Genomic DNA, 144,179 nt, shown 5'->3' with positions numbered 1-144,179 from the left:
CCACTTTGTTGTTATCTACCCTACTCATAGAACCTGAACTTCTTACCCTACCTTTCCCCTATCTCAGTCTACTTTTTCTTTTCCTTCTCCACCTATTGAACATAATTAACTAACCTAGAGATATCCATGTCCTTAATTAGCAATGTATTCTTCTTTTAAGGATCAACTCATGAAAGTGTCCTATAGTAAACTTTATCATCCTGGCTCTTATTTTTGATACCATTTCCAGAGCACACATAGAATACTGGTGAAATTTCAAGGCATACTTCTTAACCGACATCTTCCGCTATTTTAGATTAATAAATTCCTCCGCTTTCTCTTTTCTCAACTACTGAGGAAAGAAATAATCTAGAAAAACATCAGAGAAAGTCTCCCACAAAGATGACTCATCTACCTCACCCCTTGCATGATCCCATTTCTCGTACCATTAGTATGCCATATCCTTTAGCTGATAGGCAATAAAATTCACCCCTTCCATAGTCGTGGACTATATGACCCAGGAGATCTTTTCTATCTCATCCAAAAAACCTTGAGGATTCGTATCTACCTTATCACCATTACAAGTTGAAGGACTCAACCTCATAAACTAGATAACCCTTGTGGCCTCAGAAAATACAATACCAAATGTACCACACTCAGCCTAAGAAACTACCAACTGAGCAACCATATGGATAGACTAATAAAGCTTCACATTCATCATATCTTCTTGAGGAGCCTAGGAAGGACTTGAAGGAACTGGTGAAGTTCTAGAACAATCAGGTACATGACCTTTAGATCGAGAGTGGATGCTATAAGTAGAAGGTGTCCTATCAATATCATCCTTAGTTAGGACAGAGGAGTTTCCATGCATATTAGATTATCGAGGCATGCTCTGAAAGGCGAACAAATAGGAATTAGAGAAGATTCTAGATCTTACACTCCAAGCTTTAAAATAGAACACAAAGAAAGAGAAACATTCCTAAATGTCTTATAGTCTCTCTCTTTTATGAGTGTGGCGCACTACACATCCTTAAAACACGCTCTACGTGACATAGCTTTATAGAATCCCAATTAATCATAAACTTAAAGCTCTGATACCAACTTAACATGACCCAAACCAGGGCTTTGTCATAATGGGAATCCCAAGTCCAAGCAGGATTGGGGACCACCCCCGTTACCCAATCTCCAAATATGTACCCTGAGTTGGATGAATTTTGAATATATAACAAGATAGCATTTTGTACAATTCTAGACTCTGGGATAGGCCCATAATTATGACCAACCCAAGCAATTCCAACCATCTAATACTCAACTAATAACCATACCAAAACCAAAACAATAACCAAGTACGAGTCTATAGCATAATAAGATGGAATAATCATATATATAGTCAAAGGGTATAAAGCCTAATAGCAATGCAAATACTAAGGTTGACACTAGTACTGATACCGCCCATACCAATCCATAGTAGTCCCACAAAGCTTCTAGCTAAAACTAAAATAATATAAGGTTGGGACATTTCCCCAACCATAGCCAAAACTGATACCTATGAAATAAGTAGAGTATGTAAAGATATCCAAAATTGAGCCTTCAAGAATATAAAAGATCACCACTTCAATCTAACAGTTGATCTCAAATTCGATCACTAATCAAGAGGAGTAAAATGGTTGTTTTCTACATCGCATGAGGATACAACGCCTGAAGAAGGTTAGCGGGTGAATGCTAGCATGCACTCAGGATAAGGATAAGATAATCCCAACCCTTAAAACCAAGTAAACCAACCATATCCATTCACAAGCATACATATATATATAAAATACGCTGGGAAAGATGTCTAAGTTTAGCATGCCTTTAAAATTATTAACGTAGGTATGTTTATCTTAACGGACCTAGAACCACCCATAGGCTATATGGGTCTAGTTTAACCCCCTAAATGGGCCTTGATCCGTGTAGACGCACAAACCAAAGGTACCATAAGAGTAGGGTATTTCGAGTACCCTTCTCTCTCCATGATACATATGTACACGTATACTTAGAGGATTTCTGTGTACCCCATAAGTATCATATATGGTCTCCATGACTAATCCACATGTTGACAAATATGAGTTTCTAGTGTCTGTCTATTAGACTTACACTATCATGGTTAGCTATTACATCCCACCATTATTGCCTAATTAAAACCATTACCACACAACTAAACCACCATTTCACTTATTATTAACTAAGACTATAAGTAGTGGTATCATCATACCGACTATAGCTTGCAAGCAATGTCCTTAGCCATCTTTTTTAAGAAGAAGGGATTCTCATGTACCCATATATTACATTATTATGTTCACTTAGAGGAATCCCATATATCTTACAAGGTGTTTTTATTAAGTTTTCTTGGGGGATTCCATTGTACCCTACAAGGCTTTTAACTAGCCCAACCATTACCATCAAGACCTTACCATTTAACCATTCCAAACCATTTAAACTATTTATACCATTTAGGTTTCCATTAAAAAGTTATAACATGCATCATTCAATTAAAGTCTAATAATTTAACCAAAAGCATTCTCATTGATATTTCATCAAACAAGTTAGGAGCATAGTATTTTCAAAGCCAAAACCATGTACCAATAAACCATTCCCGTGTAGCCAAATATTTAAACCACCATAATAGTATGAAAACTACAAGTATAAGACATGGGAAACCATAACAAACCATTGTATCCAAAACCCCCAACATGTATTTGAAAACCCAAAACATACAATATTTATTCCATAAAAACAATTCATAAAATATGACTTTAGTTGGAACTAACGATGAGGGAGGAGTAACATGCCTTAAATTACGAAGAAGACGAAGAGAAATCACACTTATGTCCCAAATTGATCACCTTGAAAGAAACCCTAGCCATCACTATCCAATATACCACCACCTAAGCCAAACTATAACCAACCTTCTGATTAGTACCATGAAATGGTACCCTACGCAGAATAGAATCACCTAGACTAAACTTAGGGCAACATACGATTGACACCTCTTCATTAGTACCCTAATATATGACTTTCATGTTCCAACTGTACCTTGGACAAAAAACATCCAACCCACACTTCTCACCATATGACCAAGACCAACCAAACTGTAATCCATCATATGAGATGTACCCCAAGTCATATGATGTCCAGATGCCAAAAATTGAGGAATTTTCTAAGGGTTAAAACCCAAGGTGTTTTATCTTTGGAAATAAATTGAAATTTATGTTTAAATTCAATTTGAAATGATTAATGCACACCCTTTAACCAATTGCTAGATGTATGAGTACAAGATCAGTATTTTTATTCAAGACTAGCGTCATACCACTCTTCTTAGGAACACATTGGATTGGACTCACCCACATACTATTGAAAATTGGTTAGAAAACACCCACGTTAATCCATTTGATAATTTCTGTGTCATCACCTTTTGCACTGATAGGTTTAGGCTCTGTAGGTGTTCCACACTAGGTACATAGTGAACCTCAAATCTAATTTTATGAGTTCAAATCCCAGGAGTTGTCCTTTGGATGTTCGTATGGTTCCATCCTATGGATCAAATATTCTATCTCATGATTTTTTTATGAGTGTCACTTACCAAGGTAAAAGTTATTCCACAAAAATAATAGGTAATGAATTACCTTATCCAAAGAAGATGTACCAAAGATGAGGAGAAAATAACTTTAACTCGAGTTTAAGGGTTCAATTATCTAGTGTTTGGTGGGAAGTATTTCTCAAATTTTCAAGTCGAGGTCTAACTTACATGGGTTCTTAATATGACACCCAAGATCCATAAATGATGAAACCATCTCATCATATTCATCTAGTTTATCCTTCTCTAGGTTTCATGGCACTAATGGATAACTAACAAAATTAATTCCTAATTTTAGCCACTTCATCATCAATCATGTCAATAATGGAGATCCCTTAAAAAACCATAGGTTGTTTCAGTGATTTGCACACATTAAAGGATACCTCTTCATTGTTCACCCATAATTTCATTTCTCTACGCTCCACATCAACAAACGCCTGATTCATAGCTAAGAATAGCCTATAAAGAATAATGGGAACATCATGGCCAATTTGCTAATCAAAAATTACAAAATTAGCCAAAAACTTAAACGAGCTACTTTCACAAGTACATTATATAACACATTGATATGCCACTAATTTGATGAGTTGTTACTACTTTTTAAGATTAGTTATCATGTTATACAATTGATTTGAGGTTATTCTAATGTATAATGCTCATTTGTGTAAGTAAAGGATGGAAATAAAGTTGAGAACATTATTAGAGTTAATGGGAAGTCAAAAATTGAAGAAAAGAGCACTTAAAAGTTCACTTAGGCTTGCATAGGGAAACCAATGCATGCACTTAAGGTACCTACACGTGCAAGTTGCCAAAAATAGAAAATAGTGGCACCTTCTTGAGGACATGCACATAGGTCAGCCACCTGCACTGGCACCTACAATTGCAGTTCACCAGTTCATTGACATTTTTATAATTTTTGTTTAACGTGAATTTTGGGTTAAAATATGGGTTTTCAGCTTATTTCTACCAATTCTTGTACACTTCTTATGCTTCAAAAAATTACAATGATTTTCAAGTGAGAAATTAGTGATTTTAATTGAAGATTTACTAAATATGAAGCTTGATTATTATATTATCTTATGTTTGAAAGGATTAATTTGAAAAGAAATTGAGTATATCTATACTTTCTCTCTCTATAAGTAGCTTATTTCTTATCTTGAGATTATTCTTGAATAGGTTGTGATTAGAGTATGGGTTTTGTTTATTTGTCCTCCTAATTAGCTAATTGATATGAGTTTTGAATCTAATCCATGTTTTAATTACGAGTTGGGGGGTTGAAAACTCCAATTACCCTTGAACCCTTATCATTCTAATCAACAGTGATATGGGTGAGGAATGGGTGTGAATAATATCTTAAGTTAGTTTATTTAGTAGTGTCTCTTAGACTTAAGGATACAAATTGAGGCCACAAATTGTTTAAATTTCTACACATGTGAGGTGTTTGAAAGAACCCATTTGTGATATTTAGCTGTTTGATTGACAAATTAACACTAAAACTCATATTCTAACCTACCCATGACTTTTAGCAAAATATGGACAAATATACAAATACCCAGGTATGAACCCACATCTAGTAAGGAATAACCTCATGTTTCAAATGTATTTGATTAAACTTTAATTATTTATAGCTTTGTAATTACATTCTCAAGATAACAAAATTATTAAATTTGAAACGTTCAAATATGCCCCCAAATTTGACCTTCATGCTTGTTTTACATTACATTACAAGCCAACTCTTAATTGACTTCTAACACTCAAGATTTAAATCCTTGTATTTAATTCCTAAGGATTTGACCCCAACCATCATTAGATTACTATATTGATGATGATCATTTACATCTCAAGGGTGTAATTTGATCTTCATCAAATTTTGGCGTTGTTATCGGGGAATCAAACATAGTTTTCATTGTTGTAGTCTGTTTAGTCACTTTCAGTAGGAAGTAGTGTTTATTTTACATTAATTTCTATTTCTATTCTTTGTCAAGTAACAACTATAGTATACATGATACCATGATCCAACAAAGTAGCAATGTCGATACTTATATGGGCATCTCAAGGACAATGATCACCTCATAGATGCAAGCTGAGCTAGTTCTATTCATATTTTATCGGTGGTTGGAAATGTATTATTTTAGGTTACTAGAATGATTCTTCATTTGCTTCAAATAAAATGATCATTTAGGGGTCAACCCCATGAGGATGCAAATCTACACTTGAAGAATTTTATTAATGTGTGTCTTCCATTTGATATCACCTATATTTCTCTAGAATCAATCTATTTTAATCATTTTCCATTCTTATTGATTGGAGAAGTGGTCATATGGTTATTGGAGTTTCCCGTTGAATCTATCACTTCATAGGTAGATCTAATGAAAACATTCTTTGAGCGGTCATTTCCTTATTCTCAGATATTGCAACTAAGGGGTGACATCATCAACATTCACTAATATAATAGCAAACCATTAAATGAGGCTTGACAATAATTTGACAAGAATTTAATGCAATACACAAATCATGAGGTCCCAAAAAACTGCATTTTTCAATCTTCTATAGGGCAATAAACTAATTGAATAAGACAGTAGACAATAATATAGTTATATGATCTATTATCAAATAATCTTATGGTGTTGTGACTTCAGTAATAGATCAAGTGACCAAGAAAAGTCAAGGTTGGAATGAAAAAGATACTAAAGTAGCTGTAGGGTATCCCTCCATATCTTTGGTAAGTCAAGAGTAATGGAAAAATATGGGGAAAGAGGTGAAAACATGGCTAAAGTGATAAATCAACTTGATCTTCTCATAAAGTATGTAATGGGGTTCCTCCTAAGGCAGTTACTGTTGTTTCTTCTAGAGTGTTAAAGATCATGAAAATGAGGAAGTGGAATCACTTGATGATGAGATTTATTTTTTATCATACCAAATGAAGGGTTCTTACCTTACTTATCAAAGGCAAGGTGTGAAAAAAGGTTAGAAGGACCGTGATCGTGATATAGATTTGCATTATAAATATTGTGATAGAGATTGGGATGATAAAGAATATAATAAAGAGCGTGATTGATGAGATATTTATAGAGATCATGTTTGGTACGTTTCTCCACATAATAGGGACAAGGGTAAAGAGTCAAGCTCCATTGATCTAGAAAAGTTAACAAGTAAAGATGTCCTTAAATGTATCTTAATAGGTTTTGAAGAAAGTGATAAGATGTTGAGGGAGATGAAAATTGGTTTATCTCAACTAATTAAGTGGTTATTTCTCACTTAGCATCTTAAACCAACTTAAAACTCAATAGGGATAAATCTCATCTCATCTTAAACCATGGCAAAAGGGTAGATTGCCTAGTGACACAATTTCTAATCCTACAAATAATGCTCACATCATGGGTATTATTACATAGTATTATCAAACTTTTGGTATAGATGTGGTTAATCTTGATGAAAATTCCACTGAAAGGGGAAGATATAAACAATCCAATGGAAAGATAAAGTAGCTAGAAAAGTTAAATAATGATGTTCCTAAGCCTAATGAACCAATTGTTTAAAAGTTTAAGGTAGTTGAAAAAAAAGATGAAAGTGAGGACGTTGTACTAGTCGTTGATTGTAATAATTTAAAAGTAGATGAAACTATGATTATTCCTATACCACAAATAAAAATTCCACCCCTATTCTAATAATGTCTCAAGAAGAAAAAAGATGATACCAATTTCATGAAATTTCTTGATAAGTTTAGCAACGTATCGGTTAATATCCAATTATTGGAGGCTTTACAAGAGATGCTTGGTATACTAAATTCATGAAGGACATGATCACAAAGAAAAAAGTGATGTATTTTTAAACTAAGAGGTAACTCATAATTGTAGAGCTATTATGTCTAGAAAAATGATGGTGAAGAAAGAAGAACCAGGTGCATTCACTATTCCTTACACTATCGAGGCATACAAATTTAGAGAAGCATTGTGTGAACTTGGGAAAAGTATCAATTTAATACCATTTTCCATATTTTGGAAGATAGATTTGGGTACTCCTAAGACTCTCATTATGAGTCTTTTTATAGTCGATCATTCTATCAAGTAGCCCATGGGTGTGTTATATGATGTTCTTGTGATGGTTGACCGATTCATCTTTCTAGGTGACATTGTTATTCAAGATTAGGAAATCAATCATGAGGTATCCAACAATCTTTGAAGGCCATTCATGGATACGAGAAAGGCCTTAATTGATATAGAATGTGGTTAAATGATGTTATGAGTGAACAATAAAGAGGTGTCCTTTAATTTGTTTAAGTCCATGAAACAGCCTATGAATTTGCAAGTTGTTTTGGTAATCGATGTGATTGATGATTAGGTGACTAACACCATGGAGGCGGATCTTGTGAATAACCTCTTAGTGGGTGTATTGTGGACCTTGGGAGGTGATTGAAGAATATGATGAGGTGGTTGCTTCGTTGAATGATATTGACTCTTATACTATAATCCTTGAAAGTTGGATCTTGATTTGAAAAATCATTAAAGTCCACCGTCAGAATGTTCTATTATTGAACCACCTCTACGTGAACATAATTTGTTGACTTCACATCTTGGATATATCTTCTTGCCTTAGTATAATACTTTTGAAATCATTGTTATAGATGATTTTTTTCCTTGTCAAGTAGAGGCCTTGAAATCTATTGTGAAAAAGTTCATTCAGGCTATTGGGTGGACCATAGTGGACATCTTAGGCATTTCTCTCAGAATTTGCTCTCATAAAATCACATTTGGGGAGGATCATGTTCCTAATATGTAACACTAAAGAAGGCTCAACCCACAATTGCAAGATGTGGTAAAGAAGAAGATTATCAAATGTCTTGATGTGGGTGTTTCTTATAAAATTTCAAATAATACGTGGGTGATTCTGGTCCAATGTATTCACAAGAAGGGTGCTATGATGGTAGTCCCTAATTAAAACAATGATATTGTGTCAATCTATTCGGTCAAGGGTTAGAGGGTATATATTGATAACGCTCAACTTACACATTAATTTAAGTGAAAGCTGGTTGTTGTCAATATATTTAACCAACTTTGAGTCGAGGTCGAATCCACGAGAACAATGTGAGTGACAATAAATTAGCTCGAAATAATGGATACCCACTAAATTAAAATCTAGAGGAAAAGCGTGTAAAATTGAGTAGGGTGAAAGGTGTCAAAGGTGATATTTCTTTTTGGTATTTTCTAGTATTAATTCAGGGTTACAAATAATTAAAGGATAATAACTTAGGAGCGGATCTTGGGATTATGTTTTTGTAGGGGAAACTTATGCTTGGGGTTTGATGCTTTTGATGCAAATTCTAAATGTTGGTGATGTGGTAGGCTAGGTTGGAAGTCCTTGGGGCTAGTTTATCAACAAAACCTAAAGTGTGTCCCTCATTTACCCTTTTGAGTATGTAACAAGTGCTTCAATTGAAACCACCCAATACCTCAATTAAGTACCTTTATTTTGAGGAGGGTACCCTATGTATAGTCAACCTCATGATCACCCTTATGCCTAAGAATGTGAAAATGTATCAAAATAAACTCAATAATTGTCTATTATTGCCTTGGTTCCCACATCCCTCTTTCCAAGATGATGTGGGATCCAAATGTTCATGCAAACCCTTTTCAAGGATTATATAGGCTTTCAAGGCTTGGGATTTTCACTCACAAACACATTTTGGGTATTTGAGGCTTTCACCCACAAATCCCAACCAATTTAATAAAACAATAATAGAACCCAACATCACAAACTAGTAAATGCACAAGTAAATCACATCCCACACATAAGTGCACCCTAATCTAGGATAATCTCAAAAGGGAGAACTAGATACATATAAAAATATTAAGCAAGATATACCTAATAACCCCGATTGATTGAATATACAAAAGACTAAGTGAATGTTACTTCAAACTTTGAACATCCACAAATCTTCAATGGGTGTTATCTAATCCTTCACTTAAAAGATACTCCAATATATTCTTCACTCAAAATTAATACAATGGTTTGTTCTCCAAGAAAGGAGTGTAAGAGTTAGAACTAAAGTTAGCAATAATTAGGAGTAATGGAATGATTCCTAAAAGGATAGGGTTTGAATCTTTAAAGGTGGAATTTGGGAATAGTTGTGATTTACATCTTTGACCTTTGTTGTTATTTTTTGCTAGCTATGATTACGGGAGCTTGTCCACAATCGAATCTACTGTGACCGCAAGCAGAGTTTTGTGATCGTAGTTTTTGACCTTCTTAATTGGCCGTGATCATGACCCTCAGTCCTCGATCGTGGAAACTAAGGCCTATTTTTACTCTTGGCCTTCCATCTGCACTTCTTCCCTTCTTTTGATCTTTTTCAGTTCGCATCCACATATTTTTACCTCATCACCATTGTGCTTGAAAAATGTGGATATTAGTGCATCTAATCACAAATATTGTCTTAATTATTCAGTCAAAATATGATAATGTGCATGAATAAAGAGTTCAATGAGTGGTAAATTCACCACTCATCAACACCCTTAACTTAAAGCGTTGCTTTTCCTCAAGCAACACTATCTCTTAACATGAGACTATGCATATTTATGCCTAAAGTAGATGACCAAATGATCAAAATGACATCAAGCTTAGTTACTACCTCAAGTAGCTCTTCAAACATGGACAACGCTATTCTCTTGACACCCCTCAACATAAAATGCAATAATGAAGGATGTAAAAGAATTCAAAGAGAAATAATGGAACAATCACCAATACTCTTGGAGTGACTCACTTTTTAACCTCAACCACACTATACTCCTTTTTGCTTCTTTTCTTAGAAAATGTCTAAATCACTCACCTCAACTTGATCACATGCCTCCTCACAAGAAGGAAAATTTCACACACCAAGCTACCAAATATGCAACAATGAATTTGAGTGCAAACACTTTCCCTCGCAAGAACTCTCTATGCTACCTAGTGTCATACCATAGGCTTGCCCCTACTTTCAATCGCCACTACAATGAACATAAATTGTTGGATATCTCAAAGGACTTTTTTGATCTTGTAACATAGGTTTGTGGTAGAGTACGATATCATTTAGGAACAATCTTGGCTTATACCCTTCTTGACTGTCTACATCATACTTATTTAATCCACTTTTCACTATGGGCCACTTCATTTCTTTTACAAATATGCCTACTTTTATTTCCCTATTTCACCCATTTTCTTTTATTTCTTTTTCATGCAATTCTTTCCTTTATTGGGTCCTTTCTCCTTTGTTGCTCATATCCATGGCCTTGATTTTTTAAAAATTTTAAAGGGGGGGGGGGGGTGGTGTTTGCTTTGCATTTGCACCATGCATAATTTTCTAACCATGGCAAAAACCAAAGCCTTAGTCTTACATTTTGATTTTATATAGGGAACCATATAGCTAATCAGATTTCACCATAGTTATACAATGTGATCCCAAAATACAAAATACAACAAGTACTCAGACTTCCCTTGCATTTATGACCTTGATGCTACGGTTACTTAGACTTCCCCTAAATCTATGACTCAAAACCTAAATATGATGCTTTACACTTAAGAGTATCATCACTCCATATATCATAGGGAAAAACTTATCTGGGTCAACATAATCACAATAAGAAAAACTAAAATAAAAATCAAATGACTAATGTATGAAATGTGTGCACCATTAGAGTGCGCAAATGTAGCATCCCAAAAAAAAAATAAAACAACATCCTCAATGTCATCATCACAACAAAATAATATATAAAATATCCAAAAATATATCTAACCAATTCAAATTAAAGCTCACCCTAGCTGAAAGGATTGCAGTGTCCTCACTGCACAAGCAATAAAGCAAGAGAGAAAGGATGCTCCCTGAATATGCATCAAGAACTACTCTCTCCTGAAGACTCTGATCAGTTCTACCAGTATCAGTATCTGACCACTTAGCAAGTTCCTCATCATCACTCTCAATCATAGGATAAGGTAACCCATCACGGGGTTTCAGGACCTTCAACAGGCCTTTCACACCTTCCATATATTATTGAAGAACGTGTCCCTCTTCTTCTCCTTTTTTTCTTCTGGTTGTGGGATTCTAAAAGATCCTTATAAAAATCTACTGGTGCTGAGTATGCTCTCTCGAGAATGGCCACATTGGCTCCCTATGCCTCCTAATCCTTCTTGTACTTCTTATAATCTTTAAGTGACACATAAGAGTGGTGCATGGTGGATGGCTTTCTTGGCCCCTGAGGCAAACCTGATACTAGCTCTTTGACATCCCTAATATCAATAGTAATTTCTTCCAGAGGCCCAGCAACAGATGGTCTACAAGATTCGGGCTCCTCAGCTGTTGACTTGCCCAAGTCAACTTTTCTTTTTTTTCTCTATCCAAGAGAACCCTTGCCCCTGAGTATAGTGATGCAGGGGATTATTTTGACCCAAGTATCTGTGGGATACTCATCTACCTTGGACCTCTTACACAACTCAGTAATAAGATAATAAAAAGGAAGAAGTGTACCACTCTGAATCTTGAAATGCCTCTATTCTTTAAGCACAATTTGGCTCACATTCAGAGCAATACAATATATAAGAAAGGCTATCATGAGAGCTTGGACATAAGAGACTGAAGTCATATGTGTGCAAGGTGAATCTCTATTGCAGATGATGTTTAACCAGATTCTGGCCTCTACTGTGAAGTCTTGCATGGATATCTCTCTTCTGGTGGTAGCCTAAGAAACATCTCTGTCAGGGCACAGAATGCTAGCCATCCAGGTCCCTGTCTCGCGAGCCTTTTTTTGTAAGTCAGCCATGTATTCATCTAGAAGCACATATACTTTATTTACCTATTTAAATCTAAAATGCACCTTTTCCCCCTTAATAATCATCACTGTGTTAAGGGGGAGACTACACTGTGATTTGTATAGAACTCCCTTACCCAGTTCTTATTAGCATCACAGGGGTCTGGGGCAAAGAATATCCATTCGGTAGCACCAAGTTTGTTAAAGAAGTCAAGAAATTTTTGATAACACTTAACTTACACGTCAATTTAAGTGTAAAGAGGCCATTGTCAATATATTTACCCAACTTTGATTTAGGGTCGAATCCATGAGGAACAATGTGAGAGATGATCAAATTAGCTCAAAATAATGGATACTCACTAAAATTCAAACCTAGAGTACAAGAGTGTAAAAATGGAGGTATTTGAAAGGTGTCATAACAAAATTTCTTTTTGGGATTTTATAGTATTGATTCGGGGTTACGAGTAATTATAGTATAATCACTTAGGAGAGGATCTTGGTATTATGTTTAGAGGATCTTGGTATTATGTTTTCCTATGGGTAACTTATGAATAGGTGTTTGATGCTTTTGATGCAAATTCTAAATATTGGTAATGTGTTAGTCTAGGTTGGAAGTCCTTGTGGCAAGTTTGTCAACAGAACCTCAAGGGTGTCACCCATTGGCCCTTTTGAGTACCTAACGAGTTCTTCAATTGAAACAACTGAATACCTCAATTAAGCACCCTTGTTTCTAGGATGATGCCCTTGGTATAGTCAACCTCATAATCACCCTTATGTCTAAGAATGTGAAAATTTAGCAAACTAAACCTAATAATAGTCTATTATTGCCTTGGTTCCCATATCCCTCTTTCCATGATGACGTAGGCTCCAAAAGTTCACGTAAATTCCTTTCTCAAGGATGGTTTCTGTTTCAAGAGCTTGGGATTTTCACCCACAAACCCATTTTAGGTATTTAAGGCTTTCACCCATAAATCCGAACCAATTTAATCAAACAATAATGGAACCCAACATTACAAATTAGTAAATGCACAAGTAAATCACATCCCATACATAATTTCACCCTAATCTAGCATAATCCCAAGAGGAAGAACTTGCTATACATAAAAATATTAAGCAAGATATACCCAATAACCTCTATTGATTGAATTTATAAAAGAATAAATGAATGTTACTTCAAACTTTGAATATCCACTAATCTTCACTGGGTTTTAGCTAATCCTTCACGTATAAGATACTCCAATGTATTCTTAACCCAAAATTAATACAATGGTTTATTCTCCAAGAATGAAGGCTTAGAACTAGATTAAAAGTTACAATAATTAGGATTGATGGAATGATTCCCAAAAAGATTGGGTTTTAATATATAAAGGGAAAATTTCAGAACAACTATGCGCATTTACATCTTTGACCTTTGCTGTTTTTTCCTCTAAGCCACAATTACGACAACTTGTCCATGATAGTGTCTACCGCAATCAGATGTAGAGTCTTGTGATCACAGTTGTTGACCTTCTTGACTGGCCGTGATTGCCACCTTCAAAATTCAATCATGGTAACTGAGGCCTATTTTTGCTCCATGTCTTTCGACTACATTTCTTTCCTTTTTTGACCTTTTTTAGCTCGTATCCATATATTTTTACCTCATCTCCTTTATGCCTTCAAAATGTGGATATCAGTGAATCTAATCACAAATATTCTTAATTATTCAATGAAAACCAGGTAATGTGCACAAATGATGAGTGTTAATGAGTGGTAAATTCACCACTTATCATGTATATATTATGGTAAATTGAATTCTTCAATCGAAAAAGATCACTTTTTATCCCTTTTATGGACTAAATGTTTCATCAATTAGCAGATCGTGGATGTTATTATTTCCTTGGTAGATATTTGGGTTATATTCAAATATGTATTGTACTGAAAGATTAAGAAAATACTATATTTACTTGTCCCTGTGGGACCTTTTCCTTAAAACACATGCCCTTAGGGCTATGCAATACAACTGCTACCTTTTTATTATATGAGTTATCTATGTCCTCGTACATGGTAGATGATACCATGGAGTTGTTAATGGATGATTTTCCATGTTCTGTGACTTATTTGAATCTTTCCTTTATCATTTAAGTAAGGTTCTTGAGAGGTGTGTGGAGACTAATCTTGTTTTTAATTGGGCAAAATGCCATTTCATGGCAATAGAAGGCATTATGCTCGATCATATAGCTTTGTATAAAGGCATCCAAGTCAATCAAGCAAAAGTTAAAGTGATTGTAAAGTTATCTCCATCGAAGACCATGAAGGGTGTTAGAAGTTGTTTTTGTCACGTTGGTTTCTATAGGAATTTCATTAAGTATTTTTGTATAATTGTTCATCCATAGTGAAAACTCATTAATAAGGAGGTGAAGTTTGAATTTGATGGTGATTGTCAAAGAGCTTTTAATTATCTCAAGGAGCATTTTCTGTCAGCTCCTTTCATAGTACTTTCTGATTGGTCCATGACTTTTAATGTAATATGCGATGTAAGTAGTGTTACTTTAGGTGCAGTGTTGGTCCAAAGGAAAGAAATTTGTTCCACCTGATGTACCATGTAAGAAAATCATTGAATAATGCACAATGTAATTAAGGTTTTACAGAATAAGAGCTGCTCGCCGTGGTATATGCTTTTGAAAAATTTTACGCCTATTTGTGTAACACCCAGATACTTTTCCTATGGAAATTTCTTGACTCTTGTTCTCACTGACCAGGTAATGACTCACCTAATAAGTCATGAAGACTCATTATGAGTCATAGATCTGAAGTTGCAGATGAAGCAGTGAGGCTTGCCTAAGTTTCTATCCTGAGTACGACATGGACCTCACGAGTTGCAGGGAGACAATATGAGTCGTAAGGTGAGACTCGTGGTCACACTAGTGTGATGGTCTATTGTTTCTACTATGATGACCTATAAGACCTTATGAGTCATAAGGTAAGGTCATGATTCATATGGAGTGACTCATGACCTTATTTTTAAGGTTCCCCTTAGTCACTACCTAGACTAAGATTACAAGAAATAGCTCATATCCAATTGTCATAAGTCGTGATATGACCCGTAATGACTGGACATAGTTTTCAGATATTTTAATTGAGGGAACTTTGGTCATTTTTTCTCATCCCTTGTCATAACCCATGACTACAAAACACCTTTACGGTCTCATTATTATCCCAACACACATCAAATACACCACTCATATCTCTCAAATCCATAAGCAAGAATAATTAGGGTTTTCTAAGGTATTGATCATCTATGGCTCAATGGGTGACTTCTTCTTCAAAACTCATAGTGTCTCAGGCATGTAATCTCTTCCCTTAAATTTTTTTTCTATAATGGTATGAGTTTCATTGTTATTCATATGGATTTGAGTTTAGCTAAGAGACTTGGAATGATGGTTACATGAATTGGATTTTAATGGCTATGATGCATTTGTTTATGCTTTATTTATTTATTTATTTATGTTGAAACTCGTTGGGGTGCATGGGTATGATGAATGACATAGAGGTCGATATAGTGCTCCAAATTGATTTTGATAAACCCCCCAATTATATGGATAGTTTTAACTAAATTGGTGGAATCCAGAGTATATGCATATTGAAATTACTTTTGAGAGTTTTGATTTGTGTAAAATGCTAATGAAACTTAAAAGGTTTAATTTGAACCTTTGGGGTCATGGATTCCACCATGTGGGCAAATAATTTATCCTAGGGAGTCATGGATTCCTCAATGTGGATTAATGATTGGAACCATATAGGGTCATGGATTCATCCAAGTGATGATTATTGAAATAGCATTATGGTATTTGCTTGTAAGCAAACTAATAATAATCCCTTAATAGATGATTTTGGTTCAAGGAATGTGTAACGCATCGAAACCTGGTCTTAAGATGTCACATGATGCTCAAGACTACGAGTAGCCTTAAGCTAACCCTATCTACCTGTTACTAAGTCTGAATCTCATAATAAAGGAAACATAGACATAAGAGCCATACTATATGTGGAAAACTGTCTGATGTAACTGAGAATAATTTGAAGTAATGTCTGAAATCTCAACACTAAATAATCTGTATCAAAACTAGCAGTCTAACAAGCCTCTACTACTAATAACTAGAGAGTCATTAGTACAAACCTTCATCTAACTCAAACTGTTTGAAAAGAATACTGAATCATATAAACTAGTAAGCTATAAAATTCGAATGAATAAGTCCCCGAACTATGAGGACTCCCCAACTGTCGGATGTAGATGGAGATACTTGAACTACTCGCGCTGTTGATATTGAGAACTTGAAACTACATTATGAGACAATGTAGCACATAGATGTATATGTGGATTAGTTCTTTGAGGATATACTGAGTATATTGGGTTGAAATGCATAAGTAAAACAAAGTCTCAATAATCATCATATTTTGTAAAACAATGCATGCTAAATGTAAATAACTCACATAAGCTGGAATATCTGAAATACTGAAATCTGAGATCATAAATAGGAAATCATACTTTGTAAATCTGGTGAGTCATAACATTTAGATCTAAAAGCTGCACTAATGTTCTGTTCTGTTTGTAAATCATACTATATAAGTGTAAAAGGACTTATTTCAATATCTGAAATCTAAAAGCTGAAATCTATAGCTAATATCTTTCTGTAAGGCATAATCTTAATAAATTTGTGAGCCTTTACACTTAGTTTTCTAAAACTTTTCTGTTAGGGAAATACTTTAAAAATGTTCTGGAAGTTTTTACTTTTACTAGTAGGGAGGTTATTCTAACCGACATAAACCATGTGTGCTAACATGAAGTCTAATATCTCATTCCTCTATGAGAAAAACCTCACGATGGGGAGAGGTTTTATACTCTTTCGAAGGAGTATAACCCGAGCTAAGTGATCATATCTGTAACTGTCACCTATATTGGAATAGAAATAATCTGATAATCTGTACCTATGTTGGCTACGTAGTTCTATGGAAGATAGGGTATGCTAATCCCACACTTCCCGCTCGGTGCTAAATACTACTCCCTTTAAGCTGTGCTAATTTTGTTGGAAATCCACTTTAAAACTAGCATAAGGGTTTATTTTGAAACCAGTTATGCATTTATCTGTTTAAATCTATAAATAAAGATGTTCTAATTTCTATTATCTGTAATAAATCTATAAAGTGGATTCCAAATCTTATTGAGGATCAAAAGATCAAAGCTTTATTAGGAATTTGTAACTAATCCGATCTTACGATGCTTAAAGCATTATTTTTCTTGAAATATCAACATAAAAACTTAGGCTTGATAACCTATGCATCAAATACATGTTAAAACATCATAATAATCATACCTGATAATGAAAACAATGATAATTCATATCAAAATCTAGAAATTTCTTCAATAGGCATGAAAATATGAAAATGGACATGCAATTCATCTTCTAAAACACTTGAAATCTCATAATCTTGGAAATAACAATAATGGGTATAAACCCTAATTCAAATCTCATGAATATTGATTCAAAATCATATGAACTTGTAATTAAAACTTGATTTTGGGCACAAGGATGAAAGAGGATCCTTGTTCATAAACTCCACATACCTTAATTGATGATTTGATGAAGAATCTTGAATTTTGGATTACTATTTGAGTTCTTAATTATCTTATCTTGGGAATCCTCATTTTGGAGCTTTCTTAAAGAAACAACGGAGGAATTTGATTTCTTGGAGAAGAAGCTTTGAAGCTCTAGGGTTTTTCTTTGTGAGAGAAAGGATGAATTTGGGCAGAAAATGCTTTGAATCTGCTTAGTCTTATGTTTTTGGTTAGATTGGGGCCTTGAGAATTGACCAAAATACCCTTTTTAATTTTTTATCGGAACTGGAAACAAGAGCATTTTTCCCGATTTGGCTGGTCCTCGAGATGCTCCACTATTGCAGTGGCTCACTAAAAAATGATGAGTGGGAACTGGAAGATCTCTGCGACGTGCCACCATTGTGGTATTCTATTAGAATGCCATTTTGGCCACTAGCGCGATGTGGTACCATCATGTTGGCTTACCAAAAAATAAAAATTGGGAAATTGGACTCCACCGAGATACGAGCTAATTGCGGTGGTTCACTGGAATGTGACAATGTGAAATTTCTCTTCTCCGCGATGTGGTGACTGCCTAATTGGCACACTGCTTTAGTAAAAATGCCCTAACTTCTTAACCGATTATCAGATTAGGGCGAAATTGGTATCGATGTAAAGCTTATTCAATTTCCCACACAATGCAAGGTCTAAATCTAGAAAATTTCACATTCATAAGAAGGTATTTATTTTAGAAGCTAATCCTTGACATTCTAGGGATAAAATTAAGATAGAAAAGGGTACAGGGTATTATAATATCTCCCCCATAGGAACATTCATCCTAGAATGTATCTAGTTAAGATGAAAATACTGAGGAATCTGAGGTTATAAGATATCATGCACAGCTAAAATAAACTGTATAACTGAATCGTAAGCATAATAAGCTACTGAACAGATTTGTGAGTGCATGATTTTATATGAAAATAGCTATACGGCTGAATCTGAGATTGGAAAAGAACTGAATGAAGGAAGACTATTACCTTCGACTGAATCTGAGTTCGTGGAGAAGAGATAAGGATACTTGGTTTGCATGTCTGCTTCTTTCTCCCAAGTAGCACCCTAAACAGACTTATTTAACCACAGAACTTTGACCAAGGGAACTTCTTTGTTCCTCAGTCTATGAATCTGACGTTTATAATCTCTACTATAACTTCTTCATAAGAAAGGCTATTCTGAATATATGTAATTTCTAGATGAACTATAAAAGCTAAATCATCCACGCACTTCCTCAACAAGGATACATGGAACACTGGATAAATTAAGGATAAATCTGCAGGTAGTTCAAGCTCATACGCCACCTTCCTAGCATGACTCAAAATCCGGAAGGAGCATACATATCTGGGACTAAGCTTCCCTTTTTTGCGAAATCTCTTCACCCTCTTCGCGGGTGAAACTTTCAAATACACAAGGTCATCAACCTCAAACTCAAGATCTCTTTTTTTTTTTATATCTGCATAAGATTTTTGACAACTCTGAGCCACTTTTAATCTCTCTCTAATCAACTGAACTTTCTCCATGGCCTCAAACACCATGTATGGCCCAATCAAAGTGGCTTCACCCACTTCGAACGAACAAATTGGCGATATGCATCTCCGCCCAAAAAGAGGTTCAAATGGAACCATCTGAATACTCACATGGTAATTGTTATTCTACGAAAAATCAATCAATGACAAATGCTCATCCCAACTACTTTTGAAATAAAGAATACATGCCCTCAACATATCTTCCAAAGTCTTAATCGTCCTTTCTACTTCTACGGATGAAAAGCTGAACTAAGATGAACTTAGGTACGAAGACCCTTCTGAAATGCTCTCCAAAACTAAGAGGTAAAGTAAGTGCCCCTATCTGAGATGATAGATAAAGGAACTCCATGCAATCTAACAAACTCTCTGACATACAACTTGGCATAATCTTCAGCTGTGTAGGACGTGTGAACTGGCAAGAAATGCAATGACTTGGTTATTCTATCTACTATCACCCAAGTCGAATCATGTTGATGACGCGAATAGGGTAAACCAGTCACAAAATCCATATTAAACTCTTCCCACCTCCAAGTGGGGATACAAACTCTTGCAATGTACCACTAGGTCTTTGATGCTCTACCTTAACCTATTGATAAGTTGCGCACTTTGCTACAAAATCTATTATATATCTCTTCATACCACTCCACCAATAGATTACCCACAAGTCATGGTATATCTTGGTGGCTCCTGGATGAATGGAATAAAGTGCACCATGTACTTCTACCATAATCCGCTATCTCAAATCATCAATACAAGGCATAAAAAATCTACTCTGGTACCTTAGCATACCATCTCCCTCTTTGGAGAAAACCTCTACCTTTTGGTCTTTAATTGACTCTTTCAGTTTGACCAAACTAGAATTCTTATCTTACTTCTCTTTCACTTCCAAAACTAGAGAAGATTCAGAACTACTCTGGACCCAAATATTCCCTTCAGCTGAATCAACCAATCTCACACCCAATCTAGCAAAACAGTGAACTTTTTGAACTAACTTTTTCTTATCATTCTCCATATGTGCAACACTTTCCATAGACAATCTACTAAGGACATCTTCCACTACATTGGCCTTGCCTGGATGATATAACACACTCATATCATAATCTTTTAACAAGTCTTACCACATTCTCTACCGAGGATTTAACTCCCTCTAGGTAAATACATACTGCAAGATTTTGTGATCTGTAAACACATCCACATGGACCCCATAAAGAAAGTGCCTCCAGATTTTCAAAGAAAACACAACAATAGCTAACTCAAGATCATGGGTCGGGTGTTCTTTTTGTGAGGCTTTAGTTGTCTAGAGGCATAGGCTATGACCTTACCTCTCTGTATCAAAACTCACTCCAAACCAACTCTAAAGGTCTCACAATACACAACAAAACCATCTGTACCATCAGGTAATGCTAGAACTGAGGCTGAAGTTAGTCGAGTCTTCAACTCTCGAAAACTCTTCTCCCAAGAATCTGACCATTGAAACTTAACTTTCTTTTAGGTCAATCTAGACATAAGAAATTCAATAGATAAGAAACCCTCAAGAAAACATCTATAATAGCCAGCTAAACCTAAGGAACTTCTAATGTCTGATGGAGAGATAGGTCTAGGCCAATTTATTATGGCATTTATATTTTGGGGATAAACTCTAATACCCTTACTAGAAATAATATGACCAAGGAAGGCTACTGACCTTAGCCAAAATTCTCATTTGCTAAATTTAGCGAACAACTGGTGATCTCTAAGAGTTTGCAACATAATTTTAAGGTGGTCTGCATGATCATCCTCAATACGAGAGTAGACAAGAATATCATTGATAAATACTATGAAAAATATGTCCTGATACTATTTGAAAACTCTGTTCATCAAGTCCATGAAGGATGTTGGGGCATTGGTTATCCCAAAAGATATGACTAGAAACTCAAAATGACCATAATAAGTTCTGAACGCTGTCTTTAGAATATCATATTCCTTTACTTTGTGTTTATGATAGCGAATCTAAGGTCTATCTTGGAGAAATAACTTGCACCTTGGAGTTGATCAAATAAGTCATCAATTCTAAGAAGAGGGTATTTGTTTTTGACTGTAACTTTATTAGCTGGCGATAGTCGATACACATATGCAAAGAACCATCTTTTTTTCATACGAATAGAATGGTAGAGCCCCATGGAGAAACAATATCATATAAGAGCACAAGTTAAAAAACATATAGATATACTATAAGAAAGATAGATCATGAAAGAAAGAGATGATTTCCTATGAATATCCCGTAGCCTCTTGCTTATAAATATGGTGTGCTTCACACCCATAATCAAGACTCTACATAACGTGGCTTGTCTAACTACCTAGATTATTATAAATCCTAGCCTCTGATACCGAGTTTGTAATGCCCCAAAACCTGGTCCCGAGATATCACACAATTCTTAAGAGACGAGTAGCCTTAAGCTAACTCTATCTACCTATTACTAAGTTTGAATCTCATAATAAAGAAAACATAGACATAACAATCATACCATATGCATAAAACTATCTGAAATAACTAAGAATAATCTGAAGTAATGTCCAAAATCTCAACATTGAATAATCTGTATCAAAACCAGCAGTCTGACAAGCCTGTACTACTAATAACTAGAGAGTCTATAGGACAAACCCCCAGCTAACTCAAACTATCAAAAAAGAATACTGAATCATATAAATCAATAAGCTACAAAATATGAATGAATAAGTCCGAAACTATGAGAACACCCCAACTACCAAATGTAGATAGAGATGCTTGAACTACTCACGTTGTTGATACTGAGCACCTGAACCTATATTATGAGACACTATAGCACATAGACATATATGTGGATCAGTTCTTTAAGGATGGACTGAGTATATGGTGGTAAAATGCATATGTAAAATAAAGTCTCAATAATTATCTTAATTTGTAAAACAATGCATGCTAACTGTAAATGACTCACATAAGGTGGAATATCTGAAATACTAAAATCTGAGATCATAAATACCAAATCATACTTTATAAATTTGGTAAGTCATAACATTTAGTTCTAAAAGCTGCACTAATGTTCTGTTTGTAAATCATACTATCTAAGTGTAAAAGGACTCACTTATATATCTAAAATTTGTAACTAATATTTGTTTGTAAATCATAATCTAAATAAATTTGTAAGCCATTACCCTTGGTTTTCAAAATCTTTTCTATTATTCTTCTTTGGAAGTCTTTACTGTTAGAGAAATACTTTAAAACTGTTCTAAAAGCTTTTACCTTTACAAGGAGGGAAGTTCTTCTAACCGACATAAACCATGTGAGCTAACATAGAGTCCAATGTCTCGTTCCCCTATAGGAAAAACCTCATAATAGGGAGAGGTGTCATACTCTTTCCACCTCATAATAGGGAGAGGTGTCATACTCTTTCCAAAGAGCATAACCTAAGCTAAGTGATTACATCAACTGTCGCCCATATTGCAATGGGAATAATCTGATAATCTGTACCTACGTTGGCTACATAGTTATGGATAATATAGGGCATGCTAATTCCATACTTCCCGCTTGATGAAAAATACTACTCCCTTTAAGCTATACTCAATCTGTTGGAAATCTATTTTAAAACTAGTATAAGGGTCTATTCTGAAACCAATTATGCATTTATATGATTAAATTCGTAAATAAAGTTGTTCTGATTTCTATGATAAATATGTAAAGTGGATTCCAAATCTTAACTAAGGATCAAAAGATCAAAGCTTTATTGAGAATTTATAAATAATCTGATCATAAGATGCTTAAAGCATTATCTTTCTTAAAATATCAACATATAAACATAGGCTTGATAACCCATGCATAAAATACATGTTAAAACATCATAATAATCATACTTGATAAAGAAAACAATGATAATTCAAATCAAAATCTATAAATTTCTGCAATATGCATGAAAATATGAAAATAGATATGCAATTAATCTTCTAAAACACTTAAAATCTCATAATCTTGAAAATAGCAATAATAGGTATGAACCCTAATTCAAATCTCATGGATATTCATTCAAAATCTATGAACTTGTAATTAAGTTTTGGGCACAAGAATGAAAGAGGATCCTTGTTCATAAACCCCACATACCTTAATTGATGATTAGATGAAGAATCTTGAATTTTGGATTCCTATTTGAGTTCTTGATTATGTTGTCTTGGGAATCCTCAATTTGGAGCTTTTTTGGAGAAACAATGGACGAATTTGATTTCTTAGAGAAAAAGCTTTGGAGCTCTAGGATTTATTTTGAGAGGGAAAGGATGAATTTGGGTATAAAATTCTTTGAATATGCTTAATCTTATGTTTTTGGATGGATTAGGGCCTTGAGGATTGACCAAAATACTTTTTTTAATTTTTAATTTGAATTGGAAACAAGAGCATTTTTTTCGCTTTGGCTGGCCACTGCGATGCGCCACTATCGTGGTGGCTCACTAGAAAATGAACCCTAATAGCTTAATTGATGATTAGATGAAGAATCTTTAATTTTGGATTCGTATTTGAGTTCTTGATTATCTTGTCTGGAGAATCCTCAATTTGGAGCTTTCTTTGAGAAACAATGGAGAAATTTGATTTCTTGGACAAGAAGGTTTGGAGCTCTAGGGTTTTTCTTTGAGAGAGAAAGGATGAAATTGGGCATAAAATGCTTTGAATATGCTTAATCTTATGTTTTTGGATGGATTAGGGCCTTAAGGATTGACCAAAATACCTTTTTAAATTTTTAATCAAAATTGGAAACAAGAGTATTTTCCCGCTTTGGCTGGCCACTGCAATGCGCCACTATCGCGGTGGCTAACTAAAAAATGATGAGTGGGAACTAGAAGATCTCCGCGACATGCCGCCATTGTGGTACTCTATTGGAATGCTATTTTGTCCACCAACGTGATGTGGTACCATCACGTTGGTTTACGGTAAATTGACAATTGGGAAATAAGACTCCACTGCAATGCAAGATAATCGTAGTGGTCTACTGGAATATGACAACTGCAAAATTTCCCTTCATCGTGATGTGGTGACTGCCTAGTTGCAGACTGTATTACTAAAAATTCCCTAACTTCTTAACTGAGTATTGGATTTAGGAGAAATTGGTATCAATAGAAATCTTATTAAATTTTCCACTTAATGGAAGGTCTAAATCTGGAAATTTTTACATGCATAAAAAGATATTCATTTTAGAAGCTAATCCTTGATATACTAAGGATGAAATTATTCTAGGAAAGAGTATGGGGTTTTACAGAATAGGAATGTGTGAAGGTTTTAATTTGGCTTAAAAGGGGTTATGTAGTTCATTGTGAAGGTGTAAGTCCAAGACATGACAAACACTGGAAACCATATTTGCCGGTGTAGGTTTATTGGTGACCGTATGCATAGTTTACACTATCTATCTATCTATCTATCTATCTATATATATATATATATATATATATATATATATCTATATATCTATCTATGCTCCAACCCCTGAACTAGAAGAGATAATGGTTCTAAAAAATGCGAACTCTGAGAATTCAAGCTCTATGTTATGAGACTAGTGATCCATAAACTCAAGTCCCATATTATGCTTAAGGAACTAGATGTTCTATATGCCAGCAATTTATCCTATGACATGTCTTAGCCCAAAGTAATGCAATGTATGCACACTCATAACTATTCTTAGTTCTTAGAATGAGAAACAATAGTTTCAAGCAGCAACCCATGTGTTATTTCATGAATATATAAATCTCAGGAACTTGTAGTTATTTTACTTGGCGGGGGAATCATAAGATTTTAATAGTGAAGTGTTGAATCCATTGCTGAAGGCGTAGTTGAGAAGCATAGCTATATTTAAGGTCTATTTGATATATTATTTAAGGTGGAGAATGTTTCAATTCTATTATTATGTTCGGCAGGAATCTCAGTTCATGTCTTGTATCAATGTTCAATAGAACTACTGCCCTAGATCATGTCTATATCATGTCTTGTTATTGCATGATATGTGCTTAAGCATACATTTTCCTACTCTTTTTGTTTTCTAATTTTATTCAAGCTCTTGTGATCGCATTCCTATCTTACATTCGTGCAAATGGATGCCTTAACTACCCATTTACAGACGAATGATCCTGGGGAGGGGTGTGGGGGGGGGGGGGGGAATGTAACATTGCAGATTGTTTGGCCTCTAAACATTTCTTGACTTTCGTGCTCACTGCCCAGGTAACAACTCACCTAATGAGTCGTCAAGACTCCCCATGAGTCGTAGGGCTCAAGTAGTAGGCAAACCAATGAGGAGTTCTAAAGGTTTTGTCCTGAGTATGGAATAGACCTCATGAGTCATGGTGAGAAATTATGAGTATGAAGGTGAGACTTGTGGTCCCACCCGTGTGATGGTCTATTGTTTATGCTATTATGACAACTATGTCCTTACAAGTCATAAGGTGAGGTCATCAGTCGTAGGGTATGACTCATGACCTTAGCAGTAAGGTTGCATTGAGTAACTGTGTAGACTACGAGTCTAGGCAATGAATTATATCAAGTCATCATGAGTCGTGACATACCCCTTAATGACTGGCGATAGTTCTTATGTGATTTAATTAGGGGTACTTTGGTTATTTTCTCTCATCCCCAATCATAACCCACGACCATAAAACACCTTTAGGGTCTCACTATCATCCCATCACATATAAAATAAACCTCTCATCTCTCTCAAATCTCCAAGCAAGAATAATTAGGCTTTTCCAAGGGATTGGTCATCTAGGGTGATGACGTCTAAATTACACCTTCTCCTAGAAGATGATAGGGTTATAGTGAAAATATAGTAACCTAACAAAGGTTAAGGTCAAATCCTAAGTGTACATGTGGACTTATGGATATTAGCAGTTGTAGACAATGGCCAAAACTAGAAAAGTAAATGGGCAGATTTTGTGTAGTAATATCAAGCATCTAAATATATTAAATTTTATTGTAATTAGTATAGGTGAACACTAGTATTGTGTCCCCCTAGCTTCAAAATTTCGTAGGCTTATCGTGCTTTATTGAACCAACCCGATACTTTGCATGCAGAATCAATAAGTTATGTACCTTCTACAGTCTTTTGGATAAGGAAAAGCATTTCACCCTTTACCTTTAGAGTCTCAGGATGTTGCCTTACTAACTCTTATTTGGATCCCAGTTAACTATTAGCTTTTGACTCTCTAGTTATTAGATAAAATCTAACTTACTTAGATAAAGCCTAGAAGCATGGATTGATAGTTAAACTCCAAGTTACTGTTGTCTTTATCTTTCCTAGTCACTACTCCACTTTTGGAGTAAGTAGCAATAATCTAGGCGGGATCCTAACATGTATACCTATTAAGAAAACTATTATAATGAGGATAATGCAATACATGCATGGGTATCAGTCCAGAACAACAACGCACTTTCGTTGCTTCATCAATCCGCTAGGGTTTCCATAACCCTATCTATGGGTTTTTAGCCACTCAGGCTTGTTAATAAATCAATAACATTCATAATCGAATGCATTGATGAAATCACAAGGATAAGAAGTGTAAAAACCCACAAAAATAACAAAATTAATCTACTAAAGTCAATAAGGGAAATCCCAAGATCAAAATCAAATCTTGGAATAAAAATATGATTGTGAACAACAAAAGTGCATAACTCCTACTAAAAGAACATAAAGGGTATTTATAGTACATGAGGAAATAAGAAACTAAGGCTTAAATAAAATAGGAGAAAACAGGGTTAGTGGACACTTATGGCCCCTGCATATTACTTGACCCAGGGCGCAGGCGGTACCTGCGGTTAGCAGGGTGGGCGCAGGTACAAGGCCCAAATACTAGGATGAAAAAATCCTGCAAGTAAACTCTCAGGATTTTGGACTTGTAGCACTTGCTTTGCCTACTTGCGGTCAATATGTTTACTTAGTAAGTACTAGGAGTCATCTTTTGAGATCTTCTTTGATTCTCGAACATGCTTTGATCACGAACAAGATAAAAAGTATCCCAAATATCCATAATTTCTCCAAAATTCAGCCAAAAACATCTTTTTCATATTTTTCACAAACATATAATCAAAAACATGATTTCCTACTAAGCATACCCAAAATGCATCATATATAATAAAATAACCACAGAAACTTGTGGAATTTCCTCAATTTAAGCATTGAAAGTGCTATATTTCTATAGCACATAAACACTATAAACTTAGAATTTTTTTATGTCTTCAGGAAACAAAACATAACGAAAACAAAGGATGCTTAACTAGGAGAATCTAAGCTATTCAAGGCAGTTAGTAAACACTAAGAGCTCAGAACAAAACACACCCTCCTATCTTATTTTCAAAACCTACAGAGTATTAACATGAATCACAATAATATGATACAATGGGATCAAGTTTTGGAAATTACATTAGCAATAGACAACCACCCATATATACATATTACACTACCCCAAAAAAGCAAATAGCTAGTAATAGACTCAAGTGCCCTAAAAATAACGATGTCACACCCACTCATATGAAATAATGCATGTCAATAGAGTGACAGCCAAGAGATACTCAAACTCAGAGGAGAAGTTCCAATCAATGCATGTCAAATACCATTGGGTAGCCCTTATTTTCATAACTTTAGATTGTAGATAGTCAAGTTAGGATTACTATATGACTTTTTTTATCTTGTAATGTATAATTGGGTGTTTTATGGTATATATGGACATATCAAGTGATTAAGCCTCCTTGGAACTACACTAACTTTGGGGTCTTAAATACTAGCCAATTTCCTTTTAATCCACCCTTATTTGTCCCTTTTTATTCTTTATTGCTCATTTAGGTTAGGTGTTGTATTTTTCTTGTATTTTTCACCTTTTCACAAAAAAAAATCTTTCTTTTTCTTCCACATCCAGCCCTACTACTTTTTCTCTTATTTTACCCTTTTTCATACTCACTTTATACTATGTACCCCTATGATAGGCACCTTCAACTTAGGCATTTTTCCTTAGTTGATGTGCAAAATGTCCAAGGAGGAACAACACAAAAATAGGTTCATTATAATATATAAATTGAAAGGTGAATGATGAAATAAGAAAAAATAGGCTTATAAGGCTCAAAATAGGGATCAAGGGTTACAATTTACACTTGAAAGGTCATTTTGGCTAAAAGTGGACTGAAATATAAAATGGACTATGATCCTATCCTAACTAACTGTCTTTCAACCTAGGAAAGATTAACCAGGCAATTTCTAAATTCAACACACAAAGGGACCTAGGTAGTATCTCACACACACATAACACACAGTCAATATTACAAGCTACTATCTATCTGGTTCATCCAATTGTTAACAAGTGATTATCATGTCTCTAATCCTAATTCCATAATAAGATCCACAATGTTCTCACATATACATTCACACAGTGCTTAAAAACAAAATTTTTTAGGGGTATCAAAAATCAATCAACACATGACTACTGCCCTAAATATGTAAAAATCTTCTAATTACATAAAAATAAAACAAAATACAAAATAAAACATTATATGACAAAAATTATTGCAGACATGCTGGGTCTACATCCATACCATGGCCAACAGTCAAAGAATCACAGTAACAAAAACCTATAGTGGCATGCTATACCCACTCCAACTAAAAATTGTATACTGTCCTTAACGTGGTAAGATAAAGTAAAATAGAGGTAAGTCAGAACATACCTAGGATGCACTAGGCACCTAAATTATGAGCATCCCTAGATGGGGCATATAAGCTGAAAGATACGGTGGTGGTGGCGGTACACTACTAGATGATGCACTCGCTGCTATAGTTCCACACCGCTGCCTATCGATAAATATAGTCTCTATTGAATTATGTCTAGCCTTTTTAACAACCTGTTCATATTCCAAATTAGGATCCTCTAAATTATCTATGTGACCTCTCTTGGCCCCAACTACTGGGACCTCTTCCTCATCTTTCATAAATAAATCAAAGTGTCTTGGTGCATGTAGAGGTGATATCAGGACCACTAGAAGTAGAACTAATGGAGTTTCTACTATATGGCTCTCCTCGAGAGAGCGTTCCTTTTCTTGTAATATATCAAATTTCTTCCTCATCTAGTCTAGATCTAGCACATCTATCACTTTGAATTGGGACGTAACCCATCGCTTAAACTCATTTAGCCATGTCTGAAAATCAACACATAGATCAGATAGTGCAGTTCTTTATGCAGCCTTCTATCTGGCCTTTGCTTGCTTAAATGTTGTCCTAGCCTCTAATCTCATCTGCTCATAAAGGGTAGTCATGTCGGGCTCAACAACCCTCAACCTAGCATTAGTGGCCCTCTAGCTGTCCACTAATCTCTTAAAAATAAGCTACATATAGTAATCATACCTGTAGAAGGAGTTGTAGTTGATGAGAAAGTAGGCTCTAAGGATACACCCACTATCTTTGAGGTTAAAACCGAGGCTGAAAAAGAAGTAGATGCCATCCCCACGCCTTATGTAATCGAATCTAATGGCTCTCTCTACTCCCCTAAATCTATCTCAATAGTAATATCCGCATCCTCTTAATATGTATCAGCAGGCTCAATGGATACTATTAGGCCCTTAGTCTGGGATTGTGGTACTACTGCCTTCTTTCTCTATCTCTTAGGTGGTCGTAGATATGCCAGATCCTTCTTAGTCTTTATTTGTGTAGTCACCATCATAATTACCCTCTTGTTTACTTTTGGTATCTCAGGTACACCAGACTCTTCACACAACCTCTGCATCGTGAAAGGGAATGACAGATTAGTCAACTCCCTAAATTCACTGTCATGTAACTCATACTGGAGAATAGAGAAAAAATCAAAAATATGTTTGGCCATCATAGAAGCAACTAGTGCTGCTCCCTTCCAAGTCAACATATTATCCAAAGTAGTGGGTATAAGTTGGTATCTGATCAGAAACCACCAAAACTTGGCATCAAATTTAAGTAGGCCCTTTATAATCATACAATGCCATTGAATCTATAGGGTCACATCACCATAAGGTGAAATATAAATATCTATCTACCTAACCATATCAACCCTCTCTTGTGGAAGCTCAGCCTCCCCAATGATATGTCGATCACAAACGACCCTCAAGCTGTGGTCATACTTAACTATAGATGTAGGAGTAATATAATATAGGACGAAGATAACTCTATGGATAGTTTCTACTGATATATCAATTTTGACCCGTCTAACCAGAGTATGATCAAGTTGTCTCATTAATATCAATGGGACTAGAGCTTTTTACATATGAAGGTCTATTGCATCTCTATAGGATGCATAAAATTCTTGTACCATATTTGGGTTGTATGTATCGAGTGGTCTAGTCATCCACACTAACTGATATTGATCAAATATCACCCATAGTTGTAGTACTCAACTCATCCCTGAAAGATAAATTCGATTCTCTTCATAAATAAACTTCATAGGCCTGGTTGCCTCCCAAGTATGACTGTCAATATCAAATATCTCCCGCATTCCTTCCATATACTATTAAAGGTTTCCCTCTTCAAGAGGTGTTTTTGAGGCGGGTGTGGGTGTGAGAATCACCCCTAGTGTACTGATGTATTATAGAAAGGCTACTCTGTACCCTCCTCAGAATGGGGTACCTCTGTCTATCGTACACGAGTAGCAGTACCCTCCTCAAAACGGGGCTCTGATGAATCCTCCTCCTACTCTGCCTCTTAGGATAAATCCAGGGACACCTCCTTAGACTTGGGGTATTGAGTAATAACCTATAGAGTATACTTAGAATCTATCTCTTTCCTTATTATCATCATCAGGTAGAAGAGTGTGTAGGGGGTGACATTCGTGCTCACTTCATCCTTGGCTAGGCTGCAACCATCTCAGTATCCTAACGTGCCTACCTAATAGTAATGTTGTGTGTCACCCCAACTGCAGTGTCTCTACGTCGCTGACTTGGGTACTCCTTCACTAATCCACTAAGCTTGGGAGACTCTGCCTATATCCTCAGGGTATCTTCTTCTTCACATATTTAGGTGGCATAAGTACCTAAAAAACCACATGTTAGTTTCCAACAAAAGTGAGGGATAGCAAAAGTTGAAGAAAAACTCAAAATTTGAAAAGCTTAAATTTTTTCTCAATTTTCACACCCATTTAACCTATTTGAAATCCTAAAAAACTCAATGTTGACAGACCAATCATAAATCATAACTTTCCACACAAACAACATGCTCAACTATTGGGATTACTCAATTCATTAAAGTTCAACTTCTGGTTGGGGCCTAACTTTAGATTTTACTTCAAAACGAGGCACAATATTATGATTTTAGGCTTCTTCAATGCTCCTACATATATGAATGATATATTCTATAAATTTTGCAATGGAACACACATATCAACTTGTTTAAAAAATAAATAGATCAATACATGACAATTAGCAGGCGAGAAAGTTACCTCTTTTATGAAGATCCAAAAGTGAATAATGAAGAAATCAAGCAAAACAAAAATTGGAACTTATTTTTAGTATGTTGGGACATGTCGGTATCTCAAAAAAGTATTAATTTAGCTTTTACTTAAGTCTGGCATTAGTTTTTTTTTTAAAGTGAATCTTGAATTCAAAAAGAAAAGTAAAGTTTTGAGGATTAGAATGAGTTAGAATGAGGTTAAGGTTGTTTAAATATAGGTGGGGGCTGTTTTAGGCCCTGTTTATGTGTTAGTGGATTGAATATTTTAATTAAATATTGGGCCCACTTATGAACTATCTATGGTAGCCATCTGTGCCTGCCCCTTGGCCAGGCACGTGTCGGGCAAAAGATTTTTACCCACTTTTCTGCAATTTGGATTTGGTATTTAGATATTTTTCCTGCTAATTATCATCTCGCAACCTGTGTTTGGGGTCTCAAAAAGAAAAATTAGATGCCAAAGTCTAAAATTTTCCATTTTTCTTCCTTAATATTTAAACTTTTCAACTTATTGCTCAGCTTACCTCATGGGACTTGTGACCATGATGGGTTGATCATATAACCCCTTTACCTAGGAAACATTAGATGTAGAAATTTTTACCATATTACGGGTAAGTCCAAGAGCTAAAAACCTACAAAAAGGAAAAATAACAAAAATGTGAACACTAAAAATAAAGGGTTACCTCGCACTCAGTGCCTTATTTAACATAGCAGCATTACGCGGGTATCTTGACTACTCAGAATTCATCAAGATACTAATAGGTGTATCCTACAGGTTCATCAATACAATCAATCACTGACACTACTCACATGTCAGTTGGCTGCTTTAATGACTTTCGAATGTTGAATATAGCCTACTAATTATTGACTCTAAATGTTTGCTCACCTTTTTTTATGTTAACCATAGCTGTACCTGTGACCATATATGGTCTCGCCAATATAATAGGTATCTCGGTGTTAACCGCATAGTCCAATATGACAAAGTCAACAAAAACAATGAAGTTATCCACCCTCAAAATAATATAAAATGAGATTCTTATAGGCTTTTTTACTTTATTGTCAGTTATCAATAGCCGCATCAAAGTCGGTTCTGGAGGGTTGAAATAGAACTGCTGGAATACGGCTAGCCACATCAAATTAATGTTAGTTCTTAAGTCACACAAGGCTCAGGCAAATCGAGATGGCCCAATAGTTCATGGTATAGTGAATGCTCAAGGATTACTTTTTTTCTTTGCTAAAGATTGAGTCATAACTGCAGTACAATGGTGCACACCATCAACATCCTTAAATATCACTCCTTTCATCCTTATGACCAATTATTTGATGAACCTAGTATATCCAGGCATCTGCTCCAATTCCTCAAGAAGAGGTATGTTCAAGCTCAAATATTTCAGCATCAATATGAATCGCTTAAAGTTACTTTCCTCTTTCTTTTGCTTCAATCTCTAAAGAAAAGGTGGGGTTAGTCTCAAAATTTGTCTAACTTCTAGATCAAAGATCGGAGCCTTACCTTTGTCTTTTGTAACTTTACCCTTATAACGTGTGACATGTTTTAACTCAACAGTAGGTATCTTATCATCAACATTTTCTGCAGCAGGTAGTGGGGATCTATAGTAGTGTACCACTCCTCATAATAATGGCAAGTACATGACCATCATTTTTCAGATTTTGCATTTGTTGCTTGGAAGGGTACTTGGCTACCTCTGGTTTAGAGTTGCTGACATTTTCCAGAATTAGTGCTCCAACAGCTTGATAGCAGTGGCATGTAACTTGACTTTCTGGGTAAATCTTGAAATGTAGGCCTTATTCTTCATAAGGCTAATATCTTGATTTTCTTGACCCTTTATTAGCTTAGCCAGCATCTCTTCTATTCTAGATTCTGTATCTCATCTGCAAGGTGGAATGTACCTATCTCTCTTTTATGTATTGTCATCCTTCTTCCTCCTATCATTATCTCGCTCTTTGCTATGATCTCTGTATCTATAATAGTAGTTCCGACCTTGGTTCCCTTGCCCTTGGGCTAGAAAACCCGCCATTTGATAATCTAGATAATTTTCTTCCTCCTACAATTTTGACTCATAAGCTTTGCAAGATGACTCCTATGTTGCTACTACATTTACTTTCTCAGTAGTCACTATAGCAAGCTTTTTTGCTAGTACCTCTAGATCCTACTAGGTGTTTATAGAATCCTCTCTAGATTAAGATTTAGTGGGAGTAAGGTATTATCTCTACTTTATGTGATAGGCATACACCTGCGTATGCCCAACTAAGAACAAGAACAAAATGAAAAACCCAAAAACTGCAATAATCTTTATTCATAGATAAACACTGCAGTCCCCGGCAACAACTTCAAAATTTTGTTGACGTCTAAACTACACCTCCAATCAAAAGATGATATGGTAGTTGTCAAATTATAGTAACCCAACAAAGGTTGGGGATGAATCCCAAGGGAAAATGTGAAATTGTGGATCTTAATAGTTGTAGTCAATTGGAAGAAATGGAAAAGTAAATGAAGGGATTTTGTGTAGTAATCTCGAGAAAGTAATTATATTAACTTCGATTGTAATCAGTGTAAGTGAACACTAGGATTGTGTCCCCTTATCTTCTAAACTTTGTAGGTATATCATTCTTTGTTGAGCCAAGCCGATACTTTGCATGCAGTATTGATAAGTTAAGTACCTTTTACGATCTTCTAGATGAGCAGAAAGATTTCACCCTTTACCTTTTGAGTCTAAGGATGTTGCCTTACTAACCCTTATCTCGATCCCAGTTAACTAGTGCCTTTTGTGTCTCTCATTATTAGATGAAATCTAACCATCTTACTTAGATAAAACCTAGAAGCATGGATCGACAGTTAAACTCTAAATTATTATTATCATTACCTTTTTGTAGTCACTACTCCTATATTGGAGTAAGTAGCAATAATCTAAGATGGATCCTATCATGTATACCCATTAAGAAAACTATTATAATGAAGATACCGTAATACATACATGGGTATCAGTTTGGAACAACAACGTACTTCCCCTACTTCATCAATCCAACGGGATTTCCACAACCCTAGCTATAAATTTTTAGCTTCTCATGCTTGTGAAGAAATTAATATCATTTATAATTAAATGCGTAAATGAAATCAAAATGATGAAAAGTGTAAAAACCCATAAAAATGATTGAATTAATCAAATTTAGTCAATACAAGGGAATCCCAAAATAAAAAATGAATCTTGGAATTAAAATATATTTGTGAGTATCAAAAGTACATAACTCCTACTAAAAAAACACATAAAGGTTATTTATAATACACGAGAAAACCCTAAAATAAAATACTGAAAGAAATATGAGAAAACAGGGTCGGTGGCCACTTATGACCCCTGCTTGTGCCCTGACACTAGGCGCAGGTAGTACCTACGGTCAGTAGGGTGGGTGCAGGTACATGGAGCATGTACTAGGATGAAAAAATCCCACAGGTCAGTTCTTGGGATTTTAGAGTTTTGGCACTTGCTTTGCCTACTTGCAGTTTGTAGGTCCTACTTGCAGTCCACATGTTGACCTAGTAAGTGCCAGGAGTTATCTTTTTATCTCTTCCTCTATCCTTAAACATTCTTTAATCATGAACTAGTTGGAAAATGTCTCCAATATCCATCAAAAATAAATTTTTAATCTTTTTCATGAACATAGCATCCAAAACATGATTTCCTGCAAAACATATCCAAAACGCATCATACATAACAAAACACCCTCTGAATCTTATATATTTTCCTCATTTTAAGCGTAAAATATGCAATATTTCTATAACACATAGTAGGGATCAAAGGGTAATTTCTTCTTCAAAATTCTTGGTGTCTTAAATATGTAATTTCTTCCCTTAAATTTCTCTTCTATAAAGGCATTGGATTCATTATTATTTATGAGGATTTAAATGTGGAACTGATTTGGGTTAAGGGTCTGGGAATGATGGTTACTTGAATTGGATTTTCTTGGGTATGATGCATTTGTTTATGCTTTATTTATGTATTATGAAACCTATTAGGGTGCATAGGTATGGTGAATAGGAGAGAGATCAAGGAATTCCTCCAAATTGATTTGATAAACAATTAGGGGTCATGGATTGCCCTAACTATATCGATTTTTGTTATTGAATTTGTGATAACCTCACCCCACCTTATGAAATTGGCTTTGAAACATTATTATATGCATATTGAAATTACTTTTGGAACTATTGCTTTGCATAAAAGAATACTGGAAAATAAATGGATTTAAATTGAACCTTATAGGTCATGGATTCCCCCATGTGGGTAAATAATTGAACCTATGAGGTCATGATTTCCCAATGTGGATGAATAATTATAACTTGTAGAGTTGTGGATTCCCCCAAGTGATGATAATTGAAATGGCATTATGATATTAGCTTGCAAGCATAATTGGTATGATGATACTAATAGTAAATACATCAATAGATGATTTTGGTTCAATTAATGGAAATGTGTAAAGTTTTTAATTAGGCTTAAAGAGAATTATGTAGCCCACTGTGATATTTTAAGTCCCAAACACACACACATTTGGTTAGTATGGATGCATGCCTTGGGGCCAAACCAGCAGGGAGGGAGCTAGACCCAACTAGAAAGATGGAGCTAGACCCATATAGCCTGTGGGTGTTAGATGACTAAAAAGTTATACAGTCCAGCTAAATGATTTAAATCTCATGCTAACCCGTGTTCCCCATCCCGATATTATGTATCATATGTATGTACACTGTGTGCATATTATTTTACTATGGTTTTGTACTTGACATTATTTTATCCCTTCCTTGAGTTACATGTTAGCGATCACCTGCTAACCATCCCCAAATGTTGTATCCCTATGCAATGTAGGGTTTGAAGATACTTTTGTTTTCCTTATGTAGTAGTTGGTAATTTCTAGATTATATGCGATTCAGCATTGAAATGGTAAGCTTCCATTCTCTGAAAGGCCCTCATTTTATGATCCTGTCTTTACTTATGTCTTAGACTATTTCTATGGGTTGTTTAGGTACGGTCGGGGGCATATCCTGACTTTGGTTGATATTTGGTATCTTAAAGGCTTTTTTGGACAATGAAGTGTGGGTGGATTATGTTATGGATTCTTAGATTCATTTTGTTATTGATTTCTCTATCTTGTTATATGTTTAGAACTGATATCTATCTTGTTATATGTTTATGACTCATCCGTTGCTAGTTGTATTATGTTCTGGTTGGCTAGGCTAATGGGGGTGATCTCTGGTCCTTGACGGACTTGTGATACCCATCATAACTAGGCAATAGTTCAGGTCGTGACAACTTATTGGTAACGAGAGTGGTTGTACACACGGATGACACAACTCATAGATATCTTATGGAAAAGTAAAAGGCAAAAACTCATTTTATTAGGTAGATATTGCACCTACAAGAATTTTATTTTGAGGTTAAAGATCGAAATGGTTCTAAAATCAAGTAGCTTACTACCTTTCTAGCCGTGAATTCAATATGATATGTTAGATAAGATCAAAACTTACATTCCCTAATAAATTAGACATGTCACTCTTAGAAAGTATTAAGCCTTGTTATGTAGACTATGCTTAATGCATAACGATTGTCTTACTTTCTGATTATGTTAATCATTACCAAACCAAAAGGTTCTTGATTAATGTGAAGAAGTACTTTTAGGATAAACAATACTTTTTTAGATAGGTGGTATGATTGGTCGGTGTATCATAAAGTAGAAAATTAAGGCCATTCTAGAGGCTTGTCGCGCTTCTAAATTTGGTGGACATTATGGTAGTATTAGGATGGCTTTAAAGGTTCTCCAAAGCAGATTCTACTGGCCACTATCCATAGAGATGATCATGAATTGGTCAAAATGTATCCTCAATTCCAAATGCAAAGAGGTATTTCAAGAAGACTTAATATGCCTCATAAGCCTAATCTTAATGTTGAATTGTTAGAAGTATAGGGGATCCACTTTACGGGTCCCTTTGTGACTTTATATGGTAATAAGAATATCTTGGTAGCTATATGTTATGTCTCAAACTGTGTGAAGACCATTGCTCTACCAAACAACATAAGAAAAAGTGTCACTTTTTGCTTGTAGAAGTACATATTAACATGGTTTGAGACTCCATGGTCGATCATTTACGATGTTGGTTCACATTTTTGTATTCAGGTCCTCGATGCTTGCTTGTTAAGTTTTGGATGAAGCATAACATCCCATTTATGTGTGAAATAGGTAGAACAATGAGATATGCACACCAAGTGTTTGATAAAATGCTCTAATGAACTTTCAATACTTGTATTTGATTTCTAAAGGGCATTCACACACTTGGTAGTATTATTCCAATGATATTTATATGCTTCCGCATTGTAGAACATATTATTAGCCTAAATTTGGATGGAATATGTACATGCAGAGCTGACATGGAACCAGCGTCAGGTAGCGCAACCACAGTAACGTGAATGAGGTCCTGACTCGCGATCGCGGTAACTGAGGGCAGCGCCCTGCCATGCCAAAAATCCTGCATTTCTAATTTTTAGTCTAGCAACACCAAGTACCTAGTTCAATGAATTCTAGTGATCAATCTAGCATATTTTTCATTATTAAAATGACCTCAAAAGATATAATGTGTGCTCAGTCCTTTTAGGACAACCTCATGGATAAGTATGATCACATCCAATTCATGGCACCCGAGTGCCACATTATTTTCTACAGGGATCTTCCAAGGAATAAACTACTCTTGGAGTGAGGAATTTACTTGGATAATGTGTCGGAGAAACTACTGGCACTTTATGAAAAACTTAAAGCCATAAGGTTGCAGTGCTTTGCCCCAGATCCATGCATTACAAATGAGCAATGGGACTGTGAATTTTATATAAACATCAATGAATTCTTTTTTTTGAACCGCTCAATATTACTGTCAAGATTCGGGGAAAGAAGGTAAAAGTTGGGGATAAATAAATCAATGATGTTTATGGACTCAAGCAAAAAAATATGGGTGAATTCAAAGTGAGGGGTGTAAATCGGTTAATTGGTTAGCACAATGGCTATGTCCTAGAAGGGAAGTCTCGTGGACCAAAACTAACAGAAATATTTCCATGAAATACTTCACCTTTGAGGCTAAAAAGTAATTGTGCATCATTTGTAGAGAGTTTATCCTTGCTCCCTTATGATAGCAGTCCCTAAATTACATGCTAAGATGACTACATGCATTCTAAATGGTATCCCTCCAGATGCTGGTCAACTCATGGTTAATGAAATAGATCATTTCAAGAACCAAGGTGGTATGTATCTATTTTCCCCTCTTTAGTTATGGAGCTTTACCTTTCTACTTCTTTAGAGGTAGAGGTATGGACTGCGTACATCTTACCCCCCCCAGACCCCACCAGGTGGGAATACACTGGGTTTGTTGTTGTTGTTGTTATTGTAGTTATGGAGCTTTGTAGGAAAATAGGGGTGGATTAGTATGCTAGTGATACATAGGTGCACCCCAATGCCCCTATTTACCCCTTGAGGATTATAGGTGAGGGTGCACCTAGCAAAACCAAGAAAAAAAGATAGACATGGAAAAGCCAACATATAGTGAACCTGAGACTCATAGGCTAACCACCACGGGATACGTTGAGAAGATTTGAGTAAATATTCCAACCATTAAAGAGTTTGTGTCTAGTTTCCCCATGAGCTAGGAGAGCCTTCCATTGCTTATCATTTTTATGTGTTATGTACTGATTATGAGAATTACAAGAAGGACAAAAAGAAGCTAGAAACTACCTTTGATAAGTTTGAAAAGGCCTACTCTTCTTTGGTGGAGTCACATCGAGACCTCCAGACCGTGCATAAGAAAATGGTTACAAAGGATAAGAAGAGGGATGAATTCTTTATCAGGATATGGAAGAACGTAAAGGGCCTATGGAAGGTTCTAAGGTCCCGAGATAGACTTTCTTCTTCTTGGGTGGATAGTGGTGATGAGGCCCTAGCCGAGTGGTCTGATCTTGAGGAAGAGGGTGGTGATGCAGAGTCCAATAGTGATAGCTTACCTTGATGCGGTTTAAGGAAGCACCCTTATGTCTTTTACCGTTGATTATTTATGCAGTGGGGACACTGCTATCTTTTCAGTTGGGGGTGTCTCCTTATTCTAATTTATCTAAGTTGGGCTTGTATTATTGATAATTCTGCATACTTTTCTACTCTTTTGGATGATTCTCATCTTTATTTTTTTGTGTTGTAATATTCGGGCACCTTGTTGGTGCCCGCGTTTGCATGGATTAGTTACTTTGTTCTTAGTTTTCTATTTTAGTCTAAATTTCTTTAGTTGAGCTTTACCTTCATAATTGGGTTTCTAACCATAGATGCAAAGGAACTCTGAGTACCCAAGGCAACAATTCCATTGAATGGAAGGTAAGTCTGAGTAATTGTAGCATTGATAATTTAGGTTTGCATTAAGATCAATTGGAGATGTCTGAGTGATCATTTGGTGGGTTGCCCATACTATGAACTTAAATAGGTAATGATAGCTTATATGATTGTCAGGATTAGCAAATTATATGTGGTGTGAATGCAAAATCAAACAACCACCTCCATCCAAAAATATTGAAAAATTTTAAGGCATAGACGTGAGAAACTTTCTGATAAAAATTTTCCCTCTTCGTATGACTTCGAATGTTGACTTTGGAAAAATAATGAATACTCTATATTTGTCTCGAGCGGGTAGAACAATTGAATCTCCTTGACGACATTCACATGCCATGTGTGTGAGGTAATTATCCCTATCTCATGTGTACTTGTACTATATAGAACTTTCCCTTTTAGTCTTTCAAAGATAATTTCTGACTGTGCTTGGTTGGTAAAATGATCATAGGCTATCTTTTGATTTTGGAAGCCTTCTTTGGACTAAAGATCCTACCAATACATAAAATTTACCCCTAGCTATCCTCTTTGAGCCTTTAGACTTTTCTTTGGCAAACGCGTTACAAGCCATGACCCTTCTATTCATCTGCTCTTAAACCTCATCTTCCTTGATCTTAAGAATACAAATTGAGGTTAAAATCCTAAGTTGGGGTGGTTGAAAGACAAAGTAGTATAGTTGAGCCATGAAGTCTTAAGAATGTTCCTACAATCTTGAGAAAGTAAATCTTTTTGGATTTGAATAAAGAAAATATCCCATAAAGGGAAAAAAGGTAAAGTGAAAAGAAATGGCCCAATAAGTGTTATATAAAAAGAGTATGGTGTAGAATTTCAAAGAGGGTGTAGCCTTATTTTCCTAAGTTGATATCCTACCCTACCCTAAACCTACATTACAAGCTCAAAAAGCCCTTTATGATTCCCAACCAAGTGTAGTCATTGTAGTGGTGATTGAAATAGGGGCAATCCTGTGGCATGATACTTGTTAACATGGAGAATTTCTTGAGAGAGCAAGTGATTTGACTTAAAATTCCTTGTTGTTTGATTGGTAGCTAGGTGTATGAATTTCCCCTTTGTCATGAGGAGGCATTCAAAGTATTGCATATTTGAAGTCAGGTTGTGAGTCATTTATAAAGCATTAATAGTTGTTACATGGTTGCACCTCAAAGTCTATTGCATTCTTCACTATTCCATTTTATGATGAAGTGAGTTGTTAAAATCCTATTTCCTCATGTGTAAAAATCTTTTGGTGGTAGCAATCTAGTTTCAGTCATCATGATCATTGGGTGATAGAATGAGGGAACACATATGAAATTATCTCATAGTAAGAGATAGAGTTTATTGAGGACAAACAAGGTCTTAAGTTGGGGGTGTTGATGAGTGATAAGTTTAAACCCATTCTCACCAATTATTTGTACACATTAACTGGGTTTGAATGAATAAATGGGACAAAATCTATGAATAGATGCACTAATATCCACTCTTTGCAGGCAATAAGTTGAGGAGACCAAAAGATATGGATGGGAGCTGAAAATCATGGAAAGGAAGCAAAGAAGAGTGAAGCTGAAGACCTGGAATATATTAGCCTCGGCTTTCATGACCGCTATCCTCTATTCGCTATCATAGTCAGTCAAGACGGTCAGAGCAATAAGGTCACGACACACAACTGCGGTCGTGGGGATCCGTGTGTGATCATAATTCAGTGGGAATATGCCTAGGGGATGATCTGTAAAAGCACTTAGACGTATCACAAGCAATATTTAAGAAAAAACCCCTTTCTCTTTAGTGATATCTTACCTCATAAGATATTTTTGGAATTCCAGACTTGAAATCCTACTTTGGGAAAGTATGTAATTAACTTTGGAGGCCGAATTTCTTTTAATTTTTGTGAAGAATGAATGATATGAATAATCCTTATGGTATATCTCTATTTACTTTCTTCATGAGTAGATAAGGAATTTAGTCTTAGGATTATGTTGAACTAGAGTATAAGTGTGTCTGGGTATAGTTATGTTTGCAAGGATTTTAGTTGTTGAGAATGGATTCCACCATTTCTTGAGCTAATGGGTTGGAATTTGCTGGGTGAAAATCCCAAATCTCCAATTAGGTTTGACGGGTGAAAGCCTCAATATCTAGAAACCCGTTATCATCCTTGAAAGAGGGATGAATGTGTATATTAGGTAACCTATAACATCTTCGAAATAGAGTTATATGGGGACAAGGCAATGGTGGACAACTGAGCCTATGGTTTACTACCTTTTTCAATCTTAGAAATAAGTGTTTTGGGAGTGTAAATTATGTCAAGAGCATCATCCTTGAAATAGGGATGCATGATTGAGGCTTTAGGTGATTATGAAAAATTGTATATTTGTTAGGTGCTTGAAAGAGCCAACAAGTGAAATCATTGTGGTGTTGTTTAAAGATTGAACCTAATGAACTTTGACCTAGCCTATCCTTTAGTTAACAACTAAAATTTCATGAGGAACCCACATTAATCCACATGCATTACCTTTAGGTACACATAATCCTAAGATTTCCTCTAAATCTTGAATTCTAATTAAAAGTTTTTTCACTAAGTACTTGTTAGTTTGTTGTGAAGAGTTTCCAAACAAATCCCTCATTTAATTTTACATGTCATTTTTATTAGCATTCTGGGTAATCTTGTAGTAACTTGAACATCCATAGGGTTTGAAGTCTATAAATTCACTCCTTAATATTCTACTCCAATTAAAATTGGGTTACTTGACAACGACCGCCTCACCCCTTAAACATGGGAGTGAGTTGGGCGTTCGGATCCCTCTATGATGACCGTCATAAGGTGATGAGTGGAAAGCCTCCAAAATGTCATTTATTTCAGAATCCATAACACACCGTCTAATAAATCCATCGGCACACTTTCAAAAAAAAAATGGCTTATCTAAGAAATATCGCATTGCATCAAATAAAAATTATTTCTTTACATGGTAACTCAGCACCTCGGGGAGCAAACCACTTGCTACATATTTGGAAAAATAAGCATACCATGGTGTATTGTTTCCCTCGATGGCCATGATTAATTCATTGGGGAAAGCATCATCAATTTTTATTTCCTCATGCTTCTTATTGTTGCCTTCGTGTCGAGAGAGATGATCAACAACTTGATTTTTGCATCCTTGTCGGTCTTTAACCTCAAATTTGAACTCTTGTAGTAACAAAATACACCTAATTAAATGTGGATTTACTTTATTTTTTCCATGAGATACTTGATAGCAGAATAGTCCATATGTAACACCACCTTTGTGCCTAACAAATAGTCCTGAAACTTTTGGAAGGCATAGATAATCGCCAACAGTTATTGCTCGGTGACAGAGTAGTTGCGTTGGGCATCATTCAAGGTTTTTCTAGCATAGTAAATGGGATGAAAAATCTTGTACTTGCAATACCCTAGTACCACACCCAATGCAATACCACTTGTGTTACACACAAATAGGGATGACCAATTCAGAGCCACAATAATTGGGGCTGAAATGAGAAATTCCTTGAGATACTTGAAGCCTTTGAAACATGCTACATCAAATTTGAACTTAGTATCTATCTCAAGAAGTTTACATACTGGGTGTACTTTCTTGGAAAAATCCTTGATGAAATGATAATAGAACCTGACATAGCCAAGGAAACTTCAAAAACCTTTTACAGAAATGGGGGGTGGGAGCTTGAAAATTACCTCACCTTAGCTTGTTCAAATTGAATGCATTTTCCCAAGATCTTGTGGCCTAAGACAATTCCTTATTTGACCATGAAGTGGTACTTTTATCAATCAAGAAAAGGTTTGCTTCCACGCACCTTTCAAGTACCTTATTCAAGTGTTCAAGGCATGACTTGAAAGAATTCCCCACTACCGAGAATCCATCCATAAATACTTCCATGGAGTCTTCAACCACATCCGTAAATATTGATAACATGTAACATTGAAAGGTTACCAGGTCATTACACAACCCGAAGGGCATTTGCTTGAATGCAAACGTACCATATGGGCAAGTAAAAATTGTCTTTTCTTGGTCCTCCGAAGTGATATATATCTAATTGTATCCCGAGTACCCTTCCGAAAAGCAATACCACCCTCTTCCAGCTAGCCTATCTAGCATTTGATTTAAGAATGGCATTGAAAATAGACCTTCTTAGTCCATGAGTTCAATTTTTTGTAGTCCATACATACTCTCCATTCGGTGACCAATCAAATAGGGATGAGATTATTTTTTCATTCTCAACTACCGCGATACCACCCTTTTTTGGAACACATTGCACCGGGCTCACCCACGCGCTATTGGATATAGATAGATTACTCCCGCATCAAGCCAATTTATAATCTCTTTTTTAACAACATCTTACATAGGTTAGTTTAATCTTCTTTAGTGCTCTACACTTGGTATTTGATATTGCTTGAGTTTAACTTTGTGTGCTCATATGCCGGGAGCTATGTCGATGATATCCGCTATTGTACACCCAATGGACCAAATGGATTTTTTCACCACCAACTTCTATGCTTCAACTTGAGAGGAATTTAGGTCCCTAGCAATAATGATTTGCAAAGTTTCATCCTCTCCCAAGAACACGTATTTGAGATCAGATGGTAAAGTCTTTAATTCAATTTTGGGAGGTTCAAGGATGGAAGGTTTGGCGGGTGGAATTTTGCATTTTTTAAGATCAAGATCTAATTTAACCGGGTTCTTGGTGTGAAGCACAAGCCCTATTAGAGAGGCCACCACTTCATCATACTCCTCCATTTTTCTCTCCCATAATTCCAAAGCACAACAACTAAAGGGTCATTCAATAAGCCCATATTTACATGGTTGGACACTTTACCATCAACAATATCGATTATCAAAATGACTTGTCGGTCCATTGGTTGTTTTATAGTCTTACAGACGTTAAAGGTCACTATTTCACCATTCAATAAAAACTTTATCTCCCCGGACTCTACATCTACCAATGCCTTCCCATTATGTAAAAATAGCCTTCCAAGGATAATGGGGATTTTGACGTCTATTTCACAATCCACAATGACAAATTCGGTCGGGTAAATGAATCAGTCTACTTTAACTAGAAATTCATGGAGGATCCCTATTGGATTCTTAATAGATCAATCATCCTTAAGCAACTTTATTTTGGAAGGATTTGGCTTACTCAATCAAAGTTTGTGGAATATATAATAAGGCATGAGGTTTACACTTTCCCCAAGATCACACAAAGCCTTAGCGAATGTGAAGGCGTGCATGAGATTGTAAACGCACTGGGATCCCTTTTATTTTTGACATATGCGCTTGTCCTTATGGCGCTATAATGGTGAGTAATCTCTATGGTTTTATCCACCAAAAGATTGTTTTAAAACACCCAATCTTTCATAAATTTATCATACCCCAGCATGTCATGCAATGCCTCGATAAGAGGTATATTAATAGAAAGGTTGCTAAATTTATCCAATATTTTGTGGAGTCTATCATTCTTTCCCTTTCTCAATGAGCATTCTTAGAAAGGAGGATGAATGAGGGTTGAAGGTATAGAAACAATTTGACACTTGCTATTCATTGGCTTTCTCATCAACATCTCATTGAACTTTAGCTCTTTAACCTTGGGTCATTTTCTCTTTGCCTTTGTTGCCTCCCTAATTTGCATTTCTTCACTTTGCCTCTCTATTAGATATTTCAATATTTTGCCTACTTTTGTTCAATTAGTTAGATAGTGGAGGAGTGAGACATAACCGTTTGGTGGAGCATGGAGAATTCACTTTTCATTTCATTCACCATTTCTCTGGTTCTCTTAACATTACTTAAGATTCATGCCAAAATATCTCTATCGATCTCCTTTCTTCTTTAAAATATGCCATCCTTAGATTTTCTTAGATTTGACCTTGATTCCTACATTGTCCTTGTGTAGAAATATAGAAACCCTCCGAGTCCCTAGTTTTCATCCTTATATTAGCACCAATCACCTCTTCCTCCTTGTTTTCACAAGTTTTGACTTCTATTGCATTTATCACACTTATACTTTCCATTGAGTCTCCTAACACATGCTCAATAAGGAGATCAAGGTAATATATTACTTTGCTCATCTTAGCATCGGTCTATTCCTCTTCATATTTCTTATCATTGCACACAAAGGATGAGGAGGGAGCCCCCATGTCTACCTCGGCGTCCTCTATTTCACAACATTTACACAAAATTGCCACTTGGTCCAAGACTTTTTAAATAATCCCATATGGTGAGTTGATGAATTTTCCACCGGATGCGTTATCTACTATGGCCTTATTTTATAGATCCAATGCTTGATAGAATATTTAGAGGAGCATCTTCTCTGGAACCTCATGTGTGGGACATTTCAAAAATGTTTCTTTAAATTATCCCCAAGCATCGTACCATGATTCTTTGTGGTATTGGACAAAATAAACAATCTCATCCCTCAATTTCAAATTCCTAGATGGTGGGAAATGTTGACTTAAAAAAATCTTTGTTAGACTTGTCCATGAAGTAATGAATCCGGCGGGTAAAAACCTTAGCCATAGCACTGTTTTTCCCGTGATAGACAATAGAAAAAGGCATAACCGGATGGACTCTTAAGATATATGTGCGACATTGAACTGAGTACATACTTCCATGAAACCCTTGAAAGAAGCATTCGGGTCTTCATGAGATTCACCCCCGAATAGTCCCTTTAAGTAGAGAAATTGCATCATCATACTTGTAACATAAAATATTCCATGCTCTTCTATAGAGGGAATGAGAATGACTCTTTCATGATCTCCGGTCCCAATACAAGTTGAGTCCCCGTAACTCAGGATGACTTGGGAATAATATCGTTCCCTAAGGAAAGATCAAAATAACAAAGAAATTAAATTTCACCACTCTGGGTATTTCATAGTAAGAATGACACCACACAAGCGAAATCTATATTTCACTCCTTAGCAACGGCACCATTTTGATAATACTCAACTCACTCCCATATTTAAAGGGTGAGGAGGTCGTTGTCAATAACCTAATTTGTATTATGGTCGAATCTCAAAGAGAAAATTGCAGACTTCAAACACTGTGAATGTTAAAACTACTACGAGATTACTCGGAATGCTAACAAAAATGGCATGTAAAATAAAATAGTGGGGGATTTGTTTGATAACTTTTTGTACAATCTTTATCAAATGATCAAGAGATAAAACTTTTGTTTTAAGCAACAATGTTGGGGGAAATCCTAGGATTATGTCTACCTGAAGATAAAAGTATGTGGGTTAATGAGGATTTAGCATGAAACTTAGTTGTTAACTAAAGGATAGGCTAGGTCAAAGGTCATTGTGGTCGATCTTTCAATAAAACCACAAAAATTTCACCCTTGGCTCTTTTGAGCACCTAACAAGTATGAAATTCATAATCACCCAAAATCTCTATCAAGCATCTTTATTTCTAGGATGGTGCTCTTGATATAATTTACACTCCTAATACACTTATTTCTAAGATTGCAAAATAGAGTAAACCATAAGATTAATTGCCTATCATTTCCTTGTCCCCCTTAACCCTCTTTTAAGGATGTTATGGGTGACCTCATGTTCGCCTTCATCCTACTTTTGCGGATGATAAAGGGTTCCTAGAGCTTTGGGTTTTCACCCATCAAACCCATTTGGAGATTTAGGGCTTTCATCCATCAAATTCCAACTCATTAGCCCAAGAAATGGTGAAATCCTTTCTTAACAACTAACAATCATGTAAATACAACAATACCCACACACAAATTACACTCTAGTTCAACATAATCCGATGACTAAAGACATTAGTTACTCATTAGATAGGAGAAAATAAATTTACCAAGTACTGCATCCATGGAATTCATAATAAAAAAGGGTAAAATAATCTTTAATTCCACACTTCAAATTAACCAACTTTCCATTAGAACAATAATTACCAAACAATAAACAAAATCAATTTTTTTCACACTCTCTTTTAAGGGTTCTTCCCTCTATATCCTAAAGTGCTTTTGAATTCCCCTATATATGACTTATTTCAGTTGTATAATTTACTGCAATGTCCTTTAGTCATTTCTTCAGCTAGGTTACAACTGTAGAGATTTGGCTGCGATCACGCAGCCATGGTCATGACTATGAGTGAGAGATTGTATTGCGTTGGCCAAAATTGACCAACCATGATCACGTGCCTCTGACCGCAACCGTGTTACTTGAGGCTAAGTAAGTCCTCTGCTTAGATGACAACGATCGTGGTGCAAAGATCATGACCGCGATACCTGAAGCCCTTTTCTGAGTCTTCAGCTACACTTTTCCAGCTCCCTTTTGATCATCATAAGTTTCTATCACATCTTTCAACTTAATCGAATCTATACATGCAAAGAGTGGATATTATTGCATTTACTCACAAATATGTCTTATTTAGTCATTTAAATTAAGGTAACATTCACAAATATTTAGGGAGAATGAGTGGCGAAATCACCAGTCATCACAGCCTAATTGACGGATGATCCTTTATCCCTATATCTCCTTGGTTCTAAGTACTACTCCTAAATTAATGTCACTGATAACTAAAATACTCAATGATGATAATAATTTAAAGAATGAAATAAATACAATATCTAAAAGCATTCAAAACATTTAAATTGGTGCATATAGTAGCTAAAAGTATATTCATGAAATCCTAGGTCATCAGCTGTCTATAACCCACCATCTCTGAAGAATGCAACTATTATGTAAATTCCATAAAATGGATGAATTTAACAAATTTAATGATTGAAAGCTATCAATCATGCATTTCATAATAAAACTAGGGTTTGTTAACACAGTCATGTAATAATATATAACTTCATGATATAACATGGATAACAACTCAATAACACCAAGGGACTGAGATATCAAAGAATTTAACAACATTCCTAAACCCTAAATTGTGAAGAATGAACTGAACTGAAGAATGGGTTAACTTTAAGGCTCAATAGGTTAAAGGGTTCCTATTTATGAAATGCTACACTCCTAGAGATTATAACCCTGAAGAATTTTAAAAATTGGATACCTAAATAGGATGAACCTTATCTCTGCCTTGGGAAATAAAATATCCTATTTTCTCTAATTAAAACTAAGTATTGAATATTTTAATAAGTATTGAGGCCATAAGGTAATATTAAACCCAATAATCATCCTTGATATAACCTAAATAATGCATTTCAGATGTTTAAAGAGTGGTAAAAGATTGATAAGCCCTTAAAAATTCATAGTTGAGAACTTTTTGAAGGAATGTATGAGACATTCCCACGATCATAGAATCTACCTATGATCATGGGTTGCACTCTTTGTTGGGAGGTGGATGAGAGATCCCTGAACATTATAAGACAATCCTTTGTACAAACATAGGATTGACCTATGTCATACCTTGGTTTGAATATTTTACGGTTTAATCAGGGCCATCTTATAGGAATCATGATCATGCCTAGGATCGTGATTTTAAAAGCATGATCATGGTTCCCTCGGGAGTTTAGAGGGAATACTTCTAAAATTTTAGATATTGGGTTTTTCTAAATCAAATGAGACTATTGTATGGTTTTACAATGTAACCACGATCTTTGTTTGGCTCATGATATCTCACTATAGAGCAGTGCTTTACTAAAAAGGCCATAACTTCTTACTCTAATGTCAGATTAAGGGAAAAATAGATGCTTTGGAAACATAATTGAAATATTATAATTTGATAGTTCTAGAGCTCAGGGATGATTCTCAGTTTTGAAGTTATTCTCATTGGAAGTTGACCATTTCATAAAGAATCAATTGGTAAGGGAGATTTTGGCCAAATTCCTTCTCATACTATTAAAACATGATATTTAATTCTAAATTTACTTGAATCATAGTTCTAGCCTTGGTTTGAATTTTTTGAGGTTTTACATGATTTTATATATTGAGTTACTTCTAAAACACTTATTTGAAAGTGGTACTAAAAAGTGAAATTTATTTCCTTATAAGGAAAGGAATATGATTCTAACTCTAATGAGGAGCCAAACTATGTGAATAAGTAGATGGAAATTTCTATTATAACAACCAAGGAAACCAAGGTCAAAACTATATGAAGCATAATTACTATATCAAGGCTGGTTACAAAGATTGTGAGCAAGGTACTTGGTGGAATACTATAAACATGACCAAAGTGGAATCTATGTATCTCTAAAAAGTTCTTAAAAAGGTGGAAATAATTTGGGAAATCTTATATAGAGGAGATGCTGGAAAGAGTGTTGAGTGTCGAATCCACTAACTCAAATGTGAATGAAATGAGAAGTGAACTATCTTTAATGAGCCAGCTTGTGGATTCACCTTTTACCTCTAACAAATAGTTAAAGTACCAAATGGGGTAGTTGTATGTGGCATTCAATCAGCATAAGAATAGTACTATACCTAGTGATACTATTTAGAATCCTAAGAAGGATAAGAATTGCATGGCCATTAATATGAGAAGTAGTATGATATTACCTAAACCACATCCTATTGATAATAAACAAGTGGAGGGTTGCCTTTAAATACAAAATGGTAGCTAGAGATATATTTAATAATGAGAATCCAAATAAGTCTTAGAAGCCAAAAAATATTGATGGTCAAAATGTAGATGTTAAGAAGTCTACTAGTGTGAAATATCTCATTCCCATGAGTAATAAGAAGGTAAAAGAGGTTGCAAAGCCTCTAAATTAAATACCTAGGCCTCTTCTTCTGCTTCCCTACTAGGTACGGAAGAAAGTAGATGATAGGAAATTTCATAAGCTTATCTCCATATTAAAGTAGTTATCGATGAGTACTCTATTGGTGGAAACACTTGACCGTATACCAAGTTATGCTAAGTTCAAGAAGGAGTTGGTCAAAAAAGGATAGTAACTTTTGAGTTAGTAGATAATATGCATCATTGTAGTATGATTGCTTCATAATCACTGGATCAAAATAAGAAGATCCTAGTCTTTTAAATATTTTATACACAATTGGTGAATTTAACTTTTCAAAGACATTCTGTGACCTTAGTGCTACCAACAATTTGATGTCTCTAGCTATTTATTAATAGTTAGGCTTTAGAGCCCCTAAACTGATGGTTATGCATCTAATGATGGCTAACCAGTTTGTCAGGATATGGGTGAGGATAGTTAATGATATGCTAGTGAAAGTTAAGAACTTTATATTTCTGACTGATTTTATGATCCTTGATTGCAACGTGGTCTTTGAAGTACCCATAATCTTGAGTAGACCATTATTATCCACCAAAAGAGTATTGCTTGACATAGAGAGCAATGATTTGAATTTTAGATTGACTAATGAAGAGTAAATTTCAATTTTTGTCAATTAATGAAGCATACGAGAGAAATGAATGTTGTCCAAGTTATTGATATTGTTAATGAATCTAGAGATGAGATACCCACTAAGAAAAGTTTTATTGTTTAAAACTTAGCAATTATGATGATGAATTTTTATGGAGAAGTCATCAAATATTATGAGGAGATCATTAATGTTTTGGTTTGGAAAGGGTCTTACTCATATGTCCTAAAGAGGTTGGATCTGGCTCTAAGAAATAGGCCAACTCCTTCAGCCAAACATTCAAAAGAAGAGACACTGATATTGGTAATTAAAGCTTTGCCTGGCCACCTTCAATATGTATATTTGTTTGATCATGATATATATCCCATTAATATAGTAGCTGACTTAGTAAAGTGGTAGGTGGAGTCATTTATTTCTATATTATGGGGGTATAAAAGGGCTACTGGATGGACTATTATGATTATTATCATCACTTCTCTTAGTATTGGCACCTGTAAATCCAATTCAAAGAAGATTATACTCCTAATATTAAACATCTGTGAAGGCTTAACTTGTCAATACAAGAGGTGTTAAAGAAAGAAATAATCAAGTGGCTTGATGAAGGTGTTGTATAACCAATATCGGATCGTAAGTGGGTAAATACTATGTATATATCCCACAAAAGAGAGGCATGATGGTGTTAGGCATTGACTGAAATGAGTTAATTCCACCAAGGCCAGTCACTAGTTAGCATGCTTTCATAGATTATAGTGAAATAAATTCATGGACCTTTGTGGTTCCTTTCCATGTCATGTATGGATCAAATTCTTTATAGGTTTTTAGGGAGATATTTCTATTGCTTTCTAGATAGTTATTCATGTTATAACCAAATATCAATTGCACTTGAAGATCAGGAAAAAACCACTTTTACATATTCTTATGGGACATTTTCTTTCAAGCATATGCCTTTTGGGTTATGCAATGCTCCAGTTACATTACAAAGGAGTATAGTGTCTATCATTGTTGACATGGTGGAAGATAGTTTTGAGATATTTATCGGTGACTACTCAGTTGTTGGTGACACTTTGAAAGACTACTTGGCCAATATCGGTAGAGCCTTGTAAAGATATAAGGAGTCTAACCTCACTCATAATTGAGAAAATATCACTTTTTGGTGAAGAAGGGATTGTTTTTGGCCACAATATTTTAAAGAAAGGTATTCAGGTGGATAAAGATAAGATAGAGGTTATTCAATAACTACCTCTACCAATCTCTGTGAAAGGATTTAGAAGTTTTCCTAGCAATGCAGGGATCTATTGGAGGTTTATTAAGGACTTCTCCAACATTGCTAATTCTTTATGGAAATCACTAGAGAAACTAGCCAAGTTTGTGTTCAATAGTGATGACTTAATGGCATTTGAGTGCCTTAAAGAAAAATTGGTGGATTTACCCATTATTGTTACTCCAAATTGGTCCAAACCATTTGTAGTAAAGTATGATGTGAGTGGATTACACTTTGTACTATCCTTAAGAAGAAGCGGGAAAACCTCTTTTACACTATAAATTATTCTAGGAAGGCATTGAATGGGGCATGAAAAACTTTATTATGACTAAACAAGAGTTACAGATCTCTATGTCTTTCGATAATTTTTAAGCATATTTACTTGGCATGAGAGTTATTAGGCATACATATCATAATTTCTTGAGATATATCATGGAAAATAAAGATGTTTAATATTGGTTGATTAGATGGTTATTGATACAACAGGAGTTTGACTCTAAGGTCAAAGATTGCAAGTATTGTGAATATCAAGTAGCATACCATTTTTCTAGTCTAGAGGATGATAACAGGGTGCATGATGACTAGGATCTTTATGACACTTTCCCAGATGTGCTGGTATTAGCTACATCCTTTGATCTTATGGATAATTCTAATTTTTCTAACTATCTTGTCAGTGGTATCAAGATGGAAAAGCTTAGTTTCATCAGAGAAAGAAATCTCTCCATGATGTGAGAAAATATTTCTAGGATTAGACATATATGTTCTATGTATATATCAATAATATAATTAGGAGATGTGTACTAGAAGTGGAGATATTGAGGATTTTATGAGCTTTTCATTCTTCTCTAGTAGGGGAACATTATGTAGTGATCTTACAACCTAAAAGAAATTGCAATATGGGTACTACTAGCCTAAAATTCATAAAGACCCCCAAGACTTCACCAAAGCATAATATCAACTCCAATAACAAGGATCTATATCTTTAATGCAGTAATTGCATATGTCTACCATTCTGGTAATTTAATCATTTGATATGTGGGCCATTGATCTCATGGACCCATTTGTGAGTTTTTATTTCCAGAAGTGCATCTTAGTAGTGGTATATTATGTATTTAAATAGGTGGAAGATATGGCTTTGATTGACAATGATGTTAAGAGTGTGACTACATTCTTGAAAAAAAACATTTTCTCTAGGTTTAGGACTCAGTGAGAAATCATAATAGCTAGGACAAAATTTTGCAACAAGGTGTTTTGTATGCTTCAAGCGAATTATAGAGTAAATCAACACGAGGTAGATAATCCCTATCATCTATAAATCAGTGGGCAAGTGGACGTATCTAATTGAGACATCAATATAATATTAGCTAAGATAGTTAATGCTAACTAAAGTGGTGAGGCTCTAAAACTCAACGATGCATTATGGGCTTATCAAACATCTTTGAAAATACTAATAGTTATGTCCTCTTGCCAACTTGTCTTTGGTAAATCCTGTCATTTGCCAGCTGATATCAAGCACAAAGCTTTATGAATTCTCATGAAGCTTAACCTAAGTTGGAGAAATGCTGCAAATTTGAGGTTAGAATAGCCTAATGAGATGGATAAGTTTCAAATTTGGTATTATGACATGAAATACCTCTAGAACATGTAAATAAAGTTATATCATGATAGAAAAATTGAGAAAGTTAATTCAACATTGGATATTTGGTGGTGTTGTACTTGTTTCTGAGTAAGCTAAAATCTAAACTGTCTAGACAATTAAAGGTTACTTATATTTTTTTTTCTGGAGCCTTTGAATTGGAAAACAAGGATGGGAAGCTTTTCAAAGTGAATGGACAAAGGGTAAAGAAATACTTTGGAGCTTAGGAGGAGGTAAAAGTATAATCAGTGGTGCATCTTGATGATGTCAAAGTAATCAAGGTACTTGAGTTGTGTACCGACATTGAATCCATCACTAGTGAGAGGTATCCCAAATACTTTGTAATTCCATAATCTATATAGTTTTTTTTAATTTTAATCATGGTTAATGTAGGTGTTAAAGTGTGCAAGAAATAAGTAGAGGTGATGGCATGGAGGGATCATATTCTGGTTGAGGTTGACAGTTCGCTTGATAAATCACTAAAGCTATGATGAACCGTCAACTCGAGTCATCAAAGTAATGCAAGAATGATTACAAACTAGTTAAGTTTTGATAGATAATGGGATGGACATTCACAAGGCTGATGACCCATCACCCTAAATAATCAACATTGATATTCAAAGGGTACATATATTCTCATATGTTATGATTTATGTGATGAATCATCATGTACTTGTTGATTCATCATATGTTATGATTCATGTTATGAATCACCATGCACTTGGTGATTCAACATAATTTTGGTGACACAGATAAGTAGCAATATTAATTTCAATAACCCTAACTCACTAGATACCTAACAAACCCTAAATCTAGCCTACTCCATCACTTTGACCCGACTCTAATTAAATCATAACCATTTGATTAAACCATTTCAATTTTTAATCAATTTCTCATCTCCCTCTCTACATAGTAAATCTCACACCCATGTTTTAACTCCATTACTTGCTTACTTCAATTCTCATCTCCTTAAAACCAATATATCTACCAACTCTTCATACTACACACCTAATCTTGTAAGCTTTGTATGTTTATGCAAGTGTCAAGCACAAGAAATAGTTTCTCTCTTTATTTTCTTCTATAAAGGTATACTACTAATTTTCTCTTTTATACATGGTGTTATTTGTTAATGGTCAAATCAGTGATTTAATTGGGAGACAACAAAAATTTCAAATTAAAATGTTTAAGTTGAAAGTTTGATTCTGTTGTTCTCTAATTAAAGTCATGAACAACTACATATATTAAGGATGGAGTCTAAGTAACTTTGATGTATGTGGTAAAGTTGTTAATCCTTTTTAACACCACCAGACTTGCATCATCCTTGAGTTTGTACAAGTAATAATATTATAAGGATTTAGAAAATTTCATAGTTGGTATTTTAAGTGTTTGATGAAGTACCTGAATAAGCAATGAAATGTCTCATATGTGACAAAGTGTCAAGTCTAGGAGTCACAAGAAACATAGTACTTAAGCATTCTATCTAAGCATGACAATTTATCTAATGAATCATCAATATTGTTACAAATAATTAGGCCAAATCATCATACCTTCATAGTCAATAACTTTTAGTTCTCATGTTATGATTAACTTTCTTTTCTTATGAAACTCAATTTATCTACAAATACTATGGTCCGGAAACTAAAACTTTAAGTAATAGATGGATGAGCATAGAAAAGACAACAAAGGTCTGCCTTAAACCTAAGACTATATGATGAGCCATAAAATATGGCAAGGAGACTGCAACACAAGCCTACAATATTTGGTGGAGTGCAAGGAAACAAAAATACTCCACTATGTCTGATGAGAAGGATGAGTCATCGCAAGGCAAATTTAGAAATATTGGGGATAACAACAATGGTTTAGTATTTGATTCTAAATAAGAGAGTGGTACTATTGCCACTAAGAGTATGGAAAAGAAACCTAAACTTGATAGGGGTAATTTAATAAAAAGTAGGGCACTAGGTTCAAGGGTGTTATTCAGTGGCTATCATGGGTGCAGAGAAACATTATTAATGTATGTATTGCATTAGTTATGTGCATTAGTTATGTGCATTAGTTATGTGCATTAGTTGATTTTTTTTGAACTGTTGGCATTATACTATCCTTATCCTTGAGTTATATTCTGGCGCTCCAACTGCTAACCGTTTTTGGATGTTGTATCCCCACACAATATAAAGACTAGTCATACTATCATACTTCCAGCTCAATGACTTGGATTCGGGGACAGCTTGTGTTGACTTAAAGTGGTGAAGTTCTATACTCCGGAAGGCTCTATTTCTTTGTTTTAGTTTTCTTATGTATTTATTAGTTTAGACTTAGATATTGGTTTTTGCTATGGTCGGGGGCATGTCTCGACCGGATATTCTTAGATTTTTTTAGAGGCTTTGTGTGGACAAATCGTGGACCTGAGTATGGTATGAAATTGATATGGATTTGGTTATTGTTTTGGGGTTTATTGGTATTGTTTTGATGGTTGACTTGGTTGGGTTTGTCTTGTTTATAGGCCTATCACAAAGTCATTACGTTTTAAATGAACTCAATCTTTTTATATGTTTGGAATTCGTTCGACTTAGGTCATATATTGGTTGGTTGGATTGGGTATCCAGGGTGGTCTCCAGTCTTTGTTGGACTTGAGATGCCTATTACAGCAACACCTTATTTTGGGTCATTTGAAGTTAGTATAACAGTCTAGGTTCATGGTCAATTAGGAGTCCATAAATACATATCGAGTAGAATCTTTTTAAGGGTGTGTAGCACACCATACTCATAAGGTAGAGGCTACAAGGCATTTAGAAATATTTCTCTTTCTTATTTTAAGATGTGGAGTCTAAGTCCTGAGATCCTTACTAATTCCTTTTTGTTTTTGTTTTAGATCATGCCTCAATGATTAGAAGTTCACGAAAACTCCTTTGCACCAACTGAGGACAATATTTATGGCACACTCTTTACTTATTGAGGTTAGACCCGGTCTATGGGTCAAGTTCCTAATTGTCTTAGAGTTCCACCAGTTCTCTTTAGTCTTTCTCAAACTCCTCAGGCTGAAGTGATAAACAGTGAGTTTCGTTAGTCTATTCATATGTCAGAAAAGTTAATAGCTACTCAGTCTAAGTGTGGTATTCCTATTACTCGATCTTCTGAGGCCACAAGGGTTGGCCAGTTCATGAGGTTAAATCCTTTGACCTTTACAGGCGTTAGGTTTGAGAGGAATCATCAAGGTTTTCTAGATGAGATAGAAAAGATCTTTCATTTTATGCATGACACAAATATTGAGGGCATGGAGTTTGTTTCCTACCAGCTAAAGGGTGTGGCATACCACTGATACAAGGAATAGCATTAGGTAAGGGGTGATGGTGCTGAGTTATCTCTGTAGGAGGATTTCTCTGGTGCATTTCTAGGCTACTTCTTTTCTTAGAAGTTAAGGGAGGTAAAAGTGGTAGAGTTGTGAATTTGAGGTAAGGTAGGATGTCACTCAAGGTGTATGCCTTAAAGTTCACTAGTTATCACAGTATGCTCCAGAGTTGGTTTCTATCATAAGGGATAGAATGCATAAGTTTTCTTAGGGATTGTCTTGTGAGTTGATACTTAAAAGTAAGGCTTCTTTGTTGAACAAGGACATGGATATCTCCAGGATGGTTGTGTACATGCAGAAGGTAGAGAAAGAGAAGAGAAAGTAGACTGAGTTTAGCAAGAGACAGGAGAAGAAATTTAGGCCTTATGAGAAAAGTGAAAGAGATGGTGGTAAGTGGTCAAAGAAAACATAGGGTATTTATGGATCTTTCTCCATGGATAGTGCTCCTTACCTGAAGCCATCGAGTAATCATTGGACTTAGCATGATGGTGGGTTTCACGCATAGGTTCCCAAGATCAGGCTAGTGAGGCTCAGTTAGCTCAATCCTACCTTTTTGTAGATTTTGTGGGTGGTTGCACCATGGGTTCTGTGATGAAAAGAAGAACAAATGTTTTTATTATGGTCAGATTATTCATATACAGCGTGACTGTCTTTCTAGAATGGCTTCTTGGGCTAACAAGGTTCTTGTTGCCTCTTATTTGTTCTTACACCAAAAGGTGTTGATTCTAGGTTTATTTCTACTTTTGGTACCAGCACTGGCTGGAATCGATTATATGTTCTTGCATCTCGTCAGGATCCTAAGGCATCTCCTAATGTCGTTACTAGTTTGTTGAAACTTTTCTCCCAGATGTGTATAGTTTACTTGATCCAGGGTCCATTATTTCTTATGTGACCCCATTTATGGCTGTCTATTTTGGTTTTGGCCTTGAATTTATTTCTGATCCTTTTTGTTTCTATCTTGATTGGTGACTTTGTGATTGTTAAAAGAGTCTATAAGGGGTGTGTGGTATCTGTTAGTGGTAGGAAAACTTTTTTGGATTTGATAGAGTTAGATATAGTTGACTTTGATCTCACATTAGGGATGGTTTGGTTGTATTTGTGATATGCTTCTCTAGATCGTTGGACCCATAAGGTCATGTTCAAATTCCGTAATAAGACACTCATTGAATGGGAATGGGGTTCTTTAGTGCCTAAGGAAAGGTTCTTCTCATATCTTAGAGCCCGATAGTTGATTTTCAAAGGGTGATTGCATCACTTGGTCAGGGTTAAAGATTTTAACTCGGAAGGTCCATCTCTAGAATCTATTCTTGTGGTTAATGAGTTTTCTACGGTTTTCCTGGATGATCTTCTTGGTGTTCCTCCCAATAGGGAAATTAATTTTAGGATTGATCTCTTTTCGGACATTCATCCTATCTTTATCACTTCTTATAGAATGTCTCTGACTGAGTTGAAGGAAATTAAGGAGAAATTAAAGAAGCTCTTAGATAAAGGTTTTATCTATCCTAATGCATCTTCTTTTGGGGAGCTTATGTGTTGTTTGTGCATAAGAAGGATGGTCCTCTTTTGATGTGCATTGATTACCATCAGCTGAATAAGGTAACTGTAAAGAATAAGTATCCTCATCCTAGGATCGATGATTTATTTGATTTGCTTTATGGTGGAAAGTATTTCTCTAAGATTGATATTAGTTCGAGTTATCATCAGCTTAAGATTTGAGAAGTTGATATCCCTAAGACTTCCTGTAGGACCCGGTATGGTCACTATGAGTTCCTAGTTATGTCTTTTACATTTACCAATGCTCCAATAGCATTTATGGATTTGATGAATGAGGTCTTCTATCCATTTCTAGATTTGTTTGTCATCGTGTTAATAGATGATATTCTTATGTACTCTACGAGTGAGGCGGATTATGTCGATTACCTTCATGCTGTGTTGTTGTCCTTGAAGGATCAGCGTATGTATGCCAAGTTCTCTAAGTGTTAGATTTGGCTGAAGGCTCTGACTTTAATTTGTTTTGTTATCGCTAGTGAAGGGATCATAATGCATCCACAAAAGGTTGTAGTGGTTAAGAAGTGGCCTAGACACATGACTCCAATTAATATTCAAAAATTCTTTGATTTAGCAGGTTACTATAGGACGTTTATGGAAAGTTTTTCACTATAGACGCCCCTATTGACTAGATACATTAAAGAAGGCAAAGTTTTTGTTGTTCGATGCTTGAAAGGAAAGATTTGAGAAGTTGAAGTATAAGTTGACTTCAACTCTAGTTTTGACCTTGCTCAAGGGCAATGATGGCTTTGTAGTGTATTATAATGTTTCTCATGTTGGGCTTGGTTGTGTGTTGATACAGTATGGTAGTCGTTGGCGGTGGTATTTTGTTGAAGATTTGGCATCACTATCTCTGTGGAGTTTATGTTGACATTTTTTCTGATCAAAAGAGCCTACAATATGTGTTTACTCATAAAGTGGTAAATCTCAGGAAAATGAGATGGCTTGAGTTGTTGAAAGACTACGATATGAGTCTCCATTACCATCCAGGTAAAGCTAACATAATTTTTGGTACTCCTAGCAGGTTATCCATGAGGAGTATAGCTTATATGGATAATTTTTGGTTCTCTTAGCAGGTTATCCATGAGGAGTATAGCTTATATGGATGAGGATAAGCAGTTTTTGGTGAAAGAAATTCACTGTTTTGCTAACCTTGGAATTTATCTCACGAACTCTAAGGATGGTGAAGTATTTTTGCATCACGTATCGCAGTCGTGTCTTCTCATTGATATAAATAAAAATAGATGTTGGATTCTGACTTAATAAAGATTAAGAGCAATATGGGCCAGCAAAAGGTTGTTGACGTTGTGATTGGGGGTGATGGTATCTTGTGGTACCAAGATAGGTTATGTGTCCTCGACGTCGATGGTCAGTGTAAAAGAATTTGGCTGAAGCTCATGGATCGCGTTACGCTATTCATCTGGGCTTTACAAAGATATATCATGATCTTAAAGAGTTGTATTTGTGAAATAATATGAAGCGAGACGTGGCTAACTATATGGTAAGTGCCTAACTAGTGAAAGTTGAACACATGAGACCCGGAGGTCTGTACCAAGAGATTGAGTTGCTCGAATGGAAAATGGAGGTAATGTATATGGATTTTTTTTACCAGTCTTTCTTGTTCTTGGAATCAGTGTGATTTGATTTGGGTCATCGTGGATAGAACGACTGATCTGAGGTGGTTTTATACACTTTTGTATCATTATTCTAGCTTATTTTGCCTTGTTTTAAGACCAACTCGGGTGCTTTAAGTGTTTATGTTGATATAAATAAGCATTTAAGTGTCCAAGTATGTGATTACAATGTCCAAAGTATTTTTCAAACAAGTTTGTATTTAATTGAGTCATTTAGAGTTCAACCCAGAAAACTAGTTTTACTAGCTTGAGCTAGGTGTGTGTCTAGTTGGCTTCGTTGGATTTTAATGTGTTTAATTTACTCCAAATATTTTAATGGTGTAATTATGAGTGGAATAACTTGTTTGTAATGTGCAAAGTTTAATTTGCTTAAGTCAAGAGTCAAAATAATAAGTGGAAGATCATTGCGAATTTGCCTTATCTCAGCTCTTCTTTTGATTCATTGTTGAGAATATAGTGTTATTTTGATCTCTAATATGCGGTGTTTGATATCGTAGGAGGATTTGTAAACTAAATTCGGTGATAGATTAATGATAAAAAGACTAAATTCATTGAAAATACACTATAAAAGGCATGGGCAAAGAATAAGATGTTCAATACTTAACATAATTTTGGAAGCAAATTCCAGTAAGTCGACGCATCGCATCTACATTTCTAGTCCAACCAGTGCAGCGACGCTAACTTGATCCATCGCGTTGATGCGGTTAAACACGGCAATTCAATTTCACCGACACAACAAATGACATGGTCCTATTTTAAGTTAAATTTGCACGCAAACAAAGGGCGACTGGTTGAAAGTTCTTGGAGCACGTTACAATGTCCTTAACACACTACGATTTGCTTTATATAATATTATATATGCAAACAATATATATGAAAGGGTGAACATCTGGTCACAGGGGGACCAGGTGGGGTTCCTAAACCCAACAAAATGTTGATTAGAATATAATTTTGGTTACAAAATAACACCTGGACAATTTTAAAACATAGTGGATGCGTTATTGAAGACCTGGACACGGATTAGAGAAAAATGGAGGACGCTACTACACGGCTAATTAGGTTTTAATTATTTTATTTAGTTTTTAATTTTTCATATCATGTATTTAATTATTTGGATCATGATTATAAATATTATTGGCAAAAAGTCCTCTGTCCGAGGTTAAAGCTAACAACATGAGTACTATTATTTTGAATTAATTTTGATTAATTTTGCTTATCATATTTGGTTTTTTGTTTATTCTTATTTTAATTATTTTATGAATTGATCACCCATAGAATACATATATTGTCAACCTTTTGATCTCGGGAGAGGGAATAGGGAGATAGAATACGGGAATAAACAAAGTTTGGGTTTTTATTCTTTTATAAAATAAAGAATTAAACTTAGGTTCTAGGATAGAGATGTACTTAGATGTCTTACTTGATTCATACGTAGGATGTTAGCTTTAATTCACTCAATTGGATTATTACATCTCCGCTCAACGATGTAGTTGTAATGTCCAAATTAGGTAAAAGATTAGAGGTTGGGAAATCATGATCATGCAATTAACCCTACGAATCAACAACCAAGATAAGCAAATTAGCGGATGAAATTCAATAGCATCGTATGATTGTTCGGAGTGCTTTAACCCTGAACTTTTCTCCATTGATTGTCTCAACTATTTTATTTTATACATTATTTAATTTATGTTTAATTTACAAAAATTACAAACTCTTTTTTTAGTTACTTTTGCACTAAATTAATCTAGACTACGAACTAAAATTAAATCATTGTTTAATCAAGTCTCTGTGGGATCAATGCTTGGCTTTAATTAGGCCACTTTACTACTTGGTAGACCATGTACACTTGCGTGTGCACTTGGGCGCTGTCAATTTTTTCGCGCCGTTGTCGGGGACTTGTTATTTGGAAATTATTTATTTTAGTTTTACTCTTTAATTTATTTGGTGTTTTTATGCTTGGTCTTTGTTTTGTGATTGCAGAAAATAGGTTATAAGGTTAGAAAGTTGGCAGGGGATAGGGATTTGATTGAACCAAGTTTTGAACCTGAACAACTTTACCATCAATGAAGAAGAGAAGAAATCCTTCTCCCCCAAATTCCTTAAATCACAGAAGACTAAGAGAATATTGTTCCTATGGCTGAATAACAAGCAGCTGGTAGGAATGTTAAGGAAGTGACAGTCCCACTTCCAACGAACTTGACTTCCCCAATTCAAAGACCAGTAGCTGGGGGGAATTTCGAGTTGAAACATAATATGGTGCAACTTTTTATTAGTAGTGGACAGTTTACAGGGTTTTCATACGAGTATCCACAAGTTCACTTGCAGACCTTCATTGAGCTTACAGGTACATTCACTCTGATTGGGGCGACTTCAGATTACGTGAGGCTGACACTGTTTTCCTATTCACTTTTGGGGGAAGCAAAAAGGTGGTTGAATGCGGAGCCGGCCAATGAATTCACATCATGGAATGACTTAGATATAAAGTTCCTCATTAGATTCTTTCTATCAGGAAAGATTGGGAGACTTCGCAGTGAGATAGTGAGCTTTAAACAGAAGACTAATGAAAACCTCTGTCATGCTTGAGAATGTTTCAAGGCTCTTCTTCGGGATTGTCCATATCACCAATAGTTAAATGAGGTACTTCCTTATACTTTTGTAGAAGCTCTTGATCATAATACAAAGATTTTTCTAGATTCAGCCGCAAGTGGTCAAGCATTGGAGCTAACTTATAATGAGTTGTACACATTGCTAAACCATATAGCACAAGGAAATCCAGATTGGCATTCAGATTCTAGAAGTGCCATAAAAAGAATTGCAAGTGTATTGGAGGTAGTCCAATTCATAGTGATCAGCACAAGTTTCTGCACTACAAAACTTGATTAATACTTTATTCAGCAACATGAAGTTGGCAGCAACACAACCTGCAGCCATAATAATGCCATTCAACAAGCTGCAGGTTGGTATGAAGAATGTAGAAATAGTGGTTATGCGGCTACCATGTGTGCTTCAAATATGGAATTTGTGATGTATGTAGGTAGTGCTCAAATGCCAAATTATGGTAATGCCTATAACATGAAATGGCAAACTCATCCACCAAATCATCTATGAAATACCCCACAGCCACAGGCCCAATCAAATCAGGCAACGAGTAACATGGATGAGATATTGAAAGAACTTTTAGCTGGTTAAGTATAACTTTTTGCAGATATGAAAAGTCAACAGACAAAATTCCAGGATTAGAAAATGGCCCAGATTAGCTTAGAGTTGCAGGTTGGGCCGATTCAGCAAGTGTTGAACACTAGTCCATAAGGTGGTTTGCCAGTTGACACAAAAAATCCAAAACAGGTAATGGCAATTACCTTGACAAGTGGTAAAGAGCTTGAAAGAAAGCCTCCCAAGTCAACAAAGAAAGTTAATGTTGATATGGTGACCAAATAGGTTCCCGAAGAAGTTGCTGAAAATTCAAGGAAGTTTGAGTACTTGAGACCAAAAGTTACTGCACTAGAAATGAAGAAGACACTGCCATTGCCCTTCCCTCAAAAGCAAATAAAAGAGAAGGAAGATACATTGTTTAAAGAGTTTATTGATACATTCAAAGAGCTTCATATTAACTTACCTTCGCTAGATATTTTGCAGAGTATGCCTAAGTATGTAAAGTACTTGAGGGATATTGTGGCAAAAAAGGTGAAATTACAAGATATGGGAGCAATAACACACACTGAAGAGTATAGTATGGTAATAACACAAACGATCCCTAAGAAATTAAAGATTAGGGGAAGTTCTCGATTCCCATTCATATTGGTAGTAAAGAGGTCCATACACTGAGTGACTTAGGGGCAAGAAAAAATTTGATGCCCCTACCGCTGTTTAAAACATTATGATTGGGAGAACCATGACCTACTACCGTGGTGTTGTAGTTGGCAGATGTGACATTTACACATTCAAATAGAATAATTGAGGATCTCCTCATAAAGGTTGGTAAATTCATTATACCTGCTGACTTTATTGTTCTTAATTTTGAGGCAGATGAATAGGTGCCAATCATATTGGGGCATCTATTCTTAGTAATCGAAGGGGCCTTGATTGATGTTAGAGAAGGCACACTCAAGATGAGGGTAGATGATGAAGAGGTGATATTTGATGTTTACAAAGAACCCATTGTAAAACCTCCAATTTAAGATCTATATGTGATAAATGCTATAGAAAGGGAAAAGTGTAGAGGGCTTAATCCATCAAAGACCTCTTCAGATTACCTGATAAGTGGCCTAAGGTGAAATCATTGTGTACAACATGATAAAGGTTGATGTGAAGAGAGATCATAACTTTGAGAGTGCAAACTCAAGAGGACTGAAACGAATGAAAAAATGGCTCCCAAAGGGGAGTAAAAGGGTGAAGGAATATGGTTGAGTTGATATGGGTCATGCCGCGACACTAAAATAGGTGTTGCTTGAGAGGTAACCCAAGTTAATTAGGTATGTTTTCTTGTCAGTTTTTTAGTTTTTATTTCACGTAGTTTTTATTTTTTGTTGAGTCACAGCGATAGGAAGTCTGAGTATCATAAAATTGAGCGTGAAGCATGGCAAAAACTGAGTGTGAGGTCCTACGAATCCCATTTATGCAAAAAGATGCTACTAGCTGGGACTAGAGGCCTCAGGGAGTATTTCTATCTTTTTACCTTTAAATTCACTTTGGGGACAAAGTAGATTTTTAAGTGTGGGGTAGGGATATTACATGATACAAGTGGGTTTGTTTGTAAAATCACATTGATTAAGTGAATTGCTAGTTTTGAGACTACTAGGATCAAGTTTATGACTCTTGTACTTGTTAGCTTAAATTTTAATTAATGTTATTGTTTGGTTGGGAGTCTATGATGATCCTATTAAGTTTATGACTCTTGTGCCATATGCACATGACATTTTTGTATATTCCTTGTTGTATGTGATGTCTAGCACTTTTTTGGTGTGTGTGAAGAGAAATAAAGATATGGGTATAGGAGATGATATAGGCATTTCTTTGATAGCCTTGTTTTATACCTTTTATTTTTCCTACCCTTTGTGCATAATCCTAGTTAACCCCACTGAGCCTTTAGCTTATTTTTTTTGGTAGCCTCATATGTAGCCTAATTCCCTTCTTTGATAGACCATAGTTTGATCCAAAAAGCTCCTAAGTGCTTTAATTGAAAAAAACAATAATTTTGTGAGGAGTTTGAGAAATTGAAGAAGAAAAAGGTAAAAATTGATGTCCCAAGGTAAGAGTTATTGGTGTTTATAATTGATGTGTGGAGGTTGGAATTGGTATAAATGGTGTTAGAAATATTCTCATGATTATAGAAAAAGAAAAAAATTGAATCTTAAAGGAATAAGCAATGCGTCCACTAAGTATTTGTGAAAATTCTTAAAAGAGATGGGGCAAAAACAAAATACATGAGTGGATGAAAAAGTGAAATTTGGTTGTTGGAGATTAATTCTAATTGTTTAATGTAGTGTATTAAAGTTCTTAGAGAGGTTAATCACTATTCTTTGCCAAAGTAGTTCCTACCCATCCCTTAGCCTACATTATAACCCAGAAAAGTCCTAATTGATCCAAAGCTTTAGATTCGACTATTAGTGGAGCATTACACTAAGGGCAAACCTATGGTTCATTATGTGTAACTTGTGGATTCCTTGTGAGAGTGAGCATAATTTGATTCATATACCCATTGTTATAAATTACATTATTATGAGTGATTATGGGTAACTCTCTTGTTGTGAGGGCACATGTTTTATGAATGTGGGTGATTTGTATGATATCCTTGATTGAACAATATGCATGAGTTTGACACTTGTTGAGTCAATTCTTGAGGCTAGGATGTTTTGGAGTAGTGTTCATGAGTTATCAATTGTGTTTGTAACATGCTTTGTATAGAAACTTGCATTTTGTATAGTCATTGTAGTACTAGTTTGAGTGTCTTTATTTTAGTAGAAGTGTAGTGTCACCTCAGATTTTTATGCTTAGAGTAAAGAGTTGTTCGAGGATGAACAAGAATTTAAGTATGGTTTGATGATCTGAGGTGGTTTTATACACTTTTGTATCATTATTCTAGCTTATTTTGCCTTGTTTTAAGACCAATTCGGGTGCTTTACGTGTTCATATTGATATAAATAAGCATTTAAGTGTCCAAGTATGTGATTACAATGTCCAAAGTATTTTTCAAACAAGTTTGTATTTAATTGAGTCATTTGGAGTTCAACCCGGAAAACTAGTTTTACTAGCTTGAGCTAGGTGTGTGTCTAGTTGGCTTCGTTGGATTTTAATGTGTTTAATTTATTCCAAATATTTTAATGGTGTAATTATGATTGGAATAACTTGTTTGTAATGTGCAAAGATCAATTTTTCTAAGTCAAGAGTCGAAATAATAAGTGGAAGATCATTGCAAATTTGCCTTATCTTAGCCCTTGTTTTGATTCGTTGTTGATAATATAGTGTTATTTTGATCTCTAATGTGTGGTGTATGATATTGTAGGAGGATTTTTGAACTAAATAAAATGATATATTGATGATAAAAAGGCTTGAAATTCATTGAAAATACACTACAAAAGGCATGGGTAAAGAATAGGATGTTCAACACTTAACCACAATTTTAAAAGCAAATTTTAGTGAGTCGATGCAAAGTTGACGCATCGCATCGACATTTACAGTCCAACCAGTCCAGCGATGCTAACTCGATGAGTCGTGTCGATGGGGTTAAGCACGGCAATTCAATTGCACCGACACAACAAAGGACATGGTTCTATTTTAAGTCAAATTTACATGCAAACAAAGGGCGGCTGGTTGAAAGATCTTGGAGCACGTGACAATGTCCTTAACCCACTACAATTTGGTTTATATAATATAATGTATACAAATAATATATATGAAGGGGTGAACAAAGGGTCACAGGGGAGACCACGTGAGGCTCCTAAACCCACCAATAGATGGATCAGAATATAATTTTGGTTACAAAATTACACCTCGGCACGGATTGGAGAAAAACGGAGGAGGCTGCTACATGGTTAATTAGGTTTTAATTATTTTATTTAGTTTTTAATTTTTTATTTCATGTATTTAATTAATTGGATCGTTATTATGAATATTATCAGCTAAAAACCCTCTTTTCAGGGATGAATCCAAGAACATGAGTACTATTATTTTGAATTAATTTCAATTAATTTTACTTATCATATTTGGTTGTTTGTTTATTCTTGTTTTAATTATTTTATGGATTGATCACCCATAGAATACATATATTGTCAATCTTTTGATCTCGGGAGAGGAAATAGGGAGATAAAACACGAGAATAAATAATATTTGGTTTTTTATTCTTTTATAAAATAAAGAATTAAATTTAGCATCTAGGACGAGGATATACTTAGATGCCTTACATGATTCATACGTATGATAATAGCTTTAATTCACTTAATTGGATATTACATTCCTGCTCAACGATGTAGTTGTAATGTCCAAATTAGGTAAATGATTCGAGGTTGGGAAACTATGATCATACGATTAACCCTACGAATCATCAACCAAGATAAGTAAATTATCGGATGAAATTCAATAACATAGTATGATTATTCAGAGTGCTTTAACCCTGGGATTTTCTCCTTTGATTTTCTCAAGTATTTTATCTTACGCATTATATACTTTATTTTTAATTAACAAAAATTACAAACTCTTTCTTTGGTTAGTTTTGCACTAAATTAATCTAGACTATGAACTAAAATTAAATTATTGTTAGGACTGAGATCCTTAGAAGAAATCCCTAAGTTCTAGAACTACGTAGCCATCATAGGTATGAGATGTCACCTGTTAGATAGGACTGGCATACTTAGGGGTCACCTATTAGCACATTTATATATATAGGACTGATCCCAGGAGTCACCCACTAGATTAGGACTGACTCCACAGCAGCTGTCTTTATCGGTGGCGCGGTATTGACACCCTTCCAATCAGGGCAGAGATTGGACCCCAGTCAGCTTAGCATAGGGAATGTCGGTTACATGAATACATCCCACAGTTATATTTTCAGTATCAGTCTTCAAGGTAGAAATCAGAAACCAGGACTGTCAGATACAATCATTAATCTCAGTAAGGAACTCATATAGTTCTACAGACTTAAAGACCACCCGTCATATAGACTTGGTCTCTCATTGAGTTATTCAGTATCAGTACATCTAAAGATCACCCGCCAGATAGTCTTTATCTCAATCTTAGATTTAGTTGAGCATTCTCATTATTAGTTCCAGAGATCACCCATTATTTAGGTTTGATCTCAAGCTTAGTCACTCTTAATCATTATTAGAAGATTTAGACTATTAGATATAGTCACTCAGTATCAGTTACATCAGTTAGGCTGATCATCATAGTTATATTAGTTAAATCATTTGTCATAGCTTATGTTATCAGTATTCAATTTTAGGACTGTTAGACACGGTCATCAGACCAATTCTTCATAATTTGAACTGTTAAAAATAATCATTCATCTATTCAGTATCTAAGTATCGGTAAAGTCATGATATCAGTATTCAGGCTTAGTAATTAGTATCTCCACAAGTTCAGTAGCAGTTACGTATGTATGTATGTATTCTCACCTTCATATTAGTCTGCATATTCATGCATATAATCCCCATGCACTTAGCCGACCCCTACGTATACTCGGTACTTTAGTTGTACTGATGCATTCGTGCTATGGTGCTTTCTTTTATGTTACACCATTGGTTCTGAGGTGCAGATTCTAGACCAGTAGTAGCAGTTCAATTAGCAGTGAGTCCTCATCTTTCGAGGACATGATCATTACATTTATTATTCTAGTATTTCAGTTTATTTTCAGTTTAAGGAGTTAGTTGGAGACGTGTTCCTTTAACTCCTTATTCAGGCAGTTTAGAGGCTTTTAGATGATTATAGTGTTTTCAGATTCAGACTTTTGTACTTATAGATTGTTTTGGTACTATAATACCACCTTATTCAGACATTTTCTTGTCTAAGATTGAACGTTATGGCCTGTTAATTTATGTTTTCGTATTATTATATATATATTATGCAGTTAAAGGTGCAGATATCAGTCATGGGTTAGCTTGTGGTCCTCCAAGGTTATGAGCACCGTGTTGCATTCCGGTTTAGAAAATTAGGGCGTAACAAACTTGGTATCAGATCCTCAGGTTCAATAGAGTCCTAGGAAGTTTGAAAGCCGCATCTAGTAGAGTCTTGTACATGGGTGTGTTGCGCGCCATATTTATGTACAAGAGGCTATAAGATGTTTTAGGAATAGTCTCTCTTCTTTCAGTATTCATGTCGTGCCAGTGAGCAGTCAGATTTGTATAGATTATTTTCTTATCCTTGCATCTATTCATGCTATTCAAAATCTTAGGGAATGTAACTATTTCAAGGTAGAACCTCCTAGTAGTTGCAAGTTCAGTCCATCTCATGCATTAGTTGCAGACCCCCAAAGTTTAGTTATAATCTAGTTCGTAGATGTCCTATGCATCACCCAGTATCTTCGTAAGGTAAGCATTTTTAGAGGGACATAGCATCCCAAGGGAGATATACCCCACTTTCTCTTAACACTCATATGCCTTAGATCCTTTAATTTCTCCTTGCATAATGAATTCAGTCTAGAATAGAGGGTACTCATAAGTTGACCTTCAAGTTAGACCTCAGCTGTAAGTTAAGTATTCAGAGGTTTGGTTCAATTCATGATGTTTATTCCATATGTCACATAGCAGAATCAGTCATGTTCTTATGTTTCAGTTCAATCTTATCGCCTTTACCATTGCATATTCAATCGCATGTTTGTGAGTCAGTTCAATCATGTATTCACGCATCAGATATGCGTGGTAAGCTTATCAGTACTTTTAGTCATGCATTCGTATATCATGTCAGTCATATAATCATGCATTAGATATGCATGTATTTAAATTATCAGTTTAGCATCAGATATGCATTCTCAGTTTGAGAAACTCAGTTTATCAGAACACTCAATCCTACATTCATAAATCAGCTACCCATGCATCAGATATGCATGTACAGTATGATATACTCAGTTTTAAGTCATGTCAGCCATGAAATCATGTTTAGTTGTTTATGTTCAGTACTCACATCAGTTGTCTTTCTCCCCTATCCGTCAGTCTCATTCGAGGACGAATGTTCCCAAGGGGGAGATATTGTAATATCCCATATTTTGGACTAGAATGAAAGTCCATCATTCCTATGCGTAGAAATTTCAACAACCTTAAATACTATGTAAATTTAGTGTGTTAATCAATTATATAGTGCGGAAATCTATTTGAGCATGAATTTAGATCATAGACGTTCCCTAACTCAAGTACAAGTTGAAAGATTTCCTATCGTTCATGTTTTAGTAAGCATCAAAACTTGGGTCAACTTCATTTGATCATAAATCCTTGTATATATTTCATTAGAGGCCCTACTATATATCAAAAGAAAGGTCGTTGAATTATCTTCCCAATGATACCAATTTTGTCCAAATCTGACACTCGAGCAAGAAGTTATGACTTTGCAAAGTGGAGTACATCGTCTGTCATAAGGTGTGCGATGTACACCCTAATATGTGTGATAAGATGTGTTACGTATACCCTAACATGTGAAATAAAGTGTGCGCCGGACATATGGGTGTTCAGGTGACTTAAATAGTCCGTTTTTGGGGTAAAATGGTCCTTTTTCCACCCCTATATAATGCCTAAACATGGAATTAAGCCTTATTTCACCAAAACATATTCTTTCTCTTAAAATAATCTCAAGAACACAAGCTAGGATTTTCATAGAAGATTTAAGTTCAAGGAAATTCCTCTGTTAATCATCAAAAATTTTCTTTCTAAGGTATGCGTAGTGTTCATCCACGGATCCCTTTCATCTGTGGAGATCAAGAACCATATTTTAAATAATAAATTATAATCTTTATGTTGTTGGGTGATTATGTTCATGTTGATAGTTTTTAATTGTATTTCAAGAAGGTATCTAAATGTGTTTCCAAGAAGTGTATGGGCATGTTAGTTGGAAACCCATGAATATGGGTGCATTAATGTGGTGTAAATTTGTGAATAAACCTATGCCTTAAAGAGTGCATGCAAGGTGTTTTATAAAATACCTAAGAGACTAGAAATCATGCAATATAGATAAGTAGAATCCAAATGACAAGTCCATGCTCTATCCCTTATGACTCAACATGAATTCCATGCAAATTGTTATGTATTGTTGTTGTGATATGGAATGCTCATGAAACTAGAACCATGCAAGTATATATATGTTACATGCATTATCTTTCATGTTCAAGAATATGATAATCATGTGTAGTATGAAATCCCCTACTTATGATATTGTGAATTGTGGACTCCATCCTTATGATCAAGTCAGTCATGTGTGTCAGTTTCCTTCTATCGAGTCCTGGGGGTACTTGTACCCAAAAAATATAGCTGTGTGCCTAGAGCCATGACATATTATCACGATACTCTTAGTCAAGCCATGATATATAGAATTCAGTTACTCATGAGACTTAGAAATCTCAGTAGTCTAAGTAGTTCAGTAATCTCAGTTATGCTTAGTTAATCTCAGTAATCTCAGTACCCAGTAACTTCAGTAATCTCTATAAGTTAGTACTCTTAGAAATCTCATGAACTTAGTAGTATTTCATCAGTCACAGAACTCAGTAAGTTCAGTTAATCAGCTCATTTCAGTTCAGTGTCATTCAGATGGGACTAGGATTCAGCACCGAGCGATCCTAGGGATGGGGACTCACCAGCTAGTTAGGACTGAGATCCTTAGAAGAAATCCCTAAGTTCCAAAACTGTGTAGCCAGCATAGGTATGAGATGTCACCCGTTAGATAGGACTGACATACTCAGGGGTCACCTATAAGCACATTTATATGTATAGGACTAATCCCAGGAGTCACCCACTAGATTAGGACTGACTCCACAATAGCTGTCTTTATTGGTGGCGCGGTATTGACACCCTTCCAGTCAGGGAAAAGATTGGACCCCAGTTAGCTTAGCATGGGGCATGTCGGTTACATAAATACATCCCACAGTTACATTTTTAGTATCAGTCTTCAGAGTAGAAATTAGAAATTAGGACTGTCAGATACAATCATTAATCTCAGTAAGGAACTCATTTAGTTCCATAAACTTAAAGACCACCCGTCATATAGGCGTGGTCTCTCATTGAGTTATTCAGTATCATTACTTCTAGAGATCTCCCGTCAGATAGGCTTGATCTTAATCTCAGATTTAGTTGAGTATTCCTATTATTAGTTCCATAGATCACCTGTTATTTAGGCTTAATCTCAAGCTTAGTCACTCTTAATCATTATTAGAAGATTTAGACTATTAGATACAGTCACTCAGTATCAGTTACATCAGTTAGGCTGATCATCATAATTATATTAGTTAAATTTTTTGTCATATCTTATGTTATTAGTATTCCATTTCAGGACTGTTAGACACGGTCAATCAGACCAATTCTTCATAATTTGAACTGTCAAAAACAGTCATTCATCTATTCAGTATCTTAATATCAGGAAAGTCATGATGTTAGTATTCAGACTTAGTAGTCTGTATCTCCACGAGTTCAGTAGCAATTACGTATGTATGTATGTATTCTCACCTTCATATTAGTCTGCATGTTCATGCATATAAACCCCATGCACTTAGCTGACCCCCACATATACTCAGTACTTTAGTTGTACTGACATTCGTGCTATGGTGCTTTCTTTTATGTTACACCATTGGTTCTGAGGTGCAGATTCCAGACCAACAGTAGTAGTTCAGTTAGAAGTGAGTCCTTATCCTTCGAGGACATGATCATTATATTTATTATTCTAGTATTTTAGTTTATTTTTAGTTTAAGGAGTTAGTTAGAGACGTGTTCCTTCAACTCCTTATTCAGACAGTTTAGACGCTTTTAGATAATTACAGAGTTTTCAGATTCAGACTTTTGTACTTATAGCTTGTTTTGGTACTATGATACCACTTTATTTAGACGTTTTATTGTCCAAGATTGAACTTTATGTCTTTTTAGTTCATGTTTCCATATTATTATATGTATAATATGCATTTACAGGTACAAATATCAGTCATGGGTTAGCTTCTGGTCCTCCAAGGTCGTGAGCACTATGTTGCATTCCGGTTTAGAAAATTAGGGTATAACAAACTTGGTATCAGATCCTAAGGTTCAATAGAGTCCTAGGAAGTTTGAAAGACACATCTAGTAGAGTCTTGTGCATGGGTGTATTGCACGCCATATTTATGTACAAGAGGCTATAAGATATTTTAGGAACAGTCTCTCTACTTTCAGTATTTATGTTGTGCCAGTGAGCAGTCAGATTTGTATAGCTTGTTTTCTTATCCTTGCATCTATTCATGGTATTCAAAATCTCATAGAATGTAACTATTTCAAGGTAGAAGCTCCTAGTAGTTGCAAGTTCAGTCCATCTCATGCATTAGTTTCAGTCCCCCGAAGTTTAGTTATAATCTAGTTCATAGATGTCCTGTGTATCACCCAGTATCTTCGTAAGGTAAGCATTTTTAAAGGGACATATCATCCCAAGGGGGAGATACCCCACTTTCTCTTAACACTCATATGCCTTAGATCCTTTAATTTCTCTTTGCATAATGAATTCAGTCTAGAATAGAGGGTACTCATAAGTTGACCTTTAAGTTAGACCTCAGTTGTAAGTCAAGTATTCAGAGGTTCTGTTCAATTCATGATGTTTATTCCATATGTCACGTAGCAAAATCAGTCATGTTCTTATATTTCAATTCAATCTTAGTGCCTTTACCATTGCATATTCAGTCGCATGTTCGTGAGTCAGTTCAATCATGTGTTCACGCATCAGATATTCGTGGTCAGCTTATCAGTACTTTCAGTCATGCATTCACATATCATGTTAGTCATATAATTATGCATCAGATATGCATGGATTCAAATTATTAGTTTAGCATCAGATATACATTCTTAGTTTGAGAAACTCAGTTTATCAGAACACTCAATCCTACATTCATAAATCAGCTACCCATGCATCAGATATGTATGTACAATATGATATGCTTAGTTTTCAGTCATGTCATCCATGAAATCATGTTCATCTGTTTATGTTCAGTACTCACGTCAGTTGTCTTTCTCCCCTATCAGTCAATCTCATTCGAGGACGAATGTTCCCAAGGGAGAGATATTGTAATATCCCATATTTTGGACTAGAATAAAAGTCCGTCATTCGTATGCGTCGACATTTCAAAAGCCTCAAATCCTATGTAAATTTAGTATGTTAATCAATTATGTAGTGTGGAAATCTATTTGAGCATGAATTTAGATCATAGACGTTCCCTAACTCAAGTACAAGTTGAAAGCTTTCCTATCGTTCAAGTTTTAGTAAACTTCAAAACTTAGGTCAACTTCATTTGCTTATAACTCCTTGTATATATATAATTAGAGGGCCTACTATTTATCAAATGAAAGATCTTTGAATTATCTTTCCAAATATACCAATTTTTTCAAAATACGATACCTGAGCAAGAAGTTATGACTTTGCAAAGTGGAGTACATTGCCTGACATAACGTGTGCGATAAGGTGTACAATGCACACCCTAATATGTGTGATAAGATATGCCACACATACCCTAATATGTAAGATAAAGTGGGCTCCGCACATGTGGGTGTCCAAGTGACTTAAATAGTTCGTTTTTGGGGTAAAATTATCCCTTTTCCACCCCTATATAATGCCTAAACACGGAATTAAGCCCTTATTTCACCAAAACATATTCTTTCTCTCAAAATCCTCTCAATAAAACAAGCTAGGGTTTCATAGAAGATTCAAGTTCAAGGAAGTTCCTCCTTCCATCATCAAGAATTTTCCTTCTAAGGTATGCGTAGTGTTCATCCACAGATCCTTTTCATCCGTGGAGCTCAAGAACCATGTTTTAAATAATAAATTATGATATTTATGTTGTTGTGTGATTATGTTCATGTTTATGGTTGTTAATTCTATTTCAATAAGGTATCTATATGTGTTTCCAAGAAGTGTATGGGCATGTTAGTTGGAAACCCATGAATTTGGGTGCATTAATATGGTATAAATTTGTGAATACACCTATGCCTTAAAGAGTGCATGGAAGGTGTTTGATAAAATACCTAAGAGAGTAGAAATCATGCAATATAGACAAGTAGAACCCAAATGACAAGTCCATGCTCTATCCCTTATGACTCAACATAAATTCCATGCAAATTATTATGTATTGTTGTTGTGATATGGAATGCTCATGAAACTAGAACCATGCAAGTATATACATGTTACATGCATTATCTTTCATGTTCAAGAATATGATAATCATGTGTAGTATGAAATCCCCTACTTATGATATTGTGAATTGTGGACTCCATCCTTATGATCAAGTCAGTCATGTGTATTAGTCTCCTTCCATCAAGTCTTGGGGGTACTTATACCCAAAAAATATAGTTGTATGCCTAGAGCCATGATATATTCTCACGATACTCTTAGTCAAGCCATGATCTATAGAATTTAGTTACTTATGAGACTCAAAAATTTCAGTAGTCAAAGTAGTTCAGTAATCTCAGTTATGCTCAGTTAATCTCAGTAATATCAATACCCAGTAACTTCAGTAATCTCTATAAGTCAGTACTCTCAGAAATCTCATGAACTTAGTAGTATTCCATCAGTCATGGAACTTAGTAAGTTCAGTTAATTAGTTTCATTCAATTTAGTGTCTTTCATATGGGAGTAGGATTCAACACCAAGCGATCCTAGGGATGGGGACTCACCCGCTAGTGAGGACTGAGATCCTCAGAAGAAATCCCTAAGTTCCTCAACTACGTAGCCATCATAGGTACGAGATGTCACCCGTTAGATAGGACTGACATACTCAGGGGTCACCTATTAACACATTTATATGTATAGGAATGATCCCATGAGTCACCCACTAGATTAGGATTGACTCCACAGCAGCTGTCTTTATCAGCGGCGTGGTATTGACACCCTTTCAGTCAGGGCAGAGATTAGACCCCAGTCAGCTTAGCATGGGGCATATCGGTTACATGAATACATCCCATAGTTACATTTTCAGTATCAGTCTTTAGAGTAGAAATTAGAAATCAGTATTGTCAGATACAGTCATTAATCTCAGTAAAGAACTCATATAGTTCCACAGACTTAAAAACCACCCATCATATAGGCTTGGTCTCTCATTGAGTTTTTTAGTATCAGTACTTCTAAAGATCTCCTGTCAGATAGGCTTGATCTCAATCTTAGATTTAGTTAGGTATTCTCATTATTTGTTCAAGAGATCACCCATTATTTAGGCTTGTCTCAAGCTTAGTCACTCTTAATCATTATTAGAAGATTTAGACTATTAGATACAGTCACTCAGTATCAGTTACATCGGTTAGGCCGATCATTATAGTTATATTAATTAAATTATTTATCATAGCTTATGTTATCAGTATTTAGTTTCATGACTGTTAGACACGGTCAATTAGACCAGTTCTTCATAATTCAAACTGTCAAAAACAGTCATTCATCTATTTAGTATCTCAGTATCGGTAAAGTCATTATGTCAGTATTCAGACTTAGCAGTCAGTATCTTCATGAGTTCAGTAGCAGTTACGTATGTATGTATATATTCTCACATTCATATTAGTCTACATATTTATGCATATAAACCCCATTCACTTAGCCTACCCCTACGTATACTTAGTACTTTAGTTGTATTGATGCATTCGCGCTATGGTGCTTTATTATATGTTAAACCATAGGTTCTGAGGCGCATATTCTAGACCAGCAGTAGCAGTTCAGTTAGCAGTGAGTCCTCATCTTTTGAGGACATAATCATTACATTTATTTTTCTAGTTTTTAGTTTATTTTCAGTTTAAGGAGTTAGTTGGAGACATAATCCTTCAGCTCCTTATTCAGATAATTTAATGTCTTTTAGATGATTGTAGAGTTTTTAGATTTAGACTTTTGTAGTTTTAGCTTGTTTTGGTATTGTGATACCACCTTATTCAGATGTTTTATTGTTCAAGATTAAACCTTATGAACTTTTAGTTAATGTTTCCACATTTTTATATGTATATTATGCAGTTATAGGTATAGATATTAGTCATGGGTTAGCTTGTAGTCCTCCAGGGTCATAAGCACCGTGTAGCATTTCAGCTCAGAAAATTAGGACGTTACTGTCCCCTCAATGAGTATATGATTGGGTGGTTTGAGTCCTCCATAATACATGTTTTAGTGCTTAAGTCACCTTGATTATGTCGGGTAGTTTTTGTCCCTCATATAGGCATATACTGTTATGGATATTTTCTAGTTTGTATGGCTACATACACTGGGCCCTTCCATCTCGAGGAGAGCTGGGCCCATATAGCCTGTGGGTGTCTTGTTCTATGATCATTATTCTTCACAACCCAAGTTAATATTTGCATAGTTTATTCTTATTTTGTTCCCTATCATGACATGGAATATATATATAAATATATGTATTGGATTGGTTATAGGCATTGGTTGATTGGTGTTAAACTGTTGGCACTATAATATCCTTATCCTAGAGTTACATGCTAGCTTTCTAACTACTAACCATCTTTGGACGTTGTATCACTGCGCAATGTAGGGGCTAGTCTTACTATCACACCTCCTGCTCAGTACTTAGATTTGGGGACATCTTGTGTTGATTTGAAGTAGGGAACTTCATTACTTGGGAAGGCTCTATTTCTTTCTTTGAGTTTCCTTATGTCCTTAATGATTTATTCTTGGATATTGATTTTGTCTATGGTCTGGGCATGTACCGATCAGATATTCTTTGATAGTTTTTAAGGCTTTGTATGGACAAAATATGGACTTGTGTATGTTATGGAATAGATATGGATTTTGTTATTGTATTAGGGTTTGTTTGTTTTGTTTTGATGGTTGACTTAGTTGGGTTTGTCTTTGGTATAGATCTATCCCAAAGTCACTACATTTTAAATGATCTCTATCTTATTATATGTTCGAAATTCATCCAATTCAGGGTATATATTAGTTGGTTGGATAGGGTATTAGGGGTGGCCTCGATTCTTTGTTGGACTTGATATGCGCATTATGACAAGGCCCTAGTTTGTTTCGTGTCACTAGTGGTTGAGCCTTCTTATATGTAACACCCAAGATTCTTAGTCCTTGAAACTTTATGAAATTTTATCCTCACTTCGTAGACAATAACTCCCATTAGGAGTTGTAAGGCATCTTGTTGGTCTTAGGGAACCATATTGTATCCTAACTAGTGTGTGTGGCTAAGTTTATATTCCGAGTACAAGTGGCTCCAATTATTCCTATGGACTAATTATGAGTCGTGATGTCCCAACCTTAGTGAAACTAGTGCATGTTCAAAGTGTTGTTGCCCTGGTGATAACTAAGACGCTACGAGTCATAGGGACCCTTAATGAGTCATATTATGTAAGTTTTAGGGTCAATAATATGTGTACCTAATGACAATTTCTTGGTTATGACTCGTGGTCATGAGTCTTAAGGTATCGCAATGAGTCGCTATAAGACCCGTATCAACTGGCGACAATTTTCTAGAGTTTAAGTGGAGGGGACTTTGGACAATTCCCTTCTTACCAAATTAAAACCCCACGTCCATAAACACTAAAGGGGATTATTTCTTATTCTTAACATAATCAAAACACACTTTCTTCTCTCTAAATTCTCACAAGTAAGACAATTATGATTTCTAAGAAGTTCATCAATTAGTGCTCTCAAGGGCAAATTCTCTCCATAACTCCTGATATTTCAGGCATGTATCTCTTCCCTAAAACATATATTACTAAAAGAATGTGTTTAAATAGTTACCCAGTGGTTCTGTTTTTTTATTCATGGATCACGATTGAGGATTTTGAATGATTGTTGTTTATGTGATGTTTCATGTTTACATTTGTATTTATATGTTTTAAGTGGTGGTTTTGAAATTAATTTGATGTGAGGGCATGTTGAATAAACTAGGGGATTGTAATTTCCCTAAATTTTGGGATAGTGATAACCCCAATCCAAGTTTGTGAAAGTGGTTTTGAGTATGAGTAAAAATTGTATTGAACTATTTTTAGAAAAATTAAATGATATAAAGAGGTTATTGAAACACTGTGGTTTGATATCAGTGTATGGTAGGGAGACCATGATCGATCTAATAGAGCTGGACATGTTAGACTTTGATGTGATTTTGGGGAATGATTGGTTGCATTCGTGTTATGCATCTCTTAATTGTCAGACCCAAAGGGTCAGTTTTCACTTCCCTAATAAGTCGATGATTGAGTGGGAAGGTAGTTCCCTAGTGCCTAAGGGGAGGTTTATTTTGTATCTTAGTGCCCAAAAATTGATTTCCAAGGGGTGCCTTTAGTAGTGCATACAAAGGATTCTAGATTCGAAGGTCCTGCTTTACAGTCTATCCCTGTGGTTTGTGATTTTCCCGAGGTGTTTCCTAATGATTCTCTTGGTGTTTCTCCTAATAGGGAAATTGATTTTGGGATTGATCTTCTTTCGAATACTCGCACTATTTTTATCCGTGTCTATAAAATAGCTCCGGTTAAGTTGAAAGAACTCAAGGAATAATTTAAAGATATTCAAGATAAGATTTGTATTCATCCTAGTATTTTTTTTTGGGGGTGCCCCAGTTCTATTCGTGTGTAAGAAGGATAGGTCCCTTTGGATGTGTATTTATAACTGCCAGTTGAATAAGGTGACTGTGAAGAATAAGAATCCGCTTCCTATGATCGATGATCACTTTGATCAGCATTAGAGTGCTAAGTATTTTTCCAAGATTGATCTTTGATCGGGTTACCATCAATTGAAGATTATGGAAGTGGACATCGCTAAGACTACCTTTTGAACCCGATATTATCATTTTGAGTTTTTGGTGATGTCCTTTGGTTTAACTAATACCATGAAAGCATTTAGGGATCTTATGAATCGGGTCTTCTGTCGGTTCTTGGATTTAGTCATAACTATGTTTATTGACTATTTTTCTATGTATTTTGAGAATGAGGTAGATCATGCCAATCACCTCCACTTTATGTTACAAACCATGAAAGATCAGCAGTTGTATGTGAAATTCTCAAACTATGAATTCTGGTTAAATTTTGTAACCTATCTGGGTCATGGTGTTTGTAGTGAAGTGATTGTAATGGATCCACTGAAAGTAGCAATAGTTAAGAACTGGTCAATACCCACAACTCCAAACATTATTCAGAGCTTTTTAGGCTTAGCTTATTTTTATAGGAGGTTTGTGGAAAGCTTTCTTCTATTGCTGCCACATTGACTAAGTTGAGTTAGAAGAAGGTGAAGTTTTTGTAGTTGGATATTTGTGAGGGCAGCTTTAAGAATTTGAAAGATAAGTGAACTCTGCTATGATTTAAAGTCTATCCAAGGGTACCGATTATTTTGTTGTTTATTATGATTTTTCTCATGTGGACTGGGTTGTATGTTGATGCAACATAGTAAGGTGGTTGTATTTCATTCTAGGCAGTGAAAAGTACATGAGAAGAACTATTTGACTCATGATTTGGAGTTGTTGGCTGTGGTCTTAGCTTTGAAGATTTTGTGTCACTATTTATATGGAGTCTATATTTATATCTTCTCATACCATTAGAGTTTATAGTATATGATTAACCATAAGGAGTTGAATCTATGGAAAAGGAGATGACTTGAGTTGCTCAAAGACTACGACATAAGTCTTCACTATCACCCAGGTAAATCTAACGTGGTTGTTGATAATCTTAGCAGGTTGTCCATTGGGAGCTTATCTCGTGTATATGATAAGAAGAAAGGACAAGTGAAGGATATTCACCATTTGGTGAATCTCAAAGTTCATCTCTTGGACTCTCAAGAGGGTGGATAATTGTACAAGAGGTGTCGAAGTCATCTCTTGATGATAAGGTGCTCGAGAAACAGGTCTTCGACCCTATCTTGATATAGATCAAGGATGATATGGGTCACCAGAAGGTGATGGATTTCAAGATTGGTCTTGATGGTATCTTGAGGTACCAATACAGGTTATGTGTTCCATATATTGATGAGCAGCTAAAACACCTCGAATTTTTGTCCCTTGAAAAATCCTTTAGCTTTATGTTTACTATTCTTATTACTACCAGAGCATATGAGTTGTAGGGTATCCTGATGAGTTGTTGGGATGATTCATAACCAAATCAGTAAGTTTGTAGTTTGATTCTGCTATGAGTATGAGTAGCTCACTAAGAGCTATAAGGATATGTTACGAGTCGTTAGGTGTAATGGTAGGGTGTCCAGTGTATGTCCTAATTTGGGTTTTGTGTTACAATATCTATACCCTATGAGTTTTAGGGTTCTATTATGATTCCTATGGCTAAGTCGTAAGGTCAACAGTGCAGGATACCTTCGTGGTATAGCCTTGGCTACGACTTATGGTGATGAGTTGTAAGGAGTGGTTATGAGTCAAGGGGTTGACTTTTAGTAAATGCGACAATTTTTAAACTTTGAAGTTAAGGGAATTATGTACATTTCTCCTCTTAACCAAATATAAACCCACGTCTGATAACCTCTTTAGGGTATCGTTATCTCTCAAAAATAATCTAAGTAACTCTTAAACACTCCCAAAAGACTCTCTAAATTCCCCCAAGAAAGTAACGCTAGGGTTTCATCAAGTTTGTCATCTAAGGACTCAAGAGTCAATTTCTCTCCAAATTTCTTAGTGTTTAAGCCATATTACTCTTCCTTCATTGTTAATTTTTTAGAAGCATGACTTTTAAAGTTTTGTTCATGGAATATTTATGTTTGTTTTGAAACAAGGGTTGGGAGTTTTGGATGTTTATGAATTGACCAATGTTTGTTTTGGCTTATATGTGATTTCCATGCTTTAAATATAGTTTTGAGATTGTGGATGCATGGGTATGGTGAATGAACTAGGGAATTGTGACATTTCCAAACTTGTGATTTTTGAAGTTGTTATGACCCACCCCCAAGGTGTGAAATTGGTTTTAACTGTGAGAACTATACAAATTTGTAAAATTGAACTAGTCTTTAACTATTACAAGATATAAAGAGTATTCAAAATATAATGGTATAATTAATGAGCAAAGGGAGTCGGTGTTCCCCCCACAGTGTACTAATGAATAAAGGGAGTTATTTCTCCAAGTTAAAGGGAATTATTTCGTATGTTGATGTTACCTTGTAAGTGAAGTTGGTATGACGATACCAACAATGTATTCCTTAATGCTGAATATGTTTAAATGAATAGAAATATGTGATACTTGTTTTAATTGGGCTATAATAAGGGTTGTATAGCTGAGTCATGAAAGTGGAGGTCCCGAGTGATCCATATGGAAACCGCATTTACCAACATGAGGGTCAAAGTAAAAAGGGAGGTTTGAGTCCTCCTTATTATTATTTCATGATTAGGGAGGTTCAAGTCCCCCGTGTGTGTATATATGAGATTATTCTTTGGTTTGTGTGGCTACACGTACTGAGGCTCTATGAAGGGGTGAGAGCTGGGGACCATATAGCACGTGGGTACTATTATATGACGGTTAAGCTACATAATCAAGCTAAAGTTTCAAAATGCATGTAAAGCCTTATTCCCTATCCTAGCATGTGATAAATATGTATATATGTTTATGAATTTTTTTATGTTCAATGGTTTTTGAATGATTTTAATCTATTGATCATATCATTATGTTATCCTTACCCTAAGTTACGTGCTAGTGTTCACCCTGCTAACCATCTTCGGATTTTGCATCCCCACACGATGCATGAACTTTTCATTCCTCTACTCCTCTTACGCAGTGATTTATGTTCGGGATAAGCTAGCGAGTCAGATTGAAGTGGTAAGCTTCAATTCTTCGAAAGACACTATTTTATGATTATGGTTTCTTTTACATTTTAACTATTCCTTTGGATTTTGCTTAGGATATTGTCCTGGGCATGTCGTGACACTTTATTTATATTTGGTTTTTGAATCTTTTTATAAGGTTTTATTTGGACTACTATGGCTATTTGGCGGTATCAGTCGGTCATTTAGTTGACTGTCGGTAGTTGGTTAGGGACATGTATTTAAAACATTCTTAGTCTATTTTATGCTATCTTGTTATATGTTCAAAATTCATCCAACCTTAGGGTTCGGCGTGTTTTATTTTATTAGGTGCAGGGGATAATCTCTGGTCCACGTGGGACTTGAGATACCCGTTATGGACAAGCCCTAGTTTGAGGTGTGACAGGGTGTTATTAGAGTATAGGTATGGTGTCATTAGATTTCCAATAAAACTGTATCAAGTAGAGTCTCATGTATGGATGAGTTACACACCACACTTATAAGTGAGAGGCTATGCGATATTAAGGAATGTCTCCATTTCTTATTGTTCTATTTCAAGCAATAGAGTCTAAGATCTTGAGTTTCTTTGATTCCCATTTGTTCGCTTTTCTGATCATGCCTCCCAAGCAATCTGAAGCTCATGAAATCTCCTTTATCTACTTGAGGACAATGCTGATGGGACACGCCCTATTTTTGGGGTACAGACCCGATTTAGGGGTTCGGTCCTTGATTGCCCTTCTGGAGTTCCACTAGTCTCCTCTCATCCTCTATGAGCTCCTCAGTCTAATATGTCAAATGCAAAATTTTGGCAGTCCATTCATATTTTGGTTTGGTTGGTAGCTTCTCAGTCTGAGCATGTAGCTTTTGTTACTCCATATTCTAAGGCCACAAGGGTTGTCCAGTTTATGAGGATCAATCCTCCAATTTTTACTGTTTTTAAGGTTAGGGAGGATCCTTAAGATTTGTTGATTATTTGGAGAAGATCTTTTGGGTTATGCATGCTACCAATGTGGAGGGTGTAAAATTCATAGCCATCAATTAAAAGATGTTACTTACCAGTGGTATGAGGAGTGGGAACAGTCTAGGCGAGATGATGCCGAATCTATACTGTGGGATGATTTCTCTACTGCTTTTATGGACTATTTGTTTCCACATGAGATAACAGAGGTTAAAGCAAAAGAGATTTTTCAAATCTAAAGTAAGGAAGGATGACGGTCATGGAGTATGCCTTGAAATTTCATCAGTTTTTCTGAGATGCTCCTGAGTTAGTGTATAGCATTAGGGATAGATTAAGGAAATTTGCTTCTGGGTTGTCCTTTGATTTGATTTTAGGGAGTATGGCTGCCTTGTTTAACAATGATATGGACATCTCCAGGTTGGTTTTGTTTATGCAGCAGGTTGAGGAGGAGGAGTAATAGAGGGCAAAGATAGGTGAAAGATAGAATCAGAAGCTTAGATTTTCTGATCAGGGTGGAGGACAATAGAAAAGTGGTAGAGATGGTGAAAAGTGGTCTAAGAAGAAGTTGGGGAGTTATAGATCCTAATCTAGGGCTAGTGCTCTTTATCCAAAGTCGTCGGGTGATCATCGTTCTCAGCATTATAGTGGGTTTAGGGCATAGGGTGCCTAGTTTCATCCTGGTGTAGCTTAGTCTGCTCCATTATATCATCCTTGTAGATTCAGTGGGCAAATGCACCAAGGTTTTTATTAAAAAGGGAGGCACAAGTGATTTAAATGTTGTCCGATTGGTAATTTGCGAAGAGATTGTCTTACCAAGGTTCCTTCAGGGGAAAATAATATTCTTGTTGCCACTTCATCAACTCTTGAACCAAAGGGCATTGCTTTTGCTTCTAGTACTCGCAATGGCCAAAATCACTTATATGCGCTCACTACCCACCAAGACTTTGAGGCATCTCTAGATGTCGTCACTGCTATGTTACAACTCTTTTCTCGTGATGTGTGTTTATTGCTTGATCCAGGATCTACTCATTCTTATGTGACCCCATTTGTGGTTCTACATTTTAGTTTCAATCCTAAGTGTATCCCCAATCATATTTCTATTTCTACCCTTGTGGGTGACTTTGTGGTTACTAGGAGAGTTTATTGGGGTTGTGTGGTATCGGATGGTGGTAGAGAAACTCGGATAGATCTGATAGAGTTAGTCATGGTAATTTTGATGTCATACTAGGAATGGATTGGTTGCATTTGTTCTATGCCTCTATGGATTGTCGAACCCTTAAAGTTATGTTTAAATTCCCTAATGAGCTGGTCATTGACTTGAAAGGTTGTTCTCTAGTGCCTAAGAGAAGATTCATATCATATCTTAGAGCCTAGAAGTTGATTTCCAAGTGATGTCTTTATCATTTGTTTCAGGTTAAGGATTTCAACTCGGAGGGTCCCACATTTCCATTGGTTCCTATGGTAAATGAATTCCCCGAGGTGTTTTTTGTCATTCTTCCTTGTGTCCCTCTTGATAAGGAAATTAAATTTGGGATTGATCTTCTTTTATACACTCGTCTAATCTCTATCCCTCCCTAAAGAATGGCTCCAACTGAGTTGAAGGAGCTTAAGTAGCAGTTGAAAGACCTTGACTGGGGTTTTATCCTTACTAGAGTGTCTCCATGAGGCGCTCCAGTTTTGTTCGTGCGAAAGAAGGATGGTTCCCTTTGAAGATTCATCAATTACTATCAGTTTAATAATTTACGGTGAAGAATAAGTATTTTCTTCCTAGGATTTATGAATTATTTGACCAGCTTTAGGGTGCCAGATGTTTCTTTAAGATTGATCTTAGGTCTGGTTATCATCAGCTAAGGATTAGGGATGTGAATATCCCTAAGACTATCTTTTGAACCCTGCATGGTCATTATGAGTTCTTAGTTATGTCTTTTGGCTTGACTAATGCCCCGGCGACATTTATGGACTTGATGAATATGGTCTTTAATTAGTTTCTGGATATGTTCGTTATCGTGTGGATCGATGATATTATGGTGTATTCAAGAAAGAGGTAGATTATTCCAATCACCTACGTATCGTGTTAGAAACCTTGAAAGATAAGCCTTTGTATGTGACATGACCCGACCGGGTGCCTTCTCTTAATAGGCATCCTAAGTCCAACCAGGATCGGGGACCACCCCCTGTTACACAACCCTACAACCATTAGCATACCTTGGGTCGGCTGAATACCGAACAAATAGCAAGATAGCATAACTGGAAAAAGACTGAATTTAGGATAGGTCTATTCCTATACAAACACTATCAAGTCATTCCGTCACACAAAACCGCACCAACCATACCAAGCCAAAGCAATACCTAAACAAGGGCCATAAACCAGGCCACAAACAAACAAGTTCCAAAACATAATATGATTAATCCCAAAATCAAATACGATGGAACAACCAAGAATATCGTCATCGATATCATCCTTAATACAAATGCCAATGCTAAGGCTGACACTAATACCGATCTGGCCCATTTCAACTCATAGCAGTACCATAAAGAATTTAACCAAAAGAGTAAGAATATCCTGTTGGGACATATCCCCAACTATAGCCAAAACCAATATCTAGAAATAAACCAAAATGTAGGAATATCCATAGCATGAAATGGAGCCTTCTGAAAAGATAGAAGCTCACCATTCCAATCAAGCAGTTTTCCTCGAGCCCATCACTACGTAGGAAGAGTAGAATGTACGGTTCCTGCATAGCGTGGGCATACATCCGCACAAAGACGGGTTAGCAAGTGATCGCTAGCATAATCTCAAGAAAAGGATAAAATAATTCCATTTATAAAACAAAGTAAAACCATTCATATACACATAACGATACATATGTATAACCATGACAGGAAAGGTAATCGGGTTTAGCATGCTATTAAAACCTATACCTAGGTTGTGTGACATTGCCGTCCTAAAATAACCATGGGCTATGTGGGTTCAGCTCCCCCGGATGAAAGGACCCTAGCACATAAAGCCGCACGACCAGGGAATAGAAACCTTGGATGACTCGTAATCCCCCAAATAAAAGCGTGACATCATGCTCATGGTCACCAAGACCAACCTCACATCGGTAAATATGAGTTTCCTTTTTTGGTACCCCAAGACCTCCACCTTCCACGACATTACTACACACCCTGCCATTATTGCCTAATTAAAACCATTACCAAGAAACCAACCAATTATTAACCAAGGCCATTAATATTGGTATCGTCATACCAATAATATCTTGCAATATTTGTCCATAGACAACCATATATTGGCTTAAGGGATTCCATGTACCCTTCATGATTTACAATTAACCAAAACCATGGCCACCAAGACTTTTTCAATCTATTTTAAACTATTCATACCATTTAGGGTTCCATTACAAAGTTTAAACAATGCATAAGTTCCATTGAAAAACCAATATTATAATGAAAACATTGTTAAAGGTATTTTATCAAACACATTGGGGGCATAGTATTTCCAAAACCAAAGAACTATTCCCATGCAACCAATTATCCAAAATATCCATTAATGGATATAAAAGCATAATTAATACACGGGAAAAACATACCCAAGCATTTATAATAGAAACTCAAAAATCATATTTAAAAATCCAAAATCATATAATAATGAAATCATAAAAACATTGTATAAAACCATGCCTTTAGTTGGAACTAATAATGAGGAAAGAGAACATGCCTTATTTGACAAAGTAGATGGAGAGAAACCAGCAACAAGATCCCCAAATTAGTCCTATAGTTGAAACCCTATCTTTCTTGCTCAAAAGCTTTTAAGAGAATTATAGAGTGTTTAGAAAGATTTCTAAGTGTAAATGAATAGAATAATATGGTAAATAGCCCCCCAAGAGGGTTACAAGTCACGGGACCTTGTTAGGATAAGTGGGGAAATATCCGAAAACCCCCACTTCAGTTGTATAAAATCCCATCACAGAGGTACGACTGACCTTCATGAGCCGTATCCTTTAATACGAGTGGTAACCCCCACTCGTATCCTAAGCCTCAACCCTTGGAACCAATACTTTCCAGTGTACGACTCATCCTACCCAAGTTGTAATAACAATATACGATCCTTACACTTCACCCGTATCCCTGGCAAGATAAAATCACAGAAGCTTTTAACATTGTCCACCATACGAGTCCTAGGCACTTCTTCTAGTGAGCCACTCGTACTCAAATCCAATTTAAGATACCAAGTCTAAGGTTTAGTAAAGGAGCCAAATGATTTGTATCCAACCATATGACTCATACCAAAAAGTCGTACCCATTCCAGTGACCAAAATCTATCCCACCAACCAATACTAGTCAGCATACGACTGGACCATACCGTCCGTACCCCAACATACGGCTTGTACCCATGAGTCGTATTATGTCCAGAGATCAGAATTCTAGGAAATTTTCTAAGGTCCAGAAACCTGGGTGTTTCAGTCTCTGCTACTAGGAACATTTAACCCCGAATGATGGACAAGGTAGGGGTAACCACATGCACGAGTCATTTGCATTATCAAATATATTTCAAATCCTTATTAAAATTTGATTACAAAGAGGCAAAGAAATTAATCTTTCCTTTAACAAACTCAGAAAGTAAAGATGTGTTAAAGACACATACCCTGCGTAAAAATCCCAATAGCAGAAAAATAGATGTTGATACTTGGACTTCATGTCCTCCTCTACTTCCCATGTAGCTTCTTCTACCTTATGGTTCTGCCACAGAACCTTAACTGAAGCCACATCCCTGGTTCTTAAATGAAAAACAAACCTATCCAAGATCTTAATCGGGATGTCCTCATAAGATAGTGATTTAGAGATACCCAACTATTCCAAAGGAACAATCAAAGAAGGATCACCAAGACACTTCCTCAACATGGAGACATGAAATGCCAGATGAACCAAACTCAAGCTAGAAGGTAACTCTATCTCATAAGAAATATTGCCAATCCTCCACAGAATCTCATAAGGACCTACCCACGGGGAACTGAGCTTCACCTTATTACAAAACTACACTACTCACTACATAGGAGATAACTTGAGGAAAACCTTATCCCCAACCTCAAACTTCAAGTGTATATACCTAGCATCAGTATAGGACTTTTGGCGACTTTGGGTAGCCTTAAGCCTATCTCGAATAACCTTTACCTTCTCTATAGCCTGGTAAACCAAGTCGGGACCAAACATATCTGCCTCTCTAAACTCAAACCAACCAATAGGAGATCTACACCTCTAACCATACAATGCCTCAAAAGGAGCCATACCAATACTATAATGATAGCTATTATTGTAAGCAAAATCTATCAAAGGTATATGCTCAACGTAATTGCCACCATTATCAATCACACAAGCCCTAAGAATATCCTCTAATGTTTAAATAGTTATCTCTGCTTGCTGATCCATCTGCAGAAAAAGCAATACTCAGACTCACCTTAGTACCCAATCCTTTCTAAAATGATTGCTAGAAATGATACGTAAACGGCATGCCATGATATGACATAATAGAAACAATTATTCCATGTAGCTTTACCATCTCTTGAAGATATAACTTTGCATAATCCTCTGATGAAAAGTTAGTTCTCACTGGCAAGAAGTGAGCAAAATTTATGATCCTATCCCTGATGACCCAAATCGAATCATATTGATTCCGAGATCGAGGAAAACTAGTGACAAAATCCATATTAATTACCTCCAATTTCTATTTTGGCAAAACAATCTCTTGATATAACCCACCAGGTCTCATGTGCTCAACCTTAACTTGTTGGTACACAAAGCACTTGGCCACAAAATCATCCACATCCCTCTTTATACCGTTCAACTAATAAATATCCTTGAGATCATGATATATCTTCATGGAATTGGGATGAATAACATTGCATGACTCATACGCCTCAACCAAAATCTTTTGCCGTAAACTATCGACATTAGGAATGGAAAAACCTCCCTTGGTACCATAAAGTACCGTCACCACTGATCTCAAACACCATTACCTTTTGTCCACAAACGTCAACCTTAAAATTAATCAAGACAAGATCCAAAACTTACTTCTCTTTAATCTCCGTACCAAGAGACGACCAAACCACATCTTGTACCATTACCCCTCCATTCTTGGAGTCTAATAGGCATACTCTAAGATTAGCCAAGCGGTGAATATCCTTCACCAATTCCAACTTCCCTTTCTTCACATGATCCAAAATCCACATAAAAACCTATTAATAGCATCAAAAACCATGTTAGCCTTACCTGGGTGATAGTAAAGACTCATATCATAGTCCTTGAGAAGTTCTGAGCGAACACAAACTATAGACTCTTATGATCAGAAAAGATATCTACCTGAGCACCATACAAATAATATCACCATATTTTCAAAGAAAACACGGCTGCCAATAATTTTAAATCATGAGTGGGATAGTTTCTCTCATGTACCTTCAAGTTCCTTGAAGAATAGGCGATCACCTTCCCATACTGTATCAACACAAAATAATTAGTATAGCTTATTATAATGCATCTCGGGTAGGTCTTAGTTGTGTGTTGAAGCCAGCAAAGTTAAAATTAAAGCATAAGTCATCTTATCTTTCAAATTCTCAAAAATCCCCTCAGAAGAATTTAACCAAGAAAACTTAACCTTCTTTTGAGTTAACTTAGTCAAAGGAGTAGCTATCAATGAAAAGCCTTCCACAAGCTACCTAAAATAATAAGCCAAGCCCAAAAGCTCTAAATATCAGTTGGAGTCACTGGTCTAGGCCACCTCCTAACCATAGCCACCTTTTGTGGATACACCATGATCCCCTCACTAGAAAAATATGACCAAAGAAGGCCACAACATTCAACCAAAACTAATATTTAGAGAATTTGGCATACAACTATTGTTCTTTTAAGGTCTGAATTACCATATGGAGGTGATTATCATGATCCACCTCACTTTTGGAATAAACCATAATGTCATCAATAAACATAATGGCGAAGAGGTCTAAGAACTGCCAAAAAACCCTATTAATTAAATCCATAAATGTCGTTGGGGAATTAGCCAATCCAAATGGTATCAACAAGAATTCAAAGTGACCATACCGAGTACAAAAAGTTTTCTTAGGGATATCGACCTCCCTAATCTTTAGCTGATGATACCCTGACTAAAGATCTATCATAGAAAAGAACTTTGCACCTTACAACTAATCAAACTGATCATCTATCCTTGGAAGAGGATACTTGTTCTTGATTGTTGCCTTATTTAACTGCCTGTAGTCAATGCAAATTCGAAGCAAACCATCATTCTTGCACACGAAAAATATAGGTGCACCCCACAGAGATACACTAGGATGAATAAACCCTTTATTCAGAAGATCCTTAAGTTGCTCCTTGAGTTTGCTCAACACACCCTGAGCCATTCTATAAGTAGGAATAGAAATTAGACAAGTGTCTAGAACAAAGTCAATACTAAACTCTATTTCTCTATCCATAGGAACACTAGGAATATCATCTAAAAAGATCTCAGGAAACTCATTTACCATCGAGGCTAACTGTAAAGAAAGATCTTCCAAGTTAGAATCTTTAACACGGACCAAATAATAGAGACAAAATTTGGAGATTAACCTCTGATCTCTAAGATAAGAAATAATCTCCCCCTAGGAGATAGAGAACCACCCCCCACTCTACGACCGGTTCACCAGGGAACCAAAAGACAACTTTATGGGTCCGACAATCAAAGGACAAGTAAAAAGATTGTAACCAATACATCCCTATAGTAACTTCAAAATACACCATATCAAGTTCAAAAAAATCAATGAAAGTCTACCTACCACAAATAGATACCACACACCCCTTATAGACTCTCTCAGCAATAATTTAGTTACCTTCTGAGGTAGAAATAGAAAAAGGATCTGAAATAACCTAAGGATCAAAACTAATACATAAAATAAAAAATGGGGTCACATAATAAAGGGTGGACCCCGGATCAAACAGATAATACACGTCACAAGATTTTTAACATACCAGTAACTACATTAGGCGATGCCTCAAATTCTTGTCCGAATGCTAAAGCATACAACTTGTTTCGGCCAATAGTAGAACCAGAAGTAGTAATAAAAGTAGATGCAACACTACGGGGTGCACAAATAGAATATAAAACCATCGGTACCTTTTTTTCTATCATAGTAACCTTACTAATAGGAAAATTCCTAAGCCGATAGCCTGCCTTGCCATACCTGAAGCATTTGTCCCTTCCTTCATAGTAATAACCCTGATATGGAAGACCATAGAATTGATTAGAAGGGAATGAGAAAAACAACTGATCCTCACTCGCCTGATATTGGTACCTTGTGCCCAAAAATTTTCACTACTCTAATGATGCCTATCACCCAACTGCTTTGTGTAAGGGGAACTATCAATAGAGATAGATCCTAAACTCCCCCACTTTTTTCTGCTATTTTCTGCCACCTTGACCACTATAGGATTGAGCATCTCCCTGATAAAAAAACCTGCTTCTCTTACCCTGTTGATCTCTGAACTCTGCCTATTTTCTCTTGTCATTCTCTACCTGCATATGAATTGTCAATCTAGAAATGTTCATATCTTTAATAATTAAGGCAATCTTGCTTTCCAAGATCAAATCCTAATTCAACTAAGAAGAGAATATTCTCACCCTTGCTCTCATGTCAGCCAACAAGTCAAGAGCATACTTTGATAGCATGTAAAACTTCAAGGCATATTCCTTGACAAATATTCTCCCTATCTTAAGATTTATAAACTTATCCATATTTTCTTCCCTCGGCTCTTAAGGAAAGAAATAATCCAAAAAATCTCCATAGAAAGCATCCCATAAGGATGACACCTCCATATCTCCTCTATCCCTATCTAACTTTTTGTACCATTGGTACGTAATATCCATGAGCTCATAATATATGAAATTTACACCTTACATATTAGTCTCCTACATCACCCTAAATATCTTCTCTATTTCATCCAAGAAACCCTAAGGATCCTACTCCACCTTTACACCAGTAAAAGTAGAAGGATTTAGTTTCATAAACTGACCAACCCTTGTGGTCTCAGTAGATAACCCACCAGTCACATCCCGCTCAAAGTAGCAACCAATTTAGTAATAATATGAATAGACTGGTGAAATTGTTTATTAGTTACCTCACCCCGAGAAGGACTTATAGCAACTGGAGGAATTCCAGAACTATCAAGGATAGGACCCTGAGATCTAAGACAAACCCTAGACATAGGATGTACCCCATCAATATTATCCTCAGATGGGACTAAAGAGTTTTTATGTTCCAGATCATTGAGGTATGATCTAAAAAGTAAACATCTAGGGATTAGCAAATAATTCCAGGATTTTGACTCCAAGCATGAAAATGGAATACCAAGAAAGTGAAATATTCCTAGATGCCTTGTAGCATCTCCCTTATGAGTGTGGAATGCTACATACCCCCTAAAAGAGACTTTAATCTACATAGCTTTGTAGACTCCTAATGAACCATGAACCTAAGGCTCTAATACAAACTTGACAAGAGACCACCGGGGGCCTTATTGTAATTGGAATCCCAATTCCAACTAGGATCGAAGAACAACACCTGTTACCCAACCCAACCACTATTAGCATACCTTGAGTTGGCTGAGTACCGAACAAATATCAAAATAACATAACTTGACAAGGATTGACTTTATAATAGGTCTATTCCTAGACCAACCCTATCAAGTCATCGAGCAGACCAAACCATACCAACCATACCATACCAAACCAAACCAATATCAAAATAAAGGCCATAAACCAAGCCATAACCAAATAAGTTCTAAAACATAGTATGATTAATACCAAAATGAAATAGATGGAACAAACAATAATATAATCAATCTATTTTAGAACTAATACAAATGCCAATACTAAGGTTGACTCCAACACTAATCCCATCCATTCCAACCTATAGTAGTACCACAAAGCCTCTAACCAAAAGAGTATAAATATTTGGTTGGGACATTCCCCCAACCATAGCCAAAACTAATATCCAAAAATAGACCAGAATGTAAGAATATCCATAACATAAAATGGAGCCTTTCAAAAAGATGGAAGCTTACTACTTTAATCCAATAGTTGTCCCCTAGTCAGTCACTATGTGGGAGGAGTAAAATGGTCGATTCATACATAACGTGGGTATACTGCTGCCCGAAGATGGGTTAGTGAGTAATTTCTAGAATGATCTCAAGATAAGGATAAAATAATCCAATTTATAAAACTAAGTAAAACCATCCAGATGTACATAACCATACATATATATATAACCACGCAAAAAAAGTGAACCGGGTTTAGCATGCCATTAAAACCTTTACCTGGGTTGTGTAGCTTTGCCATCCTAAACCACCATGGGCTATATGGGTTCAGCTCCCCTTGTAGAAAGGGCCCTAGTGTGTGAAGCCTTAAGACTAGGGAATAAAAACCTAGGATGACTAGTACATCCCTTATATACAATGTGTGACATCATGTACACGGTTACCAAGACTAAGCTCACATCGAAAAATATTAGTTTTTGGTTTTTATTCCCCTAAGACCTCTACCTTCCCTAGCTTTGCTACACACCCCACTATTATTGTCCAATTAAAACCATTACCAAGAAACCAACCAATTATTAACCAAGGCCATTAATAGTAGTATCGTCACACCAATAATATCTTGCAAGATTTGTCCATAGCCAACCATATATGGGTTTAAGGGATTCCAAGTACCCTTCATGATTTCTAATTAACCAAAACCATGGTCATCAAGGCCTTTCCAATAAATTTAAAACCATTTAAACTATTCATACCATTTAGGGTTCAATTACCAAGTTTAAACCATGGATAAGTTCCATTGAAAAACCAATATAATAATGAAAACATTGTGAAAGGCACTTTATCAAACACATTGGGGGCACAGTTTTTCCAAAAACAAAGTCCATTTCTAAAGAACCATTCCCATGCAACCAATTATATAAAACTACCATTAATGCCTATAAAAGTATAATTAAAACATGAGAAAATGATAACCAAGCATTTATAATTGAAACCCCCAAATTATATTTAAAAATCCAAAAGCATACAATAATAAAATTATAAAATCACTGTATCAAATCATGCCATTAGTTAGAACTAATAATGAGGGAAGAGAAAATGCCTTAATTGACAAAGTATATAGAGATAAACCACCAACAAGATCCCCAAATTCGTCCTCTAGTTGAAATTCTAACTTTCTTTCCCAAAAGCTTTTGATAGAATGATAGAGTATTTCGGAAGAGTTTTAAAGTATTAATGAATAAAAAATAGGGTAAATATCTTCCTAAGAGAGTTATAATTCATGGGACCTTATTAAGTTAATTGTGGAAATACCCCCACTTATGTTGCACAAAATCCCATCACAGGGGTACGACTTACCCTCATGAGTCGTACCCTTTGATACGAGTGGTACCCTCCACTCATATCATAAGCCTCAACCCTTGGACCCTACATTGTCCAGTGTATGAATCATCCTACCCAAGTTGTATTGAGAGCATATAATTGGTACCCTTTACCCGTATCCCTTGCAAGATAGAATAATAGAAGGTTTGAACACTGTCCACCATATGAGTCCAAGGAATGGATCATACTCTGGATTATGGCTTCGGTGAGACACTCGTCCTCAGATCCAACTTATGTTACCAAGTCTAAGGTTAAATGAAGGAACCAAATAATATGTATCCAATCATACGAGTCATACCATTATGTCGTACCCATTCCAGTGACCAAACTCCATCCCACCAACCAACACTGGTCAATATATGACTAGACTATACCATTCATCCCCCAACATATGAATCATACCCATGAGTCATATTGGGTTCAAAGACCATAATTTTACGAAATTTTCTAAGGTCAAAAAACTAGGGTGTTTTAGTATGCTAAGTTTTCAAAGTGCGAGTTCTGGTTGATAGATATTACTTTATGAGATGTTATTTCTAGTGAAGGGATAGTGGTGGATCCAAAGAAAGTGGCAATGGATAAGAATTGGCCTATTCCTATGAATCTAACTAATATTTGGAGCTTCTTAGGTTTAGCCGGTTACTATAGGAGATTTGTGGAGATTTTTTTGACCATAGCTGCTCCATTGACTAATTTGACCTAGAAAAGGTAAAGTTCCATGGCCTAATACTCTTAAGGGTATTTTTGGGAAGCTAAAAGATAAGTTGACTTCATCTCCAGTTTTAAATTTGCCTGAGGGTATTAATGATTTTGTTATTTGTTATAATATATCCCAGATGGTACTTGGTTGTGTGTTGATGCAGTATGGAGAATGGTGGCCTATTCTTCTTGACAGTTGAAAGTTCATGAGAAAAATCATCCGACTCATGACCTGGAGTAGTTGGTTGTGGTGTTTGCATTAAAGTTTGGCATCACTATTTGTATAAAGTCCATGTAGACTTCTTTTCTTATCATAAGAGCTTATGATATGTATTCACTCAGAAGGGGTTGAATTACCTATAGAGAAGGTAGGTTGTGTACCTAAAAGGCTATGACATGAGTCTCCACTATTATCTAGGTTACACTAATGTGGTTGTTAATTCTCTTAGCAGGTTATCCATATTGAGTCTAGCTCATATGGATGTAAATAAGCATGAGCTGGTGAAGGATATTCACCATTCGACCAATCGTGGAGTTCATCTCTTGGACTCTGAGGATGGTGGTGTGTTTATGCAAGTGGTGATAAATTTATCCCTTGTTGCTGAAATAAAAGAGAAACAAGTATTGGATCCTATCTTAATAATAATTAAGAGGGTGTGGGATAATAAAAGGTCATAGCTTTTATGATTGGTGGCAATGGTATCTTGAGGTACCAAGGCAGATTATGTGTTCCCAATGTTGATGGGTTACAAGAGAGGATCTTGGCTAAGATTCATAAGTTGTGTTATATTATTCATCTTGGTGATAAAGATGTATTATTATCTTAAGGAGATTTATTAGTGTAACAATATAAAGTGAGATATGGCTTTTTTTGTGGCTAAATACATGGTGTGTCAATAAGTGAAGGTTGAGAACTTAAAACCCGGCAGGTTGACTCAAGAGATTGAACTGACAGTGTTGAAATTAGAGATAATTAATATAGATTTTGTTATCGGTCTTCCCTGTTCTCAAAATAAGTTTGATTCTATATGGGTCATCATGGATAGGATTACTAAGTGTGGTGACTTCTTGCCAGTGAGGACTAATTATTCGGTAGAGGATTATGTGAATTTATTACCTTAAGAGATTGTGATGTTGGATAGGGCACCTATTTCTATAATTTTATATCCTAGTACTCAATTCAAATTACACTTTTGATGTTTATTTCAAAGAGTATTAGGAACTAAGGTGATCCTTAGTATTGGTTTCCACTAACAGTTGGATAATCAAGCAAAAAGGTCTATTAACACTTTTGAAGTTATGCGTAAATTATTTATGATTGACTATGGTGGTAGTTTTGTTGATCATTTTTCTCTTATAGAGTTTGTGTATAATAATACCTACCACTTTAGTATTGGGATGGATCTATTTAAGGCATTGTATGGTAGGAGGTGTAGATCTCATATTGAGTAATTCGAAGTTGGTGAGGCTAGAATGTTTGGCCTTAATTTGGTTCAGCAAGTGATGGAGAAGGTAAAGGTGATTTAGGATAGACTTAAAGCTTCCTAAATTCTCCCAAAGTCCTATGTGAATGTGAAGCGTAGGGAGTCAGAGTTTGAGGTTGGCGATTGGGTGTTCTTGAAAGTACCTTCCATGAATGGAGTAATGCGGTTTGGGATGAAGGGAAAGCTTAGTCCTCGGTATTTCAGCCCTTATGTGTCTTGAAAAGGGTTGGTAGTGTTGCATATGAGTTAGAGTTGCCTTAAAGTTAGAGTTCCATTTATTCAGTGTTTTATGTTTTGATGTTAAGAAAGTGTGTGGGTGATTCTTTAATGGTTATTGCTTTGGAGGAGGAGGGTATTTTGAATTCCTTATCATATGAGAAAGTCCCGATTAAAATTTTGGATTGGCATATATGTTAGTTGCGAACAAAGGATGAAGCTTTGGTAAAGTATCTATAAAGGAACAACAAGGTTGAGAAGACTACTTAGGAAGGCCAAGTATCCATACCTATTTTCTGCTCCAGATAATCGTGATTAAGGTATGTGTTATTCATAACATTTTTGTTTTCTAACTTTGTTAAAGGAAAGAGTGAATTCCCTGGCATATTTTTTGTGTGACTTTATTAAGCGTAAGAGTAGATGTATATGGAATCAAATTATAATAGCAATTGCCTTGACCTATCATTCGAGGATGAATGATCCAAGTATTGGAGAATTGAAACAGCCTCAAATTTTGGCCCTTGATAATTCCTTAAGCTTTGAGTTCACTGCCTTGATTACGACCAGACCGCATAAGTCGTAGGGTGACTTGATGAGTCATTGGGATGAGTGATAACCAAATTAATAAATTTGTGGCTTGATACTACTCTGAGTACGAGTGGATCGCTAAGAGTCGTAAAGATATGTTACGGTTCATTAGGTGTACTCGTAGGGTGTCCAGTGTAAGTCCTAATTTTGATTTTGTATTAGACTTTGACTGGACCCTAGGAGTCATAGGGTCCCACTACGATTCCTGTGGCTAAGTCGTATGGTCAACAATATAGGATGGTTTGGTGGTACAACCTTGGTTAATACTCGTGCTAACAAGTCGTATGGAGTGGTTACGAGTCAACGAGTTGACTCATAAACAAAGGCAACACTATTCAGCTTTTAAGTTAAGGGTATTCTGGACATTTCCCTTCTTAACTAAATAGAAACCCATGTCTTATAACCTTTTTAAGGTGTTTTTATCTCTTAGAAAAAATATAAGTAATTATCAAACACTCTTAAAAGACTCTAAATTCCCTTAAGAAACTCAAGCTAGGGTTTTATCAAGTTTGTCATCTAAGGGCTCAAGGGTCAATTTCTCTCCAAATTTCTTGGTGTTTAAGACATGTGACTCTTCCTTCATTGTTAATTTTTTAAAAGTATGAGTTTTAAATTATTGTTCATGGAATGTTTACTTGGTTTTGAAACAAGGGTTGGGAGTTTTGAATGTTTATGAATTGAACAATGTTTCTCTTGGTTTATATATAATATCCATGGTTTAATATGGTTTTGAGCTTGTGGGTGCATTGGTATGGTGAATGAACTAAGGAATTGTGACTTTCCCAAACCTATGACTTTTGAAGTGGTTATAACCCCAAACCAGGGTGTGAAATTGGTTGTAATTAGAAGCTTTGTTCCTTATCATTATTAATAATTAAAAATCCATAAAAATCATCATCAAAAATTAAAAATATCCGTTGCCATAAGCACATTGATCTACTCCCTATCTCGGCTACCTGCCTCAAAACTAAAAGTCATAACAAACTTTCAATTTTAGCTACATCTGAAAAATTTCAAACCGCTCCCAAAATATTTGGTACCCCCACCTGCAACTTGAAAACATTACATTGTCCCCCATGTTACAAAAATAAAATTGAGTAAGGATCGTGGTCATACCTCAGCACTGAAGGAGCTAGAGTATCAACATCAGTACATGGGCCCTCAAGTTGGGTCCCACTCTCATCCACTACCTCACTTGAAATAGGATCAACAACATGCAGGGGCACAACATCAACTTCTTCAGCATCTAGAACAGGAGCTCTCGATCTACTAGCTCCCATAGCCATCTCTCGAACCCGTGTCTGATGATTCTGCTCATCCTAGATGCTATCAAGTCTTGACTTTTGAAAATCTAGCCTCTTTCTTCGTTCTCTTCTTCTATTTTCTCTCTTCCTCAGTCTTCTCAACCTACTCATTTATCAGTACTTCCCAAATATTTGGTACCTCAACTATAGGAATCACAGTCTCTATAGTAGGCTCAACAACTATTATCCTATCAAATAACTCTGTGACCATCTTTTTTATCTCTATAATCTTATCTCTAATGTTGGGAATATTAAGATCCTATCAACTACCCAACTATAGAGTAATCCTTGACTCAAATGTATCTAGGTGCTCTTCGACTGGCCATTCATATGCCGCCAACTGTCGGGTTATCCAACTTTGTACTCCGCTCTCCATATGACTTAATTTTATAGTCAACATCACTAACTAGGTCACAACTTTTAACCATGCAACATAAAAAATCAACATAACCCTAGGTGGCATCCCCCGTGGCCTAGGTGTCATAGACTGGACTGGCGGTGGGGCACTAGAAGTATCCGCTGCATTTATGGGTGCAGTTGTAATCTATGCACTTCCTCCATACTCTAAATTATAGCAGGGCATCTGTTTAATCATCTGGTGGGAATATTCCCGCTATTGCATTTATGTCCTTCCTATATCAATCATCCTTCAAGCCTTGATCATCTCATTGATTTGGGTATCTCTAAAACTCCCTCTACCAAATAGATCTAAGTAACATACAAGGGTAGGAGAACAGTGCCTTCTGACCCCAACAACCCTGTCTCTTATCTCTCAGGCTAGGAACTCACCAACATCGAATGCATAGCCTACTGTAAAACTGACTATCATAGCTGCCCAGAGTGGTCTCAAGACATCAACTCCAATAGTTGGACACAACTTGTGTCGGGGTAGTGTCTACCAAGCTTTACCTTCCAAGTTTAGGGTACCTTACCTAATTTTCTAGGAATTTCCAAAACCACCTTCCACCCATGTAAAATGCACTTCATTTAAAGTTATCTGCTCTGTCTTCCACCTAAACATCACCAATTTATCCTCAGTACCTAACATTTTATTTGTGATCTTTCTCATCTTATCCATTCTGTAATCCATCTCTCCTATATTTATCCGGGCTTAATATTCTGGCCCATATAGAAATCTCTTGATGGTATGGGGTAAAATATCAACTAAGACTCCTCGAATCATGAGGGACATAATAGGGTCACCTCCCATCCACAACACACCTGGTGGATATTGCTGTTGAAATTATCCTTTGTATGCAGCATAAAACTCAGGAATAACAACCTCGCTATATTTCTCGGGTGCTCTCATCATCTAGTCAAAACCATAGTTCCTGAAGCAGTAAGCGAACTCAAGTAACTCATCCATCCCTATAGTAGTCATTCTTGTCTCTAGATACAGCGCTCTACGTATCTTACCACCCCAAAAATGAGACATCCCTGAGTTAAACATCTTTTGTATGTCGTGGTACCCCCATCGTTCCATGATGGTCACTGAAGCATTGGCCAATGCGAGTGTGGGGTTGTGTCTATTTATCAAGGTAGCATCTAACTCTAGCCTCTGGCCCTCATATGAACTCTCTTTTATTGAACTTGATTCATCTTCATCATTATTATCCTCATCTTTATCGTCCATCGGCTTCGGTGTGTGCGGATGAGAGACAGTTGTGTTATTTCTTCTCAGACCCTTTGGTGGTGGTGTTTTATATTCATGGGGAATAACCTTATTCCCCTTTGTCTTAGCAGCTTTCTTTCTTTTCTAACCAGTTTTTTTAATGTGGTTCCATCATATTTTCTCTACTTCTTTCCACCCAGCTTTCGGATAAGATGGTTTCTTCACTTTCGACAGGCTTTTGTTTGGTAACTTTCTTATCACTTGGTTTGGAGGATGTGGAATTATTTGGAGACATTGTACCTACAATTACACTATTATTAGTAACTAAACAAAGAAAACAAGGGCAAAATTTAAAACTAAAGTTGAATGTGCTTTGTCATAGTTGGGTACAAGTAGTGGGCACGGTCGTATCCACTAGGTATGACTCATACTCCTAAGTCGTATCCTATAAAGTGCATGACATTTGTTCACTGGACAACTATTGACTCCTTCTTTCCAGTTGTACCGATTGGGTATGACTCATGACCAATAGTCATAAGCTGGTCAAAAATATTTACTCCAGTTAAGTTCTTTACCAAGGTGGGTACAATTAATGTGTACGAGTCATAAGGGTAGGATACTACTTAGGAATATAAGTCATATCCCATCCAAAACATTGAATTTGTTAGATTTCCATGTTATCAGTGAGTATGAGTCTTATTACGACTCCCATACCAGTGGGTACGAGTCGCAAGAAGTCTCGTATCCACTGCAACATCGGAGTCCAACTTCAAGGTTTGACTCTAATAAAATTACCAAATTACCCACTACTATATTCCGCTACTTCCAACAATTTAAATGAAAAATCATATAATAAATCCTTTCCTAGCCCTAATTCCTTCCCAAGTTCAAATTTACAACTAAAAATTTCTAACTAGGGTACCAATCAACTCAATGTTAGCTGAAATCTATTCAACCCAAGATCTTAATAGCAACAATACCTAAAAGTAAAGATAATAGGTTGAAACAACTAACTTAGTGAGTGGTAAAATTAAGTTCTTGTGTTCAATTTCATTTTGTTTCCCAAATCTAAGTTTAAAGCTCAAAAATTCAATGATTTGAAGTTGATGGTAGTTGAATAAAGTTTAGAATACTTGGATTTTATAGTTTAAAAATTTTAATTTGGTTGATATATAGATTGGGTATGATGATGCTATCGGGTGCCGATCGTGCTTTTTTTCTTTATTTTAACTAATAATTGGGTCGAGTTAACTCAAGATCTGACCTAGTAAGCTTGGGTAGAAGTGGTACAGGATGGGTCAATGATAAGTTACTATTACTAGAAAACATGAACTACCTATGACCCATATCTTAGAATTGGAAGTGTTTGATGTATGGGGCATAGATTTCATGTGACCTTTTATGAGTTCGTATGGCATGAAGTACATATTGGTAGCTTTTGATTATGTTTCAAAATGGGTGGAAGCAAATGCGCTTCCTAATAATGATTCAAGGAGCATCACAATATTTTTGAGAAAGAATATCTTTTATCGGTTTGGTATGCCACATGCTATGAATAGTGATGGAGGGTCACATTTTTGCAATTATCTATTCAAGAGTTTGCTCAAAAAATATGGAGTGAATCACAAGGTGGAAACACCTTATCATCCACAGACTAGTGGAAAATTTGAAGTGTCCATTAGAGAAACCAACTCCATATTGGCAAAAATTATGAATGCTAATCGAACTTATTGGGCAAAAAGGTTAGATGATGCATTATAGGCTTACTGTATAGCTTACAAAACACCCATAGATGCTCCTCCCGATCAGCTTGTGTATGGAAAATCTTGACATTTACTAATTAATCTTAAGCATAAGGAACTATGGGCATTGACGAAGATGAATTTAGAGTGGAAAGATGCAACTAAGTCAAGGTTGAATAACATCAATAAGTTGGATGAATTCCAACTCTGGTCATATAAAAGTTCAGAAATTTACAAAGAGAAGGTGAAGTTGTATCATAACCGGAAGATTGAGAAGAGGGTATTTTAGAAAGGTGACCAAGTGATACTGTATAAATATAGGATTCACTTGTTTCCTGGAAAGCTGAGGTCTTAGATGGCATAGCCCATTCATAATTTCAAAAGTCTATCCCTATGGTTCTTTAGAACTACAGAAGGATGGTATACAACCATTAAAGGTAAATGGTCACAGAGTAAAGCACTATATGGGAAATACAAAAGAGGTAATTGAAATAGCTGATATTAACCATGATGAAATCTGAGTAATCAAGGTAATTCCATCATTTCATGATGTTAAATCAAGTGCTATATAGGAGGAAACCCATGAGGCTAGTTGGTAAAATATGAGTATCCAACTTAGCCACGTCATACTGCGACACTAAATTAAGTGATGCGTGGGAGAAAACCAATGTTTTAGTAATTATTTTATTTATAGGGTAATGTATTTTTTCAATGTACAGGTCTAAAGAATACAGATAAAATCCTGACAAGTAAAGAAATGTATCACGTAGACTCTTTACAAGTCATATTTATATGGATGACTCATGAGTAAGAGTCATAATGAACAGGGAGATAAATGAAAATCAGAAATTAAGTTCTGCAATGCATATGACTCTCGGTATGAGTTGTATCCTTTGGTTATTGATCGTGATCAGGAGTCGTACCTACTACAAAACCCAGGTAAGATTCCAAGCCATACAGGTCAAAGGAATGACCCGTAAGCCTGGGCATGAATTATATCAACAATTTATATACTAGCTTACTAGGCCAGTTCTTAGGTTTGAACCAAACCAAAACTTAAATAAAAAGGAAAATGTTAACCTGGTTGAAAACCCGAGACTTCTAACTCATAACCGCATAGTTTTCTTCTAAATTTTAAACACAAATCCTAAGATTCAACGTGTTTTTGACTAAATCTACTTGCCAACAACCTCGAATCAGTTTATTTGAGCAATTTTAATTTGAATTCGAGGCTCTTAAGATCCCAAAACCAAAATTTGCTACACTATGCATACCAAGTAAGTCTCTGACCTTATTTTTGCTAAATTATAAGTTGAAATGTGTAGTATTAGGTATTGTTAACTTGGGTTAAGTGAAATTTCTTGATTTCATGGATTGTTGGTGAACTATATTTGGTATTTGAATTTGAACATTGAAAAATGAAATAAAACTAGGGTTTGTTAATAGAATTTTGTGAATTTATGTTTAAATTGTTGGATATAGCTGAATAACATAGTAGGTAGATTGGGAATGTCATCGGATTCAAATTTTGAAGTTGGACTTCTATGTTGTAGTAAATACAAGACCCCTTATGACTCATACCCACCGGTATGGGAGTTATAATGAAACTCGTACCCACTAACAATAGGGAAATCTGATAAATTCAAAATTCTAAAATAGATACAACTCAACTATACACATCATATCCAGACCTTATGACTCGTACACATTAATCGTACCTACCTGGAAGAAAATAATTTGAACCAAAGTTTCTGACCATCTTACACTGTTGGTCACGAGTCATAACCATCCGGTACAATAGGTAAAGAGGAGTCATAAGCTAACCAGTAAACAATGATCATGCACTGTTTAGGTTACGATTCAGGTAGACGAGTCATACCCAGTGGGTACGACTAGTACCCACCAATCATACCTAACTGGAATAAGTCACATTGAATTTTCATATTGAATATTTTTGTTTTTCTTTTCTTTGCTTAGTTACTAACCTTAGTGTATTTGCAGAAAAATGCCTCAAAAGACTTCGTCTTATCCAAAATCATGGTAAAGAAGGGAAATAAACAAACAACTGTTGAAAGTAAAGAAACAAGCTTCTCCAAATATAAAACCATCTCTGAAAGCAGAGGAGAAGAATATACTGGGGCATCATCCAAGAAATCTACACAAAAGGGTAAAGCAGCTGCTAAGGCTAAGAGAAAGAACGCAGTTCCCTAATCTTCTGATACATCACCAAGGAGGCCACGTAGAAATAATGCAATTGTCTCTCCTACAGAACACTAGTACCATTGGATGATGAGGACGAGTAGGTTGAGTCTAGTTCAGCTGAGCAGAGTACAAAGAAAGCATACGATCCCGAGGTTGAAGTCACTCTGATAGCTAGATAAACACTAGTACTATTTGATGATGAGGACGAGTAGGTTGAGTCTAGTTTAGCTGAGCAGAGTATAAAGAAAGCCTATGATCCCGAGGTTAAAGTCACTCTGATAGCTAGATGGGATCCCCTACTAGCAATAACCTCTACTTCGGCACCAGTTATTGAATAATGAGGATACCCCAAAATACAAGTAATTTTTATCATAGGGTTGTCTCAGCTACTAGGAGAGAAGATTAAGAGAGTCTTGTACTAGGAAATAAGGATGACTACAATAGGTATGGATGAATTGGTTGAGTTTTCAGAACATTTTAGATATTATGGCTTTGATTCGATGATGAGAGTACCATGACGGTATAGTGAGGTGTTAGTCCGTGAGTTCTATGCCGCATATAAGGGTGAGTTTATGAGGTAGTATCCACATGGCATGTTATGTAAGGGGGATAACATTCAGAGATTTTTGTATGGCCTGGTATATCAGGCCCCATACAGCATAATTGAAATGGATTATAGAATGATAGAGATGAGGAAGATCTTCAATCAAACTTTGGGTACTGATGATAAGATGGTAATTTTCCCATGGATAGTTGAAAGGATTGCTGCACATGGCGAGCATACCACTTGGATTACTGATGGTATTGGGGATTTGTAGAAAATTAAGAAGAGTACCTTTAACTTTGAGGGTAAGGCTAAGTTGACTATAACCCGTCACATGCTATGTCTAACTGAAGGTGATGATGTATTGAGCCCATTTTAGGCTGTGATGATAGCTAGTTTTACACTCAAGTTTGCATTTAATTTTGGTGAGTTATTAGCCCAAGAATTGAGAGACAGGGCTATTGCAGAGCAGAAGCCATTGCTAGCATATGCAAATATGATCACACAGATATATTTAGTTTTGGGGGTATTAGAGATCCTAGGTGTCAATAACATGATAGAGGCCCGTCGAATGTTTGATATTTGGTATTCGTTATGCAACCAACCTATTGGCTAGATTTATGAGGTAGGCAGTAGGTGCTATGGCAGAAGCTTTCCTGTAAGATGATCAGACAGAAGCTAATGCAACTACTAAGGACGTTAAGGCAGGTGCAAAAACTGAGAATGCACCCTCAGATGCAGCAGGTACTTCTAGTGCCCCACTGCCAGTCCAGTCTATGCCACCTAGGCCACGAGGGATGCTTCCCGATCTGATGATGATTTCTCAGGCTGTATGGACAGAGATAGTAACCTAGATGGCTACACTTACGACAAAATTCAACAACATTGTAAGTAGAGTACAAAGTTGGATAAAATGGCAACTGAAGGTACAAAATAGGTGCGTACAATAGAGCCTCGATGCATTTGATTTAAGGATCACTTGACAGTTACATAGTGGGTAGATGCCCGATGTTGGTGATATCTTAGTCGAGATTGCTAAAATAAAGGTAATGGTTGTTGAGTTATCTGAGAGGCCGGTGGTTGCAGAGCCTATTGTAGATACTATGATCACAACAATCAAGCTGCCAAATATTTTGTAGTCTTAGTTGATGAGAATACTAAGAAAACCAAGGAGGAGAGAATATAAAATAAGAGAAAGAGGAAGGAAGACAAAAAGACAATAAAGAAAGCTAGAATTAAAAGTATCCAGGATGAGTAGGACAGCCAGACACGGGTCCAAGAGATGGTTATGAGAGCTGATAGTTTAAGGTCTTTGGTTTTTTATGCTAATGGAGTCAATGTTGTACCCCCACCTATTGTTGATCAATTCCCAATTGGGATAATTACTGATGAGAGTGGAACTCGACGTGAGGGTCCACGTTCTGTGTTGATTCTCTGTCCCTTGAGTGCTTAGGTATGATTTTTTCCCTACTTTCTTTAGTTTTTAGCACTGAGGATAGTGCAATGTTATTAAGTTGGGGATGGGATACGAAAATTTTTGGAGCAGTTTGAAAATTTTCAGATGTAGCTAAAACTAAAAGTCTGTTATAGCTTGCAATTTTGGTGTTGGCAGCTGAGATAGGGAGTAGATCAGCGTGCCTATGGCAGCAAATGTTTTAGATTTTAACTTTCATTTTTATGGATTTTGAAAATTTGGGATGTAATTAAAGATTTTGATTCTGATTTTGATTTCTTTTTGTGATTGATGAGACACTGCTGATTTTTGTGGATTTTTGAACTTCTCTTGGGAAAAGTAGTGTTAACTATACTGAAGATTGAAAATATTGAGCCCCCTAAAAATTTAGTTTATATAATTATGTGATTTGTATATTTATGTTAAAACTTTTGAGTATCTGACAATGGCATTAGGATTAGGGATAGTACAGGTAGGGATAAAACAAGTATAGAGTTGGATAACTAGCCCTTAGTAATGTAGCCCTGTGCAAGTGTGTGTGAGTTTACTGAGTTCCCGGTTATGTTGGAATCTAGACCTTTCCCGATTGCTTTTACTGAAGTCTAGGATGGTTAGGTAGAATGTGATCATAGGCCCTTTTTGTATGAGTCCACTTAAGCCTAAAAGTCCTGAGCCAAATGAACAAATACCTTTGATAAAAATATTGGAGCTTTAATAAACCAAAATTTCTTGTTACACATAACACCTTCCCATTTAGCTTGAAATAAACCTGTTTTTGACCCGAGTCCTTTTTTGGATACTGTGCACCTCATCCTAAGCGAATAAACTAAGTTGAGGGTGGCTATTATATGGGTGCATGATAGAAAATGTGTATGAAGAAAAGAGAGAAAAGTGTGATTTATTGCAAAACAAAAAGAATAATAAACACTAGAAAAAACAAAGCATGGCCCAATTGGGATATGCTTAAAAAAAGATATAAGGGTGAAAATAAATTATAAAGTAGAAAGTATGTGGAACCCAAGAAAGCACACCAAGGATACTTGCTTGTGAGAGTGAGTGCTATTTATTAAATACCGGAATAGATTGATATATATGAGGAGAGAATAGGATTTCTTTGTCTGTGAGTACACATGGGTTATTTTGCTAAGTTGATAGATTGTTTGATGGATGTAAAATAGGTATATGCACGAGTATCTATTGCTATTGTAATGCCATCATCGGATCCCTTGATGTTTTTACACATACTAAATTGTTTGAGTGGAAAAATTTAAAATTAAGAGGGAAACAACAAAATTGAAAGGTTAGAAAGTAGTATTTGGTTTTGTTTACCTAAGGATGTGCAAATGTCTAAGTTGAGGGTGTTGATGTAGTGTGGAAATTAATTTATGTATGAACTTAGTTTTTTTCATTAGATATGATGCACTTTGGTTTGAGTAAAACAGGTTTATAACATTATTTGAATGAAAATAGGAGAAAAAGACCTAAAAAAAGACCAACTCCAATCAGTCTACGAGTCTGCTCTTGAGTCGTGACTATTTGTTATGACTCGTATGCTGAATCGTAAGCATAAAAAAATCTAGGCTACTATCCTAGAATTAAAGTATCAGAAGGATACAAGTCAGAAGTCTGAGTACGACTCATATAGGGATGTTGTATACCAACCAATGTTTAAGACCAAAAAGACTAAACTACTAGGTGGATACAGATCAAGGACACAAGTTGTTTATGTAGTTACGAATCGTAAGCTGAAGTTGTAAATTGAACAAAGAATTGAATCCATGGGAAGATTAGACACTAGAATGGTTATGACAAGTCAGGGTACGACTTGTAAGCTAAGGATACGAGTGAAGACCGAGTCATACCAATTGTTGACTTAACTTTACCTTTTCCCTTTTTTAATAGCATTTTATGTTATTTTGAGATACTATAAATACCTTAGGGTTTATCTTTTATTAGGTTACGCGTAGCGATACTCTTTAATACATAATTAATTTTTTTTATAATTATTCTTGATATTTGAGGTTTTTATTCAATTAAAGACTTTGGACTTTAATCATCTTATTCTTGTGCAATTGATTCTATGTATTCTTTATTGATAACCATGATTTCTTGAACAAAAATAAGCGGTCAATCCCTTTAGCTAGGGTTGTTGGAACCCCGACAAATTAGCTATGTAGAGAAAGTATGACACACATCTATTCTAGGGTTACGTACGTAGCCTAATTCTTCTTCACTGGAATTGATTTCAAGTAATTATAGCATCTTGAGATAAAAGCTTGTATTCATATTCTTTTAATAACCAAAAATCTCGTGATTGGGAAAAGAAGATTAAGATAGTAATTTGGTATTTCTATCTCCATCTTATTGTCCCCATATTCCATGTTATCACTTGATCCGATAACCAAAGATCAAGTGAACTGAGACCGTAGCAAGGGATAAAAAGGAAATACCCAGTGATGATAACCAAGTCAAAAGATGAAATTTATCTTCGCGCATAAAAGAAGGATGATGATACCTATCTTGTAGGCTTTACATGTAGAGCATTAGAGCAATGGGTTGATCATGGAAGTCTACAGGGTTGGGAAGCCAGGGGGAATATAGACCTAGCATTCTCCTCTTACTGATTACAACTTAAAAGCACTCAAGAATTTGTTAATCTTTGTAATTAATAAGAAAATCCCCCCATTTACTTTCCTGCACTGCTCGAGAGTTAAATCAAGGCAAGTAACTGCTCATGTATTCCTTGTGGGATCGACTCCAACCTAGCTAGTTTATTATATTTGCACCGACTACATTATAATTCTGATTGAGGTGTAATTTTGGGTGACATCAAATTTTAGTACCTCAAGAATAAAACCCCAAACAAGTATATTGGGCTTTCTTTTCAACACATTTTGCTTTTAAGTAAACTTACAAGGTACGATCTTTAAAATACAAATGATGATCATATTCCATGGTTTCTTTTGGTTTTAATTTAATTTATTTGAGCTTAATTTGGTAGAATGTGGTTATTGGGATGAGGATTTTTGAATGTGTGCCTTGTCTCAAATGCTAAATTGTAAAATTCTTGTTTACATACACTAGTGCACACCATGTATTTGATGAAACACCCACTTGAGGTTTGTTTGCATAATTGAGTGCTGGGTGATTTAATTGGGTTAGTATGATCACAAATGGTGTGTTTAGTGATGAATTGGTGCATTGGGTTTGTTTACATGTGTTGTTATTCTATCTATTCAATCTCTCACTTTTTATGCACACCACATGTTTTTAAAATGTCAATAAGAGAAAAATACCTTATATGCTTGTAAAGGTTAATGTGAACTTTATTGTGGCATTATGTGATTATTTTGGAGCATTGCTATGAGTGTAATTTGTCTTGAATGTGGAATAATCGGTGGTATTTGGTTGAAATTATTGAGGAATGTTGCACCCATGGTAAGAGAAACATGTATGCTTACCTTTCCCTATGATAGGTTGGGTGATGACATTCTTAAGGGTGTAGGGTCATTTGTGTTTCTATTTGTGTTTTGAGTGTTTTGCGATCTAAATGGACGATATTTGAAGTTGTGAGGAAAGAATCCCATGAATTTTAATGATAATGTAGCCTTACATTCCCCTATATTTTTCTTTAATTGTTTAGGAAGAGGTAAAAGATCAAAAATGCTTTCACAATGTTATTGGCAAGAAATGAAATGATTTTGAGAAAAATAAAAAAATTATAGTTTTTTTTCTTAAAATGATCAAGGATTTTCTTGACATTTCTTTTGAATGAGACCATTAAATTTATTTTTTAGCTCTCGCTTTACAAGGATGAGTCCTTGACTCAGAGTAACTTATTAATCTCAAATTGGTTGGTAGATTAATTTTTTCTCTATGAGTACGATGGCATATGTGGTGATATTTTTAAATAATTCTTATACATATGTATCGTCTAGAACTTTCCCCGAGTGTGCTCAAAGCAAAATTCTAGACAATCTTGGTTAGGAGAATGACCTAAGGCCATTTTTGACCCATCACATATCAAAATTCCCACCATAAAATTGTTCCCTAGTTAGCCCCTTTGAGCCTTTTTTCCCATTTTTCTTTCTTTTTGTAATTATAAACTTGCTAAAACACCTAACCCTTTTAAAATATTCCTTTTGGAACTTAAAATCCTTGGATACATCAAATGATTTAAACCAATGAGATGTAGCTGAAAGCCTAAATTTGGGGGGGTTGTGTAGTTGGGAGTATAATGTAAGGGTGGTTCAAACTCTAAGTTTGGGGGCAATTAATGTGATGTTCTAAGATGATCCTAGAAAGGTGTATGTAAGATGGTCAAAGAGAAAAGAGCCATACTTAATGGTAAATTTGTATAGCATAACCCATAGAATGTAATGAGAAAAGAGGCAAATAAGGGGGCTAAGCAGCGCTTAAAGTTAGAAAATCTCTTGAACAATCTAGAGAAATGAAGACATAAAATGGTGGCTTTGAATTATTTTGTAAATGCTAAAAAAATTATAGCGAAATGTGAGAAATGATTTGAAGGAGAATAAGGTGGATAGTTTTACAATTTTTGGGTAGAAGGGGTTGAGGAATTGCATTGAAGAGGGTATTTTAGTCACTTGATCCATGTATATTCCTTCCCTCACATTAAACCTTCATCTTGACCCACAATACCATGGTTATTATAAACTAGGTAAGTTTACATTAGTGGTGAAAACCACAAAGGGCAAGCCTATGGTTTTACTCATTGTACTTGAATTTCTTTGAGAAAGTAAGTGTAAATTCTTTCATTATTTGAGATCCTTTAGAAATTTCAATGTTTTTTGTGTGTGTGGAACTAATTATTTCTTGTGAGAGACATCGATACTTTGGGTTAGAGGGTGAAGTATTACTCACGATTTGGGTAGATGGATAATTAAGTTGCATTGTCAAGATTAAGACAATCTTTGAAGATTTTGTGTATCCTCTTAAGATGCTTTGTTTATTTGGATGGTTCATGTGATACAAACTTGTATCCTTGCTTCATAAAGATGTTCTTATTGAAAAATATTGGTTCAGTTGTTGCCATGACATGTTTGAAAGTCTTTATAGAGCTTTGTTAGCTTGTTCCTTTAGTATAGCTTTCTTTTGGGTGGATTTGAGTTGAATACCCTATCTTATTAATTGTTCTTAGTTGCTTGAGGACAAGTATTAGTTTAAGTTTGGGTGTGTTGATAAACTATTAATTTTAAGGATTTTCTAGCACCTTTTAAGTCTAAATTACCATGCTTTTCCATTAATTTTATGTCAATCTCTTATTTATTGCTCATTTATGTAGAAAAATATGAAAAGGGAAGATAAGCAAGTCATTAGAGTAAAAAAGAGGTTAAATGTGAAAGAAAATAGTCAAATACAAGAAATCAAGCCTAAGAATTGACCCTTAGTTACCGCGATCGCGGCCTAGCATCACGATCGCGACTAGTCAATAAGTCAACCAAAGGGCGATCATGATATAATATCGTGACCGCAAACGCAGTGAAGAGGTGGCAATCACTGTAAAGTGTAAAAGTTTTAAGGGATAATATTTGGAAATATGGAATTGGGGCTCAAATAAGGGTTTTTAGCTCATTTTTCGCCATCCATTATTAATCTTTCATTATCAAATTAGCTTAGTTGTAGGGTTTTGTTTTCGTTGGAGCTTGGAGGTTAAATTCGTACTAATTTGATACAAGAATCAATTAGAGGAACTCCAAAGTGTAGATTTGGCATCAACCATTGAAGATTCAGTGGATTTAAAGTGTGGTTTTCCCTCTCATTAATTTTAATGAATAACTTCGATGGAAATATTGGTATATTTGTGTTTATTATCTTTATAATTTGCTAGAACTACTTCTTGGGATTATGTTTGAGTAGGGTACAAGTGTGTGGATATTGATTGTTAGCTCCAATTCTTGGTTAATGCTGATGGGTTTCACAATTGTTTGAATCCAAAATGGATATGTAGGTGAGAACCTAAATTTACACTAAAATTCCAACATCATCCATCCTTCAAGATCCAACATCATCCTTAAAAAGGGATGTAGGTGACATAAACATTTGTGAATATAATTTAGATAGTAGTTATTCCAGTTTTGTTTTCTGAGAAATAAGGATAAAATGTGGAATTGCTATCTCTTGAACATCATCCTAGAAATATGGATGTTAAATTGAGGCTTTTGGTTTGATTAGAATGTCAATATTCATGAGGTATTTGAATGAATACACGTGTGATATTTTGGCAATTTGTTGAGAGACTAATACCGAAACCCCAAACCTAGCGTACCCACTGACACATTAATTAAAATTGGATGTTATCTTTCATATATTCTCTCACACTAGTTTTCTCCTAGGAAAACATAATCCCAAGATTCATTCCTAATTGATTACACTCTAGTTATTCTTATTCTCGAATTAGTCCTTTAGAAGCCCAAGAATTGTCTTACACTTTTGAAAACATCCAAAATCCCCAAAAATATTTGTATAGAATGTTTTAATTTAGCGACATATTAGTTCTTGTGGATTCGACCCTGATTCAAAGTTGGGTAATTATATTGACAACGACTGCCTTTCACTTAAATTGACGCGTAAGTTGAGCGTTATCAAGAGCCTAGCATACTATCACGAGTATCATGTCTGAACTTAGGCACTAGAGCTCTAGTAGAATATAGGGCTGGGGCTGAAGATTTCTATCAGAATACAGAACGATTCCCACAATCTGACCTCGACTGAAGAAATTGAAGCTACTAGTTCTTGCCCTCCTAGTTTCCCTTTCCCTTTCCTTGATCTTCTCATCTTTAATCTTTTGTGAATGAATCATTAACCTGTAGACATTAATCTTCTTATTTAACATGGTCGTTCTACACTCCATAACCAAATTCTTATAAACATCATACACAAACGTACTCATTCGGGCCCTAGAATAAACCAATATAGTTAAAGCATACCCTTTCAGTTGAGTAAACTTGTGTGAATACTCCTTAACACTTATGCTTCCCTACTTCATGTTGATGACCTCCTGCACGTTAGCTTCTCTTAACTCAACTAGAAAGAACATGTCAAGAAATGCAGTAGAAAAGTCATCCCACTCTACTGGCCCTGTATCTACACCTCTATCTTCTTTCTACTGCTTAAACCAAGTATGATCTACCCCTTGCAGTTGAAAGTAGCAAAATCAGAACTTTCACTCAAAGTGACACCCATAATGTCCATCACTTTTTGAACATTGTCTAAGAACTCCTGTGGATCCTACTCCGACTTAGACCCAAAGAATGCAAGAAGATTCATTCAAGTGAAATCCAAGATTATAGATGCTACTGTATTCACTATTAGGTTAGCTAGGACAATAGCCTGCTATTTTTTATGAGTAGTGATAGATTTGGCAAGTATGGTAAAAACAGTAATAAACTCAGCATGTGAAGTCTCCTCATTCAAAGGGTTTTTGAGAACTTACGGTGGTTCCTGTTGGTTCCTATTTCTTCATTTGTTTGTTATCTAAGGAGGAATTTTCTATAAACATATAAAGGAAGAGTTATAACAAGAATTTTAAAAGAGCTCACACATTATCGCACAATATGAATCATGAAACAAGTGAGACTTTCCTGAAATACTTTGTAGCCTCTTGCCCATCAGTGTGGCGCGCTTCACACCTATGAGCAAGACTTTACTTTACTTTAATCCACCCTAGGACACTTTAAGGCAACTTCTTTGATATAAAGTTCTTCACAATCCAAAACTACCCCTAGTCGTAATACGATGCCTAAAGTCACAAGTGACCCCAAGCTAACACATGGACTGGCATGCATTAAAATATTGAATGAAGGAACAAAAATTGGAAGGAAGCTAACTAAAATAACTTGTGGAAACCATAATAATGTAAAATTGAATACCTAATAAAACTATAAATAGAACAAAGAACTATTTGACAACTAATCATTCTGAAAATCTAACCATCTGTCTAAAAGCCCCTACTCATAATGAGTTATTAGGACAAGCCTCCCACTAACTCTAACTGATTGAAACTAAAATAAATTGAAAAGAAAATAAAGAATAGATAACTAGTCCTTGAATAATAAGGACTCACCAAAATTTGATGTTGAATGTAGTGTGGGAATGCGCTATGTGCGATCTAGGAATAGAGCGTGCAAACGTATATTATGAGACAATATAATGTTGGAAAGTATGTAACCAGTGCTTTGAATGTACTGAGTATGTGAGATGGAAAAATACCTAACATAAACTGAACATGAATGCATGAACATGTAAACTAAACTCAAAACCCACTATAAACATGTGCTAGATAAAACTAAATACTGAATAATTAAATATTTGAGTACTTGGTCAAGTAAATCTGAACTAAACATAAACTACAAATCAACAGAGGACTATGGGAGCTAACAATAACCGACATACCCCTAACTAACAAAAACTAGGGTCTAACTTATAACCCCAATTGGAAGAGTGCTAGTACCTTGCCAAGGGTACCAACATTGGCTTGTGTGGATCTACTAAATTAATGTCCCAAAGGACTAGGGTGCTAGTACTCAACTGGTGGTTGACCCCTCATAAACTATGGTAGTGCTAAGTACTTGAACTTAGGTACTTCTAAAAAAGGTCTAAGTCCTCAACTGGAAGGTGAACCTTCATCCCTGCGTTCACTCAGTGCTAAGTGCCATTCCAAATTGAGTGACACTAAAAATAGATAAATATATATATATATATATATGCATATATATATATATATATGCTCAATATAGTGAACTCCTTAAAATAGTTGCATATGTATAATCTAAAATGCTCAAAAAATGTCAACTGCTACGACATTAAATCCTAGGTTTTGGATATGCATAACCCACCAGCTTTGTCTAATGTAACTGAACATGATAATATTTTAAATTTGATCAAAGTAGAGAATTTTACAAAACATATTGCAAACTTAATAATTAATCAATAATAATAAAATTTATGATAGTGAGTATGGGAAGATGCAAATCCTGTGGGAAAATATATGCTTATGATTTCTTTACAAAAATAAATTGAGGGAATTAAGAAAAATCATATTTTATTGGAGCTTAATTCATAGAAGGAAGTTAAACTTGAGGATTTAAAAGTGTTTGGGATTCAATGGATGGAAGAAACCCATTGATGGATTCCCACATACCCGGAGTGGAAACCTTGGAGAAATGCTTAGAGTTGAACATGATATGGAGAAACCCTAGCTTGCTTTTAAAGATGAGAGAATCTTTTATTTTTGTTTAAGTGTAGAATTATTCTTAGTTTATAAGGGGTTAGGGTAAAATTAACCCCTAATAATTGATTTTTCAGTGACAAAACAACGTGGGTTTGGGATTAAAGAATGGGAAAAGACTTAATTCCCCTTTTAAATCATTTAGGAATTTTTGTAAGCAATCTTCACAACTCGAGTAACTACTAATTACGACTGGTCACGAGTCGTGGTCTGAGTTCTGACATGAGGTCCTATGTTTTGAGTCCTTTTGGCTATGGCAACGTCTCCTCTCCTAATGACTCATTAGGTTTGATCATGGGTCATTAGAAGAAGTCATAGTCATATACTTGATTTTTAGCTTTCTTTCTATTGTGACAATGGGTCCATCTAATGACTTATTAGGACCGATAGTGATTCGTATGCTGGAATTATTATCATTGGGCTAAAATATGGGATAACTATTGTTATGGCAATGAATCCACACGGTGACTCATTATGAAAAATAACAGATCATTGCTAGAGTTTCTGCCACACACTATTGACATACCCACAAGAAATTTTCCATAACTTCTTACCACGATATCGGATTAAAGCAAGACTAGTGGTATTTAGAAGCTAAATCAATAACCTATCATTTGATGGATCTAGAGCTTGAACATTTAGGGTATTATAGGGCTTCTAAGCCCAGAAGTATGTGCTTATTTATAATACATCAATCAAATAATCGATTGGAATCTTATATGATATCTTAGAAAAAATGAATAAATTCATCTTTCTAGTGGACATTGTGATCTTTGATTGTGATAGTGATTTAAGTTTCCCATCATCTTATGTATGACCTTTCCTGGCTACTGCAGGGTATTGGTTGATATGAAAAGTGAAGATCTAGAGTTCCTGGTAAATAATGAGGAGGTCACTTTCAACATGTGCAAGTAGATTTAATAATTGAGTGAGTTACAAGTCATCTTAGTGATAGACTCCATTAATGAGGTAGTGGGTTGTAAGTAGGAGATTGAATTTATTGTTTAATCTCTAGCTATAGTTTTATAAAAATACAATAGAGCAAAGATTGAGGACTGTGATGAGGTAGAGTATGCTTTAACTTGATTAGGGTCCTATTTTCACAACCCCAAGAATCTTGATCTTGACTTGTAAAATTTTATATTGAAGAACCACCGATATTGGAGATTAAGGATCCTTCCTCTTATTTTTATATGTTTTCTAAAGGGATAATGATACATTCTTGAGATTACTGTCTCCAGTCTATATGAGTGACAAGTTTAAGCCTTGGTGTCTATTTTGAAAAGTTTTATTTGGGAAATTAGATTGACCATTGCAGATATTATTAAGGTTCCTCTCAGTATCTGTACACATACAATCTAATTGGAGGTCTAATATTGCCTCTCGGTATTAGTACCATACAATATAATTGGATCTCTAATATTGTCCTATTGTGCATTAATAAAGATTAAACCCACCTATGCAAGATGTTATGAAGAAGGAACTAATTAAATAGTTGGGTGCAGGTGTGGTGTATCAAATCTCTTATAGTAAATGGGTAAGTCTATTTAAATATGTGCCTATAAAAAGGTGTCACCATAGTTCCCCATGATAAAAAAATCATCCTACTAGGACCCATCACGAATGGCAGGTGTGTATAGACAATATAAATTTGAATGTATGAACCAAAGAAGATCATTTCCTAATGTCATTCAAGGAGTAAATGTTTGTCTAATTTTAGGTTAGGGTTTGCATTGTTACCTTGATAGTTACCAGGGTCTAACCAAATCTAAATTGCACCCTATAACCAATAAAGACTACCTGTACTTATCCATATGGGACCTTTTCTTTCAAGAGAATGCCATTTAGAATATGTAATGCTCTAGCTACTTTCCGAATATTTGTGTCTCCTATATTATCTGATATGGTTGAGGACACTATTGAAATGTTTATTGATGATTTTTTTATGGTGGACAACACTTTTAAGGATTTTTTTGCTTAATTAAGTGATGTGTTCAAATAATGTAAAGAAATAAACCTCGTGCTTGATTGGAAAAATGTCACTTCATGGTAAAATAAGGTATAGTAATTTTCTAAAAAAATCATAACAAAGGGGATCCAAGTGAATCAAGAAACAGTGATGTGATTTCAAAGTTGTCATATCCTATATCTATAAAGGGAGTTTGGAGTTTTCTTGGGCCTGTCAAGTTTTAAGGGACTTATATAAAGGGTTTTCCCAAAATTACATATCATTTTTGTAAGCTTCTCGATAAAGAGTCTAAGTTCAATTTCAATTGTAATTGTTTAAAAGTTTCAAATTATTTGCATGAAAAGCTCACGACTGCCCAAATTATTGTAGAACCCAATTGGTCCCAACCATTTGAGTTAATGTGTAATGAAGTAGTGTTGTTTTTGGGGTTGTGCTTGGTTAAAAGAAGAAATAAATATTCCAATTGGTGTGCACAACTCTAGTAAGACATTGGATGAGGCCCGATGAAACTTTATAGTCATAGAGAAAGAGATCTTAGTGGTGTTGTACGCCATTTAGAAGTTTTGGGCTTGCCTTTTACGAAAGAAAGTGGTGGTTCACATGAACCATGTTGGTACTATATTCTTAATGGCTAAGAAGGATGCAAAATAGATGTTTATCTAGTGGATTTTGTTATTCTAAGAGTTTTATTTTGAAGTTAAATATAGAAAGGGTTGTGAAAATCAAGTAGCCGACCACACTTCTTGTCTTGAGTTTAACAAGAAAATTTGGAGGAAGTGGACATAGTGAGTCATTCCTGATGAGCATTTTATTGCAATTTCAGAAGGTATAGTCCCTTGGTACTCAGATTTGGAAAACTACATTGTGTGTGAAATCGTACCGAAAGACCTCACTTCACACTAATGTAATATTTCTCCATAAAGTGTGTTCATATTATTAAGATGAGTGTTATTTATTCACGATATATATGGATAATGTAATTCAAATATGTGTGTTTGAATTTGATATGAAACTAATAATTAAGGCATATCATTCATCATCAAAATAGGTCATCATGGTGGCATAAGAACCACAAAAGTTCTCCAAAGTGCTTTTTATTGGGCCATGTTATATCAAGACACCAATGAATTAGTTTAATCATTTGACCAATGTCAAAGGCAAGGTAAATTTATAGAAAACATATATTTCTCTTGATACCAATGAAAGAGGTAGAGTTGTTTGATGTTTTGGGGAATTGACTATATAGGATCATTTGTGATATTTTATATGAGTAAGTACATCTTTGTAGGTATTGATTATGTACCAAAATGGGTGGATGTTATAGCATTGTCAAATAATAAATGTAGGAGGGTCATCCACCTCTTGTAATAGTACATATTCTCACGGTTTAAGATCTCTATAACACCATTAGTAATGGAGGTTTTATTTTTTGTACTACAGTTTCTAGGGCTTTGATAGATAAATATCGAGTAAAGCATAAGGTGGTGACAACTTACCATCCCAAGGCTAATAGTTAAGTGGAATATTTTAATTAGAAAATCAAAGGAATGTTGACAAAAATTGTGAATAGAAACTAATAAAATTGGGATAGAAAGTTAGATAATATCTTAACGGCATATAAAACTACCTTTAAGACTTCTATTGGAATGTCTCTATACCAATTGGTGTTTGGGAAAGCATAAAAACTATCTATTGAATTGGAATATCAGTCTGTTTGGACCTCAAACATGAATATGCACTGGATGATATGTCAAATTCTAGGATGAAACAAGTACATGACATTAATGAGTTTCAACTATTACATATTAAAGTTCTGTACTCTACAAATAGTGAATGAACAAATGACATGATGACAAAATTTTAAAAAGAGAATTCATAGTTGGTGATATAGTTTTGTTATTTAACTCGAGGTTTTGATTGATCTCAAGAAACTTGAAATCCAAATTGTGGGGACCATTCAGAGTGGTACAATATTTTCATGATGGAACCATTGAATTGAGAGGGAAGGATAGTCCTAAGTTAAAATTAAATGGACAGCATTTGAAGAACTAATTTGGAGTTGCCCTATAATTTTCTAAGATTGAGGTTCCTCTCCTTGATGATGTTTGATAAACACTATATCGACGTCATTCCACTACTTTAGTTAAGGTTCTTATGGGATTCAACCCAAGTTTTATGTTTTATTTTATGTTATTTTGCTGATTTTTTTTATTAACAAGATTTTTCATTAATCAAAAAGTGAGTCATTACATAGTCGGGTAGAAGCTGACCATCTAACACCTTAGTTTTCATTCTATGGACTATTCATGTTATCTATACATCTACTATCTAAAATAGCCATAATCTATTTACAGTAAGTATCAATTCTACTTCTCCGAAGGAAAATGATTCAGCAATTACAACTTGTACCACCAAAAATTATTATTTCCTTCTTGAATGTGCAGGTGCATATCTATGTTTTAGTTACTTTAGTTCTACCATTCTGGAATCTCATCGTGTTTCTACATTTCCAAATGTCGTATACAACTATTGAAAATACACTACAGATTATCTCAACGGCTGGGCTTTCTTTCTTACTATCTTGCATATCCATTTTACCTCTTGATGCCATGTACCTGTTATTCTGTTTGATCTCATCCATATGAGTAGTCTAGTCCATATCTTTTTTCTATAAGGACATCTTAAGAATAGGTGGTGTAGTGTTTCTTCCTCTTGATCACAAAAAGCATAACTCATAGGAACTAGTACCCCATCTTCTGAAGTTAATCAACTATAGATAATCTTTCTTGTATTGTGAGCCACAAATGTAATTTGTATCTAGGATTCACCCTTTGTAGTGTCATGTTCTTACATACCACCCTTGGAAGTTGAGGCTGGAGTGCTATATAAGCTTTCTTAATCTTGAATTTTTTACCTTGTACTAGGTTTATCAAGGTCTAATCTATACTCCCTTAGTAGAATTGTTGTAACATGATGAATTTACCACTATCTATGATCTTCTACACCACCCAAGCTGATTTCTTGGGGCTTTTCAGGTCCTCAAGCTTGGTATTCTTTATGTAGTAGTAGTGTACCCATCAAATCCATAGTGCATCTTTTATGACCTCCTGCTGATTTTGGGTAGCAAAGTCTTTCCCATGCGACCAGTGCTTTATTTGATAATTCACTGTGTCTTGTCCAAAGAAATGATCGGCATACTGCTTCCAACATCTTTATTATCTTTTTAGGAAGCACAAAAATTTGAGCCCAGTAACTTTACATGCATTTTGCTGATGTTTATTGTGTCCTTCAGGTGTGTTAAAAGAATAGGTTGGTGAAATTTGTAAAAGGAAGTACATGTGCAAAAATTTGGCCGACCATCCACTTCTGTGTATTGCATCTTTTCACCAATACATATCACACAAGAAGTTTGCCAAAGTTGATAGGATACTATAATCTAAGGGCTAAGATTGTGCACACTCTGGCATAATGCATTGCAACTTTTTGTATCACCTAATTACACTACACAATGGAATAGTGGATCCTATCATTGCTAAAATAATAGCATGGTTTCATTGTTTCATAACTAGTTGTGCGAGCAACCACATACTTATGAAATATTGATCGAGCTCGCACAACTAAGGGGTTAGTGAGTAAGTATATTATGAAAGAAAAGATGAGACTTCTTAATTTTTAATTTTTTAAAGAATTCACCTTATTTTATAATCAACTAAATGATTTCCCTCATTATCTTCATCCCTCAAAATCCTTATTGCACTACTATTAGCTTATTCTCTCTATCACAATCACACATGTACACATAATAGAATTAAGGTTTCATTGTGTCAGCCGTCAATTAATTTATTTTGTGGTAATCTCACTAGTAACTTCTTTTGGTTTGTATTATAAACTTTCATTAAAGTAATGGATTGAGTTTTTATTATGTTATTGCACTCAAAATAGAGAAATCCTTTTTTTCTTTGTATTGGCTCCCACCATTAAAATTACCTTTATGCATAAAAACGATTCATAATTTTCTCAAATTGATGTGGTTGTTCCATTGTTTTTCATGTGTACTAGGTTGATCATTGATTATGAAGTAGTTATGGTTTGGGATCTAAGGTTTCCAAAGATTGAAAATTGAGTTATGGGTTAGTCTAGTTGTGTTTGTATATGCTAGATACTATCATAGGAAAGTCAGACTACCATTATTTATGCTTAATTAGACATGAAAATTATGTCAGTCACTTGAAATCTCATGAGTTTAAATTTGGTGCTGAGTTGGGGAAGAAGATGACGAGATTTGCAATGAGTCTAATCCCTTATGTGATACGCGTTATATAGATGTGATACAAACGAGAGTACCCTAAGATCACGTAAGGTCATAATGTATCTGTGGTGTGAAAAGTTGAGTTTTGCAACCTCCATCAGGCTGCATAACTTAGATGTGATTCACACAACTACACATTAAAATCGCAAAACTTTTGAGCTTTTCTTAAAGTCTCAAACTATCAACTTTTTCCATATGTATGTATGCTCGCATAACCTTGGTGTAATATCATAGTAATAATACGAGCCCAATATGTATTTTGTGTTTTTTCATCCCAACCCTTGCCTTTCTTTTCTAACCCTACAAATAGATTTTAGTTGTTTTTTTTTATAGAATAACCCCTAAAGAATATTTTTCCTCCAACCAAATCTCCTAAGTCTAAGGAAACAAAAACCAAAGCTACTCCTACCAAAGGAATTGTCACAGCCTAACTTAGGGATACAACTGGCTCTTAATTCCAACCTAGAAACACATCGACCCATGTTGGACAACTATTCTACTAGCATAATACCTATCAAAAAAGTAAGAAAACACATAACTATATCTTGAATAAAAAATAAGCCATCGGACAATAAGTCCCCTTCTAAAATAATGTATGATAAACTAAACTAATCCCAGAAATTCATATAGAACAAAAGCTAAATACTATGTGGCTATTAAGGAAACTATGTTGTCTATAATTATGTAGCACTAGGAGGCCAACAAGGCCACCATTATGTAAATAAAATTAACACATATACAGATATAATATCAAGGCCAACATGCCACTATACTTAAAGGATTGAATAACGTGGCCAATATGGCCAATAACACATATTTATATAACCCAATGCCTTGAAAGCCTTAAAGAGTAATAAAACTATGTTGTCTATCATCATGTTATGTAAGCTCAATATGTATTTTGTGTTCTTACATTCCACCAATGCCTTTCATCGCTAACCCTATAAATGCGTCTTAGTTGTTTATTTCTACAGAATAGGCCCTAATGAAGACTACTCCTTTATCTAATGCTCATTCAACCAAAGTTCCTAAGTGTAAGTGTAATGACTTAAAAATTTTGATGTAATAGGTGAAATATGTGTTTTTGTGTTTTTGGACTATTTTACCCCTTTTCATAGTTATATTATGGTATTTCTGGGGTGTGGGAGTAATTAGTATGATTCCTGATATATTTTGGTGTCATTTATATTATATTGTGCTTTTTGGTAGCTTCGAGAGCTTTATTATAGATTTCAATGGTTACCTTTTGATCCATGTGATGGATGGATAAACAGACTATGCCAATAGATCTAAAATATAGATTTATGGAGGTAACATATTTTGTCAGGCTTTACAACTCTTAGGTCTCTTTTTGACCCTCGGTTTGGCATATCGTGATTTTGGGTTTTGGAGACCAACTTTGTGAAAATGATGTCTTTGCAAAAATTTGATATCGCCATTAAGTCCGAAGCATATAATTTAGTGTGGTTATATAGTTCATTTTCTAATATCATATTCCAAATGAATCCCTAGGCCTTGGCAAAAACTTGGAAAGTTTTCAAGTTTCCAATTGATATCTGGTGCATTGGAGATCTCCAGTCCTGGCTGCGATTATGACTGGTGAGATCTTCATGCCCTGGAGTGATCACGAATGGTCTAAACAAGCTAAGGATAGTGCGATCACACACCTCTGGTCATAATAACGACAGCCAAGCACCTCGCTTGGCTATAAATTTTTGGGCATAATTCATCTTGCCTCTTGAGATATGAAACTTAAAATAGTGTGAGGGCTAAAGTCAAGCTTATGGGTTATTGGAAAGCTAGATTAACATCAATTTCGTGATTCTCTTATGGAATTAAGGCAAGAATTCACCTTTTTCTTAGTTGAATTTCTTGATTAATTTCTTAAAAGCCCAAAACCTTAGGTCTTGATATCTAAACCCCAATTTCACTCCTTTTCAGTTGAATATTTTTCCTAATCCTAAAATTACTTATTTTTCCTAGATCTAACCTTATAAACTACTTTGATCCTTGATTTTAAAATGGAATTTAAAGGTTTTACCTGATAAAGTTTTAAAATATTTTTTTCTTTTATTTGAACCTCATTTTTAAGTTGATTGGACTTGACTTTCTAGCTATAGATTCCAAAAAATATGATAAACATATTTTTGAAATAAAGTTATGATTTTTTCTTCTTTTTTAGGGAACCATTTTTGGGGTCCATTTTGACCCCGAACTAAAGGTAGATCATATTGGTTTTGTTGGCTTTATTTTGATGCAAAGATTCTATATTTCCTGGTTTTAGTTAATTTTAGGACTATTAGTATTAAGTATGGTTGTGGGTTGATGTGCTGCGGACTGGTTTTTGTCCTTGAGGTAGGTTATGGCTTAACTCTTTCACACTGGTTGAGTTGTTATTTGTATATGAAACACATGTTAAAGGGAAGGGAACTAATCATGAATTTGACTATCTTACTATGTTGTGCCTATGTGGAGGCCTGTATGTGATGTAAATATTTGTTTTGAAATACTATCTGATATGTGTTACCGTGTAGGGTCCTGTGTAATGTTGATAATCAAAATACATGTGAATAATTGTATTTTGATGTTGAGAAGCCTATTGTGGTATTGTGTTGTTATCATAGTTTATTTGGTATATAAATCGTGTGGAATTTCATGGATGGTAGAAATAATGAGTGGATATTGGATTACATGGTTATGGAATATTTCATTCTCATTCATAAAATATTGGTACCACCATGGAAACATTTGAGAAATACTAGAAACACCTTTTTAAAACCCTTCACGAGGGATATGTTGGGAAGGAGATATTTTGACATCTTATAAAACCCTCCTTGAGGGATGTGATGGGGAGGAGATATGATATATGGATTGTATATGGGTTGAGGAACCCCCCCATGGATCCTATGTCGAGTGGCTTGACTCCATAGGTGTATATGGAGGTTGTGTGATAACCTTATGCATCATCATCATCATCATCATTCTTATTGTGTTTAATTTATTTTATTTGTGATGTTATTGTTCTTCTACTTTGACTTATTACCTATCTAATTGTTCATCTTCTTATACTTGTACACAATGATCTTATATGTATATAGTCCTTCTGAAACAGCCTAGTTTTTGGCCTTTAGAAAATTCTTGAGCTTTGAGCATGCTGTTCAATTAACAACTTATCATACGAGTCATATACTATGGGTAGGAGTTAGGTGACCCAAATAATTAGATTTCTAATGGATTGTGGTTGGGGTTCGATTATGGTTATAGTTTGGTAGTAGGAGTCATTAAGGGTGGTGATGAGTCGTTAGGATAATCCTTAATAAAACTAGAAACTTAGTGATTTGACTTAACTCTGAGTACGAGTGGATCACTAAGAGCTGTGAGGATAGGCTACGAGTAGTAGGGTTAAGTCTTATGTAGTCCGGTGTCCAATACATTGGTTTCTATCTTAGATATGACTAGAACAAGTGATTCATATGGTCAAGTCATGTATGGGGTCAGGGGGTCATATGGTGGACTATGTATGGGTGTTCAACTCACTGTCTTTATTGCAACTCAAGCATATGAGTCGTATGTTGTGGTCACGAGTCAAAGGGTCATCGCATAACCACCTGCGATTCTTTTTAGAATTTTAAGCGGAGGTACTTTAGACATTTCCCACTCAAAAACCTTATGACCCCACGTCCCTACAACACTATTTGGTCATTCATTCCACACTTAAGAAAATTAAACATCCTCTTTACTCTCTCAAAATCCTCTCAAGCAAAATTTACTAGGGTTTCTCCAAAGTGGTCATCTAAGGTCTTAAAGATCAATTTCTCTCCATAAATCTTTGTAATTCATGCATGTAACTCTTCCCTCATTGTTAGTTTAATAAAATCATATGTTTAAACCATTGTTCATGAAATATTAATGGTGGTTTTGAAATCAAGGTTGAGGGGTTTGAATACATATTATTGAATATTGTTTTCTATGGTTTAAATTATGTTTATGCATATTTTAATTATGGTTTTACACATGTTGGTGCATGGGAATGGTGATTTAATGAAGGGGTCATGGTTAAACCCGCATAATTTGATGAGTTTGGCTTTGATAATGGCATTCTCTCAACCTGTTAGTAAAATTATCAATGAGAACGATTTTGTCACATAGTTTAATTATTCTTGGAGTCCTTTCACTGCATAAATGGTTAAGAAAATAATAATTGGTTTTGGTTGGTTTCATATGGATTTAGATTGGCCTTGCTGGACATGGTTTAATTTTAAATAGTTTTGGTTAATTGGAAACGATAGGGTCTAATTTGGTCTAATGGTCTATATGGCATGAGGTAATAGACTTGTAAGATATAATTTTTGTATAATGATACCAATGGTTAATTCCTAATAAAAAAACTTCTTGTTAAATAGTTTGGACTATGTAAATGATTTAATATGGGCTTAAAGGGGTCTTAGTAGCAAAGCTGTGGAAGGTGTGTTTTTGGGGGAACCGATACTAAAAAATCACATTTGCTGATGTGAGAAAGGTCTTGGTGACCATGTGCATGATATCACACTTTATATTTTAAGATATACTAGCCATCTCAGGTTTTGTTCTCTGAGCGTGTGGCTAACACGCACTGGGACCGTATCAGCAGGAGAAGCTAAACCTATATAGTTCATAGAAGGTTTTAGGACGGCCAAGCTACACAACCCAGGTTAAGGATTTAAATTCATGCTAAACCTCATTCCATATCCCTCCATGATATATATATGAGTTTGTGATTCCGTATAGTTATTAACTTGGTTTTGAAATTATGGCATTATCTTATCATGATCCCTGCATTAAATACTAGCGTTCACTCTATTAGACGTCTACGAGCGTTGTATCCCCACATGATGTAGGAACCAGCCATACTGCCATTTCTCTATCTCTGTGACTTTAATCTGTGTATAGCTTTGTCTCAGATTGAAATAGTGAGATTTTATACTTCAGGAAACCCCATTTCATGTTATGGACTTCTTTGTGTCATTTTTATTTATTTGGTTATGGTTTTGTCTATGGTTGGGGGTATGTCCCAACTGAATGTTCTTTGATTCTAGTTAGAGGCTTTGTCAATCTACTATAGGCATAAGCAGTGTCAATGTTAGTGATAGCCTTGATATTGGTATTAGCATTGGGATTGGTATTGGTTAGAGTTTTGGCTATGGTTGTTTGGTCATTGTTATAAATATAATTTTTAATCTTTAGATTATTATTGCATTATCCTATTATATGTTAAAAATTCATCCGACATGGGGTGTTGGGTGGTTAACAGTGGGGTATTTAGGGTGGTCTTCAGAGCCCTGGGTTCATGGTCAACTGGGTGTCTAAAAAAGTTTTGTCGAGTATAGACTTTTTTAAAGGTGTGTAGCACGCCACACTCATAAGGGAGATGATACAAGGCATTTAATAATATTTCTTTTTCTTGTGTTCTATTTTCAAAATATAGAGTCTAAGGTCCTAAAATCTTCTCTAATACTTTTTTGTTTTCTTTTCAGATCATGATTCCAGATGATCTGAAGTTCACGGAAACTCTTATATCCCACTCGAGGACAATGTTGATGGGACTCGTCCTGTTTGTGCTGTCTAGACTCAATCTAGGGGCCTAGTTCCTGATTTTTCTCCTGTAGTTTCACCAATCCCATTCAGTCCTTCTTGAACTCCTCGGGCTGAGGAGAGGAATGTTGAATTTCATTAGTTTATTCATATGTTGGCATAGTTTGTAGCTTCTTAGATCGAGCATGGCGCTTTTATTACTCCATCTTTTGAGGCCATAAGGGTTGGCCAGCTTATAAGGTTAAATCCTCCAACCTTTATTGGTATTAAGGTTGAGGAGGATCCTTAAGATTTTATTGATGAGATGGAAAATATCTTCTGTGTTATGCATGCTACTAATATATAGGGTGTGGAATTTGCTGCCTACCAATTAAAAGATGTAGCCTACCAATTGTAGAGAATGGGAATAGTCTAGGGGTGGTGATACTGAGTCAGTGTTGTGGGATTATTTTTCTAGTGTATTTCTAGACCGTTTCTTTTCTCAGGAGCTGAGGGAAGCGAAGGAAGAATAGTTTGTTAACCTGAAGCAAGGATTAATGTCAGTGAAGAGTTTGTTTCTAGCATGAAGGCTAGAATGAGGAAGTTTTCTTTTAGGTTATCATAAGGCTTGATTTTAGAGAGTAAGGATTCCTTGTTGACCAAGGACATGGACATCTCCAGGTGATTTTTGTACATGTAGTAGGTTGAGGAAGAAAAGATAAAGAAGGCAGACATAGGGGAAAGGCAAAGTTAGAAGTTTTGATTTTCTGAGCAGGGTGGTAGACAACATCAAAGTGGTAGGGATGGTGAAAAGTGGAAAAGAAAAGTGGGACAATTTGGGGTTTAATTTGATGGCATGTTGTCTCTACAAAAAGTCATTTGGTAATGGGTATTTTTATGGTGGTAACAATTATAGGGCATAGGGTGGCCAATCTCAGGCTAATAATGCCTAATCGGCTCCATCCTATCCTTCCTATAGATTTTTTTATCGGTTGCATTGGGGTAACTGTGATGAAGTAAAGAAAAGTGTTTCACCTATGGTCAGCTAGGGCACACGATTAGGAACTGTCCTATTGGCAAGCTTGCTTCTAAGACAAATCAAGGTTTATGTTACCTCTTCATCAACTCTGGCACCAAAGGGTGCACCATCTGACTCTGACACTGGTCAAAACCGACTATATGCTCTCACTACTAGTCAGGAATCCAAGGCATCACCTGATGTCATTAGTGGTATGTTGAAACTCTTTTCCTATGATGTGTACTATTTCCCTAATTCGAGGTCCACTATATCATATGTGACCCTATTTGTGGTTGTGCATTTTCGTTTCAATCCTGAGTATATTTCAGACCTTTTTTCTTTTTCCACCTCGTGGGTGACTCTATGGTGGCTAGAAGAGTCTATAGGGGTTGTGTGGTATTTATGGGTGGTTGGAAAACTTTGGTGGATCTGTTTGAATTAGATATGGTTGATTTCAATGTCATATTGGGGATGGATTAGTTGCACTCATGCTATGCTTCTCTAGACTATTAGACCCTTAACTTTATCTTTAAATTCCCTAATAAGTCGTTAATTAGTAGGAGGGTGGTTCCCTAACTCCTAAGAGGAGGTACATATCATATCTTAGAGCTCGGAGATTAATTTCCAAGGGGGTTCTCTATCATATGGTCTGAGTTAAAGATTCTAACTTAAAGGGTCTTTCTTTACATTAGGTCTTAATGGTGAATGAATTTCCTGAGGCCTTCCTTGATGACCTTCCTGGTGTTCTTCCTAATAGGGAGATTGATTTTAGGATTGATCTCTGGACACTCGTCCTATTTTTATTCCCCCATACAAAATTGCTCTAGTTGTGTTATAGGAACTTAAGGAGCAACTAAAGAATCTTTTAGACAAGGGTTTTATCTATCTTAGTGGGCTTTTGCAGGGTACCGATGCTATTTATGCATAAGAATGATGGTTCCCTTCGGATGCGTATTGATTACTGACAGTTGAATAACGTCACAGTAAATAATAAGTACCCTCTTCCAAGGATAGATGATTTGTTTGATCAGCTTCAGAGTGCTAAGTTTTTCTCCAAGATTGATCTTTGGTCTAGATATCATCAGCTAAAGATTAGAGATATGGAATTCCTAAGACTGCCTTCCATACACGATATGGTCATTTTAAGTTTTAGGTTATGTCTTTCGGGTTGACTAATGCTCCGATAGCATTCATGGACTTAATGAATAGGGTTTTTCATCAATTTCTAGATTAGTTCATCATTGTGTTCATAAATAATATTTTGGTGTACTCTAAGAGTGATGTGGATCAAGTCAATCACCTCTGCATTAGATTGCAGTCCCTGAAGGAGCAACAGTTGTATACCAAGATTTTTAAATATGAATTTTTATTGAATGTTGTCACTTTTCTAGGTCATATCAGTTCTAGTGAAGGGATCATGGTGGATCAATGGAAAGTTACAATGGTTAAAAATGGCCTAGACCCACGACCCCAACTGATACTCAGAGCTTCTTCGATTTAGCTGGTTACTACAGAAGGTTTATGAAAACTTTTTTACAATAGTTGCCTCATTGACTAAGTTAACAAAGAGAAAGTAAGTTCATATGGTCTGATGCGAGTGAGGGTTGTTTTGAGAAAATAAAGGATACCTTACTTTGGCACAGATCTTGACTTTACGTGAAGGTACTGATGGGTTTATGCTCTATTATGATGAGTCTCTGTAAGGCATGGTAGCGTCTTAATGTAGTATGGCCAGGTGATAGCTTATGCCTCTAGACAATTGAAGGTACATGAGAAGAATTATACGACTCATAAATTAGAGCTATTGGTTGTGGTGTTCGCATTGAAAATTTAGCATCACTATTTGTATGGAGTGCATGAAGATATAATTACAGATCTTAAGAGCCTATAATATGTGTTTACTCATAAAGAGCTTAACCTCTGGCAAAGAAGATGGCTTGAACTGCTCAACGATTATAACATGAGTCTTCACTACCATCCAGGTAAAGCTAATGTGGTTGTTAATGCTCTTAGTAGGTTATCCATAGGGATTCTATCTCATATGGATGAGGGAAATCAAGAATTAGTGAAAGATGTTCACTATTTGGCTAACTTTGGAGTTCACCACTTGGACTCTAAGTCGTCCCTGGGTGCCAAGGTGAAGGTAAAGCAAGTGTTAGATACTATCTAGATGAGGATCAAGGGTGATTTAGGCATGTAGAAAGTAACATCTATTGAGGTTAGCGGTGATGGTTTCGTGCAGTACCAAGGGTTATTGTGCATTCCACATGTGGATGGATTGTGAGAGAGGATCTTGGTTGAGTCACATGAGTCACTCTATGCTATCCATCTCGGCTCGACAAAAATATATCATAAGTTTAAAGTGATATATTGGTGGAACAATATAAAGTGTCATGTTACTAAGTGCATGGTGTGCCAACAAGTGAAAGTTGAGCACAAGAGGCCCAGAGGATTGTATCAAGAGATTGAGTTTCCTGTGTGGAAGTGGGAAGGGATCAACATAGATTTCATAATTAGTCTTTCTCGGTCTCGAAATCAGTTCAATTCAATTTAGGTCAACGTGGATAGGAAGATTAAGTTTGCTTACTTTTTGCTAGTAAGGACTATTTGTTTGAAGAGGATTATGCAAGGTTGTACCTCCAAGAGATTATGAAATTGCATGGGGTGTCTATTTCTAACATCTTGGATTGTGGCACACAGTTTTCATCACACTTTTGAAAATTGTTTATAAAAGCTTGGGGACCAAGGTGAGTGTTAGTACTACTTTCCACCTGCAGTTGGATGGGTAAGCAAAAAGGACTATTCAGAAATTGGAAGATATACTTAGAGCTTGTGTGGTTTACTATGGTGGTAGTTATGTTAAGAATTTTCCTTTTATAAAGTTTGCGTATAATAATAGCTACCATTCTAGTATTGGGATGGCTCCGTTTGAAACCTTGTTGGTAGAAGGTGTAGGTCTTCTATTGGGCAGTTCAAGGTTGGTAAGGCAGAGATGTTTGGCGTAGATTTTACTCACCAATCCATGGAAAGGTGAAGGTGATTTGGGATTAACATAAATCTTTCCAAATTGCCCGAAGTCCTTTGCAGATGTAAGGTGTAGGAAGTTAGAGTTTGAGGTTAGGAGTAAGGTGTTCTTGAAGGTGTCTCCCATGAATAGAGTGATACAGTTTGGGAAGAAGGGGAAGCTTAATCCTCGATATGTTGGTTTATAATAGTTTTAAGAAGGGCTAGCAATGTTGTATATGAGTTGGAGTTGTCTTCTAGTTTAAGCTCCATTAACCCGGTATTCCATGTTCTATGTTGAGAAAGTGTGTGGATGATCCGTTGCAAATTATGCCTATCAAGGATGTTGGTATTTCTACCTCCCTATCTTATGAAGAGGTCCCTATTGAATTCTTTGTACGGCAGGTTCATCAGTTGCGGACCAACAATGTAGCTTTAGTAACGGTACTGTGGAGGAACTATAAGGTTGAAGAGGCTACTTGGGAAGCTAAAGAGGACAAGAAGTCCGAATATCCATTCTAGTTTTCTGCTCCAGAAGATTGTGCATAAGGTGTGTATTTTTCTTAACATCTTTGTATTCTAACTAGTTAAAGGTAACAGTAGAGGCGTTTGGGGTTTGATCGTACTAGTCAATGCCTTGTTCCATTATTCGGGGATAAATGATACAAGTGGGGAAAAATTTAAACACCTGAGTTTTTAGCCCTTAAAAAATACTTAGCTTTAAGCTCATTGTCCTATTAACGACTCATCGTATGAGTCATATGGTATGGGTAAAGGTCAAGTGACCCAAATTATTAGGTGTCCAATGGATAGTAGTTGGAATTCTGTTATGGTTAAGGTTAGGTGGTACGAGTCTATAGGGGTGGTGACGAATTTTAAGGATGATCCTTCATAAAATTAGAAACATAGTAAATTAACTTGGCTATGAGTAGAGTGTCTCACTAAGAGCCATGAGGATAGGGTATGACTAGTAGGGTTAAGTCGTATGTTGTCAAGTTTTCAATCTCTTGGGTTCTATCTTAGATACGACTAGACCATATGAGTCGTATGGTCAGGTCATGTATAGGGTCATAGGGCTATATGGTGGACAATGTATAGGTGTTCAACTCACTGTCATGATGACGACTCAAGGGTATGAGTCGTATGTTGTGGTCACGAGTTAAGGGGTCAACTCATAACTACCTGCTGTTTTTTAAGTTTTAAGAAGGGGGACTTTAGACATTTCCCTCCTACAACCCTTAAAACCCCACATCCCTATAACACCCTTTGGTCATTCATTCCATACTTTACAAGATTAAACAACCTCCTTACTCTCTCAAAACCCTCACAAGCAAAATTGGCTAAGGTTTTTCCAAAGTAGTCATATAAGGGCTTAAAGTTCAATTCTCTCTATGAATCTTTGTAATTCAGGCAAGTGACTCTTCCCTCATTGTTAGTTTCCTAAAAGCACATGTTTAAAACATTGTTCATGTATAATTAATGGTGGTTTTGGACTAAAGGTTGAGGGGTTTAAATGCATGTTATTTAATATTATTTTCTATGGTTTAAATTATGATTATGCATATTTTAATTATGGTTTTGCATATGTAGGTGCATGGTAATGGTGATTTTATGTAGTGGTCATGGCTGAACCCCCACAATTTGAAAAGCTTCTCTTTGATAATGCCATGCCCTCAACCTATTTGTGAAATTATCATTGAGAATGATTTTGTCACATATTTTAATTATTATTAGAGTCTTTGCATCGGATAAATTGTTAAGAAAACATGAATTGGTTTTGGTTGGTTTCATATGGTTTTGTAAAGGTTTTGGTGGACATGGTTTTATTATAAATGGTTTTGGTTAATTGGAAATGATGGAGTCTAATTTGGTCTAATGGTTTATATGGCATAGGGTAAGAGACTGGAAAGCTCTAATTTTTGTATGACTATACCAATGGTTATGCCTAATTAAAAGACTCCTTGGTAAATAACTGGGAATATGTAAGTAATTTAAAATGGGCTTGAAGGGGCTTGAGTAGCAAAGTCGTGTAAGGTAGTAGCCCTTGGGGAACCAACACTATAAACTCACGTTTGTCGATATGAGGGTGGTTTTGGTGACCGTGTGCATGATATCACAATTTATATTTTGAGATGTACTAGTCATCTCAGGTTTTTTTCGCCGCTCGTGCCTCTAACACACACTGGGGCCCTATAAGTAGGGGGAGCTAAACACATATAGTCTGTGGGTGGTTTTAGGATGGTCAAACTACACAACCCAGGTTAAGAATTTAAATACATGCTAAACATTCTTCCCTATCCCGGTACATTATATATATATAAATATATATATATATATATACACATATATATGTATGTGTGTGATTGCATATGGGTATGAATTTGGTTTGGAAATAATGACATTATCTTATCTTTATACATAAGTTACATGCTTGCATTTACTCTGCTAACCATCTTTAAGCGTTATATCCCCACGAAGTGTAGGAACCAGTCATACTATAATTCCTCCTGCTCAGCAACTTGGATCTGGGAACAACTTTGATTTAGATTTAAATGGTGATCTTTCATACTACGAAATACCCTATTTCATGTTATGGACTTCTTTGTATCATTTTTATTTATTTGTTAATGGTTTTGACTATGGTCAGGGGCATGTCCCGATAGGATATTCTTTGATTCTGGTTAGAGTCTTTGTCAGACTATTATAGGCATGGGTGGTGTTGGTATTATTATTAGCCTTGGAATTGATATTGGCATTGGGATTGGTATTGTTTGGACTTTTAGTTGTGGTTGCTTGGTTATGGTTATAAGCTTACTTTATTGTCTTTAGATTATTATTGCATTATCTTGTTATATGTTCAAAATTCTTCTGACGTAGGGTGTAGGGTGGTTAATGGTGAGGTATTAAGGTTGGTCTTCGATCCTGGTATGACTTGAGATGACATGACTAGGTCCTGGTTTGGGTCGTGTCACCTTCATTGTCTTACTTGTATGTTGTATATTGTACATTTATGGTCTTTTCTATATTGTTTGCAATATATGTGATATATTAGAATTGTTAGTGCAAGTGATTTGGGTATACCATTGTGGTACATTTTCTTATTACATGTGATGTGCCCTTAGTGTGTACGTTTTATGTCTTATTTTCTACTTTACTCGATCTACCTATGATACCTACTGAGTACAAGTGGGTCATAGTCATTCCTACTATACCTTCTGGTGTAGATTGAGGTTTTAGTGCACCTTACGTTGCTTGACTCAAGAGATTGTTGGAGTTTTCAAGATAGTGAATGACTTTCAAGCATCGGGATATCTTCTACTATCTTTCTCTATCATTAGACTATGTCTATACTAGTTTTCAAAGACAGAGTTGTATCTATTGGATTTTTATGTATTTTATTTTGATTTGAGTTGTACTAGATAAGTTCTTATACTCTTGACATCCATTTTTGGTAGCTATGGTTGTATTATTAATTATATTTTTTTTGCATTAATTATACTTATATAGTTTGGCTTCCTTCTAGAAGTTTTACCTTAGGGTGTTTTGTTTCTTTTCCCTTTTGTGTATCAATTCGGCTGATAGGCTAACATGTCAAGGTACGTCGCGATAAGTGAAATCATGATCCTTAATTTTTGGTTGTGATAAATTTGTATTAGATCAGCCAGGTTCGTTGGTCTTAATGGTATAAGAATTGGATGTCTAATAAAGTCTCATGGATCAGTATGTAGACTTCTATATCTATCTTCCAGAGGCTATAGGATATCTTTAGGAAACTTCCCTCATTTTATTTCTTGTTGTGCAAATTTCTTGTATACCTTGAGTTTTGAGTTGTGTTTTACTTTTTCTATGATAATGGTTTTTACTAGGTCCCACGAGGTCATTGATTCAGATCCTTCACTTAAAGGGTGAGTCTTGAGTCATGGACAGACTCGAGAGAGTGGATGGGCCCATAAATCAACCTTATCTACGTGAAGTGATAAAGACTCTTCCTTGAACCTCCTGTTGAGCATGTTGGGGTGTAGTTTCAGCTCTAGTTCCCCATAATTCATCTATCCTAGTTTTGGAGGGCTTTGGGTGTATTTGTTGACCCACTTAGAGGTCTATCCTTTAGTTATGTCGGGTGTTCCTCCAACCCCTAGTGTGGATCCTCATGTTGCACCTGCTCCTGCTTTAGGTACCCTTCAGACTTTAAGTACTATTTTATCATCAATGCTGATATCTCAGTATGTTACGCCAGGATCAAGAGTTTAGCCTTCATCTATATTACCTTCTCAAATAGGATCTCAGCCTACCAGATTCACCATGCCTCTTCTTGTTGCTAGTACAGTGATTTCTTCTGATGATTAGAAGAGGATTGGACAATTTCTCATTTGGGTTTTCCTAGATTTAGTAATGTTGTGGGAAAGTATGCGTAAGAGTTCTTAATTGATTCTCGAGAGAAATTTCATATTTTGTGTTTTCTGAAGTTGCATGGAGTTGCTTATACTACTTATCAGTTGAGAGATACTGTGAAAGATTGATGGAAATCATTTGTTTGTTGTAGACCTCTTGATTATCATGAGATGACTTAGGATTAGTTTGTTGATGACATTTTGGAGATATTTATGACTTATAGTTTGAGAGATCGGATGTGAGATGAGTTTGATCGCTTGGAGCATGACCCCATGACTATTACAGAGTATGAGGCACGCTTCTATGCCTTGTCAAGATAATCTTATACTAGTTTTCCATAAATTTTGACAAGATTTAGAAGTTTATGAAGGGTTTAAATTTTTCTCTTTAGTTGGCTACATCTTAGATAATTTTATTTGGAGCTTTCTTCAGAGCATTATAGACCATGCAAAGATGACAAATGGCATTTTTAAAGCATCTTAGGGAAATGCCGCAAAGGTGCACTAGTTTAGTGAGTTTAGAGGTCAGGATCCTCGTGGTAGAGATTTTAAAGTTCTCGTGGATAAAGGGGTAGGCTAGTGCAGGCAGCCTTACAAAGTTTAGGTGGTGAATCTTCTGACTAAGTAGTTCATGGTGGCTATCCAAGACCAGTGGTATTTTCTCCTATTGAGGTGATTCGTAGGACTTGTTATGTATTTCATGAGGTTGGCCATTTGGCCAAGGATTGTCCCCGTTATGTGATTAGAGCTACTCCCTTTTTAGTAGAGAGAGGCAGGGGTACTACTAGAGGTATGGAAGGTAGATATAGTGGAGACTATGGTGGTAGTCGTGCGGCTACTCAGCTAGTTGGTGGTCGTAGTTAGTGTTTTGCTATACCTACTAGGTCAGAGGTGGAGGCTTCTTATGTTATGATAACAAGTATCATCCCCATTTGTTTTAGATCTGCATCTGTGCTATTTGATCTAAGATCAACTTTCTCCCATATGTCTACATATTTTACTTTGAGTTTTGATTTTGTTAATGAGCCTCTTGCCGTGCCTATTCGTGTATGTACCCCTATAGGAGATTCTTTAGTGGTGAATCAGGTGAATCGATCTTTTGCTATGACTTTCTCTGGCCGTGAGACTAGGGTAGATTTGCTTGTGTTAGATATGGTTGATTTCTATTTTTCTTTTGTATGGATTGGTTGGCTTGTTATCATGTTGTCCTAGATTATTTTTCTAAGACCATGACATTATCTTTTTCGGTATGCCAAGGATAGATTGGAATGGTGCTCTTCATTCAGGCCCTGAGAGGATTTTAACTTATGTTCAGGCCGTAGATTGGTTAAGAGGGAATATTTATCTTATTTGGCTCATATTCACGATACTAGTATTGTTTTACTTCCTTTCTTGGGTTTTGTTCATGTTGTCGGGGAGTTTATAGATGTGTTCCGTACGGGTTTTCCTAGTATGCCTTGGTATCATGATATAGATTTTACCATTGATATTAAGCTGTGCACCAAGCCTATTTCTATTACTTCTTATAGTATGGCCTCAATTGAGTTGATGGGATTGAGGGATTAGTTGCAGGAATTATTGGATAAGGGATTTATCTGACCTAGTGTATTGCCTTGGGGTGTGCCTTTCTTTTCTATGAAGAAGAATAATGGGTCTATGCATATGTGTAGTGATTATCAATAGTTGAACAAGGTTACAGTTAAGAATAAGTATCCTTTTCCTCGTATTGATGATTTATTTGATCAACTTTACGGTGTTGTGGTGTTTTAAAGATTGATTTGAGATCTGGGTATCACCAATTGAGGATTAGATCTTTGAATATTTTGAAGATAGCCTTTCTGACTAGATATGGTCACTATGAGTTCTTGGTCATGTCTTTTGGGTTGACTAATTCCCCGGTCATATTCATAGAGTTGATGAATCGATCATTTTGATTGTATCTCGACACCTTCATCATTGTATTTATAGATGATTTCTTGGATAATTCTAAGAGTGAGGTTGAGTATGGGGATTATTTGTAGATTGTACAATAGAGATTGAGGGACGAGAAGTTTTATGCTAAGTTCTCCAAGTGCGAGTTTTGGTTGGAGCATATTTCTTTTAAAGGCCATATGGTTACTAAGAAGTGTATTATGGTTGATCCAGCCAAGGTTGCAGTGGTTCGTGATTGAGCTAGGCCTACTTTGCCCACTGAGATTCAAAGTTTTGTCTTCCTTGTAGGTAATTATCAGTGTTTTCTTAAGGGTTTATTATGCATTACAACACTATTAACCAAGTTGACTTAGAAGAAAATTTCCCTTTATTGGTTCGATACTTGTAAAGCGAGCTTCTAAAAGCTCAAGGATTTGATGAATTTAGATCCTATCTTAACTTTTCCCAAAGAGGGTGTGAGTTTCACTATTTTTGGTAATGCTTCATATGTTGGGTTAGATATTGTGTTAATGCAGTAGAGTAAGGTGATTGCCTATGACTCTCGTCAGTTGAAGCCCCATGAGAGAAATTACCCTACCTATGATTTGGAGTTGGCCATGGTTATTTTTTCCTTAAAGTTATGGAGACACTACTTGTATGGAGTTCGTTGTGAAATTTTCTCGGATCATCATAGTCTTCAGTACATCTTCACCCTACGGAATCTTAATATGAGGCAGCATCGTTGGCTTGAGTTGCTTAAGGATTATAACTTGACTATTCTCTATCATTCGGGCAAGGTTAATGTGGTTGTAGATGCCTTGAGATTAACGTTGACTAGCATAGGTACCTTGGTGCATCTTTTGACCCAGGTGAGGTCTTTGGCCTTAGAGGTCCGATCTTTAGCTAATGATATAGTTAGGATATATATTTCAACACCTTAGTGTATTTTGGCATTCGTAGAGGCTAGGTCTTCTTTGATAGAAAGATTCAAGATCATCAATTTCATGATGTGGGATTAAGATCGAGTTAAGATAAGATGTTGAGTGGCGAGGCTAAGGAAGCGTCACTTAATTTTGATGGATTTTTGAGGATTAGAGTCGGAGTTTGTATGCCAGTAGTGGATGATTGGATTAGATTGATTTTGGAGGAGGCCCATTGTTCTAAGTATTCCATCCATCCGAGAGTGATTACGATGTGTCGCAATTTGAGGTAGCATTACTGGTGAGGTAGTATGGGGAAAGATGTAGCAGACTTTGTAGCTTATTGCCTTTTTCATTAGCTGGTAAAGGCAAAGCATTTGAGGCCTGGTGGATTGCTTCAGCGGTTGCCCATTCCCGAGTATAAATAGAAATGATTCACTGTAGATTTCATGACTGGGTTTCCTCGCACTTCCCATGTATCTAATAGTGTTTGTGTCAGTTTAGATAGATTGGCCAAGTCTGCACATTTTCTTCTGGTACAGGTCTCTTTTAGTGTTGAGAGGCTAGCCCATATCTATATTTGTGAGATGGTGCAACTTCATGGTGTGCCGATGTTTATCATATTAGATTGAGGCTCCGTGTTCACTTCTCACTCCTAAAAGTATTTTTAGGATGAGCTAGGTACTCGGGTGGATCTTAGTATAATATTTCTCCCCAGAATGATTGTTAATCAAAGCAAACTATCCATGTTTTAGAGGATATGCTCCGAATATATGTGATGGATTTTGGGGGCCAGTGGGAGCAGTATTTGGCTTTAACAGAGTTTGCATACAATAATTGTTGCCATTCTAGTATTGACATGCATTATTTTGAAGTGTTATCACTATCGATTTGATTGGATTGATGTTTCTAAGATTAGACCTCATGGTACAAACTTACTTCATGAGTTTTTGGACAAATTTTGGGTTATTCAGGATAGACTTCAAGCTTCTCAGAGTAGGCAGAAGTGCTATGCAGACCGTAGGCTTCATGCTATGAGATTTGGTGTTGGTAATTATGTTTTCCTTTGAGTTTTACCCATGAAGAGTTTGATGATGTTTGGAATGAGGGGAAAACTTAGCCCTAGGTATATTGGTCCATTTGAGATTCTTCGAACCGTTAGTTATATGGCTTATAAGTTGGCCTTGTTCCAAGATTCATCAGGTGTTCATCAAGTTTTGCATATTTCTATGCTCTGACATTACATTCTTGATGAATCCCATGTCATTTATTGGGAGTCAGTTCAGTTAGATGAGCGATTATCTTTGATTGAGAAACTATCTCTATTTTGGCTAGGGATATTAGACGACTGCACTCTAGAGTTATCCCATGGTTAAGGTTCCATGGAGATATTGACCTGTGGATTAGGGTACTTGGGTGTTCAAGTCAGATATGCATAGTTCTTATCCACAGCTTTTCATTGATTTTAGGTATTTCTTTTCCTTTTTAGAGGTTAAACTAGATTTTTAGAGGTGGATTATGTAACGACCTAAAAATTTTGATGAAGTATTTGAAAAATGTACTTTTATGTGATTTAACTTTTTACCCCTCCCATAGTGGTGTTGTGGTATTTCATAGGTGTTGGGGTGATTTACACAGTTCCTGATGTATTTTGGTGATATTTTTGCATTATTATGATTTTTGGTGGCTTCCAGAGTCTTTTTATAGAGTTTAATTGTTACAATTTGATCTGCGTGATCGATGATTGAACAGACTGCACTAGCTGATCCAAAATGTTGATTTTCGGGTGGTAACATGTTTGGTCTAGTTTTATGACTTTTAAATTTCATTTTGACCCTCAGTTTGGAAAATTGTGATCTTGGGTTTCGGGGATAAATTTTGTGAAAATGATGTCATTTCAAGAATCTGATAACGTCATTGAGTCTGAAGTATCAAATTTAGTGGTTAGGTAGTTCGCTTCATATATCAGATTCTAAATAAATCCTGAGGCCTTGGTTAAAACTTGGAAAGTTTCAAAGTTTCCCACTGATATCAGGTGTGCCGACTATCGCCATCCCTGGCAACGATCTTGACTGGTGTAATATCCATGGCCCTAGTGAGATCGCAACTGGCATGTCCAGGCTAGGGATAGTGCAATCGCACAACCCTAATTGCGATAGCAACAACCTATCACTTAGACGAGGTATAAATTGAGTCTTTTCCTCGATTTCTTGCAATATTTACTTGCCTTTGAGATATAATTCCTAAAATTGTGTGAGATCTTATAAGTGGAGCTTGTGGGTGCTTGGGAAGCTAGATTAACATCCATTTCTTGATTCTCTTACGAATTTAAGGTAAGAATTCACCCTTTTCTAAGTTGAATTTCTTGATTAATTGCTCAAAACTAAAAAAAATGAGGGCTTGAGTTCTAAACCTGAATATCACTCATTTTCACTTGAATAATGTTCCTAATCCTAAAATTACTTATTTTTCCTCTATCTCTCCTTCAAAATAATTTGGATTTTTATTTTAAAATGGATTTCAAATGTTTACCCAGTAAAGTTTGAAAATTGTTTTTCTTTGATTTGAACTTTATTTTTGACTTGGGTTATCAGTTGTAGATTTCTAAAAACACGGAAAACATATTTTTGAAATAAAGTTATGATTTTGCCCTTCTTTTTTGAAACCCCATTTTGGGGGTTCGTTTTGACCTTGCCAAAAGAAGGTCATATGGATATAATTGGCTTTATTTTGACACATAGATTCTATATATTTTGGTTTTAGTTGATTTTAGGACCGTTCATCAGAAGTAAGGTTGTAGGTTAAAGTGTTGTGGACCAATTTTTGTCCTCGAGGTAGGTTATTGTTTAACTCTTTTAGACTGTGTTGGATAGTTAATTTGTATACAAAATGCATGTTAAGGAGATGGGAACTAATCATAAATTTGGCAATCTTACTATTTTGTGCCTATGTGGGGACCTATATGTGATGCAATTATAGGTTATGAGATATTATGTGATATGTGTGACCATGTGGAGTCCTGTGTGATGTTGATTGCTGAAATACATATGAATAATTATATTGTGATGTGCAAATGCCTATTGTGGTACCATTGGTGTATTGTGTTATAGTCATACTTTATTTTACATATTAATCATGTGAAATTTCATAGATGGTGGAAATAATGAGTACATATTAGCTCACGTAGTTGTGGAATATATCATTATGGATGGTTTTAAAAATATATCATTGTGGTTGGTTGTGGAAATACATAATGTGATTCGTTGTGGAAATACTAATTGTGATTGGATGTGAGCATTACATCCTCATATCATACTCATTCATGATACATTAGTACCACTATGGAACATTTGAGAAACACTGGCAACACCTTTCTAAAAACCTTCCTGAGGGGTGTGCTGAAAAGAAGATATTGTAGCATCTTATAAAACCCTCCTAGATGAATGTGTCAGGGAGGAAATATGATATATGTATTGTATAAGGGTTAATGAAACCCCCATGGGTCCTACATCATAAAGCTTGCCTCCGTAGGTGTATACGTAGATTGTGCGACAACCTCGTGTATCATCATCATTCTTATTGTCTTTACCTTACTATGGTTGTGATGTGATTGTTTTTTTGCTTTTACTTATTACCTATCTAATTGTTCTACCTTCTTATATTTTTAGTCAATGATC

At 35.6% G+C, this 144,179-nt stretch overlaps 1 non-coding gene across 1 annotated transcript; it reads right to left on the bottom strand.

Annotated features, from left to right (window-relative positions):
• Positions 1–63,602: 63,602 nt before the first annotated feature.
• Positions 63,603–63,709, bottom strand: LOC124891172. The gene has a single exon (XR_007049558.1). It is a non-coding gene; the product is annotated as a small nucleolar RNA R71 (small nucleolar RNA).
• Between the last annotated feature and the right edge of the window lie 80,470 nt (positions 63,710–144,179).

This window comes from Capsicum annuum, unplaced genomic scaffold, assembly GCF_002878395.1.
Source record: "Capsicum annuum cultivar UCD-10X-F1 unplaced genomic scaffold, UCD10Xv1.1 ctg3168, whole genome shotgun sequence".
Lineage (NCBI taxonomy): Eukaryota > Viridiplantae > Streptophyta > Magnoliopsida > Solanales > Solanaceae > Capsicum > Capsicum annuum.
Note: the sequence above shows the minus strand (reverse complement) of the source record. Positions and strands in the feature narration are given on the sequence as shown.